Raw genomic sequence first — 112,091 nt, 5'->3', positions numbered from 1 at the left:
TTTGCAAATGGACTGATACAGAGGCTGGAATTGGAAGCCACTTTTATGGAACCATTTTATGGGTAAAGAGTGAGCCTGCCAGCCTCAAACTTTCTTTCCTAGCACCTGGCAAGACTCTTCCCTGGAGCCTTAAAATTGATTCTGCTTACATGAGGGCACACTGTAACTGGAATTATGACTAACAGCTGAACGCATGCCCCCTCCCAATCGCCCTCCACCCGCAAATCGGTAAGAATAGGCCCCTTAAAAAAAAACATTGGAAATTGGGGCGGGGAGTTTTTCCCAAGCCTGTCCTAGCTTGAAGGCATTTCAAAGAAGAAACCCTGGTGGACTGTGTCTCCCCAACTCTGGGGAAGAAACTGCAAACTGGCAGGCAACCAGCTTGCAGCAGCGGAGAGGAACTCCGGCCCATTCCCCCTTGTGGTTGTCGTGTTCAGGTCAGTACTAACTTTAGCCCTGCAGTCCTCAAATGGGGACAGTCCACTAGTGGATTAAATCCTCCTTAAATGACTTAGAAGCTTTTAGTCAGAGATCAGAGGAAAGCAAATTATTTCATTTATTTTCTGCTGATACACGATGACTTCCGGGGAAGCCATTCTCCAGTGTTTTGCAGAATAATAACACTTTCTATTCATATTTCATTGATCTCCCAGGAGCTCAAAGTTCTTCACAAGCATCTTATCAGCTAATTTCACCTGGGGTGCTTGGGAAGGAGGGAGGAGGCAAGGACAATGTTTGCTTTCTGTTTTTTGTTTTTTTTAACTTTGAAGTGCAGGGGTACTTGTGCAGGTTTGTTACATAGGTAAACTTGTGTCATGGGGGTGTGTTGTAGATTATTTCATCACCCAGGTATTAAGCCTAGTACCCATTAGTTATTTTTCCTGATCCTGTCCTTCCTCCCACCCTCCACCCTCTGGTAGGCCCCAGTGTATGTTGTTTCCCTCTATGTTTCCATGCGTTCTCATCATTTAGCTTCCACTTACAGGTGAGAACATGAACCCAAAGGAATATAAGTCATTCTATTATAAAGACACATGCACACAAATGTTCACTGTAGTGCCATTCACAATAGCAAAGACACAGAATCAACCTCAATGTTCATCAACAACAGACTAAATAAAGAAAATATGGTACATATATACTATGGAATATGTGCAGCCATAAAAAGAATGAGATCAGGTTCTTTGCAGGGACTTGGGTGGAGCTGGAGGCCATTATCTTTAGCAAAATAACACAGGAACAGAAAACCAAATACTGCATGTTCTCACTTCTAAGTGGTTGCTTTATTTTCTTCCTTGTGGTCATTCTTTTAGCTGAGACCTCTGTCCCTCAGAAAGAGAGGTGGCGGTAAGCAATGCTGAAGACTTTTTCATTATATAAATTGGCTTCCGGTGTTGTCCCTCTACCGGCTTCTGCTAGGTGTCCAACTACCCACCATTACCCTCTTTTTGTAATTTACTTGCTTCGTTTCAATGTGGGGTAAATACCCTCATGTTGGGTTGGAGAAACTGGGGGCTCAGAGAAGCTGTGCAGGATGATTGAGTTCTCATGCCAGGCTATGGGTGAGTCTGAAGCCACTGTTATCACATGTTCAGCTACTGACATGTCCCTCCAAATTCTTCCTGCCTGCAGTGCACAGGGAGTGGTTATAGAGCTGAGGGTGGCCATAACTCTCTGAATCTGAAAAGATGTGTCCAGAAGCACATTTGAGGATAAAAGAGGGACGCACACTTGAGCCTGAAGGCCTGACCCCAAATTGGCTGGCCAGCTCTCTGAAGCGGCTCTTTTCAGACCCACATCCTGTGCAGTGCTCTGCAGATCAGGCTGCCTCTCTGGGACTTGAATGTTTCAAAAAGGATCTAAAGGGCCTTTCAAATGGTGCCGGGACATAAATAGCTTTCACAGAGGAATGTTGCCTCAGTGATGCGATGACTGAATCAGCACCACATTGAATTTGCAGCAATCTGGTGCTCTGGGTAATGGAGTGATGGTAAATGAACATTATTACGTTTTTACCCCATGAATGAATCCTTAATAAAAAAGACAAATGGCTTCCAGGTGTCTTGCCACAAAATTTCAACAACTGAGTCACTCAAGCTGGAGGGAAGAACAAAAGGCAGTATAGAATCGCCTCGTGATTCAGTGGCCGCCAACTTGGATTGTCCCCAGTTCCAACTTTAGCATCTTTCTTTAGTCATCCTACTGCACAGTCAGTTCCCCTTGTGTAAATGCACAACAGGAGGAAATTCTAATGAAAGGACAAAGCTGCCACTGTCCCATCTGACCAAGCGTCCCCAGAGAGAACAGGCTCCCCATACAAGGAAATACTGTTCCTGAGAGGAACCACCTGTGGCTCGTCTGTGGCCGGGTCTTGAATTACTGGCCATTCCGGAGCAGGACCGATTGATGTGCCGACTCCTGTGGTTACTAGGATGTAAGGTAATCCCTCAGGAATGTTCTGTCAGCTGGCTCAGCCCAGCCTCTGCTGTCCTGTCAGGAGGTGGGATGGTTTGAAAGTCTTGTCTCTCTCATAAACTAACACTGTGACATGAGGAGGCTTGGGATCTCTCCGGCTCTTAGTTTTCTCAACTGTGGGATTCATGGCCAAGAAAGGAGTTGGGAAAGAATCTGGTGACAAACACAAATGCCTCTGGGGGTCAGATAGGTGATAGGAGTGAATGGATTGTCTGGTGTCAGACAATAGGAATGTTGGCGCCTATGAGGAACTGGAGAATAAATGCCTTGCCTGAAGATGTTCAAATTCAAATAAAACAAAAACAACCAGAACCCAATATTGTAGGCCAAATAAAATGCCAAGGGGCTAAGTTAATCTGATGACTAGAGTTTCCAATCTGTTCTGGAAGGTTGCTTCTAGTTTTAATGATCCAGCCTTTATCTGGAAGTATGTATTTTTACATATCAGAATTCCTAATTCAATATGTATACGGTATATCTTTTTGAATGTGAGAAAGTATATGTACCTAATTCTGGGAATAAAATTCAGAGGAAGTTCAGACCAATCTCGGCTTTTATAGGCTAAATCATAGCAAAAATCATTGATCTTAAGTTGTTGGTTAGAAAAAAATATTAAATGTATGTGATAGGATGCGACTCAGAGCTCATTTAAGCTCCTCTGAGCCACGGCTCTGGGAAGACAGGGAAAATGAACCCCTTTTTAATCACACACTCCTCCTGTTCAGAGCCTAATTATTTTTCATCTGATTTGTACGTAGGCACGTGTGCAGGGACTGTGTCTGCCTTATTAAACACTGTACGTGACCCTGCTACCTGACACCTAATAGGGCCTCAATACATGTATGATAAATAAATGAATGAGTTAATGAAAATAGTAGTATGCCTAGGTTTTAGTCTTTTCTCTTTTAAACTATCAAATAAGCTATTGATTGCATAATTTATTTTAAAAGCGTAGATGCAATCTTGCCAATTCTTGGCTCAAAGCCTTCTAAACATGCCACATTGCCTACACAACAAATCTCAAACTTCTTGGCATGATCTTTATTTCCATGCTCTGATTTCTTCTTTCTGTTTCATTCTATCTTCAAATGATGTTGCTTCCCCCGCCCCCATATCATACCCCAGCTTAACTGCTTGTTCCCCAAACAAGTTCTTTTCATTTTCACGACATTCCCTGTGTAATGCCCAGCTCTCCTTTTTCTCCATCAAAATGTTATCCATCCTTCAAGATGCAAATGTCCTCTCTCCAGGAAACTTTGCTTTATTTAAAAGCCAAATCAGAAATAATTTCTTTATTCTCTGCTGTTTCTGCGTATCTCATATAAAGTGAGTAATACATTCTGCCTTAAGTTGTAGCTATTTATATACCCACATCCTCTAGAATCTAGAGTCTAGATAGTATCTACTCTAGTATCTAGAGTCTAGATAGTAAACTTCTTAAAAGCATAGACTATAAATTGTTCTTCTGTGCCTACTTCATAAACATGAAGGTATTCAATGCATTTATGTTGAATGATAAAACTGAAAAGTCTACATTTGTTGGTTGTTTTTAATTGATGGAGAAATTTTGGTGGCTATCAGTTTGCAGTTAGAGGAACCCTCAACAAACAAGTTTACTGAGAGAACAAGATAATCCAAGAATCCAAGGAAAAAGTGTCACCTTTTGTGACAGAACTGTATAAAAATATATAGAAAAATGTCAGAAGCAATTCAACCTAAGACATAGGGTATGGTTTGCCAATGGGTTTAAGCATCTTCCTGTTGATTATAAGAAAGAAAAATCATCTGTAAAGTCAAGGATCTGAACTATTGTTGATGTAAAGATGGGTAGTACTACAAAGATAAGTTCCAAAAAAGGATATTGGTCTGCACAGAACCTGGAAATAAAAAATTCGGACATGGGAACTATCACCATATCTTTATTGTTGTTCAGAAAAGAGGGTAGGCCATTTTCACTGTCCAGTTCCAGTTTTGTAGAGTAAAAAGAAGAAATTTATTAGGCTTCCATAGCCCAAAAGAAAGAGCCGTTAAACATATCTCATACTATGTGTTCTAATTCTGCATTCACTAAGTAATGTGCTTGGTCCTGTTGAGAAGTTTTATGTATAGTATCTTACTTAACTTTCATAACAACCTTCTGAGGTAGGTATTAAAAGCCCCATTTTTAGATGAAGAAACAGACTAAGAGAGGTTAAGAACAATGAGAACACATGGACACAGGGAGGGGAACAACACACACTAGGGCCTCTTGGGGGATCAGGGGAGGGAGAGAGTCAGGACAAATAACTAATGCATATATAGGGCTTAATACCTAGGTGATGGGGTAATAGGTGCAGCAAACCACCATGGCACACATTTATCTGTGTAAAGAACCTGCATGTTCTGCACATGTATCCTGGAACTTAAAGTAAAATAAAATTTAGAAAAAGAGAGAAGTTAAGTAATTTCCTCAGTCACCCATCAGAATATGGTAGAGCTGAAGATTTAATGCAATCTCTTTGAAAATAGTGATGAAATGCTTAACAGAAATAGAAAAAAAATTCTAAAATTCATATGGAATCACAAAAGACCCCAAATAGCGAAAATAATCTTGAGTAAAAAGAGCAAAGCTGGAGGTGTCACACTACCTGATTTCAAAGTATACTGCAAAACCATAGTAACCAAAACAGCATGGTAGTGGTATAAAAACAGACACATAGACCAAAGGAACAGAAAAGAGAGCCCAGAACTAAATCCATGCATTTAAAGCCAACTCATTATTGAAATGCCAAGTACATAATTGGGAAAGGAAACCTCTTCAGTAAATGGTATTGGGAAGACTGGATATCCACATGGAGAATAAAAAAAAAATTAGACCTTCCTCTCTTACCATATACAAAATTAACTCAAAATATATGAAAGACTTAAACATAAGACCTGAAGCTATGAAACAACTAGAAGACAACATAGGAGAAACATTTCATGACATTGGTCTGGGAAAGGAGTTTTTGGATAAGACCTCAAAAGTACAGATAACAAATGTGAAAGTAGACAAATGGGATTACATCAAACTAAAAAGCTTCTGCATAGCAAAAGAAACAATAGATAAAAGAGACAACCTACAGAGTGGGATAAAATATTTGCAAACTATACATTTCATAAAGAGTTAGCATTCAAAATATATAAGGAGTGCAAACAACAGCAAAAGACCAAATAACCTGATTAAAAAATAGGCAAAAGACCTGAATAAACATTTCCCAAAAGAAGACATACAATGGCCAGCAGGTATATGAAAATATGTTCAACATCACTAATTGTCAAGGAAATGCAAAATAAAATCCCAATGAGATACCATTTCACCCAGTTAGAATGAACAGTATAGAAAAGACAAAACAGAACAAGTGCTGGGGAGAACATGGAGAAAAGGGAACTCTTATATACTATTGGCGGGAATGTAAATTAGTGCAGCCCTTATGAAAAACAGTATGGAGGTTCCTCAAAAAATTTTAAATAGAACTACCATATGATCCAGTAACTCCACTACTGGATATATATCCAAAGGAATTGAAATCAATATGTCAGAGATATCTGCACTCTTGTGTTAATTGCAGCACTGTTCACAATAGCCAAGATGTGGAATCAACCTAAGTGTCCATCAACGGATGAATGGATAAGAAAACGTGGTGTATATACACAATGGGATACTATTCAGTCATAAAAAGAATGAAATCCTGCCATTTGCAACAATGAACCAGAAGGATATTATCTTAAGTGAAATAAGCTGGGCACAGAAAGACAAATACTGCATGTTCTCACTTACATGTGAAATATTTACAGAGTTGATCACACAGAAGTAGGGAATAGAATGGTGGTTGCCATAGACAGGGATGATTAGGAGTGGGGGAAATGGGAAGATGTTGGTCAAAGGATGCATAATTATGGTTAGATAAGAGGAATACATTTCAAGAGATCTATTGTACAGCAATACAACTACAGTTGGTGAAATATTGTATTCTTGGTAAATGTAAAGAGAGTGGATGCTATTTGCTGTCATCACAAAAATGATGACTAGGTGAGGTGATGTATTTGTTAATTACCTAAATTTAACCATTCTATAATGTGTATGTACTTCAAAACAGCATGTTGGACACAATGCTACCTGCCAATTTTAAAAAAGTAAACTTTTAAAAATAAAAAAAGCATAAACCATACTAAAAAATCAAGAGCCAGGAAAAGATGCAAGACACAAACAGACAAAACAAAAAAGAAAATGATGGAGCTGTGATTTAAACACTGCCTGGACCTTTTTTTTTTTTTTTTTTTTAATTGTTTTTAGTAGAGACAGGGTTCCGCTATATTAGTCAGGCAGGTCTTAAACTTAGGTCATCCTCCCACCTCAGCCTCCCAAAGTTCTGGGATTACAAGCATGAGCCAATGCGCCTGGCCAAGCCTGGACTAACTTTCAATGTTGCTTTCTGTTCTGCATGGTGTTGCCTATTCTAAGAGAACTGCGTGATGCCTCTTGCTTGTTCCACTCTTGGGTCAGAGATATCTCCCTGGCTGGAAATGAAGTAGTGGCCACAGTTGGTAGGGTCCAATCCCCCACAGCTGGCTCATTTCTCAGTGAAGTGGTTATTGTGTTTGCAAGCACAGATCAGACCTTGAATAGCAATATACCCATTAACATAGTGTCTCTGACAGAAATAGGCTGTCAGTTCTACCCCTTATATTACAGCACTCCTTAACCACTGGAAAGACTTGTGAAAACACAAAACATTCTCTGCATGGTGTCTTTAAATGGGAAGCACACAGAAATTTACTTTTTCTCCTTGAAAAAGCTCCAAATTAAATGGGTAAAAGAAGCTTAGTATTACTGCTTTTGTTTTCACAGCTGCCAAAATAACTCTGGATCTCCTGGTTCAACTGATAATAACCTTAGCTGAAATTACATGTGTCTAAAGATAGAAGATGCAGGGCCAGGCATGGTGGCTCAGGCCTGTAATCCCAGTGCTTTGTGAAGGAGGAAGATTGCTTGAGCCCAGGAGTTTGAACTAGCCTGGGCAATATAACGAGATCTCCATCTCTACAAAAAAAAAAAAAAAAAAAAAAAAAAAAAAAAGACCAGTAGTGTTGATATGTGCCTGTAGTCCCAGCTACTTGGGAGGTTGAAACAGGAGGATCCAGTGAACTGTGATCATGCCGTTGTACTCCAGCCTGGGTAACACAGCAAGAATCTGTCTCAAAAACAATAACAAAAGCAAAAGATAGGAGATGCGGGTCAGAGCATCTGATGCATTTCCTATCTTTAATGAACACATTGTCTTTTGTTTAAATGGGATCTGTTCATTTTAACTCGAAGCAGTCCTTGATGATAAATGAATGTGAAAAGCCTATAGATGTCCTAAGTTGGGAAATTTCCTTCCTTCCTTCCTCTATCTCCCTCCCTCCCTCCCATTTTCTCTCTCTCTCTCCCCTCCCTTCCTTCCTTCCTTCCTTCCTTCCTTCCTTCCTTCCTTCCTTCCTTCCTTCCTTCCTTCCTTCCTTCCTTCCTTCCTTCTTCCCTCCCTCCCTCCCTCCCTCCCTCCCTCCCTCCCTCTCTCTCTCTCTCTCTCTCTCTCTCTCTCTCTCTCTCTTTCTTTCTTTCTTTCTTTCTTTCTTTCTTTCTTTCTTTCTTTCTTTCTTTCTTTCTTTCTTTCTTTCTTTCTTTCTTTCTTTCTTTCTTTCTTTCTTTCTTCAGAGTCTCACTCTGTTGCCCAGGCTGGGGTGCAGTGGTGCGATCTTGACTCACTGCAACCTCTGCCTCCCGAGTTCAAGTGGTTCTTATGTAGTTGGGATTACAGGCATGTAATTTTTGTATTTTTAGTAGAGACAGCGTTTCATCATGTTGGCCAGGGTGGTCTTGAACTCCTGGACTTAAGTGATCTGTCCGCTTTGGCCTCCCAAAGTGTTGGGATTACAGGTGTGAGCCACTGCACCCACCTGGAAGTTTTCATTTATATACTCTCAACATCATTATATATATTGTGTTTGCATCTAAGAAGTTATTTTAACAATTAATTTTAGCCATATATGGTCTCTTTTTTATTGGAAACACATTAGAAAAGTTCTTAGTTAAATGCCCATTTTGCAGATTTGTACTAAAGGGTAGCAGCGGATTGGTGGATGATCAGAAAGGTGGTACCTGGGGTGGCAGTATTTTGGAGATGGAGTCTGAAAACCAAGTTGTAAGATGGCCTGGGGCTGTTTAGCCCAGGGAAGAATTTCTAGGCAAGCAAGGGGTCTTCAGATATTTGAGGGACTCACTTGCCCTGAACAGGAATAAACAGGTATCCTGTATCCTCTTCTTTACCCAAGAGGGCAGAAGTTGGACTAAAAGAAGGTCAGGATAGGGAGAAAGTGATGTATATGTGGAAAAAATCTTTAGGATACTTGAGGAGTTTATTAGAAGGATGAATATTTGAACATTAAAGTTGAGAATGATGGTGGAGGCTGTCTCAAGTAATGATGTTCTTCCTGTTACTGGGATATTTCAAGCTAGGGAAGCTGTGGCAGGGATTTCAGCTTTGGGTAAAAGATCATGCTCAATGCCCTAAAGTTCCATTCCAATTCTAAGAACTTAGTTCGTGGTTTAACTTATACACTTAATATCATTTGCCTTTATGTGAATCAAATATGACAAATGGTTTAACAATGATTGTTGGAGAAGAGGGTATTTATGTGGTAGAATCTCACTGATTTAAAATAATTGAAAGGGAGAGTCAGTCTCGTTGGTGGAGTCAATTATGAAATTATTGTAAATAATAAAAGGCCATTTTATTACTTTCAAGTCCTTGGATGCGTGGAATTACATCTACCAAAGTTGCCCAATCAAGGTTCTGCTTTAAAGAATAGAGAATGATTTGTAATCAACATATTAGAGTACCAGGCTTGCTGGTCTTTGCTTAGATTAGAATTAAATCATTTCCAATGCAGAATGTTTGAAAACAGTTGGTTCTCATAAGTAAATAAATAGCCCCTTCAGAATTTCATTTTATGTGTTTATTCTGTCAATTCTTTCTTTTTTTTCCTGTTTCTAGGGCAAAGGAAAGCTGATGTTCAACGTCTGTCAAAATGTCACAATTAAAAAATAAAAGCACACCATAAATAAGTGAGATTTTTGTTGTAATTTGGTCAGACCAATTCTCTGTCTTGCAGACTGAATGTTAGATTGCTCAAAACTCATGAAAGGAAACTTTCTGAAGAACTATTTATATCTAGAGGGTGTGGCAAAGAACTGGATTTAGTAATTTGTTCATTCATCAAAATTTAATTTCAAAAAGACCATATATTGTGTAATTTCATGTATATGAAGTGTCCAGAATAGACAAATCTATAGAGACAGAAAGTGGACTCATAATTGCCTAAGCCAAGGGTCGGGGGTGGTAGGGTGGCTTAAGGGGAAATAGAGAGTGGCACTGACAGGTATGGGCTTCTTTCTGGGGTGATGAAAATGTTCTAAAATTGTGATGATGTTTGGACAACTCTGTAAATACAGACATGCATAGTTTAATGACAGCAGTATATTCTGAGAAATGCATCAGTAGGTGATTTTGTTCTTGTGTGAAACAACAAAAAGTTGTGTACTTATCCAAATTTAGTGTAGCCAACTACATACCTAGGCAACAAACCTGCATAGCACGTTACTATACTGAATAATGAAGGCAATTATAACACAGTGGTATTTTTGTCTCTACACACATCTGAACATAGAAAAGGTAATACGTTACTACAACGTTACAATGGCTATGTCCCTAGGCAATAGGGATTTTTCCGCTCCATTATAAACTTACGGGACCACCGTCTTATATGCAGTCTAATGTTGGCTGAAACTTTATTATGTGGCACATGACTGTGTGTCAAAAAACAATGAATTGGGCTGGGTATGGTGGCTTGCACCTGTAATCCCAACACTTTGGGAGGTGGAGGCACTGGGAGGATTGCTTGAGCCCAGGAGTTCAAGACCAGCCTGGGCAACATAGTGGGACCCCATCTCCACAATTTTTTTTTTTAACTAGCCAGGTGTGGTGACGTGCACCTGCTGTCCCAGCTACTCTCTAGCCCAGTAAGTTAAAGCTGCAGTGACTGCAGTGATGTCAGCCTGGGTGAGAGAGGAAGACCCTGTCTCAAAAAACAAACAACCAACATTGGATTTTACACTTTAAATAGGTGAATTGTGTGGTATATGAATTATATCTCAATAATTATTGAGTATACATTATGAGTCAGGAGCTGTTCTGGGACTGGAAATATAATGTTGAACAAGCCAAAGCCTCTGCCCTCACAGAGCTTACAGTGGGGAGTCAGATAACATACATGTGAACAAGCATATAAAAACATAGTTTCAGGAAGAGGTAGTACTCTGCAGAAATATAAAGCAGGATGAGGAACTAGAGAGTGTGTGCATACATACGTGCACATGTGTCTTGTGTGTATATGTATGTATACATATGTGGGTATATGTATGTAGCATGTCTATATGCATGTATGTTGTGTGCATGTATGTATGCATATGTATGTGTGTGCATTGTGTGTGTATACACATGTTTCTATTTTAGATATGCTGAGCAGAGAGGCTCTCCATGGGGAATATAACTTTTGAGTAAAAGTGTGAATAAAATGAAAGAATTAACTGTGCAGATAACTGGGGTAAATACATTTCAGGCAATGCAAAGACCCTGAGACAGGAATATTTTGGTCTGTTCAACCAAGAAGGACAGAGAGCTAGTGGGAAATGACACTGGAGAGGTTGGTAGGGATCATATCATGTAGGTGATGACCATGATAATATCTATGAGTTATTATGAGTTCAGTCTTAGCATTAATAATTACCACTAACTTTGTGTGACATATTATACAGTCTCTGAGTCCTTTTCACAACCTCTATCTTGTTTGATGCTCACAACCCTAAGAAGTTGCTGTTAGTTTGCTCAGTCTATATATAAGGAAAAAGTGAGGAAATTGTTTATAATTCTCTGTGCTCCATGAGTCAATGACCCACTTCAGGACATGTCCCAAGTCTGGTCATCTTATTTCCTTAAATCCTAAGTCAGTACTTGCTGCAAGACATAGGCTCAATACATGTTCATTCGACTTCTTTGAGGTCACAAAGTGAGTGGACAGTCAAGTCAAGACTGAAGTTCAGGTCTTCTCATTCCAAATCCCATGCTGTTTGTACTGACTCACATGGCCATATTGCTTTTCCCTTTGAATCACAGAATGATGGGGATTACACGGTCTTCAGGGGTCATCTTCCCAGTAAATTGACACTAACATCCTCCAAGGCCTGTGGGTGTTTACGCAGTTTTCCAGGATTCTGCTGAAAGAGGTTGATCAGTCTCTCTTATTGCACAATGCCACTTTAATTGAGGAATAAGTTTTCCTTAGCATATTCCATTAAGTGACTTTATGTAATTAATTTGTATCCCCTGATTCTTACAGTTTGATAATTTTCATCTCTGCCTTACCATCCAGGTTTCTTCTTAGCCAATCCTACCATATTTCACCTTTCAACTACATAAAAAACGTAGTTAAGAACATGAGTTCAAATCCTGAAATGAGTTCAAAGTCTGGCCCTGCTCTTAATAGACGTACAACCTTTGATGCCTCAGTTTTGCTCATCGGTAAAATGGAGATAGTAACGTTATTTATCTTATATGGCTGTTTTGAAAGTTAGATATGTCTGATAGTGCTCAGCACAGAGCCTAGAACAGAGTAAGTATCAGTAAATATTAGCTATTACTAACGGTATGCTTATGCCCCACTCTCTGGTAGCACTTACTGTAGAATTGTGATCAGGGAAGCAAGAAGTAAGATAATAGCTTGTCCATGTTTCTGAGTACACAGCACTTGGTACTCTACTACAGCAGGCCAGTTGGGTGGTCAAGTACATCCTTGGACTGCAACACAACATGTGCACAGATGGAAACCAGGATTGATTAACTCCTGAGCATTCTACATTGGAATTAAGGGGGATGATTGTTGGGTCTCCCCAAGTACACAATTCCACATGAATCTCTGTGGCTGTCATTAAACTCTCGATTAGAGGCTAGTTTCACCCAGGTGATGATAGAAATTGGCAGTTGGGCGCTGGAACATGGAATGTGTGATACAGGAAAACAGTGTGGGTGGGGACGAAAAGCCGTTGATAAAAAGAGCCATTTCTCCCCCTTCCTTTTCCTGCTTAGATTCTGGTAGAGTCAGAGCTCTCTGGTCTCTGCTGCTGCATTGTTGCCTGTTAGCGTGATTGTCGCTGTTGCCAGGTAACTGCTGGCGCAAGAGCTTCTGGGTGGGCTGTGTGCTCGCTGGGTGAGTGGGAGGAGGTGTGAAGAGGCAGAGGTCAAGGGCAAGAGGAATGGAAACAGCAGTGTCTACACACACAAATCAGGGCCATGGAGATTCCCCCTAGGTTATGGGATGGGGGAGGCCTGAAAACATGAAGATAACAAGGCAATCCTTTATTGTATATTATAAATATACAGTATTTATAATATTGTATATACTCAATATTATTGAATATACTTTTCTAAAGTATATTCAATACTTTAGAAAAGGAATGAACAGTTTGGTTTATTCTTTATTTCCTCTTAGAAAAAACACCCCAATTCTTCATAAATGCCAGATGTATGTCTGTGTGTATGTCTGTGACTGCTGGTGTGCCTTTAAAAACCCCATTGAAAGAACGGGGCCCCAGTGACACTGTCAGCGTTGTGGAGAAAATACATTGTCTTATAAGGCTGTGAGAAGCCCCTTAGAAAGCCATCCTTTGGGTTCTTTTTCTCTCACACATTAAGCACCAATTCTCTTCCTAAATGAGGAGTAAGTACGGACACTAGAGAAAGAGCAGGAGGTGAAGCCGAGTAGCAGCTGACTGTACCCAGCATATTTCATTGTTCATCTGAAAGCTGAGACTCTCCCAGCACACTTGTGGAGGAATATTCCACTTTTAAATGGAAAGAAGCCATAAATGACAGCTAGAAGATACCTGGGAGAGGATACAATAAGATTCTTTATTTCAGGGGTGAGGAAAGACCAGAAGTTAAGTGCTTATCAAGTTCAGAGATACAACTACAGATCTAACCTTCTATGAAAGAGAGATTGTCTCCTTAGTTCTCTAGCTTCCACATCTTTCAATGTCCTTACCATCAACCTTCATCCTCTTGCCCTGCAAGATGTTTCTCAAACTGCCTGCCCAGCTCTCCACATGATTCAGCCACTTCACCCTGCCCTAAACCCTAAATGAACCTGCAGTCAATCTCTGGACTGCTTCCCAGACGCATACTTGGTTTCAAGTTCCTCTATTGGTTTTCTCGTGTTCAGTGATTGTATCCCCTCTCTCTGTCAATAGATGTTTCCCTGACTATAGACAAAATAATTTTGTTTTGCCTTTTTTATTCCCTCATGTTCTGACTCCATACTTCATATTAATTACAGGATTGGCCATAAAGGGTACCCAGAGTATACCTGGCATGGCCCATAAAGATGAGAGAGTCCATTGTTAGATCATTTTCATTTGTTTAAAATAACACCAAATAATTGACCTCTCTAAGGTCAACTATAATTTCATTTAAAAATCTAAAATGATAAGCCTAAAATATATTTAATGCTATTTTAAAATATATATTTTCTTGAGGTACACGAAAATTATATAGGCTACTATTTATTGGTCATTTGATGCCAGATATTGAACTAGATGCTTCACATATGTCATAAAGTATTATCAGTAATACACCTGGAAAGGTATCATTATCTTTGTCTAACACAAATGGAAACAAAGGCTCAGAGAAGTTAAACAACTGTTCAAGGTTGCTTTTTCTAAATCAATAGCTTGTGCTCTTGTTATAATATCAAGTGGCCTCCATCCATTAATGCAATAGTTTTGGCTCTAATTGTTATCTTAGATATGAATACAACATAATGAATATATAATGAATTAGCATTTTATGAGTCTTGAGTAAAGCAACTGTTAGTTATCTAAATTATCACAACATTTAGTTGCTTTAAAAAGCGTTTTTAAAAATAGTTTCTGTGAACCAATAATCTGGGCATGGCTTAACTGGATTCTCTGGCTCAAGGTTTCTCACAAGGCTGCAATCAGGGCTTCAGTTGGGCTGCAGTCATCTCAACCCTGCTTCCAAGTTCAGCTGCTTCCAAGTTCATGCACGTGGTTGTTTGTAGGCCTCAGTTTCTCACATGCTGGTGAACTGAGGTCCTCAGATCCTCCCTAGTTGTTGGCTAGGAGCTGCCTGCAGGGAGTTGGATGGTCGCCCCCAAAGATAAGAGGGCATATTCTCTGGATCTGTGAATGTTATATGATTTATTACTCTGTTCTCATGCTGCTAATAAAGACATACCCGAGACCACGTAATTTATAAAGAAAAGAGAGGTTTGATGGACTCACAGTTCTGCATGTCCGGGGAGGACTCACAATCATGGTGGAAGGTAAAGGAGGAGCAAAAGCATGTCTTACATGGCAGCAGACAAGAGAGTGTGTGGAGGGGAACTGCCCTTTATAAAACCATCAGATCTCGTGAGACTTATTTGCTGTCATGAGAACAGCATGGGAAAAATCTGCCCCTACGATTCAACTACCTCCCATTTGGTCCCTCCCATGACATGTGGGGTTGTGGGAGCTACAATTCAAGATGAGATTTGGGTTGGGACACAGCCAAATCACATCATATGGCAAAGTTAAAAAGATTTATTTCATTATGGTCAAATACATGTAAAATTTACCATATAGTATTTTTTTTTCGTATGAGATTAAATTAAGACTTTGGAGATGAGATTATTGTGGATTATCTGGGTGGTCCCTTTAATGCCATCAGAAGTCTTCTTTTAAGAGAGAGGCAAAGGGAGATTAGACACCAAAGAGAAATGCAATGCCACCACAGAGGCAGAGCCTGGAGTGATGCAGCCACAAGCCAAAGGATGCTGGTAGCCACCTGAAGCTGGAAGAGGCAAGAATAGATTCTTGCTAGAGCTCCCAAGGGAAGCAAGGCCCTGCCAATGCCTTGATTTTGGGCCCAGTGAAATTGATTTCTGACTTGTGGCCTCCAGGACTGAGGAAACAAATTTCTCTTGTTTTAAGCCACCAACTTTGTGGTAATTTGTGATAGCAGCTGCAAGAAATAATATACTGCCCTTAGTCCCTTGCCACATGGGCTTCTCTATGTGGGCATGTCACAGCATGGCAGCTGGCTCATCCAAGTGAGCAAGCAAGAAGAGCAGAGTGGGAGAGAGTGAGCAAGGTGGAGGTCAGTTTTAGAGCCTATTCTCTGATGCAACATCCCTTCTGAATTCTGTACGTTTGAAGCAAGTTGGTAGGTCCAGCACACACTGCAGGGGAGGGGATTACTCAAGGGCATGGCCTTCCCTCTCCTGTATGTTGGACTCCTACTGCCATCCCAGGGCTAATATCCATGACATAGGTTTCCATATCTCATACTGGCTTGTGGTGTTGTGTCCCAGGGTTTCTTGAAGTGGGCTTTGCTAACCCAATAAATCCTAATCACCCAAAAAGCTTGATAAAAATGCAGATATCCAGGCCTATCCTAATTCTACTAAATCTAGTGTGGGACCCAGAAACCTATATTTTAAATAAGCTTCCCACATGATTCCTATGCACAATAAAGATTAAAAAAAAAAAAAACTGACCTAAACACTATTGCCTACTCAAGAAAAGTTCATAGCTAACTAGTATTTGTGAATGCTACACATCTGCTCTCTGACAGTCATGTTTTAGCAGTTGCTTTTTGGGGACAGTTCCTTAATCCAGTGTATCCTAATTAGTGGTAATTGTACCACTGGTGGGAGGCAAAATGGTTTAAGGTGAGCATGACCATTTAATATTTTAATAGTGGTGTTATCTTCAGGGTAACTTTCTATTTATGGCAAGTCACATTGGTTTTACTGCCTGGTGATAATATAGAGTTTCTTTAATAAATATGTTGTTGTAAAAAAGAAAAAGGAGTTGATTTGAAAAAATATATTAAGTAAGCAATGGTATAGGTGGTACACAGACATGGCAAAAACAATGACAGACATAATCAAACAGTTGAAGTTTGAGAAGCACTGTCCTAACCCAAAGGAAGGCACTCCGTGGCCTTAAGGTGTCATGGTAGAAAGTGGAGGAGATATTTGGGGGCAGAAAGGCCCTGCCCAGGTTAGTGAGATTATTGCCTGTGTCTCTGTGAGGGGAAGACCCTGCTGATCAGGATCAATCATGAAGCTGGTCAGACTGAGCAAATGAGGCATGCCTTCAGATACATCTCTTGTGAATACAGAAAAGAAAGGGCCAGAGCAAAATATAATCACAAACTGGTGCAATCAGGTTGTGTAGAGGCACAGACTTATTCAATAACAGGACTGGTTCTCGGCAAAAATGAAATAAAGGTGAAGCCTTGTGTTGCCCCTGCTTCCACTGGGGCCCTCTCTTTGTTACTGTCATAGCGCTCTGCTCTTCTCCCTCCAACTCTTTCCTGCTTCCTTCTGTCCCACCCTGACCCCATCAGATGTAGCTCTCAGGGCTTTCATTTTTTTCGGAGCTGTAAATGACCTATGTTGTTCAAAGCATTGGTCTTCAAATTCTGTTGGACAGAGCATTCTACCACAAAAGTTACCTAATGGATATCTTTAATCCCTTTTTTCTTTATTTTTAGTTTTCAGTTTTCCTAATGTTAAATTTTCTTTAAAAAAAATATGGCAGTGACTTTTTAGTTATAGTTGATTATAATATCCTATAACCACTTTAATAAGATATATTAAAATGTTTTGATGTTCTTGAAAATTTGATTCAACATACAATACATTAAATAAGTGCTTTTAAAAAAAAATTCACTATTCATTTGAGCTCTTAGGACTGCACTGCCCCGTATAGTAGCCATTCGCCTCAAGGCACTACTGAGCACTTAAAATGGGGTTAGCCTGAAGAGAGACGTGTTGTCGGTATAAAATACACACTGAATTCAAAAATGTACTATTAAAAAGAGAGAACGTAAAATATATTATTAATACTTTCAAGTACTGGTTGTATGTTGGAATAATAGTATCTTGGTCATATTGTGTTAAAATATACAATAAAAATTAATTTCACTGTTTCTTTTTACCCATTTTAATGTGGATACTAGAAAATTAAAATTAGGTATGTGGTCCACACTATATTTCTATGATCAGCATTGCCTTAGAAAATACTGAGTTCAACTTGCAGTAATTGCTGACACTAAGTGATTACAGGCTCTGAACCTCCCGACATCCTCCCAGTGCTAAAACACAAAATTATAACTCCTTGGTTCCTAACTTGGGTATTTAGGTCAATTCCCTCACCTCCTTTGTTAATATTAGTAGATTCTATTACAGGAAGATTGTCTTGGTCAAGCCTTATTTTTACAAAACCATACCTTATAATGAGACAACATAAAAAATGCATGAAAAAGTATTGGGATCAACTACAAAGTCAAAGAAGGACATAGAAGTATCAAGATATTGAAAAAATGTTTACAACAGTCTTGATTCTTTCAGTTATTTTTTCTGTAGCTTATTGATGCGAATCTTCTAATCTTTTTAACTTGGCAAGTATGACCATCTTTTCTGGTGATATGTTTTCTTGTGAAGCTACTTTCTGCTGCTACTATGCACTATGCATTCAAAATCATAACTATCATCATTATGATTCAGTTCTTTAGTTTCCAGTCAATTAAAACCCACATGAACATAGAGAATCAGATCACATTGTGACTGGCCTGCTTTTTGTTTATCCAAATCTGAAATCAAAATAAATAACTTGGGGCCAGGCACAGTGGCTCATACCTGTAATCCCAGCACTTTGGGAGGCTGAGGCGGGTGGATTGCCTGAGGTCAGGAGTTTGAGACTAGCCTGGTCGACATGGTGAAACCCTGTCTCTACTAAAAATACAAAAATTAGCCGGGCATGGTGGCAGGTGCCTGTAATCCCAGCTACTGGGGAGGCTGAGGCAAGAGAATTGTTTGACTCTGGGAGGCGGAGGTTGCAGTGAGCCGAGATCGTGCCACTGCACTCCAGCCTGAGCGACTAAGCGAGACTCCGTCTCAAAAAATTATAATCATAATAAAAATAAATAAATAAATGAATAAATAACTTGGCATCTAGGGCTGTGTGTTTTCTTTTGACTATGCCATTAAACAGAATAGTATTAGCTTCAGGAACCTCTGTTGTCTCTCAGTGTTGTGCCTGCTTCTATTCCTAATTTTATTGGACAGTGTAGATGAACACTGGATGGAGGCGGATCTGCCTGTGTCTCCTTTCATTACTCTCCTCCTTTCCTTGGACCTTGGCTGGTCCTTGACACCATTTTCAGCTCTACCTGCTTTGCTTCCTTAATCCTCAGCCTGTCCCCAACCCCTGGTTGAGATATGAGTGAGAGTCACTCCAAGGCATTGTTCCAGCCCTATCCTGGCCCAAGCTTGTGACTGGTCCCAAACTCCAGCCCTAGCTTAGCTCCTACCTGCAGGCTTTATTCTTCCTACACTGTCAAAATTTCTTAAGTCACTTGATACCTGATGCTCCTTGTCAGCTGTGTTCTAGCAGTCAACAAAACCAGTAAACATATAGCAAATGGACACTTAAAATGTAGCATCATAATCTCTACAATCCTTCAAGAATTCTCCCAGATAATTAACTTCCTGGGACATTGAGCATGGCATATCATTTCTTATTTAACACACTTGAATATTAAAAACACAGGACAAATAATCTTGCTGCAAAATTGGGTTAAGATTTAATTAACAGAAAAAACTATAACACATGTACCAGACACTATGAGTTTCTGCCTGTGAACACAGCATTTGAATATCTGAGTTTCCTCTGCTGTGAAATCCATTCGCTTCACTCACAGCCTTTGCCATTTAAATGGTCTTTCAGAGCAGACTGCGAAACCATGAGGTGCACTTGCTTCTGTATTCAGGTTTCCTATATGTTCCTTACATTAGGAACAATATACGGTCTTTTAAGTTCCTACAGTGACCATTTAACTTGGTTGCATTAAGCTGTAATGGCTTTGCTTTGTGATTTCTGTAAAGCCATAATACCATTTGGCTGTTTAGCCTGGACTCTACCTGAGGCATGTGCCACAATAAATCATCTTCAAAGTTGCCAGGGTGAAGGACTCTTGATTCTTTTTCACTGTGGCTGTCATCTTGCTTTTATCTTCAAAGAATCCTCCAGGAGCTTCTACTCAATTAGCTTTTCTTTGTCCTTCTATAGCATGCCCTTATTTGTCAATCAGTACCAACATAATATATAACATTCAGTTTCTGATAATAAAATTATTTCTAGCTCAGATGCTTCATAATGATCACTATTACTCTTAAGTTTTCTGCCCCTCAAATTAGTCTGAGAACCCCTTTGTTGAAGCCATATCCTCTCCTGAGACATTGTGGCCAAAGGATTTAAATTCTATTGATGAAATGTTAACATTGGCCAGCAGGAGAAAGAATTTGGAATGAATGGTATGAGTCTTTTTCAAGCTCTTAAAATTCTACCATCTACTTGTTTCCTTATTTGCTCCTTGCTCATTTATTCATTCAACAAATATTTATTTAGTACTTACTGTTGGACAAGCTCTGTTTCAGGAACTGGAAGTGTAGCAGCCTGGAAAAGGATTCAGAGCATTAAGGGCAACCTAGTACTGCTACCGTGGGGTGTGTGTTTGTGTGAGAGAGAGAGAATGAGAGAGAGAGAGAAAGAGAGAGCGAGCTTACTCTGCTGACATTATAGCAAAATTCCCCAAATTTTTTTGAAGACGAAATTAATAGTTTTCACAGAACGCCAGTTAACATCCTGGAAGAGTAGTCTGGGAAAGCACCCAGTCAGTCACTAATGCTGGTTCTTTCTAAAGTCGTCATTATCTATCCCTTTTTACTCCCACTGCTAATAACCTAGTCCTAGTCCCAATACTTCCTGGCTCATACCCAGGTCATTGCAGTAATTTTCCCACTGGTCTTCCAGTCTCAGTCTCTCTCACTGTGATCTATCCTTCATACTGTACAAATACTGGCAGTCTTTTGTTGAGCAATCTGCTTTAGTTGGAACCAAGGCTTGGAGAGATTAGCTGCCACTAACAAGGTCACCTAAGTAATAAGTGGCAGTGATGAGAATTCTATTATACTGGTGTTTTTCAAACCGTGATCTGTAGAACCCTGAAGTCCAAGCACATTCTCAAGTACTCTGAGGATTTCTAAATTTTGTGTTTTCATTTAAATCATAGTCCATTAACGGAGAGAATATTCTAAACCATCTAAATGACCTCTCATTGTTGAGAATTGGGATGCAATTTCTGTGTGTGTGTTTGTGCTTATTGTAATGTGGATGGGCTTCTGAGAATAAAAGTAGATTGAGGATTTTTTCAGCAGTGATTTCAAGAATCTTGATCTAGGAGAAGACTTTTTCATCTCTTCTAGTTCAAAGGAAATTTTTCATTATAATTGGTGGTTTTAGTCTATTTCTTTGGGGTAGGATGAGCATAGATGGGTGATAAAAGTCTTGGGAACAGGTAAAGGAGAATCATTTTACTGTATCAGGTAAGCAAGAAATAGGACATAATCCATCTGCCAATTGCAGTCAACCAACAAGCAGCGCACTGGAAAAATCAGAAGTAAGAGTGTGAAGCCAAGTCACTTTTCATAGCTAAGTTTGTGAGGGCTAAAAGTGCAGGATTATTGGGCTAAATTTCTATCTAGATTCTCCAGTGACTGCAGACGCTTTTCTGAGCATTGGAAAGAGTTGCCAGGTGGGGATCCAATTAGTGCCTATGCTTGGGAATAAAACGGCTATTAAAGATCCTGAGAGTTTTTAGGGACAGGTTACGGATGAGAACAGGAGGATAGAATGCAGGTCAGATAAACTCTTTTCTTTAGAAATCTGCCATTGGTGGATCTCTCTGCAGCAGGGAGAAGTGAAGAGTTCTCTAACCCTTTAGTCTTTCAGTGCCAAGCAGTGATTTTCAAATGTGGGCCAGGAGATGGGTTATATCAGAATTGTTAACAGTGCTGGTTAAAAATACAGTTTTCTGGAGCTGGATCAGATTCTCAGAATTTCTGGGAATGAGACTGGTCAGCTGTAATGTTCCATAAAATTCTTAAGCATGTAAAAAATTGAGATCTACTGGTCTAGGGACTTTTTCTGCAAGGTAGGGTGCAAATTGCTGGAAGGACTCTAAATTTTTTTTTTTTTTTTTTGAGATGCAGTCTTGCGCTTGTCATGCAGGTCGGAGTGCAGTGGCGGGATCTTGGCTCACTGCAACCTCCACCTCCCGGGTTCAAGCAATTCTCCCGCCTCGGCTTCCCAAGTAGTTGGGATTACAGGCACCTGCCACCATGCCCGGCTATTTTTTGTATTTTTAGTAGAGATGTGGTTTTGCCATGTTAGCCAGGCTGATCTTGAACTCCTGACCTCAGGTGATCTGCCTGCCTCGGCCTCCCAAAGTGCTGGGATTATAGGCGTGAGTCACTGCCCCCAGCCAATTTTTTTTTTCTTACACCCAGCCAAACTCTGCCAGAAAAGGTGATTGCCTATTAGTGTGATAGGGTGTGCATGTTTTAAAATTTACTGCTGCATTGCATGGGCTAAAGTGTGGTTTTACTCAACTGATACTTCTTGGAAGTATAAATCTCCCTAGGAGAGATAATGGACTAAGTCCCTGCAAGTTAGAGTGAATGAGTTTCTTATGGAGAGCAGAAGGGAGTCAGGGCTCCTTGGTAGAGTCAGGGTTGAAGATATTGGAAGAATGCTCAAATTAAGAAAAAGATATTAAAAGGAAGGTTAGGGAAGTGAATTTCAAACTTCTTGGACTTGCCATTTGCTCCTACCTCTAAGGCCCTTTGCTTATTATCCCCATCATCTTTTCTAAACCTGACCCTTACATGCCTGAAGTTAGGGAAACTTTTTTCTTCACCAGCCCTTTTTAGATGTGTTTGGAATTTTGCCTAAACATGGTCTGCCAAGCGTGGCCTATGTTATTTTTAGTATCTCCTTTGCATATGTGCCCTGAGGAAGTGGGATCCTCCGTTCGTTCTTTCTTCTGATGAATATTTGATTGGCAACCTTAAAATTTTTCTTTGTGTTTAAATTATAAACTCACTGCAAGCACAAGGCACCTTTCAGAGTCTTTTAAACTACATGTCAATATGTGTTCTTGTAGAGCTATAATTACCTATTATTTCGTAGCTTTCTGAATTAAATATTCATTAAACAAAAGCTGAAAATGGTATTAAATCTATACAAGATTTTTAATGTGCAAAAATTACTAATCAGTATATTAATATGCCTTCATCAGGGTTCACTTAGGTAGCAAGGAAGGACCCTATATTTTTTAATAATGCTTTGTTTTTTAAAAGTCATTCACATTTACAGAACAATGCACATTTTCACAGAATTCTGACTTATTATGTGACTAAGGGAGTTACTAAATGTAAATGAGAAATAATTTCACTGTACTGTCTTTGAAGAAAGGATGATTTTTAAATAAAAATGGAAGTTTCCCACTTTTGCCAATAATCAGAGTTGACATCACTAGTGAAAGGGATATCTACATTGCATAGATATGGGCAGAAGAGCTGCCCTCTGATTCTAGGAGCATGGAAGATGCCCGTCAGAATTCACCAGTGCAGACCATTCCCATTCATCCTGAGGTATTCTGGGGTGAAGAGAGTTGAAGTTACTCACAAGCCAGCACTTTTACCATCCATTCAGACCTACATATCCTAAGAAAAGAATATCTCTAATACAATCAACCATTTCATTAAAATCTTTTTATCCAGCTAATACATGAAACTTGAATTTTAAAAAGGATTATGGAGAAAGCCTTGTAAAAGAAGCAGGTTGTCTTATCTTACTCCATTTCCACTTGGCAGAGGCAACTACCTTTTTATTTTATTGTACTGTTTAAGTTCTGGGGTACATGTACAGGACGTGCAGGTTTGTGACACAGGTAAATGTGTGTCATGGTGGTTTGCTGCACCTGTCAACCCATTACCTAGGTATTAAGCCCAGCATGCATTAGCAGAGACAACCATCTTTAAGTGACAATGTTTTTAGGGTTTTGATAGTTACCTTTCTATTTCTAAATAGTACACTTGTCCTGCTAATTTTTGACTGATAACTTTAGGATATTATCTGTTGATTCTCTCCTGTCAAATATGAGTATTGCACTATTCTTGCCCACTTCTCCTTCTAAGTTTTAATGCAATTATTGTTAGTTCTGTTGATTTCCTTTGTTGAACCTTTAAAGAATATTATTAAATTTTCTTTTTTTTTTTTGGTTCCATCAAATTTGGACCTTGCCTCTTAATACCCATCATTTAGGTGAGGATTTTAGCACACTTACTCTTCCTCTATTTCTTCCTCCTTTTCACTCTATGAAGTTTCTGCTCTTGGATTCCATTAACATTATCCATGTTGCCCAATGTTTGTCATTATGCTAAACTTCTGTTTACTTGTACTAGCTAGAGTGGGTCTCTGTTCTTTAGAACCTAAAGGTTCATATTGAAATGATTTGAATCGTATTTATATAATTAAATATCTTTGTCTTCTTAGGTACCCTGATGCTATCATGAGCATTTTTCAGTATCTTTATTTTTAGACCACATCCTTCATGGTTGCATATTGTTCTACTTTCTTAGGAATGCACTGAAGCTTAGCTTTGCTTTTATGTTTAGCCAGAATATGCTATTCAGCTTTGGTTCGGGTTTAGTCTTTGGAAGCTCAGATAGATTAATGACTGCTTCAGTGTCATTTCTGACATTTTGAATGTTGGTGTGAGCAGCGATTTTAAAATTATTTAGTTTACCACCACCAAATATCAGTGTAAAAATTTCTGTTAAATGAATGTATTGTGCTATTTGGATTTGTTGTAGATATTGGCGTATCAGAATATTAGGCTATTCAAATATAGGTAAGTTTTATTCTAGATGTAACTTGGAATTTAAAAATCCTTTTGTGTGTTTTATTCAGTTAAATGTCTTAGTCAAATGAAGTGTAAATGTGCATTTGTTATTGTAAGAGTAAAATCCTGCAATAATTAACATGATTGTGAAACTATTCATTTTATATATAAAATTACTATGAACTTTTGAATAATAAATAGGAAAAGAATGCAGATTAATAAGCATAATGAGAGAATACATTGAGTAGATTACTTTAGAAAAAACCCTATACTTTAGAGCCTAAAATATTTATAACATTAAATTAATTATAACAAAAAGAAAAAAACAGAATAGATGACATAATTATAATCTTTATAGAATTATTTGGTGTTCTAAAATGCACAACATTAAGCAAAGTAACCTTTAGGAACTGCTTTTAGTTATCTAATTCCATTTAGGTTATGAGTTGTTCAAGAAAAGGTTCTATTTTTCCAAATTCTTCACATTTTATGCAAATGATTAAAGAGCAGAATGTCAATTTTACTCCCTTGAAATGTCACGAAGAGAAAAACTCCAAATCATAAAAAACAAAAGTCATCATAAATTGTCTTCATTCCAGACATATTATTAGCCAATACTTAAATTACACTTATTATGAGCCAGGCACTGTTCTACGTGTTCTTTCAGTGTTAACCCATTTACTTCTCCCAACAGTCCCATGAGGTCTGGCCACTATCCGCTCATTCTACAGATGAAGAGCTAAGGTACAGAAAGGTTAAGTTATTTGTCCAAGGTCACATGGCTAGTAAGTGGTAGTGCAGGATTTGAAGCCAGGTGGTCTGACTTGAGTCCATGATCTTAACCATGGTATGATTTCTTATATGAGATATGTCTAGAAAATGCTTAGGTGGAGTTCCTGACTTGTGGGAAGGAACCATTAAAAGTTCTTATCATCGGTTGCTGGAATGGGATGGGGAATGTTGGAATGAGAGAGGGAGGAGCCGGTAAGTTATTCATCTCTCACTGTCCCAACCTCTGGAGGGTGTACATGACCCCAGGAGGTGAAGAAGCCTGCTGCAGCCAGGAGGGTCCATGATAAAAAAAAAGTCTATATCAAACACCTCATGCCTGTAATGGCTACAGGGCCCTTTGAGGCAAGGGACCTGCTGCAATGCACAGGCTGCTATGGCTGGCTTCCATCATGGGTTTTCCTTCTCACTTCGTAAGACTATCCATGAAGATGGCTGCAACATTTTAGTTTTATTAAGTAGTACATTACTTTCTAGCTTTGCTTGGGAGAACTGTGGTGGCACAGAAATGACAGTGGAGTGGCATCTTTTTTTTTTTTTTTTTTTTTTTTTCAGACAGAGTCTCACTTTTGTTACCTAGGCTGGAGTGCAGTGGCGTGATCTCAGCTCACCACAACCTCCGCCTCTCGGGTTCAAGCGATTCTCCTGCCTCAGACTTCTGAGTAGCTGGGATTATAAACATTCATCACTACACCTGGCTAATTTTAGTAAAAATAGAGTTTTCTTTCAGTAAAGATAGAGTTTCTCCATGTTGGTCAGGCTGGTCTCGAGGCCTCCCAAAGTACTGGGATTACAGGCGTGAGCCACCGCCGCTGGCCGTGGCATGGCATCTTATCAGAGCATGGAGATTGAGACTAGGGAGTCACTGCATGGACCTATCTTTACTCCTACAGGAAAGAGGGTTAACCAGGGCCACTTAGAGGATACTTGAAAACATTCTACAGAGAAAAGCTTAGTAAATATCAAAGGAGTTTTCTTTTAAACATGGAAGTTTTGGAAACCTGAGGTTTTTTTTTTTGGTTTTTTTTTTTTTTTTGAGATTAGCATCACATAGGCACAAATGAAATTCTTTCCCAAAAGCAATCAGTGCTAGTTTACTGCAATTAACTAAGAACTGCAAACTTGCTGCTGAGAAGCCACTGAGTAGGAGTCCTGGGCCCAGATGTTAAAGATCCAGAGGAAATTTAAGCAGTGCTAATAGTAGTTGTGGAAGCTGAGACAGCTGCTTTACTTGTGCCTAAGTGTTCATCATTTATTAACTATCTTCTCTATACTGCACCCTTTAAAATGTGTGCAAATGTTATTCATGAATTGTTTAACATTAACATTTTGTGATTTTAATGGGGTGATGCTTGGTTTATTTAGGCCCAATTAATATATCTTTCTTTTGCCTGTAACTAGGGGAAGCCTGGCTGGTTCAATCACACGCCGTGACTTCAGACACTGCTGTGTGGCTGAGCCCACCAGAATTCCAGACAGAATCTAGTAGGAAACACACCACTTCTTGAATACCAAAAATACCAGCCTTACAAATGCAGACTTATGAAATGGTGGCAGGTAGCACCAAGTTTCATTTTTAAGTCCTTCTCCCCACTCCTACAGCTCAGGGAATACCCAGCACCTCTTACAGCTCCTCATAGGAAGTGACTCTTGGATTTCTGGCCCATCACTCATCCTCATTCCTGTCTCCATGTCCCCCTCTCGTGTATTCTTTCTCAGGATCCTGCTGGATGGCCAGCTGGCTTTGCTAATTTTGAAAGTGTGGGAAAGGTTCAGATGCTCTTGATGGTCTAAGAAGTGTACGCAGAAACACGAAGACACGCCCAGTCTGAGTCCACAGGAAATGGGCAGCAGTCCCGCAGGGAGCATTGTGAGCATCTGCTGTATTTAGGGGTCTGTTTTAACAAGTAACTTCATGGCACACTTCTATAATGTTAAACAAAATTATTGGGGTTGGGGGGCATTGTTTTGTACTAAACTTGTGTACTAGGCTCTAACAGATCAGAAAAACCAAAACAGAGTCCCTCATGCTACATGGCATGTGGTAATCAAACTGAAACTTTAAGGAAGCCAATAGATCCCAAAACAGACCATTTTTTTTCTCCTCAAAACAGGAGATTCCAGCATAGTAAGGAAGTCCCCTCGGCTCTAACCTTTACAAAAAGGTAACCTGAAGTAACCTGCTGTTAACCCGTCAGACTTTTCTCTATTGTTCATTTTCCTTATTCCCACCTTATAAAACTCACTGTTAGGCTATTTCCCAGTGGGATTTGAGACCAGATACGTCCACTTACAACAGTGACAGAATGATATCAATGCCTAAAGCTTTGGTCAACCTCTCCAAATCGTTAAATTAAGTTTAGCCTAGGACAGGCGCGGTGGCTCATGCCTGTAATCCCAGCACTTTGGGAGGCCGAGGCTGGTTGATCACCTGAGGTCAGGAGTTCAAGACCAGCCTGACCAACATGGTAAAACCCTGTCTCTTCTAAAAATACAAAAATTAGCTGGGCGTGGTGGCAGGTGCCTGTAATTCCAGCTACTCAGGAGGCTGAGGCAGGAGAATCTCTTGAACCCAGGAGGCAGAAGTTGCAGTGAGCCGAGATGGCACTACTGCACTCCAGCCTGGGTGACAGAGCAACACTCCGTCTCAAAAAATATAAATAAAATAAATAAAAAGTAAAAATTTAGCCTAAAGCCTCCTCCTTACATATTTTTAAGTTTGGCCTAAAGGCTCTTCTGTGCATAGTGAACTGTAACCTAACTGGCTGTAACCTACTCTTATAACAAGTAGCTGAGTCAGCCAATCACAGCAGCCAAGTTTTGGCCAATCACAGATGGCCAACTATCCAACCCACGTTCAAATAAGGCAAAGGCCTAGTTGTTTCTATACCTTACTGTGTCTTCTGTATGTTGTTTTCCTTTTTCTGTCCATGAATTTTATCTGTATTAGTCAGGGTTCTCTAGAGGGACAGAACTAATAGGAGATATATGTGTGTGTGTGTGTGTGTATATATATATGGATATAGATATAGATATCTATATATATAGGATATATATAGGATATAGATATAGATATATATCCTTATATATATATATATATATATATATATCTCCAGTCTAGCCTCTTCATGTTTTTCTGCTTGCTTTATATTTATATTCTGGCCCTGATGGCAGCTGATTCTGTGGTGCCCACCCAGATTGAGGGTGGGTCTGCTTTTCCCAGCCCACTGACTCAAATGTTAATCTCCTTTGCCAACACCCTCACAGACACACTCAGGATCAGTACTTTGCATCCTTCAATCCAATCAAGTTGACACTCAGTGTTAACCATCACATTATCCAACCACGTGGCAGTCCTGGAGCTGCTCTGAACCTATTCCGGTTTTGGGGGCTGCCCAATTTTTGAATTGTTCCTTGCTCAATTAAACTCTGTTAACTTATTTAAAGTGTTTCTTTTAACAATACTTTTAAAATTAGAGTCATCACTGATTCTAAGTAAAATACAGTTTAATCTGGAATTAAGGCATACAAAGGAACAATTTAGATGCACTTAAAAAATTGCTGCCATGATGTATTGAGCTGCATTATTTTTGTGTAGGCAGCCTCCAAGATGACCCCGAAGGACGTGGGCTTCCTGGTTTTAGACCCTTGCATAGTCTCCTCCTATGTTGTTCTTGAGTTGGTCTGTGGGACCAACAGCAGCATACAGCACAAGTAACACATCATTTTTCAGATTAGATTTAATACGATGGCAGTTTCTGTCTTGAGCACACTCTTCCATTTTTGCTAGTTTGTTCTCTCTTTCTTTTTGTGTCTCTCTCTTAAATCACGGCTGTGGGAGAAGCCAGCTTCTGTGTCATAGAGAAACTCAGCAGCCTGTGGAGCCAGGCCCATGTAGTGAGGAGCTGAGGCCTCGCGCCAACAGCCAGAGAGGATCCCAGGCAGCCAGCAACTTCATGAGTGAGTTTGAAAGCCGATTCTCCAACCCTAGTTGAGCCTTGACGTGACTGCAGTCCTTACTGACAGCTGGACTGTGATTTGGGGAGACTCTGAGCCAGAACCATCCTGCTAAGCCATTCCTGGACTCCTCAGAAATTGTGATGTGAAATAACACTTTTTAATTTTAAGATGCCAAGTTTGAGATATATAATTGGTTGATTAGTGTCCCCCCAAGCCCAGACCATCAAAATGTGACCTTATTTGGAAATAGTGTCTTTGAAGATGTAATTAGTTAAGATGAGGCCATACTGGAGTAGGCTGAGCTCTTAATCCATCTTTATAAACAGAGAGGACACATAGAGATGCAGGCAAGAAGGCCACATGATGACAGAGGCAGAGATGGGAGGGATATGCAGCTGCAAGCCAAGTAACCCCAAGGACTGCTGGGAGCCACCATATGCATAGAAAGAGCCAAGAGGTACATAGAAAGAGCCACCAGGCACAGGGAAAGAGCCAAGGAGAGATTTTTCTCCAGAGTCCTCAGGAGGGAGCTTGGCGGGCTGACACCTTGGTTGCAGGCTTCTGGTCTCCAGAATTGAGGGATAATACATTTCTGTTGTTCTGAGTCGCCCCTTTTTTTTTTTTTTTTTTTTGGTAATTTGCTATGGCAGCCCCGAGAAACTCATACAGAGCAATCTGTGAGGCAGCAATGGATAACAAATACAATTAGGTGACCAAATTACTCTTTTACAATATTCATTGACTTCTCAATGACTACACATGTGGAAAAAAAAAAAAAAAAACTTGTTTCTTCAGAACACTTTTTCTTTTTCCTCTTTTTTTTTTGGCAATTTTGCAAAATTTCCTCTGGAACTACCTTCTTCATCAGGACAAGAGGAATCAGATATGCTAAGATATAGTATGTCCCAAGTTGTGTAAAGCACACAGCTTCATACACAGAACCTGCGGTGCTACAGCTCTATGTCCTGAAACACAGTAATTCTGATATGTTTGATTTTGCTGATCTCCATCATAGAAGGGGAAAGAAGTACTGTGGTACTTTTATAATTGTGTGCACTGTGATAGGGAGTGTACATTTTGACTAGACAACAACGATAACAAATTATCTGCTAGGAATTGTACATATATGTGATTGGAAGAATTTTCCAAAGACTAGCTTCTGACTCTGTAGGCTTCAAACCTCATTTCTCCTCTGCTACACACACGCTTCCAGTGCTGCTCATTTTCATGTCATGATATGAACTCTGACCTTTCATCTTTGTGTTGTAAAGCTGAATGAGTCAGCACAGTGGGCGACAGTAGTGTTCCTGGAAGCCATCCCTACACCAGGATGGCTAAAAATGACTTAATATACGTAAAAGTGACCAATAGATACATAGAAAAGCTCAAAGTCAATATCCCTGGCTCCACGTACCCTTAGCAGATCCCTGAGATGCCCTTTCCCTGGGAAAGCAGCACTCTCTTTTCTTTGGCATTATTGGCTCTAAGATGATGGAAGCACACTGCTGCCAGTGGCCATTTCTGTCACACTGTGAAGAAATTTTGCCGAGAACAAAGCATACCCAAGAAAAGCAGAATTAAGATAAATATTTTGAGAGAGTGAGATTAATTTCTAATGACATCCTTAGATTGTTGTGACTGGCCAAATTTAGTTTTCCAGTGACATGAGCCAATACATTTCCCCTCTCCTGTTTTTGCTTAATTCACCTTGAATGGTCTGTCTGTTCTGCGTTTTTCACTGTGGCATCCCAATTCCTAGAACCTGGGACATGATAGGCACTAAATAAATATTTATCGAGTGAATGAATATATTGAGGGTCCTGTCATGTTAAAGCAAAGAAGACCTTTATCAGACTAAAAAAGACTAAATCAGGGAGATTAAAATCATATATATATATAAAATATACACACACATATGTATAATTATACACACACACACACGCACACATACACACACACATATATGTATAATTATAATCAAGAATTGAAGTGCTGCAGACCAAGTGCTGGAGGAAGGATATTGATGAGCACACATGGGTAAACAGAAAGGCGGGCATGCTGCGCACATTATAAGCAAAGCCCTAGAGGAAGGAATGCACTGGGCGTGCTCAGAACATGCACCTGCAGTGAATGGTGGGAGTGCATTTCTGAAGGAGGTTAATGGGATGATGCTGAGAAGGCAGAGTTGGCACATCTCTGAGAGCTTTGAATGACAAATTGAAGAACTTGGAATTTATTTGGTAGCCAGTGGGGAATGAATGGATTATTTTGAGCAGAGAAGTGAGATATTATCCCTTCCATAGATGGTTTCATTTTAACAGAAAATCCAAAGCTTCTACTTAAAAGGTTATACTCGTGCATAGTAGGCATCTGGGGTCATAAAACAGGGTTGGTGAAGATTTTTATGAGAGAACTTTTAAATGACACCATGTAGTCCACTGCTATCTTATGACTAGTCATTTTCTTATGAAAATCTGCAGTTAAATTCAATCATTTCTCAAAAACCTATTTGCAACTTTTGCTACTCAAAAATAGAACTGTAAGCTCTGAGGGAGGTAGAAGAAAGAAAAACAAAACAAAACAAACAAACAAACAAACAAGAAAAGACTTTAAAATCTTCAGGCCAATTTTATCTTTTGGAAAAATTCAAAATAATGAATAAAATACTTAAGTTTTCAGCAATTACGAAGTGATTGGATGATTTAGAAGAGAATCATCTAAACATATTTCTGAAGAAGCAGAAATTATGTGAATAACTCAGAAACGAAGGCCAATTAGGTAAACTGGTTGGAGGTTAGTGTAAGTAAAACTGATTAGATTAGAAGAAATAGGGTATGGACAAATCAGAGAGATTGGAGGAAAAAAATGATAATTTCGTAAGGAATCTGAGTTACAGTGTGTAACATATTTCGCCTTTAACTAACAAAAGTGACTATAAATGGTATAAACATACCACGTTTATTTTGGTTGCTCTGCAACAGTGTTTTTCTTTTCCTTTCTCCTCAGTCTATGTAAATGAAAAATAGTCAGGTGTGGTGGCTCATGCCTATAATCATAGCACTTTGGGAGGCCAAGGCAGGAGGTCATTGAGTCCAGGAGTTGGAGAACAGCCTGGGCAATATAGTGAGACCTCATCTCTATAGGAAGATAGGGGGAAGTGGGGTGCAGTGGTATGTGCCTGTAGTCTCAGCTACTCAGGAGGCTGAGGTATGAGGATCGCATGAACCTGGTAAGTCAAGATTGCACCACTGGGTGACAGAGAGAGACTCCGTCTTGAAAAAAAAAAAAAAGAAAGAAAGAAAAAGAAAAAGAAAAATAGAGTTTTCCTTTTGATTCTGAAAATTTTCAAACAAAATTCATGTTTCTACTCTTTACGCATCCTATTTTTCCTACATTTATATGAATTTTCTTCTTTTCTTTTGGTATCATTTGTAAAGGATACTTATACATTTTTGGAAAGAGTCTAATGTTTTTTCTCCTCTCACTTAAGACTGCTTTTCTGATTTTGTTTTCTGTGATAGAGGAAGAATGAGTGTGAGCATTAACACTCCCTTCCCAGAAGGAAGGCTGCTCTGTGCTGCGCAGCTCCTGGCCTTTGTGCATAGAGAAGACATGAGACTAGGCCTAATAGTGGGATACCTGGGACAGAACGGGAATGAGCTGTTGGGACAAGAAAGAAACCGGGGAAATATGGGAAGATTTCAGTCACTTGTGGGGGTAGTTGGGGGGTAAGCATGCCCTTCAAAAGCATTTTTTATAAACTGTTTATTTGGGAAAAAGGTGTCACATCAACCTCTGAATCCCTTCGACATTTCCATTAAAATGTCCCATTTCCATCTGATGCTATTACAGTGAGATTTGTGAATGTACATATGTTTGCCTAACTTGTCAATGTGTTGAGATTGGATTCAAGGTGAGAGGAGAAGCTCTTAAGATGACCCAGTTTTTTGGTTTTTTTTTTTTTCTGTAAAGCATGCCATATCGCAGCAATTAAAACTGTAAAAAGAAGAGGGTTAAGACAACAGTCAGAAAACAGTGTTCTGTTCTCTGGTCCCTCTTCCATTTTTCTCATACTGTTCTAGGGCTCTAGATTCCATGTTGCTTAACGTGTGCTTATTAACCTGTCCTCTCAGCTGTCATGTGGAGTCTGCCGATTTTCTGTTTTCGAGTCAGCTTAGATGATGTCACTGAGGTCACTGCAGTATCATGGCCCCCATCATGCCGGAGATGTCCACTCGAGGCTCCACTGCTGGCATCTGCCTGGCTGCTTCAGGAAGTGTGATGCCAGGTGTGGGTCTTGCTGCCACTGCCTTGTGTTTCTAATGCCTCTGAAAATACCATGGTGCCGTCCACATTTGACATCTTGGGGATTTCCCCTTCCAGATGTAGATGTAGGTTGTCTACTGCTCCAACTACTGAATCAATTCTGTTTCTTTTTGGGTTCTGCTTTAGTTCTGTCTCTCCAGGACTCAGATGTAAGTCTGTGGTTGCAGGATCTGCTGGAAGGCAGAGCCTGGCTTGCCTCAAAATATTCCTTCACACTGGCTTGTCTGGGACCCTTCCTAGATATTCCAGCTCTCTCTTACCTTTGGATATGCTCTGTCCCAGGACAGAGGTGCTTTGGCCCCACCATGTGAGGTCATCACACCCTTGGTCATGCTTCAACTTGTCTACATCTCAGCACAGACTTAGGTCCTCAAGGTAAGAGTCCGGCTACATGGACAACAGTTTTCATAGTCCTTTCATTTGGATTCTCTCCTTTGATGCAATATTAATGAGTATACCATTAAGATAATTGGGTCACTGTCTTATACTCCGTAAAAATTTCAGCTTGGAAAAAGAGATGAGCTTGTCTCTGTTATTTAAATATCCATTTATTTATTTCTTCATTCATTCAACATATTTAATTAGTAACTACTGTATGCCAAAGATGGTTCTAGGGATTGAGGACATACCAGTGACCAAGACAGACAAACTTCCTCTCTTCTTGGAGTTTACTTCTTATGGGAGAGGCAGACCATTAGCAAGTAAACTGACATTGTAATTTTAGAAGGTGTTAGGTTCCCTGAAGAAAACACAACAGGGGAGGGAACCAAGGTTGACAGTGGGCACAGGATGGGGGCACTCTTTCAGATAGGGACAACCACTAGGGCAGACCTTGCTGAGACTCTGAAACACCAGAATTTTAGTTATTTTAATTGCAGGTAAGTCCTTTCCAGAGTTTCATTGACGAAATGAGCTGAAATGATGACATAATGAAATCATCTGTGTGCTGCGGTTAGCTGTGTCATCGTATCTCAACAATTTCAGGTGAAAATCATTGGCATGTAAAAGGAAGGAGATACTCTGTTAGTTTCAGGAAGAAAAATGAGTCTGACTCTTTTCTGTTGGAAAGTGATTGATGGTTGCAGGAGCCTCTTTTTTCCCTCTTGTTCCTCCAGCCTCAGCCTCAGTTTTCTCCTTCTGTTGAGGTTGCAGATGAGGATGGTTTTCACTTTCTTATAACAGGAGGTAGTGTGGTTTTCATTTAACTGCATACACTTACAATGCAGCAGGTTATTTGCATAAAAATGTACCAGGCATTTCTCAGAGCTTGTTTAGACTTCCTAAGTATTCTGTAAAGCTCTAGTTTTACAGATGAGTGTCCAAGATCACAGAGCTGGTAATAGTAATGAGAGCCACTCATATTGACTGGCTACCATGTGCCAGGGATAGGGTAAAGTATTTTACCACATACTTCCCCCAAATTTCCTGTGATACAAGAATTAGTATGTTCATTATACCTTGGGGGAAGTTAAGATTGGACAGATGAAAAGACTTAGCCAAGTCATACAGCAGGAAGCCTGATTTTCTGCCTGATTCCAAAGTGCACTCACTTGCCATTAAATTGTGATCATTGTCAAGGTGAATCTAGGTGGTGGCATTTGTATTTGACCTTGGATGATGATCCGAGGCACAGAAAAGCGGCAGGGCCAGAATTCAACTCAGGTCCCCAAATTGCATCAGAGCTAAGAGTTTGGACTGTGAGAGTTACACAGATCGTGGTTTCAACCCAGGCTACAGAACTTACCAGCAGTATGACTATGGGCAATTTCTGTAGCTTTCTGATTCTCGATTTTCTGATCTGTAAATGGGCATAATAGATACCTACCTCAAAGAATCTAATTATCCATTAAATAAATGGATATTTAAATAACAGAGACAAGCTCATCTCTTTTTCCAAGCTGAAATTTTTACTGAGTATAAGACAGTGACCCAACTATCCTAATGGTATACTCATTAATATTTCATCGAAGGAGAGAATCCAAATGAAAGGACTATGAAAACTGTTGTCCATGTGGCTAGAATCTTACATTGAGGACATAAGTCCTCAAAGAATCATTTGAGTGATTTAAAAATGTATACACTTGGCCTTCCATGTCTGGGGGTTCCCATATTTGCAGATTCAACCAAGTGTGGATGAAAAATATTCAGAAACAAACAATAAAAAATAGCAATACAACAACAAAAATAATATAAATAAAAATACAGGCCAGGTGTGGTGGCTCACACCTGTAATTCTAGCACTTTGGGAGGCTGAGGTGGGCAGACTGGCTGAGCTTAGAAGTTTAAGACCAGCCTGGGCAACACAGTGAAACACTGTCTCTACTAAAATACAAAATATTAGCCGGGCGTGACAGCATGCACCTGTAGTCCCAGCTAATTGGGAGGCTGAGGCAGGAGAATCACTTAAACCCGGGAAGTGGAAGTTGCAGTGGAGCTGCGATCGAGCCACTGCACTCCAGCCTGGGCAACAAAGCGAGACTCTGTCTCTGAAAACGAAACAAAACAAAACAAAACAGTATAACTACTATTTTCATTCCATTTACATTATATTAGGTATTATAAGCAATCTAGAGATGATTTAAAGTACAGGGGAGGATGTGTGTAGGTTATATGCAAATACAATGCCATTTTATACAAGGGACTTGAGTATCCATGGATTTTGGTACGGTGGGAACCTATCCCCCTTGGATATGAAAGAACCTATCCTCCTTGGATATCAAGGATGACTATATTGTGTTTTTAGAGCAATTTTTGGTGCATACAAAGCTCTCAATACATTCCAGGTATTATTATTCTGTTTCACTGTGACAGACCCTAATATACTAGCCACACTGCTGTTCTTTGCTGAGTAAAACCACAATTCTGTATAGCTCTCGGGCATCCAAGACACCTGGCAGGCTTGGCTCCCTCCCCATTGCTGGCAGGTGGGTCATGATTGGTCTAAGTCAGATGTTCCAAAAATGTGTTCTCAAGACGAGCAGCATCAATATTATCTGGGAACTTATTCTAAATGCAAAATTTCAGGCCCCACTTGATTAAAGACTCTGGGGATAGAGCCCCACAATGTGGGTGATGCTGGGTCACTTCTAGGTGACTCTGACAAGGGCTAAAGTTAGGAAACTGCTGATCTAAACCAGTACTGATCATCTCATTCCCCTTTCCAATAACTGGGTGAAGCTTAGACACAGGGCCCAATCATGGCCTAGAGGACCTAAGAAGAAGCCAGATGGGGAGTATGGAGCATGCTCAGGTTTTTTGTGCCAATTTAAAGGGGTATGTGAGAGTAACTGCCTTCTTTGCAGGATGCTATTTGTTGTGTATGTGACACCTGGACTACTTCCGTCACTTTGAAACTGAGAGAAAGATGTTTTCTAAGAAAGACAGGGTCTAAAGTTAGAAAATACCCAGGTCTTTGTTGATGCTGCTGAGCTGCTGAATAAGCCAACCTCCAGACTTCCTCTTACATGTTATAATAAATATTATTGATGGGTAAGCCACTTTCAGTGGGTTTTCTTCTTTGTAGCTGAAAGCAAACTCACTGATGTTCCCATACAACAGTTGTCTCTTATGTAAATCAGTGCTCTTTGGAATGTATTATAGAAAGATTATGGCGCATTGAAAATGTGGACTTTAATCACACTAATTATTTATTTTCATTTTCTCTCTGTATTGATGGTGGAGGGGTAACGCATCCATTTCTTTCTTCCTTTGGACTGTGAATGAGCCAAGAAAATGCCAAACATTTGGATGAAGAGAGGCTCAGTTTTTCATATGGGTCCAAATGATCTGGATGTTTGGCTTCTGAAAATGAAACATCTGGAGCACAAAGCAATGTTTTTACTTTTCAGTTATATTTTGGTGTTATATAGAAACTGTTATTAAAACCAGGAAGAAAAGATTTATGTAAGAAATGGGATCACTTGAGCGCATCACTGGCAAGCTGCCCCGCCCATATAGCAATTCATTCATTCAATTTTTCTCATTCCAAAGAATTGAATATCTACCATGTGCAGGACATTGTGTGATGGGGATGTAATTATGAGTTCACATATAAATATGACTTTATAGACTTAAAGACAGTCTTTGTCTTCCAGGACCATATGGTTTAATGGTGAGCAATTGTTATAATAAAATAAGTTGACATGGTAGAGAGTGGTAAGGTGTTCGTGGAAGCTTGAAGAACAGTGTTTTCATTCATTTAGTTATTCAATGTATATTCATCATGTGTTTAAAGAACCAGATTCTATTTCAGGCTTTGGGTCTACAGTGATAAGCACGGCCAGCAATCATCTCTACTCTCATGGATCTTACAGCCTAATGGGAAAGAAAGACATTAATGCATAAATACACAAATAAATATATTTATAATGATAAATTCAGATAGTTTTATGAAAGAAAGAACGGTGTGCTATCCAAGAGAGTAACTGGGGTGATGTCATTTACTATGGGGGTCAGGAAAAAACTGTCTGAGGATATGACATTTAAGCTGAAACCTGTAGGGTGAGTGGGAGTGAGTGAGATTAAGTTTGGGGGCATGAGTAGGAGGAAAGGTTAGAAAAGTCTTCTTATAGGAAGTGGCATTTGAGATGAGTCTCAAAAGTCAAATTGGCATGGTAGAAAATGTCTATATATGTGCACATGAAGAGGATTGTGAGGAATATATCAAAATGCAAACAATTTTATCTTTGGTATCATGAAAATGTGTACTTCTACTTTTCTTGTTTCTGTTTGATGTGCTGTATTTTCTGTGTACTTCTTTTGCAATAAAAAATTACTTTAAAAAGTAACCATAAAAGAAAAGAGAGATAAATTGGTGTTTTTCAAACAAGAAACGATGGGGTCAGGAACGGGGTGTTTGTGTATCTGTGGGAGACATAGTATTTCCAGGCAAAGTAAATGGTTTTGGCAACAGCTTGAGCATTTAAATAACTACTAGTTACTAATAGCATCTCACAACTACAGCATGGCAGTGGAGACAGGGGAGAGAGGTGAAACAGGAAAGTGGTCCAGAGGTCAATTAAGGCCCTTGTGTCATCAGGAAGGACCTCAGGTTCATCCTGTGGTCAGTGGGGGTAAGGTGATTGAATTTGTATTTTAGAGGCATCCCCCGGTGCCAGTGCAGTCTATGGGACAACTGCAGTCATTTAAGAGAGGCCGGGCGCAGTGGCTCACGCCTGTAATCCCGGCACTTTGGGAGGCTGAGGCAGGCAGATCACTCGAGGTCAGGAGATCTAGAACAGCCTGGCTAACATGGCGAAAACCCGTCTACACTAAAAATACAAAAATTAGCTAGGTGTGGTGGCACGTGCCTGTAACCCAGCTACTTGGGAGGCTGAGGCAGGAGAATCGCTTGAACCTGGGGGAGCCAGAGGTTGCAGTAAGCCCAGATTGCGCCACTGCGCTCCAGCCTGGGTGACAGAGTGAGACTCTGTCTCAAAGAAAAAGAAAAAATAAAATAAAATAAACAGAGCATGTTGTTAACAGCAGGGAAATATTTCTTTTTTAAAACTGTAAGTATCTTCAAGTGAGCGACCCAAGACTTTTTCTTATTTGGTCGCCGTGGCTCAATTTGGGACAATGGCAACTTGGCCAGTTCTTATCTGTGTAGACCACTTTGGCTGACTTGATCGATTTAATTTTTTTTTTTTTTTTGAGACGGAGTCTCACGCTGTTGCCCAGGCTGGAGTGCAGTGGCGCGATCTCGGCTCACTGCAAGCTCCGCCTCCTGGGTTCACGCCATTCTCCTGCCTCAGCCTCCTGAGTAGCTGGGACTACAGGCGCCCGCCACCGCGCCCGGCTAATATTTTGTATTTTTAGTAGAGACGGGGTTTCACTGTGGTCTCGATCTCCTGACCTTGTGATCCGCCCACCTCGGCCTCCCAAAGTGCTGGGATTACAGGCTTGAGCCACCGCGCCCGGCCGATCGATTTAATTATTAAATTCAAATGATTAATTTGACCAGTCTGATGCCAAACAACTGAGTGGGTGAAATTCTTTTGTTTCAGCCATGTGTTTCAGTGTGCTGCAGCCCCAGTCTCCCCTTTACCTGGTCGTCACCATGAGTCCTTTATGGATCTTAAGAGGAAGGCAGCACTATCCTTTTCCCACCTGAGAGATCAGAATGAGGTCATGTCTGCAGAATGATTGATTTCCTCAGACAAAAATACCACTGAAATATAAACTGTCAATATTGTTTGCTCTGATACCAACTTTTTGTGCAGGTTTTAATTTTGTCTGTTTATTTCAACCAAATCTGAGGTCTCCATGACTACAATAGAAGAACAGAAGGAATAGAAGACTTCTGTGTTAGAACATCCTAAATGGTATTGTTTATAATAAAACGTGGGTATTTTGAAGGATGCCCATATTTTTAAAAGGTGTAAATACTGTTCATATGGTGTTCCAAGCCAGAGACATTTTTATGTTCTGGCCGTGGGTGACATGTGAGCACATTGGAAGGATATATCAATAAGGACTCTAGAAACAGACTAAAAAGATATCTGGATTTTATGGTCAAATTCAGATGGAACGAGATGTGTTTATTAGCCTCTAGGGCAGGGTCTGGGCTCCGTATGACCTGAGTCATCAGGTCAAATGTGGCCATGGATGACATCCAAGTAGTTGTATGAGTTTACATTCTGAATGCCTGAGAAGCTTTACTTCAGGAAACACTCACATTTTCATGGGTTCTTCATGGATGTGTGGCTAACCTGTTTGGCAGGATTGACACATGATGGTAAGTCCAGCATCCTTTCCCAAGAGGAAGTGAGTGTGTTTGAGGCTTTAGAGTTAGAGCTGAAGTCCAGCTCTTCTCCCTACTATCTGTGTGACTTAGAGTTCTTCATTTGTTAAATGGGGGTAACAAAGTTCACTTTGCAGGGTTATTGTAGGGGAATAAATAAGATATTTATAAGGTTCCTGGCATTTAATAAGCTCTGAAAAATTGTTGCCCCTACTGTTGTTATCATTCATACTCTGAAACACAACAGAGCTATGCAAGCAACTGCTCAAGAATTTTGATTTCTAAATTCTGCAAATTAGAAGCTCTAGGATGGTGGAAAGCAAAGGAGGAAAACAGAGATTAAAATGGTGGGAAGATCAGGTTAGGGTTTCCTGGTGTTCAAAGTGGTGACATCTCAGGCCCTGTGTAGCATCTGGAGATTTTTTGAACTTAGCCTGTATGTGGGGCCAACATATTCCTGGCTGTCAATGCAGATGCCAAGGCCTTGAGTTCCCGGTAGAAAAAGGTTAGGGTGATGCCAGGGTGCAGCCATATCACTTAGCTGAATGGTTCCACGGTTCAAATCAGGGGTAATGCTGGCTGACCCCAGCCCGCTGAGTATCTGTCTCAATATTTGTTGCTGGTATGTGTTCCCAGCCACTTATCAGTCCTCCTTTCCTTCCTCCTGGGTCTTGTCCTAGTCAGGTGCTCTGCTTCCAGTCAGGTACCCAGCTTGTGTCCTATTTTGCTTCCCAGCTTAAGGAGAGCAAATGTTGCAGGTAAAGTATTTGCTGACAAGGTGAAACCTGTGTCAATTTGAAAAGGACTCTTGGAAATCATAAGAATGACATTTTCATGGCAGAATGATAGACAATGGATCAGTATTTGGAGTCAGGAGGCTCTGTCTGGCACTTGTGATTGGGATACATCATGGTGCAGTGGCCACACTGTCTACTCTGAAGGCCACCCTTGCAAGAAATAGTGTTTTCAAGTGTTCCCTGAAAAAGGCAAATGATTAGGGGGGTGGTTCAATACAGAGTTACTGGCTCATCACCTGTTCACTTCCGGCCTGATGCATTTTTGGCTGACAGTGACTTCATTTGCAAAGCAAGGTCCTTGTGTGATCCACTCCTTGGGCCTCATTCACCTGCCCATCTCAGGAATCCCATGCAAACGGGTGTCCTCTGCCGGCATCTTTGTGCTTCTTGCATTGGGACTTACACCGGTGGTTGCCTTAAAAATGCCTTGGGTTTCTTAATGCTTGTTGCCCTGCACTGTTGTGTAGGTGCTGAGGAAAGGTTGCAGGGGGCAGGGACAAAAAGTACTCCATGAACATGAAAAATGCTGCAGTGACAGGTTTCTTTTTGGAGAGTCTTTTGAATTCCATAATAATATGAAACTAATATGACTACTACCTACATTTTCAGGTCCTTTTCTGTTTCTCAGGTACTGTGTTAAGCACTTTTCATGGTGTTTGAATGCCTGTTGTTTTGCTTGTCCTGCATCCCTCCTCCTCTTGTGGTAACAGCAGATTTAAACCAGAAAATCAACTCTTGATTTTCCTTTTGGAGCCCACCTATTCCGCATTACATGTAATCTTTGGGGGCCTCTTGTTTTGTTTGCCTTCTTTTCTCCCCATTTGTTAGGGAGGGATCTTTGCTGTAGGTTTATGCAGATGGCTGAATACACAGGACACCTGACCCTGGACAGATGAGGTTGCCAGCATTTTATTAGTTGCTTATACTCACAGTCTTGGGGAGGAGGACACCATAGGCCACACAGAGCCACAGGGGGTTGTGCTCAGTAATAGAGTGAACAAGCAGAGGCTGTGGGAGACAGACTTTGTAGTATCAAGAGGGTAGGGGTGTCCCCTGCTACCTTATAAAGATGTGATTGGGTCATTTAAATAATTCCACAGGCCAACAGGGAACTGAAACCCACTACTCAGGGATAGGCAGGAATTGCACTTTGTTCATTTGATAAGGAGAGATGTTTGGCTAGGGGACCTTATTTGTAGGAGCAGAAGAAGAGGGAAGTTGGCAGTTAGGTCATTTGAGGCCTCCCTTATTTTCCCCAGATGTCAAGGCCCACATAGTATTGGGCCATAACTTTAGGTCTCATACCATACCTGTGAGTCAAAGTCCTGTGTCCTTCACTGATAAAGAGGATGGGCATGTGGCCTGTGCTAGACCAATCAGGCTCTGTCTCTTGGAAATATGAAACCTTAGTGAAACAAGGATGGAAAAATGATTGGAGTTGACTAATTCTGACAGGGCTGTCCCAAATAAATTATTCACTCCTATAACCCAGAATCTAGAGTTGAATTCTGTTGCTTGCAGCCAAGAACAATAACTGTTTCACATTTATTTGATATAATGACCCTAAGGGATAGGTAATTTTTATTATCCCCATTTTACAGATGAAGAAACTGATGCAAAGAGATGCTAAGATTGTTCACATTCATAAAACAAGTAAGTGACAGCAGGGGGGGTTGAAAAAAGAAGATTAGATTGGCAGTAGTTTGCAACTCTGCACCTTTTCCTTAAAGACAGGGAATAGAAATAGTGTGTCAGAACATCAAATGCCACCCAGGCAAGGGAGTGCTGATGAGATATGGTATCACCCAGTGGCAATACCTGGTACACTCCTTGGTATGTGCAGTCTTTGGCCTTATGGGGTCACTTACATTTCACAAGAGCTAAGTAAACTCAGTCCCTGAGTTCTAAAGATGGCTGGATATGAGGTGTCACATTGATGTGCAGACCATAACCAGAGAAAGATCATTATCTTCAACTGGCTCTGATGAGGTTGAGCCAAGAGTATTCTGGTTTGAGTGGGTATGGAAAGGATGTGTGTGTGTGTGTTAGAGAGAGAGAGAGAATACGTGTGTGCATGCACTTCATAGTTCAGATTCTTGAATCTTTTCTGTCAGTAAGCACGTATGCCTGGACTTTGGTGAGCAAAGACAGGAGGGCTGAAAAGTGTAAAACTTTTCACTAAGAGTAGAAACTATGAGACCCAGTGTTTTCCCACTAAGAACCCACAACATTGGGAAAGTGAGAAAAAGGTGGACAATGCTCTAATGGGGATAAAACAAAAACAAAAACCCACACTTACTTAAAAGCACATCTACAGAAGTAGAAAGAAAGTCAGGAAAAGGAAGGAAGAACCACTAAAACCAAAGAGAGAAACGGAGAGAAGAAGGTGTGCAGGAAATGGGAAAAGGCGCTTTGGTAAGGCTGCTGTTCCTAGATGGAAGGACGTTCACCATCTCTGCAGGCCGCACAGGCCATCCTCTCCCTGCCCCTAGCTTCCGCCTGTCCAGAGCTGCTCGGGGAGCCATGCATCAGCGACCAGATGTTAGGAGCACCAGTGCCTCCTTGGACGTTCAGAGGTCTCGCCACCTCACAGCCATATTCAAAGAGAAAGTGGCTTCCTGCTGACACAACATTTCCCGAGCATGGGGCATGAGCCTTGAGCTCTGATCCCCCCATGAGGCCCAAACTTACTCTACAAACTTTGAAGTCTGTGGTTCTTGGCTGGGTCTGAGGGCCTCAGTGCAGAAAGACACAAGTGGTCTCTCTCTGGGAGCCAGCCTGGTGGCAGGAGAGATGGAGCCGTGCTAAGGTACACAGAGCTAAAATTATCCTGCCCTTATTTTTTCTGCTTAAAGACACATTCTGTGAAAGTGATGGGTATTATGCTGTCAGTCCATTGATGGCTTCAAACCCCTCATCTGAGCCATGATATCATCTCCGGGGTGTGGGCTGCCCAGGTGCGCCTCTGTAGAGACGCTGCTTCCCAGCGCAGGGACCTGCAGCGGCTGTGAGCCAGGTCTGCCTCACCTTCATCCATCTCCTTCAAGGACACTGCAGGCGCCAGGCCAGGGCTTCCTTTCCACCGCTTCCTGGGAGGCAGTGTGGGGGGAAGTTCTTTCCAGGTCACACTGTGAAGGAATGAGGCTTGAGTGGAAGACACACAGAGGGAAGCAGACCTTTTCTGGTGGACTCCTTGAGTGACTAGTACTTCTTCCCAAGGGGTGCTGCTGCTTAGCCTATTGATTAAGAGTTTGGGGTCAGACTGCCTTGGCTGAATTCCATCTGCACTACTGACAAGCCCTGTGACTGTGGCCTATTACTTAACCTTTCTAAGCTTTAGTTATATCATCTATACAATGACAGACTTATCTCATGGAGTTTTGTGATGATTGAAAGAAATAATCCCCATAAAAAGCTTAGCACCTCACGCCTGTAATCCCAGCACTTTGGGAGGCTGAGGCGGGCAGATCACAGGGTCAGGAGATTGAGACCATCCTGGCTAACATGGTGAAACCCCGTCTCTACTAAAAGTACAAAAAATTAGCCAGGCGTGGTGGTGGGCGCCTGTAGTCCCAGCTACTCGGGAGGCTGAGGCAGAAGAATGGTGTGAACCTGGGAGGCTGAGCTTCCCGTGAGCCGAGATCGCGCCACTACACTCCAGACTGGGCGACAGAGTGAGACTCTGTCTCAAAACAAACAAACACTTAGCACCTTGCTGGCATGCAGAAAATACCTAATGTTATTTATTGGTTATGATGATGACTACATAGTTGTCTTAGGTGCCTCTGCCCTTGGACTTTTCTTGGCCAAACCATAGAGATCATCTGGCCCCAAGTTAGGGGGTTGTTGGAATGATTCTTCTAGTGGTGGTGATAGTAGAGGCGGGGGCAGGAAAAGGAGCAGAACGGTTTGACAAATATTAAAATAAAATCTTGATACCTTTGCCACACCTTCCCCTGCATCACACTTGAATTTGGACTTCTAGGTTCAAAGTCAAACTCAAATGGCCGATGTTCTTAGAAAGCTGGCTCAAACCACTGTTGGCTGCAGTGTTCTCAGTGGGCAGAAGGCCATGTTCCTCAGCTGGACCAGCTCTGAGCACAGCAACATGCAAAAGGTTGTCTTTGCCTCTCCAGCCTCCTTCCTTCAGGCTACTATTACAGTAGTAGTGTCTTCTCAGGCACAATCTTGTTTTTGTTCCTGTCGAAACCTAGTTTTTTGTTGTTGGTTTTTTTGTTGTTGTTGTTGTGAGACGGAATCCCACTCTTGTTGCCCGGGCTGGAGTGCAGTGGTGGTGATCTCGGCTCACTGCAACCTCCACCTCCCAGTTCAAGTTATTCTCCTGCCTCAGCCTCCCGAGTAGCTGGGATTATAGGGACCTGCCACCACGCCCAGCTAATTTTTTGTATTTTTAGTAGAGACAGGATTTCACCATGTTGGGCAGGCTGGTCTTGAACTCCTGACTTCAGGTGATCTGCCTGCCTCGGCCTCCCAAGATACTTAGTTTTAGAAAAAATCTGAAATGAATTCATGCTGAGATATAAATGACTGACAGCCTGAAGTGTTACCACGCCAGGGGAATTTAGAGTTTGATATGAAATAATGTGCTCCCACGTTGATTTTAAGAGTCAGCCCATGGATGGCTGGACACAGTGGCTCACACCTGTAATCTCAGCACCTTGAGGGGCTGAGGCGGGTGGATATCTGAGGTCAGGAGTTTGAGACCAGCCTTGCCAAAATGGTGAAACCCTGTCTCTAATAAAAATACAAAAATTAGCCAGGCGTGGGGGCACGTGCCTGTAGTTCCAGCTACTTGGGAGGCTAAGGCACGAGAATCACTTGAACCCAGGAGGTGGAGGTTGCAGTGAGCCGAGACTGCACCACTGCACTCCAGCCTGGACAGCAAGAGTGAGACTCTGTCTCAAAAAAGAAAAAAACAAAACGAGTTAGCCCATGGATGCGGAAGGCATTCTGGGAGCATCAGGTCTTCCTACTTAGGTGGTTAATTACCTGCTCTGTCCTGGTATTCAAATCTCTTTTTAGCTCAGTTCTAGCAGGTGGCATGATCAGCAGCACCAGTTGAACAGGGGAGCCAAATTGTTGTCCTGACATATAAGACGTATCTCCAGGCCAGGTGTGGTGGTGCACAAGCACTGTGGGAGGCTGAAGTGAGCAGACAGATCACTTGAGCCCAGGAGTTTGAGACCAGCCTGGACAACATGGTAAAAACCCATCTCTACAAAAAATTACAAAAGTTAGCTGGGCGCAGTAGTGCATACCTGTAGTCCCAGCCACTTGGGAGGCTGAGGTGGGAGAGGTGGGAGGATTACTTGAGCCCAGGAGGCAGAGGTTGCAGGGTGCCGAGATGGTGACAGTGCACTTCAGCCTGAGTGACAGAGTGAGACCCTGTCTCAAAAAAAAAAAAAAAAAACAGTTGCATCTCCAAAACATTTCTCAGGGATACTGGGGGACAGAATCTGGCACTGAGGAGAGGGCCTGTTGCTCCAATGTCCTCCGCCCCACACCCACTTGCTCCTAAAATTCTTCATTTATAGAAGACGCTGTTGAACAGAGCTGCTGCTGATTCCCTTGCTGAGTCTGGGGCATGAATGCCATTTCTGGAAATATAAAATCCATGATAAGAATTGGAAGGAACTGGCAACTCTCTATACATAGTCTTGTTTAAAATGGAACTTCACCCTACACATTCCTTGTCTTTTTATTTATGTTGTCACTTGCTTGTAGATGATGCAGATATTTACTATTATCTTAGTGAGTATTACTTAGTAATACTTAGTGAGTATTATTACTATTATCTTAGTGAGTATTATTCAGTGAGTATTATGGAATCATTCCTAAGGCCTTCTTCATGCTCACCCACATCAATGCTGCATGTTCTAGATAAAGTAGCTATAAAAAAAATCTTGGAATTATTTTTATGCTTCAACTTGACTGGACTAAGGGATGCCCAGATAGCTGGTAAAGCATTACTTCTAGGTGTGACTGTGAGGGGTGTTCTGGACGAGATTAGCATGAATCTGTAGATGGAATAAAGAGTTCTCTCACCCATGTTGGTGGACAGCATCCGCTGCATTGAGGGCCTGAAGAGAGTAAAAAGGCAGAGGAAGGGTAAATTTGCTTTCTCTGCTTGAGCTGAGGCGTCCGTCTTCTCCTGCTGTCAGGCATGGATGCTCTTGGTTCTCAGGCCTTCATACTTGAACTGGGGTTTATACCACTGGTCGTGGGCCTGTTCCCACCTCCTGCTTCCAGACAGCAGACTGTGGGACATCTCAGCCTTCATAATCACATGAGCCAATCTCTCATAATACATTTATTTGTATGTATCTGTATGTATGGTGTTGCTTCGGTTTCTCTGGAGAATCCTAATAAAACTGTGATACAGAGTAAGAATAGACATAATGATATGTTGTTTTGCATAACAATACTTACCCTTACTATATATCAAATACATTGTTTGACCTCTGAAAATGATTTCATAGGTCACAACCTGCAGTAGGAGGCCAGGACCCATGTTCACACCTGACTTGCCTGTGCATAGATGGGCATGTGCAGTGTGAGTGCCTCTGATGATGGTGCTGATAGTGACAATGTTGGCCCTGAGTAACCCTGGCTGGAGGTGTCTTGTGTGAATTCTTCACTCATCCCTAGCATAAGGCCACCTCCCTGCAATATATCAAGGACAACTTGGGTCCAACGTGGTCTTGCCAGGAGTGGGGGCAGTGAGGGTGAGTCTGCGGTTCACACCCAGCAAGTGACACACACATAATCTGCATCACCGATTCCTCTTTCCACAGTGGAAATGGCCTCAGGGGAGTGGAAAGGAACCAGTTTTAGAGGGAGAGGCTGGGGGGAGGGTTAGTACTGTGGAGTCACACCTTTGTCCCATTCTGCATATGGGTCCAAGATGGCCCCACTTACCTGCTTTTTTCCAACCTGGCACACTCTTCTTCTGTGGAGGACTGAATTTGGGAGGGCTCCTGGCCTGTTGGGGGTAGCATAATGCAGATTCCAGGAATAGAGATAAACCAAAAGAAGGGCTCATGACAGGGCTTGCCAGAGAATGGTTTAACTGAGGACAGTGAGAGACACTGAGTATTTGCTTCTTCAGTGATGAACTCCTCAACACCTGCAGATGTGCAGTTTCAAGGAGAAACCTCTCCACCCCATTGTCCCGAGAGCTCTAGTACCCAGGGAGGTGATTCTGTGGCTATTTCATGCAAGCTGAGGGACTTGTATTTTGTACAAGTGGAGAAACACAGAAAATTTCAGTTGTGGTTATTGGAGGAATCACTATTTGTCTGAATTCCATTCAATCAAAAGCCACCTGGGCCCTGCAGATATCTGGAGTAAAAACAGTCCTATTTAGGCTTATAGTTAGAGCTATAGTGAAATCTCTATTGCATAAATGTAAAGTCTTTATATATTGCCTCTCTAAGAAGTCAGATTTCTTCAGGTCAGAAACTATTTCATTTCAACTTTATATTTCCTGCAAAACCAAGTGCCGTGCCATACCATTTGTTAATGTTCAATAAATATTTGTTAAATGAATAATAAAATGTGTGGTTTAACTCCTACAAATTTTTATCTTTAATCAGTTTTTCTCAACACTCAGCCTACTCTGCATCACCCCTCCCTGACTTCCCAGTCAATGTGTGCTGAGGAAATGCAAACAAAATGTAATTAGGAAGGCGAATCTACTTTGAAATGCACTTGTGTAAACAAATGTAGGCCAAAGGCAAATTTAAATGATTTTCAAAATTGTCTGTGGTTATTATCCATGACCCTGTGCTGGCCCAATTTTTACAGATAATCAGGTTATAGCTGATATTGGTTCTGTATTTTCACTTTAGAATAGAGGTAGAAGGTGGAAGGATGCTGTGAGCACGGATTAGGACAAAATAAAGTCACAAAACCCCTGAAGTTGTGGTGAATTGAAGACACAAAAACAAAAGGATTTTTCTTAGCCGAGGTCTATGAAAATATACCTTTCGGCCACCCCTCCACAAGCTCCAATTCTATTTGCTATCTCATCAGGTTAGTTCAGGGTTTGGGGTTGGTAGGTAGGATTTGTGAGTCAGAGCAGTTTGTTATTCAGATTAGTGTAATCTCCTCTTGAGATAACACAATTTTCCTAGCCTCCAGGGAAGGCTCTGGTTTGCAGCTTTTGCTGCCACATAATCATCTCTCTGAGAAATTTGGGTTGCAGGAGAAAATGCCCCTTTCCATTCAGAAGGCAGGGAATTTGTAGAGGGTAAGGAATCTTTGCAAAACTTAGGTCGAAGCACTGGTTTGGGATTATTTACTCAGATAGGACTGTCTAGGCCTCTATCTTGTCCAGCATTGCAAAGTGCATGGTACGTAATAGGTACTCAAAAAGGATAACTTCCTGGGTAAATAAATGAGAGGGCGAATGTTCGAATGAACTTACTGGAAACAATCCAAGTGTTCCTTTTCTGCCGCTTTATCATTGCTTATACATTGTAATGACCCACTGCACTCTCCTTTAGAGAGGTGACTTACTGTCCATATATTTGCAGTTAGATGGGCTGTGAATGTACATATGGTAGGTGAACACCTATTTGGTCTAAATAAAGAATAAAACTTTTTATCTCTTTCAAAATATTGAGTCATCTCTCAGTGATCTGTGCATGTGACCTGGCCTGAAATTCCCATTATTATTATCACTTAGGGCTTAGATAATAATATTGAAGAATTGAATTTCTTTAGGAAGTCATGGATACATGTAATATCTAATTAGGAAATCACTGATGATATAAATATTTTATTTAGGATTGGATCTTTAGCCTTATTAGTTTATTGTTTAACCAACTGATCCCTTTGTCAACAAGTGTACGACACAACAAGTTTTTTTTTTAAAGTTATAATTTCAAGTTTTATTTTAGATTCAGGGGTACATGTGCAGATTTGTTACCTGGGTATATTGCATGATGCTGGGTTTTGGGGTATGACTGATCCCATCACCCAGGTACTGAGCATAGTATCCAATAGTTTTTCAACCGTTGCCCCCCGTACTTCCTCCCTACTCTAGTCATCTTTCTGATTCTTGCCATCTTTATTTCCGTGAGTACCCAATGTTTATGTGATATTTGGTTTCCTGTTCCTGGGTTAATTCGCTTAGGATTATGGCCTCCAGCTGCATCCATGTTGCTGCAAAGGACATGATTTTGTTCTTTTTATGGCTATGTAGTATTCCACGGTGTATATGTACCACATTTTCTTTATCCAACCCAACATTGATGGGCACCTGGGTTGATTCCATGTCTTTGCTACTGTGAATAGCACAACGTCTTTTTAGTAGAATGATTTATTTTCCTTTAGGTATATACCCAGTAATGGGATTGCTGGGTCAGATAGCAGCTCTGTTTTAAGTTCTTTGAGAAATCTCCAAACTACTTTCCACAGTGGCTGAACTAATTTACATTCCCACTAATAGTGTGTAAGTGTTACTTTTTCCTCTGCAGCCTCACCAGCATCTGTTGTTTTTTAACTTTTTAATAGTAGCCATTCTGACTGGTGTGAGCTGATATTTCATTTGGTTTTTATTTACATTTATCTGACGGTTAGTGATAAGGAGCATTTTTTTCATATAAAACGAATAGTTTAAAAGTAGAGAACCCCAGCAGTGAAGAAGGGAAGATCCGAGGGTAGATGGCAGCTCAATAATTTCAGCTCTCCCTGTGCTGTGGCTCCCCAAAGCCTGCTTCATTGCTGCAGGGACCTTAAGAATCCGAGGGGATTCACAGAGCTCTGGGGATTGCAACGGGATTACCGGGGAGGGATGCAGGGAAAATCCCCGGAGAGGCCTGCAATGTGCTGCAGGCCTGGGGCCTTCCTGGCAGGACGGATATCTCTATTCCTGGAGCCAAAAGTTCTGGGATCTGCAGAAAGGGATCCCTCGGGGACTATAATGAATGCGGTGCTCCAGCAGTGCCAGCTCGGTTCAGCTGCTTGATTAACTGGGCCACTAAGGAGGATTCCTTTGCCTCTGCCTACTTAGCTGGGGGTCCTGCTTCCTGAATAGCATTCAGTTTTCCAGGCTGCTAGATACAGGGCTGCATCTAAAGAGTAACGTGGAGACCAATCCTATAATCTTAACTTCTCCCAGTAGTGCCTACCTCTGATGTAAGTGCTGTAAGAACCTCCTCTATGGTACTCCTTAAGAGACAAAAAGTTGCATTTAAGGGACAAAAAGTTACATTTGTCTCAAAGGAAAGCTAGACATGGATATGATTTAAGGGACCTGATAACTCTGCCCTGCCTTTTCCTCGGAGTCATCTCTCAGTGACCTGTGCCTTTGACCTGGCCTGAAATTCCTATTGTTATTATCACTTAGGGATCAGATAACAATATGGAAGAATAGAATTTCTTTAGGAAGTCATGGATAAATGTAATATCTACTTAGGAAGTCACAGAAGTAATCTGACACTTGCTGCTCAATGAGGTTTCCTAAAATGCTGATTTATGATGTCACAATTCTGCTCAAAGAAATGCAATGGTTGCCTATTGTCCATCAACTCAAAACCCCACTATTCCGCCCCATGCCATTAATTTCACTTATTTGCCTCATTTGGGATGGAGCTACAAGTAGGTGAAGAAGAAGGCCTAAATGTCACATTTGACACATTTAACACCTTCTCAAGAAACCATGACAACATGTTGGGTAAATTTATATGATGAATTTGTTACAATGATTCATAATATATGTATTCATTACAATGGGGAAGCTTAGAATATTGGACTGGGATTTGGAAAACTTGCCCTTGATTCCCAGTTCTGCTATGTTACACATGATAAATCCTTAAATAACTATGTTTTGCTGGTGTCTCAATTTCCTCCAATGTAAGTAATCCACTGGACTATCATGATGATCAAATTAGATGATTGTGAGAGTCCTTTTGAATACAAAGCTTCCAATTCAAAGCACTTTGAAATATAAAATTTCATCATTTAACAAAAATTAGACATTACATTAATTTTTAAATGCTGTTCGGTTTTGTGTACTTAGTAGAATGAGAACTCTAACAAAAAGCATTTGGTCTTTCTAAGACCCACATGACTTCCAGCAATTCTGCTATCTCCTGAAAGCTATGGGAATTTGAAGACGGAAGATGCACCCTGTGTCTTCTGCCGCCAGAGGCAGCCCGAGGCTGAACCTGGGGTGTCTCTTGGAATACCACCCTGGATTGGCACCTCCTTTCTCTTGAAAGAGAAACCAGGCAGAATAATCCTCATGGTTACATTTTCGGGGAGGAATGCTGAGGTGTCAGATTGGTGCGCTTATTGAAATATACAGGGACAAAGTAACACACTGTAGACTAGCGTGTGTGTCGGGGGGAATGTTTGGGGGTCATGTTGGGGTGAATAGTTACACCTGCTTCCTTCCATTTTCTAGGGCAAATGGCTTTAGCTGCTGCCCGGCAACAGCATTTTCATAAAAGCCTTTGAGAGTAGCTTTGAAAATGTGTCAGCCAATAACCGAGCAGGACCCGGCCTAACCGCTGAGGGATCCCCCTCCCCCTCCCCGCAGCCGAGAATTGGGAAGGAGCAGATGGAGCCAGTCCTCCCCTCGGCGGGCTCTGGGGCGCATTGTTATGCACTCCGGACTCAGAACCTGAGACGCAGGCGGGCTCTTCACGGGCTTCGCTCTGGATACAGAGCTGGGGAAGGAGTCATGTGAGCCCCTCTGCAGTCTCCTGTAGGGTGTGAGGTGCCGGATCTTATCCAGGGCAGGCACTGTGTGAGGGTGCGCCCTCCTGTTAAATTTGCCGTGAGCCCTCATATGTCATTAATCAAGCAGCTGAACCGAGCTGGCACTGCTGGAGCACCGCATTCATTATAGTCCCCGAGGGATCCCTTTCTGCAGATCCCAGAACTTTTGGCTCCAGGAATAGAGATATCCGTCCTGCCAGGAAGGCCCCAGGCCTGCAGCACATTGCAGGCCTCTCCGGGGATTTTCCCTGCATCCCTCCCCGGTAATCCCGTTGCAATCCCCAGAGCTCTGTGAATCCCCTCGGATTCTTAAGGTCCCTGCAGCAATGAAGCAGGCTTTGGGGAGCCACAGCACAGGGAGAAGAGCCTCCAAAAGGGATCTGTGTGGAAGTTTCTAAGGACACAGTCATGTGGCACGTGTCTAGTCTGTTTTGTAAAATGTTTTTCACTTTCCCTGTGGCATGTGCCCATCCCTGGGGGCTAAGAGTTAGGAAAGGCCTTGGGCCTGCTTTCCTTGACCCCCTGCCACTGAGACCTGGGCCCTGGGAACTAATCTTTGCTCCTGGGAAGATGGGAAGACCTGCCTGTCTGCTGAAACCACCTCCTCCTCTCTACACTCCATCCCCTTCCACATACACCATGAAGCTACTTCTCTGATTTCTAAATACCGAGCAAGCCAGGCGAGAAACACCCATTCAGCCATGGCCCCCTTTCAATGTATTTAATCCCAAATGGAATAAATCAAATGAAGGAAGGCCTGCCTCTGTGGTGATGTGAAAACCCCTCTGGCCCGGGGATGGAGGCATGCAGGGTGATGAAAGTGCAGCAGCCGGAGAGGCGGCTTTTAATAAGAAAAGATGAATCAAAATGCGCAAGTCATAACTCCCTCTACGCAGTCACCTATCTTCTGCCTTAACCTTTTCAGAATCATAAAAACAGTCTAATTTCTTCCAAATAAATAGCTTTGTGCTTCTCTGGGCTCTATTTTTCAGACATACAATAAGTCTCTGGGCGCTTACACAGACGTGCTGAATATATGTAACTCCACATTCATTACAGAGACATGTGTGCACAGGGTTACACACACATTGTTCTAATTCCCCTTGGTCTAATTTATGCAGTGAATTCTGTGCTTACGAAGTAAGAATTATTTCAAGGTTAAACAAAATGATGATAAGCACCTGACTCTAGCTGAGGCGACTCTGCCCTTTTCTTAGCACTGGTGGAGTTTTGAACACCAAAAAGGGAATATGTTCAATAGCAAATTCACTCTCATCATAATAATATTGCTGATTTTTTTCACCCACAAAAAAGCAAGCATCTTGGGGAAAGGACTATGTGGCTTTAATCTTAGGGGGAAAATAAGCATCAGGGAGGGACTAAAGGTTGCCTCTAGGACTTTAAGGAATTATATTTGGCTTTCCAGAGAAAGGAGATTCTTCTTCTCCAAGGGAATTTCAAGTAGAAGGCAATAATAACAAATTATTTCATGTTTCTATGTGGCAGATATTATTGTAAGTGTACAAATATCAAGTAATTTTTGACCCCTGTTTTATAGATGCAGAAACTGAGGCATAGCAGGGTTATTAGTTGCCTAAAGTCACACCACTTTAAAATAGCTGGGATTTAAACCAATGCAGTCTGACTCTAGAGCCTGCCTGCTTAACTGCTATGAGGGACACAATAAAAGAAACCAACCCAATGAAACAAATCAAGCAATGACCAGATTATACCAGCTCCTTACAGAAAGACCACCAACCGGTTTGTGAATTTTACGTGGCTTTGGCTTCTTTCTTCTCCTTGATTTTACCTTTCTCTCCATTCTAGTGGCCAGCAGCCACTGTGCCAGAGGGTAGCAGGGGAAGAGAGAAACAGGGGAACTCACATCTGTTCTCTTTCAATAATCATCATTCTAGAAAAAGTCAAGGGAGGACGACAATCACCTGTTTGTGTTGTCCTGCCTGGTATTGCTAGTATTCCCTCTAAGTCCCTGAATTGGAGACATGAACACACAGAAGCTTTTGGAAGCCCTACCAGTTCTCATGGCCTTACTTTTCTCCTGCTTTCGTTTAAATCATTCTAGTAAGCACTCAATTGGCATTTGCAATGAAGAGTGCTGGCCCACCACAGTTACAAGATTCTATCAATTGAAAGATGAATTATGTTTTTAATTCAGCTGTGTATTTTTTCAGGAGGATTGGTTGGGGTGAGGGATAATCACCAACTTTATCACATTATAGATACACACTGATTATAAGACATCTCAGCTTTAGAAATGTGAAAATGTGAAAAAAAAAAGTGTTTTAGAATTGAGAAAATACAGTATTTTATTTCTGTCTTTCAATAAGGATTCAGCCTTGTTAAGGTAGCATCTTGTAAGGGTTCTTCTTCTGTGGTCTGCCCTCTCTGGGTATCAGAATTTTGATTACAGTTGTCAGCCGGAGTTCAGCCTGGTTCAGATATCTATTTTTAACAATAGCTAAAGGGGTTCTTTTTTTCAAGACAAGATTACTTAAGAATAACGGAACTGATTCATGGATGGGGTCTGAGTTTCCTTCTTGTTAGCAGGGGGCTGGCTTCAGAGGGTGCCCCCTAAGGGGTGAAAAGTGAGTGGAAATTCTTACCTGAGGTAGCAGGGTTGGAAAAGTCAGAGACACGAGCCAGGTCTGATATCAACAGGAAGAGTCAAGAGTTTAAACTCCAGAAATAAATTCAACTACCAAGATTGTGTTAGATTCGGCATTGAAATGGCCCCAATTCTCTACCTCTCCCCATATCCATGCCTTTATAACATGACTGCAGCTTTTCTCATCAAGATGTGGAGTTTCTTTGCCTCTTGAGTCTGCGCTGGCTTTATGGCTTGGGTTGGCCAGTAAAATGTGGCAGAATGAGGTTGCAGTAGATCCAAACCTGGGCTTGAAAATGTCTTTGCACTTTTGCTGTTTCTCTTGGGACTCCTACTTCTGCCATACAAATGGAAAAGCTTGCTTAGCCAGACAGATGATGAGAAACATGTGGCCCAGCCACCCCTAGCACCCTAGCCAGCAGACAGCCAAATGTCAGGCATATGAGTGAGAGCATTCTAGGGCAACTAGTCTCAGCTGATCCACCAACTCCCTTCAGGTTCATAAACCAGCCCAGCGAAGATCAACCAAGCCTGCCCCAGATAAGCTGAATCAGCGAAATGACTCAGAGATTCATGATCAATAACAAATAGTGATTATTTGAAGCCAAACAGCTTTTGAGTAGTTACACAGCAATAGCTACAAGGCACAAAGACAGAATTGAAATCAGGGCACCAGATCCAAGTTTTAAAGTTAGACAGAGGCTGGACATGGTGGCTCATGCCTGTAATCTCAGCACTTTGAGAGGCTAGGGCAGGATAGGTCACTTGAGGTCAGGAGTTCGAGACCAGCCTGGCCAACATGGTGAAATCCCATCTCTACTAAAAATACGAAAATTAGCCAGGTGTGGTGGTGCACGTCTGTAATTCCAGCTACTCAGGAGGCTGGGACATGAGAATCACTTGAACCCAGGAGGCAGAGGTTGCAGTGAGCCAAGATCACGACACTACATTCCAGCCTGAGTGACAGAGTCAGACATACAATAAGTCTCCCAGCACTTATTGAGCCAGACTCCATCTCAAAAATAAAATAAAATAAAATAAAAAATAAAAAATAAAGCTAGACACAGACTAGGTTTGGAGCAATAGCAGTTCAGAAACAAAAGACAGGCTTGGAGGGCTATTGTTGAGAATGGCTTTGGGATGTCTAAAAGTTGAGTAGTTGGTGAATTCCCAAATTGGATAGGTTCTTACGGAGGAACAGAGGCAGGGTAGGGAGAATGAGAACTAGAGAAGAAACCAAGATTGTTTCTTTTATGGGAGTAGCCCTAGTAAATGTATCCTTAGCACAATGTCTGGCCTATAAAAGGTACAAAATAAATATGTTAATTAAATTAATAAATCCTCTTCCCAGCAGAAGATTTAGTTATTCATTCATCCTTTAAACAAAATTTATATTGAGCACTATATATGGGTGCAGGAGCTTGTAAATGGGCAGGTGTAGGTGCACGATTCTGTGGAAGTTTTGAAATTCCACATCTACCAGATACAGAATGTATATAACCCAATATTTATCTTAAGCGTATGCACATGTACATTAAGCTGTAGTGTATTGACCTCCAATCTCTCCTCTTTAAAGACTGAGTAAATGATGCAGTTGGTATGCCCTAGGAAATGGCTGTTCTGTTTTATCTTGCTTCTGCATTGTCTATCGACCACTTCTGTATCCCTTGCTGTTCATATCGGGTATTAGCCTGGGTTAGAGAAAATGCTTTCTTAAATGGCTAAGAGCAATTGTAGAGCCGGGTGCATCAGCATGTGCCTGCAGTCCCAGCTAGTCAGAAGGCTCAGGTGAGAGATTTGCTTGAGCCTGGGGATTTGAATCCAGCCTAGGCAACATAGTAAGGCCCTATCTCTTAATTTTTTTTTTAAGTGATTGCGGTAGTTTTACAGTGGCTCAAAATTCAGATTTGGCCTGCAGAGTCCCCTTCAATAGGATTCCTGAGCTCCAGTAGCTCTGAGTGTGCTAAAATGGAGGAAGGTTTGTTTTTCTTCAAAGTGTTCTGGAAAATGTTAGCTGTGGCTATTTATTACATGTCCATTTCTTGTGGTGCTGAAAACTTGTCTTACTCGGATCTGCTACAGTGGTAGGAGGGGCCAAAGCCTGTTCCAGTGTAGGTTTCCAGAGTCAATATGAAAAAAGACTAACCGCTTTAGCAGCAGTTATGAATGCTAAGATATTTCTTAGCTGTTCCTGCCAAATGCCTTTTCTGATTGTGGTGTTTTGGTATTCTCAGTTATTGTTTCATGTATGCAATGAGGTAGGCCAGTGATTCCCAAATACAGTCTATCTATAGGTAGTAGTCAAAGAAAAAGTCATCACTGAACACAGAAAAATGAGACAAAAAAAAACCCCAATGTAGTGTAGTGTGTATGTTTCTTCATATCAATTTCTGTGTACCTATATGTGGGTGCAAGTTCACCAGTTGTGCTTTTGTGGGAAGTCTTATCCATCATTCTGCAATTATGTGTTTCATACTTTTCTGACATTAAGATTTTCTTGATTTTATAAAGTGATGGCAATAGTAGATAACTTTTTTTTTTTTTTTTTTTTTTTTTGAGTAGGAGTCTTTCTCCAAAACCCAGGCTGGAGTGCAGTGGCTTAATCTTGGTTCAGTGCAACCTCTGTCTCATAGGTTCAAGTGATTCTGATGCCTCCTCCCAAGTAGATGGGATAACAAGTGTGTGCCACCACACCCGGCTAATTTTTTTCATTTTTAGTAGAGATGGGGTTTCACCTGTTGGCCAGGCTGGTCCCGAACTCCTGACCTCAAGTGATCCGCCCACCTTGGCCTCCCAAAGTGCTGGGATTACAGACGTGAGCCACCATGCCCAGCCGCAGATAACCACTTTTTAATGTTCTTACTTTGAAAAATAAACAGTTGATGATCCTGTGGATGCTGCATGGGAATTTTTAAAAAATTGACTAGGCTAAGCTTTACAAGTCTGGAAATCACAGAAAGGCCACAGTGGGCACCGTGAAGGACAAAGAGCACAGCTCCTTCTCTCCAAGACTACTGTCTTCCTTTGGGAAGATTAGACATTTGGGCAAAATAGCTGGCATGGAGTTAGCTCGCAAAGCTGTATTAGGTAAGTGGGAGATGTCATGATAGGTGTAATTTAATAAACATATTCAAAAAAATTAACCATCCTGAGGTAAAGAAAGGTTGACCAAGATTTCAGAAGAAACAAATACAAGTAAACTTTCTTTTTTTTTTTTTTGTTTCCACCTTTTATTTTAGGTTCAGAGGTACATGTGAAGGTTTATTATATAGGTAAACTGTGTGTCATGGGGGTTTGGTGTACAGATAATTTTGTCACCCATGTAATAAGCACAGTACCCAGTAGGGTACTGGATACTATCCTCACTCTCCTCCTACCCTCCACTCTCAAATACGGCCCTGTGTCTTTGTTATTCTCTTTATGTCCATGTGTACTCAATATTTAGCACCTACTTATAATTGAGAACATGTGGCACTTGCTTTTTTTGTTCCTGCATTAATTTGCTTAGGATAATGACCTCCAGCACCACCCATGTTGCTGCAGAGGCCATGATCTCATTTTTTAATAGCTGTGTGATATTCCATGGTGTATATGTACCACATTTTCTTTATCCAGTCCACCAATTGATGGATGCCTAGGTTAATTCCATGTCTTTGCTATTGTGAATAGTGCTGCAATAAACACACATGTGCATGTATCTTTATGGTAGAATGATTTATATTCATTTGAGTATATACCAAACAATGAAAATGCCGGGTCAAATGGTAATTCTGTCTTAAGTTCTTTGAGAAATCTCCAGATGGCTTTCCACAGTGGCTGAACTAATTTACATTCCCACCAATTGTGTGTAAGTGTTCCCTTTTCTCCACAATGTTGCTAACATCTATTTTTTTTTTTTTTTTTTTGATTTCTTAGTAATAGCCGACTGGAGATGGTATCTCATTGTGGTTTTGGCTTGTATTTCTCTAATGATTAGTGATGTTGAGCATTTTCTCGTATGCTTGTCAGCCATGTATATGTCTTCTTTTGAAAAGTGTCTGTTTATGTCCTTTGCCCATTTTTTAATAGGATTGTTTTTTCTTGTAAATTTGTTTATGTTCCTTATAGGTTCTGGATATTAAACCTTTGTTGGATGCATAGTTTGCAAATATTTTCTCCCCTTCTTTAGGTTGTCTGTTTATCCTGTTGATAGTTGCTTTTGCTGTGTAGAAGCTCTTTAATTAGGCCCCACTTATCTATTTTTGTTTTTGTTGTAATTGCTTTTGGAGTCTTCCCCATAAAGTATTTGCCTTGGCCAATGCCAAGAATGATATTTCCTAGATTTTCTTCAAGGGTGTTTATAGTTTTAGGTTTTATATGTAAGTCTTTAATCCATGTTGGTTGATTTGTGTATACGGTGTAAGGAAGGGGTCTGGTTTCAATCTTCTGTATATAGCTAGTCAATTATTCCAGCAGAATTTACTGAATAGGGAATCCTTTTCCCATTGCTTGTTTTTGTGGGCTTTGTCAAAGATCAGAAGGTTGTGGGTGTGCAGCTTTATTTCTGGGTTCTCTAATCTGTTCTGTTGGTCTATGTGCCTATTTTTGTACCAGGACCATGCTGTTTTATTTACTGTGGCCTTGTATAGTTTGAAGTTGGGTAGTGTGATACCTCCAGCTTTTTTTTTTTTTCCAGTCAAATTGCTTTGACTATTTGGTTTTCTTTTGGTTCCAAATAAATTTTAGAATGTTTTTTAGTTCTGTGAAAAATATAATTGGTAGTTTGACAGGTATAGCGCTGAATCTGTAAATAGCTTTCAGCAGTATGGCTATTTGAACAATATTGATTCTTCCTATCCGTGAGCATGGAATGTTTTTCCATTTGTTTGTGTCATCTATGATTTCTTTCAGCAGTGTTTTGTAATTCCTATTGTAGAAATCTTTCACCTCCCTGGTTAGTTATATTCCTAGATATTTTATTCTTTTTGGGGCTATTGTAAATGGGATTGCATTGTTGATTTGGTTCTCAGCTTGGACATTATTGGTGTATGGAAATGCTACTAATTGCTGGGTGTGATGACTCATGCCTGTAATCCCAGCACTTTGGGAGGCTGAGGTGGGCATGAGGTCAGGGATTCTAGACCAGCCTGACCAACATGATGAAAGCCCATCTCTTCTAAAAATACAAAAATTAGCTGGCATGGTGGCATGTGCCTGTAATCCCAGCTACTCAGGAGGCTGAGGCAGGAGAATCGCTTGAACCCAGGAGACGGAGGTTGCAGTGAGTTGAGATTGTGCCACTGCACTCCAGCCTGGGCGACAGAGTAAGATTCCATCTCAAAAAAACAAACCAACAAACAAACAAAAAAGTAAAAGAAAAAAAAAAGAAATGCTAACTACTAATTTTCATATATTGGTTTTGTATCCTGAAACTTTGCTGAAGTTGTTTATTGATTTAGGAGCCTTTGGGCAGAGACTGGAATTTTCTAGCTATAGTATTCTATTGTCTGTGAAGAGAGATATCCTCTATTCCTATTTGGATGCCTTTTATTTCTTTCTCTTGCCCTGATTGCTCTGGCTAGGACTTCCAGTACTGTGTTGGATAGGAGTGGTGAGAGTGGGCATCATTGTCTTGTTCCAGCTTTCAAGGGGAATGCTTCCAACTTTTGCCCATCCAGTATGATGTTGGCTGTGGGTTTGATATAGATAGCTCTTATTATTTTGAGGTATGTGCTTATGATGCCTGGTTTGTTGAGGTTTTTTTTTTTTTTTTTTTTTTTAATATGAAGGGATGTTGAATTTTATTGAAAGCCTTTTCTGCATCTGTTGAGATGATCATGTGGTTTTTGTTTTTAGTCCTCGTTATGTGATGGATCATATTTATTGACTCGCATATGTTACACCAAACTTGCATCCCAAGAATAAAGCCTATTTAATCATGGTGGATTAGCTTTTTTGACATGCTGCTGGATTCAGATTCTCAGAAGTAAACTTTCTAATAGAGTCCAGATTTCATTTAGTTGCCTTTGCCGGTTTTGCTTTTTGATGCTAGAAATGAAGTTGGGAGGGGTAAATTAAAAATAGTTGGTGTTCAAGGAAGAGAGCTAAAATTTGGGCTACTCCATGATGTATCAGTGAGCTTTTGCAGTGTAACAAAACATCCTAAAACTTAGTGGTTTAAAACAACAACCATTTATTAGGTCATAATTCTGTGAGTCAGTTGGGCAATTCTTCTAGTTTGGAGCTGGTTTAGCTAATCTTGGCTGGGCTCACTCTTATATCAACAGTCAGCTGGTGGATTGGCTGGTGGCTAGATTAATCTAATATGACCTCATTCATATGTCTGGCAGCAGACTGGCTGTGGGTTGGTACAAAAGAGGGGACTGGATCAAATGTTTTCATTCATGCAGTAAGTTAGTGCAGGGTTCCTCATGAGGAAACTATAGTATTCCACGAGTGGCAAGAGAAAGCAAGTCCCCATTCGTAAGTGCTTTTCAAGTCTCCTTGCATCCTGTTTGCTATTGTCCTGTAGGCCAAAGCAAGTTACGTAGATAAACCTAGAATCAGGGTGGGAGAGAGTACCATGGAATGGATAGAGAGGTCATGGATAGAGAGAGCTGTGAACAAATGAAGGGCCATCACTTCAACAATCTGCCACAACTGTTGATAATACCCTAGTAATGGTTTTATCAAATCATGAGGTGTTTTTTTGTTCAAACTGCTTAACAATTTATTTCAGATGAGACAAGAAGTATAAATGAAGTACAGAATTATAGAATTGTAGAGTTGGAAATTAATTTACAGATGACCTAGTGTAGCCCTGTCATTTAAAAGAAAAGAAAATGGGGACCTAAAGAATTTAAATGACTCGCCCAAAGGGACAGAGCTGAGTACTGATAAATATTTTAAACATCCATGTCTATGTGCTAATAATTTAATAACCTAGGGTGAGAGGTACAACTCCATCATTGATATTTGAGTACCTGGGATAAGGTGAGTATAGCAGAGTGAAACAAGACGGATTCTGTCCCTGCCTTCATAGAGCTTATGGTTTAGCCAGGTGACACAGACAAGAAAACGAGTAATTAAAAAGTAGTGTGCTATTGTTGTACCAGAGAAGTACAGGATATTATGAGATGTCAGGGGGGCATGAATTATGAAGGAGCAGAGGGGCTATCCATTAGTTGTTAAGGCTTTTCACACATAAACTTACTAATTCTCTTTACAACCCTATGAGACAGGTACGATGAGTATCCCTCTTTTCTAGGAAAAGACCCTGTGGCATAGAGAGGTTAAGTGACTTACTCAAGGTCACAGAACTGGTAAGTGGCTGAGCTGGGATTTGTCCTCAGAGTACCTCTCTGACCCTAGAGCCCACTTTCTGCCTATGGAAATGGAATAAGAAAAATGAACGGAGTTCAAGGATTATTCAGACAGGATGATCAGGCCAAGCACAGGATCTCCAGATAGATATTTTAAATTCTATTCCCTAGAAGTGACCTTGAGATATCACAAGGTTTAAACTCTGTGAGTGATGAGTGTCAGTGTGTATGTGCATGTGCTCACAGGCTGGCCTGTGCCCATCTGCGCCCAAGTCTAGGGAGAGTTGAACTTTCATGGCTCTCTATATAAATTGTTCCATATGGTGGAGTCCAGCAGCTTTCTTTGTTCCTTTGACTATTAACTGTATCTATATCCATATCCATATCCATATCCATCCATCCATCCATCCATCCATCCATCCATCCATCCATCCTATTTTCTGTCTACCTGGAATCTTCTGACTCCTTCTTATCCAAGGACTGGGTGATTTTGATTGTATTTCTGCTGTCTGTTTACTTTCTTTCCTTCTGTTAGTGGGCTCTGCATTCTCATCTCCAGAGGCTCTCTTCTCTTGCCAGGGGAGGTGGCCCGTCTCTACTTTTCTCCTCCTATACCTTAGGCATTTGTTGTGTTCCCTGTGACAGATCATACTCTATGGAAGAGCAAAGAAAGACTTCCTCAACAGTAGCTAATCAATCAGAGGGATAAAGCTATTTTTGCTGGAAGTAAGATATGCCAGGGAAGGAAAGGGATCCTGATGAATTATTTAAGATTGAGCTCAGATATTCACTTGTAGGGGGTGTGTGTGTGTGTGTGTGTGTCTGTGTGTGTGTGTGTGTGCATGCTCGCGCACGCACGCACAGGAGAGAGAGTGACGGAGGGGGAGAGAGAGAGAGAGAGATGCTGTTAGGGAGAGATTTAGATCTCACATTTCACTAAAAGGCAAAGGCCATCTAATTTCTGATTTTGGTTTTTCAACAGTCTTCTATATCTCTATATTGTTTTTTGCTTTTGGCTTCTGTTGAAATGCAAGACATGTCTTTACTACAACCAAGAACAGCCCCTCTGTGTTAATTTTCGGTTACTACACAACAAATTACCACGGACACAGTGACTTAAACAGCACAGATTTATTATCTTACAGTTCTGTAGGTTGAAATTCACAGAGGGGGCTCATTGCGCTAAAATCAGTGTTACTGGGTCTGCATTCCCTTCTGGAGGCTAGAGGGGAGGTTCTGTTTCCCTGCATTCAATCCTTTGTGATTACAGAACTGCTATCCTGTGTCCTTGATGAACTCCAGCTGGGGTGGTCTCTAGCTTCTAGTGGCAACTGTATTCCTGGGCTGCTGGCCTTCTTCCTCCATTTCAAAGCTAGCAAACATGGGTTGAATCCCTCTCCTACTTTGAATCTCTCCTTCTTTGGCTTTATCTCTGACTCACTCTTCTGTCTTCCTCTTCCATGTTTAAGGACTCATATGATTTGATTGAGTCTGCCTAGATAACCCAGGATAATATTTTCATCTCAAAGTCTTTAACCTTAACCATATCTGCAAAGTCCCTTTGCCAAGTAAGACAACATAGTCACAGGTTCCAAGGATTAGGGTCTGGACATTTTCTGGGACCATTACATGTAACACTTTGCCTCTTTTTCTTCTTTTCTCTCTCTTTCTTCCTCCTCATCTTTCTTCTCCCTTTCATTTGTTCCTTCTTTCTTAAAAACGAAGATGAGAGAGAGAAAGAGAGAAAGTGTGTGTGTGTACTATCTACTAAGTAATAGGTACTGCACAGGCACTGGCTAAAAAAGATGAATTAGTTATAGCCTCTGCTCTCAGAGAGCTTACAATTTATTGGGAGAATTCATTTCAATAAAAGATAAAAATCAAGACAAGGTGTTAGGTGGTATAAATTTCTTATACATTTAATCTCTTTAATCTCTTCCTCTGAATATTCAGATCTTCTTATCCTAAGAATAAACACTCTAACTAAATACTGGCAAGTGAATGAATAAAGAGATTTGCACAGTAGCAGAAGGTTTCTAAAGCCTTACCTCTACCAGACAATGGGACATATGCAGTTTAAAGGCTATGCAGTTTATCACAAGTCAGTGTAAATGTACCATAAATCCGTGTAGTCTGAGATGCCTTCCAATCCCTCTTCACTAAGGAAATGGTGGAGTTCCTTGGCCAGGGATGGGTAAAGAAATGTTTCTGCCTTCTTAAACCTGGGTTTCTTTCTTCTTTATTTCTGTATTTTCTGTATTGGTTCAGTTGGTTCTGTATTTTCTGCAGGCAACAACTTCTCCTTTTTTCCTTCTCAGCCAAACTTCTTAATTCAATTTATTCTAACAAATATAGAGTCCTCATATGTGCTCGATAGTTACTTGGTGCTGGAGGTACAAAGATGAAAGAGAGTCCCTGTTCTTGAAAGCAAAATCCATTTCTGTTGCTTTGACAGCCTAGTGATCCACTCATATTTTGGTATTTGACCTTTTCCCCTTTTATCCTTCTCAGCCAAACCTCCCCAACCTGTCTGCTTAGTGTACACTGCCATGTGCTGAGATATTTCTTCCCTCAGCCCTTGGGCAGTCTGGCAGAGCCCTGTGTTCCATTTACTCTGGTGTTCCATACAAAAATTATTTTCTGTGTGTGCCATAATTTGAAAATCTGAGAAGCAATACTCTAAGCCAATAGTTGTCAAGTGTAGTACCCAGACCAGCAACATTAGCATCTTTGGAAAGTTGTTAGAAATCCAAATTGCTGGAGCCCTCATGCCTGTAGTCCCACCTTCTTCAGAGGTTGAGGCCCAAGGATCCCTTGAGGGGCTAGGAGTTTAAGTCCAGCCTGGGCAACATAGTGAGACCCCATCTTTTTGGGGAAAAAATAGGAAAAAAATAAATGCAAATTCCTAGACCCCACCCTAGACCTGTTGTACTGGAAACTCTGGGAGTGGGAGCTAGAAATCTGTATTTTAATAAGTGTGCTAGAGGATTCTCATGCTCCTTAAAGTCTGAGGCCCACTGCACTAAGCCACATTCCCAGTGGTCACCTATGACTAAAATTCATTTTGCCATTTTCATCTCAGTTCTCACCCACATTAACTTCTCTGCAGTATTTGACTCTTCTCAAAAGCTCATCTTTCCCGGCTCCTGTGACACTTCATTCCTCTGGTCCTCCTACTCTCTTTCTCTCCGATGATTTTTCTCAGTATCTTTGGTCGGCTCCCCTTTCTCTGCTCCTCATGTAAATGTAGTCACTTCTCAAAGTCCTGCCCTCGGCCCCTCTTCTCTTGCTGTCCTTGGGTGATTCCATTTACTCCCCTCATCTGTTTTCTTCAGGTGGAGAGCTCCCAACTCCTACCTCTCTGCTAAGATCCAATGCTGTATTTCCATCTCCTCTTCATCTTCTGCCCTGGCCTATCTGCAGAGCTCAGCCAAACACACAGTAAGTTTTCATTTACAGGTCAAAGTCTGCTCTTCCTCTTAGGTCTCTCAGCCTTAAAAACTAGTTCTCAAATGGGATTGTAGAATCATTCTCAACTCCTTCCCATCCGCAAGCCCTCCATTCTGAGCTCACCCTATCCTTCAGAGAGGATCACGTCATGCTAATTCAGTCTCCCCAAATCTCTGTATCTTGTCCTTTCCTCTCAAGCCCATTGTCTTTTTTTTGGCTCTCATCTTCTTTCACCTAGGAATTTATAATAAGTTTTGATGGGCTTCACTTGCCTACAATCCTTCTCCACTTAGAATCTTCTCAAAACACAGATCTGATTATACAAAAAAATACATTTGATCAACACTTGTTTGTTTAAAGTTTTTACCCTCTGGTCCCAATGGACCCTTTACATTGCATTCACCACTATGGCATCCTATCACACTCTACTTTTTTCTCCTGCCTCCCTAGAAAGAACACTCACTGTTTCCCAAACATACCAGGTACCTCTAGACTCCATGCCATTGCCCAGGCTGTTCCTTAGCCTTGCATTCTCTAGCTCAGTCAACCCTGCTTGTCGAAATCCACATGTAACTGTCAGGGTGCAGGTTGTGTCCAGAGGATGCCTCCTCTGAGGGGATTTCCCCGACTTCCCAGTTGGACTTAATCCCTCTTCCTTTGTGCTCCCCCAGCATTTCCGCAGAGCTCTGTGAGTACTTAACTCACTTCTCCATGCATTGGAGTCAGCTATTTAAATCTCTCTGTCCTCCACTAGGTCACCTAAGACATGACAAGGAGGTCTTAGTCGTCACGGCATCCCCCACAGCACATACTAGGTTCCCAAGAGTTGTCTGCTGAATCGGTCTGATTTTGTTGAAATGGTGCAACAGTGAAACGATGACCTGTCCCCTGAGGGGTCATCTCGTGGGTCAGCACTTGTTAGGACCTCTGGAGTTAGGCTTGACTGAGAACACCCAGAGTGCAGCAGGGAAGGATGGTTCCCTGGAGACCTGTGGCAGTCTTGTTCTGTGCTCCCTCTGCCTCCTGTTCCCTCCCTCCAGAGAAGACCCTTGCTCGAGATCACTCTTCCCCTCATTAGCTGTGCTTGTGGAGAGTTCCCCAGCTGCAGCTTCCTTTGGTCTTCTCTGTCTTCCATGGTTTGTTGATTTACTTCCCTGTCATCCTCTTTCTCTGGCTGTGGTTGTAAATAGAGTTGGTGACTGTAAGCCCCGGGCCTGTGCAGTGAACCTGTCTCATATGCATGGCAGGTCCAGGAGACCGTGGGATCCATGGGAAGGGTCACCTCTCCATTCCAAAGCTGCTCTGGGCTCTGGCCCAAGCTGTCCTGGAGGTTTTGTCCTGACTCTCCAAATGGACCTTTACAGATAGAAGCATCACATTCTCTCCATTTCTCCACGATGCTCCCTCTTGCTCCTGTTCTTGACACCATGACCCCCTGGCCACAGGATGAGCAGGTGGTCGAGGGGACAGTCAGGCTTGTTTGCAGCAGAAGGTGACAAATGACACAGAACATTTCATGCATTACACTTTTTCATGTCTCTTTTTTTTTTTTTTTTTGCCTCTTTGAGAAAGTTGGAGCTGTGCGTGATATAAATTGCCTTAGCCATTGATGAAATCCTAATCAAAAGTGGCCTTGTTGGTTATGAAAGGAGAGCAACAACCTTGAAGCCAGACCAGGAATATGGGGCTTTATCTTTCCGCCTTCACCATCTCTCATAAAGCAACCACTTTCACCCTGGAATGTTTTTGAGCAAAAGCAGGTTATCTTTTCTCCCACAAGCCAGTTACCCTGCTTCACTTCCTTGTGTCCCAGGTGATCTTCTCCCTCCTTCACCTCCCCCTCTGCCATCCCCTCTGAGCTCTGCCTCTCCCTGAATTCTGGAGAGCCACCAGCCCCTCGGAGGCAGCTGCCCGTGAGTGAGCTGGGAGCGGGAGAGCCACACAGGCAGTGCCATCCTGCTGGAGTCTGTGGTCCTCCCCCGACTCTGCGTGGCAGTGCGCATCATCTGTCAGAGTGCCCCTCTCCCCTCCCTCTACTTCCCCACCCCCTCCCCTGCCGCTCACTCGCTCTTTCCCTTTTCATGAGATGCAGAGCCTGGAGAGGAGCGGAGCCGGCGGGAGCAGCATGTTGCAGCCGCTATTCTAGGGGTGCTGGGTGAAGTGGGCCGCCCTCTGCCACCCTCTCCCAGGTGCCAGGAGGAGGTGGCTGACTGTCACTCAGGGCCTCACCGAACCATGCCCAGCTGGGGACCGCACCAGCCACACCTTCCCAGCTGCGCTGCCCACCGCCAGGCAGGTAAGAGAGAGCAGCTGCTTCCAGCAGGGCCTGAGTGGGTCCCTGGGCAGGTCAGCCCGGGCTATAAGTCTTGCTGAGAGGTGCAGGACATTGCAGGGCAGAAAAGGTTCTGGCCTCCTGTCGTTGTCCCCATTTACTCTCTGACTCCTCAGAGCTATTAAGCCCGCCACCCCTGCCAGGAGCAAGGGTGTAGAAATATGTGTTCTTCCCAGTTAGCAGGTGCTAAGCCTCAAATGTCCTTTTTGTTCTCCATCCTCCTTCCTCAACCCCAACTCCTCAGGTCCCCTAAAACCTACTTTCTGTTCAAAGGTGATCCTGTTTCTTCTCTCAGCTCCCTTAGGGGGCTCTGAAAATATTGTAGGTTGATATCTGGACGATAACACTGTCTCTTTATTTTTAGTTTCATTCATGTCTTTTTCTGCTGTTGTCTTAAATGGGTTGCTTGCACAGCAGTCTGGCTGCACGCAGAATCTGTTTTGTTTCCAGTACATGTGCAGGTCTTTCGTGTTGCTGGTGACTAGTGTTGGTGACACATTCCGATGCAGAAGAACTCACAATCACAGTGAGTTGGAGGGAGATTAAAATTGGAGGTCACCAATTTCTAAGCAGTGAGTTGAGGGCACAGTTACCTGCTACAGGGACTGAAGGGTCCATGGCATCAGATAAATGGGTCCTTCTCAGCACTGTCTAGTTAGTGATTTTTTTTGTTTGTTTGATCACTGGGAGGAGGGTTCCTCTTCTCTTTCTGTGATAGAGTGGTGACTCAATATCAACCTATTGTTGAACTACATACTGAGAACCTGGCTTGCAAGTGTTTGTAGGTCCTGACCTTGGGGTGCTTACAATCTAATGAAATAATGAAGGCAAGCTTACCCCATCCTGAAGTCTGGGTTAATTCTGGATTATATGTTCCTATAGAGTTGAAGAACTTTAGAGTTTTCCTGGAAAATGGAGGAGGTGCTGGCAAGTGGGAGTGAGATAACTGTATTCATGAGATCATAGTAGTGCTTGTTTACAGTTAAAAGCTCTGAACATGCAACATGGTATTATGCTGATGATGGCTATTATTATTTTGAGAATGAGAGTCCGGTGAGCATTCACTCCTGTAAACTAGTCTTTATTAACTGTTTGCTCTCCCCCCATTCTTAGAGCAGGTTTCCTGAAAGAAGTGTGTGTTAGATTGGAAAGTTGATGAGTGAGTGGGGAGTAGAGCGTGTAGTGTGGCTCACATCTCACCATGGCCAGGCTAAGGTAAGCCTCCCTTGGGTATCACCTCCTTTTAGCTTCTTCTTTGTTTAAAAATTTTTTCCACATAGTTTCTAACACACAAGGGGATCTGAAAACTTGCTTTTATTCTTTGTCCAGGTGAATGAAACATGCCAGTTAGGTGAAGGTCTTTCTCCCATGGATCAGTGAACTCTGACCTGGAGAACACGGTTCCTTAGTCACAACAGCCATGCCACTACTGCTAGGGGCTCTTAGAGGACAGGGCAAGAGTGTGGATAGACAGCTGAGCCAAACCCTCATCTTTCTGTTAAGAAAACCCCTCCAAGTGTGGATCTCAGCCATGGGTCAGCAGCAGCATGAGCTGAATAGGCAGAGTTGGGGTGGAAAAAATACTGGAGGTCCTGGGTTTAAGTCTTCCTAGGACCATTAAGTGAATTACCCTAGGCCCTCCACTCAGGGCCACTGAGCAGCTTCATCTGTAAAATGAGAGCGATAACAAGTGCCTGGCTCACTTTCAAAGGAGCTTGTGAGGATCGGCTGAAAGGAATGATAGCTCGCAGTGGTCAAGATGTGCTGAACAACTTTACTAGGTGCTTGCCCTACATGATGCTGTTTAATTCTCCCAACTTCCTAGAACAAATTGAGGCTCAAGGGGGGTAAAAAAAAAACTCGATGAAGTTTAGCCAAAGAAGTGAAAGCACCTGTCCTTGTATCATCATCCCCATTTACTCTCTAACAGATTCTTCAGAACCTTTAAACCCGCCACTCTTGCCAGGAGCAAGGGTGCAGAAATTTGCCTGTTCTTCCTAGTTAGCAGGTGCTAAGCCTCAAATGTCCTTTTTGTTCTCCATCTTCCTTTCTCAATCCCAACTCCAACTTGTGACTTGTGATTATAAGTAACAAAACTCACATTTGTATAGCACAACACCAACTTGTGACTGTGCTATACAAATGTAAGTTTTGTTACATATAATGACTTTATGGCTTAGAAAAATTTTCCTGTCCATTCTATTCCAGGCTGTCTGTGCTTTCTGGTTTCTTCTTTGTCCAAACACTACATTTCTAGAGATGTCAGAAATGCTTCCTTGCTTCCCCTCTGTGCCTGGAGGTATTTTTTACTGTCCAAGAAACATCAGCATCATCATCAGAACCTTTGCCAGTGTTCTCTGCATGGAATTTGTCAATGTTCTCTGTATGGAATTTCCCAAAGGCTTTTGAATTCATCTGTAAAAGGTTCTAGAAGGAAGAGGGTCTTGGAAAAGCTAAGTGACTTAAGGTAGATTCCTCCCAGGGCCTTGTCTCTCAAGGAAAAGTGTCAGGGGGAATTTGCTCAGCATCTCTGTGCATCACAGTGCACCCACCCACACAGCCCTCGTCCCTCCTCCCGCCCCCAGCACAGACATTAACGTGCACCAGCACATGCCCGCAAGCAAGGCATCTCACTGAGTGCTCTCAGTTCTCAGTTCTCTGAATTTCGGAGCAGATACCAGTGGGAGAACTGTTCCCAGAGTCCCAGGCTCCACTCCACTATTCCCTGCTGCTGTTGCTGTGGCTGAACCCCACTCCTGGGTCTGATGGCTGTGGATTCTCCTTGCTGTGTGATTCTAGGTGTCTGGCTAGAATGGAGCTGGGAGGGAGGACATGAAAGCCATTGCCTGAAGTCATTAAAAATGGAGGATTAGAAAGAGCTTATTTTATATTCAGAGGAGGGGGAGAGTGCTGAAGCTGCTCTCTGCCCACAGCTGTAGACTCTGATGGCAAACGGTAAAGCTTTTGTTACTATCGGAGAAGGGGAAGAGATTGATAACCAGCACCCTGGCACTGAGAGATAGGAGGGAAAGCCACATTTCAGCTGTGGCAGGGCTTCATGCTTGCCTCTCAGCTCCATGGCTTTGAAAACTACATCCCTCTGCTTCTCCACCTTTGGCCCTGCTGTCCCGTCCATGCAGCTTCCACACCTCTCCCCACTGGGTGTGGGGCTTCTGCCTTCTCTAACTCTGATGTTCTCCCTGTGACTTAATGTTTTTGTAAGCCTAAGTGATTTACATCCAATGTTTACTTATATATTTCACTGAATTCTTGCAGTAACACAGGAAGTGGGCATTGCCTTAGTAATTCTGATTTCAGAGATGAGAAGGCAAGGTCCTAAGCCAAAGAGAACCTGCCATACAGGGCAGAGTTGGAGCTTGAACCCTTGTTGCTGACCCTGGAGCCTGTGCCACACTGTGACTCCACACTGTCTCTGTTGGCCAGCATCCTACACCAAACATAGTTTCATCACCTACCTGCTGGGGGGCTTATGTCAGCTCAACATACATTAACTGAGCCTTTTCCTGTTGCCAGGGACTGTGCTACATTTTGGAGGTGTAGAGATGAAAAATACATTTTTTACCTAGGCAATGTACATAGGGAATATAATGTACCCATGCCTGGGACCTTGCTTGGCACATAGGAGACACTTAAATGTTAGTCAGATGACTAAATGAGTGAATGAATGAATGAACCCATGCTCCCTGCCCTTGATGAACTTAGGGTCTGGTTAGGGGAAGACAGTTGCAGGTACCTAGCTATGCCAGGTGCTGACATAGAGAAGTGTGCCTGGAAGCCATAGGAGCACAGAGGGCACTTCCTGAACTTAGGTGTTCAGGTGAGGCTTTTGGAGGAGTCATCCTGAAGTGCAGCTTAAGGATGAGCAGGACTCACTCAGATCAAGGACATTCTGGGCAGAGGAAATGAAACAAAGGAGGACCAAAGCCATGGAACCCTGTGATGTGTGCTCATGATTGCGGAAAGTGTAGAGTTGTTGGGGCCTGAAGGACAAGCCAGGCGAGTGGTAGGTGACTCTCAAGGTAGCCAGACCTTGGGGAGTTTGTTTGTCAGGATCCTTCTTAAGCTGGAACTTTACCCCTAGAGTAGAAGGGCTTAAAGATTTTGAGGAGAAGGAAATGCAGTCATGTTTGTGACTAACCAGGTGATTATGGCTGCAGATTGGAGCTGAATTTAAGAAAATAGGCTGTCTCATGGAGACCAGAGACTGTGAGGACACGAACCAGGACCATGAGGACATGAGCCAGAGCAGTGGTAGCGGGGATGGAGGGAAGGAGACAGATTTGAAAACTATGAAAGATTTAATCAGTATGATTTGGTAATTGGTTGTCGACAGGAGATGAGAGAAAGGGAGTTGCCTGTAATTACTTTCCTATTTCTGGCTTGAGTTACTCAGTAGATGGTGGTGCCAGAAACTGAGATCAGCAATTCCAGAGGAAGCCAAGGTTTGTATGTGTGTGTAGGGGGTGCGGGTGGGGTGGGAGGTGGGTGTGGTGAGGGTGGCAGATAAAATGGGCCAAGAAAAGATGGAAATATGATGTGTCCATTATTTAGATATACTTGCAGTTGTTGGGCCTGTAGAATATCTGAGGGGTACGTTCAGCAACCCAAGGGCTATCTGAGTCTACATGACTGGGAGCTATTGGTGTCTACATGTTGGGAGAGGGGCTAGAGTTGGAGAAAAATATTTAGAAATGGTCAATATACCCAATGTAGTTAGGACTATGGGCAAGGATGAGATTGCCCAAGTAGCAGGCAAAGTGAGAGGAGCAGGAAGCTAAGATTAGAGAGGAAGGAAAATAACGGTGTTTATGGAGTGGACAGAGGAGGAGTAGGAGAAGCCAGCAAAGGAGACCAAGGGGACGGGCAGCCAGGGGAGTGTAATGTTGGGAAGTCAAAGGAGAGGGTACAAAAAATGAATGGCCACCATGGCAAAGGCAGCAAAGAGGTTCATAAAGACAAGTACTGGAACATTTCCACTGGACCTCACAGTATGGAAGCTGTGTTTTAGGGCAATGGTGGGAATGGAAGCCAAATGGCAAAAGGAGCTAGGAGGGATAGGAAGTGAGGAAGCAGAGGAGACTCTTTCAAGCAGTTTTGCTGATAAAAGGAGAAACGTCCAACGTGTTTCCCAAAGGGAATTTTTTTTTAATAGAAGAGATGAACATTGTTATTGTTAAGTGCAGAATAACATGTGAGAAAGAGAAAAATAAAGATAGAGAGTTCATAAAGCAGGGTCCATGGGAAAGGATAAGCAGAAGGCCACAGGAGGAAGGATTCTCCTTAAATAGACATATTTGAGAGCAGCTGGAAGTGGGTCAGAGTGTGTGTAACATGGATAGATTAGTAAGGGTTAGGAAGCAAAACGAGGTCCAGGTATTTCATACCCGAGGCCTTGATTATCTTGATGGGACAAGGAGATCAGGTCGTGAGGGTGTGAAGAGTTGTGTGTGTTGCATGAGCTCTCTCTCTCCACTCTACCTTCTTGCCCTTCAGCTGCCCTCACAGAAACTAGTTGTTCACTATAAAGGTCATTTGTAAAACCTGAGTTCAGTGTTTAAGGTTGCTATCATAGTAGGAACAGAGAAAGGCTGGGGAGGTGAGCAAAGAGGCCATCATTTGTCTCCTTGTCCAGTGTTAACATATGGCCCTGGATTCTGCATGTGTAGATAGGCAGCTCAGCAGTGGGAATAAAGGATGTGGCTGGATTCCACCCAGGAACTCTGAGTCGGAGTCCTGGCCATGCCTCTAAGAAATGAGACATTGGACAAAGTCTTCAAAGTTTAGTTTCTGTAGGTGATGTCTAGGAGCTATACCCACTCTAAACCTCTGTGAATTTTAGTGCCTGCTCCTTAGGCATAAAATAATAGATTTTGCTTAAAATGGATTTATTCAAGGTGAGAAAAACTTACAGTGGAAAATGTACAGAAAATCAAGTTCCATTCAAATAGTCTCCTCCTTCTGTATTTCAGTATTGTTGCACTTTACTGGCTTATTTTACCGAAGCTACACATTCTAGGCACAATTTCAAATATACACAAGTCAGGAGAACAGAACAGTGAGTGTCTGGGTGGTAGTACCTACCACCCAGCCTCCCACCCAAGATGATGTTGAAGTAGTTCACTGATAGCATATCATTTCAGCTATAATATTTCAGAGTATACCTCTAAAAGATAAGGTCTCTTAAAAAAACCTCAATATCAAAATTGCACTAAAAATTAACAATAATATCTTAATACCATTAAATATCCAATCAGTGTTTAGATTTTCTCAACTGCACTGAATTATTTTTAAAATTTTACATTTGAATCAGGGTTCAACACAAAGTCCATGTATTATATTTCGCTGAGGTGTTTCTTAAGCTTTATTTTTAACCCTGATGGCCATTGTCTGCGAGGGAGCACTGTGTAATCCTCTAACGTCTCCTGATTTTGTTTCATTTTCCTTGCTGTTGCTATACCATTTCATTTTAGGAGATATAAGGAAGAATTGCAGGGTTAAATACCAAAGCCTCCAAAATTTAACTTTGAAATTTCTTTCTAGACACACTTAGAAGGGGGAGTATAAAGATAGTGAATAAAGAAAAGAGGCTGGCAAGAGGAAAACCCTGCAGTGAGCAGTGAGGAGACAATGAATGCTCAAGAGGAACAAAAGGAAATGAGAAAGGTAACAGAGACTTACGTAACCCCCAGCCACTGAGCAGCTCGAGAACCATTACAGATGTGCTATCTTATACATTTTTGTCTCACCTTGGTGAGCAGGTGGCAAAAAATGAATCTTTAAATAATGACATTCTATTTATATAGCACCTTTCCCCAAACAGCTTATTAAATAGCTGAACAGACATCTAAGTAATCCTCTACGTAAAATGAAGAAGTACCAGGAAATTTAATTCCCATTTTACAGATGATAAAATATAGCTGAAAAGACTACGAATAATGATAAAAGTGGCTCACACAGAACAGCTATTTGACATTTGTCAAGAACTGTGGTGAAGACTCCATTACATTATTTAATTCAATCCTTATAACAAGACTATGACATTGCTATTGTTGTTATCTTCATTTTACCCACGATAAAAATGATACTCAGAGAGGGCGAGTAGTTTGCCCACAATTCTGGATCTAAGTAGTTTGCCCCTTAATCTGGAAAATTATGGAGTTGAGATTGAAGCTCAGGGCTGTCAAATCCACCACACTTTCTTTTCCAGTCAGTCTACTCTGCAGTAAATCAGGAATCTTTTTTTTTTTTTTTTTTTTTTCATCTCCTTGCTCACTGGCAAAATCCCATTTAAAGGGAAACCAAAATCATCTTCAAATATAATAATAGGGTGTGATGTACTGGAATTTACGGAGCATTTCCCCCACACACTTTCTCATTTCTTTGCATATAATCACCCTGAAAAATAGACTGGGCAGGTGTGTTAATTTGTGTTTTACAGATGAGGAAATTGAAGTTGAAATGTCTTGGTGATGTTAGTTGGTGATCACAGAGCTAGTAGAAGTAGTTAGTGTCATGGAGCTAGTTAATAGCAGAGTTAGTACCAAAGGCCCTTTCTTCTGATTCCAAATCCTGTACTTCTTGGTTTTCTTTGCAAACCTCATGGGCACACAGCTTTAACTGCTGACTTTTCTCCATGTCCCCTCTGATGTTCCTTATGAGGAGCTGAGCAGCATTATTACAAATTAAATATGTGGATGCTTGAACTGATGAACAGGAAATGAGGCTGCTAATGCTCAGAGGAATGAGATCGAGATGCATTTTTTAAAGTAGAATTTTGGGCCAAGTGGCCTCCTTCTGTCCTGCCCTTCCCTGTGTCCTTCCGGTATCCATGGAAACCCTAAATCAATGCAGCATATGTTGATTCATGTTTCTACTGTTACTAGGAAGCTACGAGGTGGAAATTGCTTTTAAAAGATTTACGGAAGAGCTTTAGCATGCTGACCAGAATTCAAATCTAATATCCAAATGACTGTTTTATTAAAAGCTTTAAATGTGGTATTATCCTAGGTGGTATGTTGGTTAGATAAACACACAGGGGCATTTGGCAATAAACCTCCTCTTCCACTCTCGTGGCTTTTTAAAATATTATATTGCAGATTTAAGCTCCCTTTATCTTCAATTTAATTACATTCTCATGGCCTGTGTGACAATGCCAGGTGCTCCTTCTGCTCTTGATGAATTCCACCCTGCTCTGACCCGGCTATTGTGTTAGTTTGCAAATGCCTTACGTACCTGTGCAGCTGACCCTGAGTGTTATTAGCATTCTGTTGACTTCAGTCTTGACCAGAAGGCTGCAGAAGTCTAACGTGTTTCTGCCATAAAGAATCCTTGTGATTTTTCAGATTTTTTTCATGAACTCGAAATCAAATTTAGCCGACATTTACTCAACACCTGCTCTCTGCAAGGCAATGAGAATTAATAGTAAGGGCAGTAAGTAAAAGAGTCTTTTTGGAGCACACAGTCAATTGAGAAGATCATAAAACATAAATCTCAAGAATAAACTATGCCTGTGATGTGGGCTGTCAGAGAGCCTTACAGCAAGGTGGTGCTATTGGGATGGAGGGAGTTCCTTCTGATTGGGAGAATTCTGAAAAAGGTTTGGAAAGGAGAATTTTTGCTTGAGGTAATAGGTTTAGGGAAGAAGCTGAGAGTTAACAGGCAGATCAAGGGTGGGGACATTCTGGGCAGAAGGGACAGCAGAGGAATCATGCGTATGTGTGGGATAGAAAACTGGGATAGGCAAATGGGACAAACTCATTGTCAGGCAGGACAAGGAGTCATTTGGATATTAGATTTGGGGCCCATCAAAGATGATTGCACAGATGATCCACTTTATGGTATCTGTTCAGTGGTACTCCAGCAGTAGTGTAGTGGGCAAGGTTTGTGGGCAGACAGAGAAAGAAACAACAGCAGGGAGATCAGTTATTTAAGAGAGGGCAGGGGTTGTGCAGGTGCTGGGGGTTGAATAACCTCTCATATGTCAACATCAATGGATGGGAGGGAATGAAGTTGAGAAATATTTCAAAAATATGACAAGATTTAAAAACCAATTTAGGAAGGGGAATGGAGAAAAAGAAGCCAGAAATGTCTGTACTTGTTGGGGTTAGGGTTACAGTTAGGGTCCCTTGTGGGACTTGGGCAGAGTAATGCCACAAGCAAACACAGGGAGCCCAGCAGGAAAGGAGGATGTGGGAAGGTAGTTGTTTAGAGACAGTACGGCATGCAGGGTCTATTTAGAGCCAGTATAGCGTGCAGGGTCTGAGATGTGAGGAGCTGTCCAGCAAACCTCTGGAAAAGCAGCCTAGATCTGAAGAGGCAAGATTGAAGCACTGATTCTGGAGAGGAGTGGTGGGTGCCTGGAGAGGGCAGGGCTTCCCAAGGCAAGTGAGTATAGACTGGGAAGTGCAGAGGGGGGCAGGACAGCCCAGAGGCAGGAGCGGGGCTTGCAATCACTGTGTTCCTGTAAGAGACGTGAGTTGTGGCCAGTTGAGATGTCCTGTGCCAACTCCACCTAGCAAGTCAGGAGCAGTAGCCAGAAAAGAACCCAGAGCTCTACATTCCTGGGGCAGAGCTCTAAGCCTGGGGACTACAGAGTCCAAGGTGATGAATTCCTTTCTCACGAGCACTTAACCCTGCTTGCCTTTTCTGTTTGTTTATTTCAGGAAAGAAGACAATGCTAGAATGCTTAACTTTAGGTTCAGCTTAATTCTCCTTGAAATTATGCACTGGCCTCTTTGGAAGATTATGCTGGTGTCCTCTTGGGAGAGGGGCCTGCCCTAGGTCTGTGCTTCTCAAACTGTGGTCCTCTGTGATTACTCCTTGGCATTTAGGAGTGTTTTGGTTAGAAAAAAAAAGAAAGTTTGGACTAGTTTTAATGTTCTGTTTCCTTGTATTATTCATGTCCACACACTTTTTTTCCTTCTGCTCTTTATATTCCTGTTACTTCTTTTACATTTTTCTTGTTTACTATAGCTCTTTTTAAACATTGGACTTATTGACTTCCTATGACTATATTATTTCTCCAAAGGCTAATTGAAGATTCTGATGCCTGGTTAATATTGATTAGCTTCCACTTGTGACTCAGGCCCATTTGCAGCCCTGCTCTCTTTCCTCGGGGCCTTTACCCCCTGGATAGTGGCCTGGGCAGTAAGAGATTTGGAGGAGACCTTTGTTCTACTGTTTTAGTGCTGGTAGGAAGTGTCCTATGATGGCACTACGTTTGTGTTAAAGTGAGGAGCAGAGCAGAGGCTGGAAGCATCAGGTTTGGTGCTAGATACTAGCTCTGCCACTTTTAAATGACATGTCTCTGTTTCTCCATCTGTAAAAGAGGGGTGATAAAAGTGTTGGCTTTGTAAATTTGTTCTGAAAATTAAATCGATAACTCAAAGCAATGTTTGGCATAGTGTCTGGCACATACTAACTGCTCATTAAACATTAGCTATGTGGATTCACATATCCACATAGATATGTTTTATTCTAGAAACATATCTTGAATTAGGGGAGTGCTTATCAATGGGCTTTTATTCATCAGTTTATCTGTGTACCAGTTTCTTATGGTGCAGTGTACCAAGAAAATGTCCAGAAATGAAGGGTTCTCTTTCTGCTGAAGTTCTAAACCCCAATTAGCAACAGGGTTCAAGAAAGGGGTAATAAGAAATGAGAAACTTTTCTTTTGCCTCTCATTTTATAACACAAAGTTCCCTTTCTTTAATAGAGGGGCACTGTGGACGATATCAGAAAGAGACAATGAGTCACTGTGGAGGCAGCATCAGAATTTTTATTTCATCTTATCATCAGGCAGTGAGTAGTTGCGGCAGAATCATTTCACTGAGAGAATTCAGGTTATGCACCAATAGATCTGCCCAGAAAGACTGGGTCCTGGTATGATATAGTAGAAAGAGCTCTGCTGTTAGAGTCATAAAGCTTAATTTCTGGTTCTTGTGCCTCCTCTGGCACGTTGCGTCACTTTGATAAAGGTACATCACCTTTTCTGGCCTCGGTTTTTTCATCTGTAACATGGGAATAATAATACTACCCTCTGTTACGATGGCATAGGATTGTTGAGTGACAATACATGAAAATGCTTTATACATTTAAAAAGGATGAAAAAATGGAATTCATTTCCATTATTATAAAGCCATCACTTTCTGTTGAGATTTCTGCTGCCTTCTGGGTTTCAGAAATGGTTTGCAGCTAAGGCTATGTGTCTTTAGAGCTAGTTCCTGAAAGGGAGTATAGACTCAGCCTTAGGGACCTAGAGCATAATGAGAAGACAAGCTTTCTCCCAGGGCAGCGGTTTGCAAACTTTAGCATGTATCAGAGTCACCTGGAAGGCTGATTACTGTCCCCAGAGTTTCTGATTCTCTAGGTCTAGGGGTGGGGCCTGAACATTTGCATTTCTGATACTTCTCAGGTGATGCTGACGCTGCTGGTCCAGGGACCATGCTTGGAGACCCACTACACTAGGGCAAGCAGGAAGAGAGTCCTCCTTCTGGAACTGAAGAAGGCAGTGTGAAGACCCATGTGGGTAAGGAGGTTTGGAAGAAAAAAAAAATGGAAAAGACAGAAAAATAGGGATCATGTGCAGATCGGGCAGAACAAAGGAAAAAGTCTCACTCCATAACAAATGCAAGTAGGGGGAAGTTGCTAGGTGATGGATGAGGGAGAGAGGTGAGTTTCTACTGTAGGAAAAACCAGGTGAGAGGCAGGAGCATAGAGTTGGAAATATGCATGTTTGGGAAGGCAGAGGAGGTGGAAATTTCTCATTAAGAAGTGGGGAGTGGTGTGGTTGGTGCTGGTTAGGGTGGGAGTGGAGATGAGCTGGGGGAGAAATGCCTCTGTAGAGTAAGGGGCACAGCTGAGATGTGGCAGAGAGGGCGATTTCAGGGCTGTGTGGTTTGGCTTGGTAGTGCAGCACAATAGAAATTTGGAGAAAGGGGGTGGAATTTAGATGTGTGACCTGCCCTGTAGCTTTCTTGCTCTCTGCATTTATCACATCACATCACACCCAGCAAGACAGCCCCCCTCCTCCTGACTCATTAGGAGATTTGATTTGGAGTGGCTCCTGCTGTCAGCAGCTGTCTGGGGCAAGATCTTTACGCTCTCCACTGCCAGTGCAGCAGCCAACCTTCAGCCAGCAGCAGGGCTCATTAGAAGAGGGCCCCCTGGACACTTGATTTTCAGCTCACTGGTGACTGGAAAGAGTTAATACCTATTCTTTGCTGCCCCCCGCACAGCCTCTGGGTGCAGAGGGAGGCAGCTGTGGGCTGTGGGGACTTCTCCCTGAGCTGCAACCAGAGGAGCTTCAGGTTAGTGAGGCTGAGCTCGGCTCAGGGGCACCTTCTGCATCCTGCCAATGAGGATGGGCGTGCAGACCGTGCCCGGGAGCTGAGCCACCGCCCGCTGGGTGTAGGCTGCTTCAGTATTTACTGGATGTGACAAGCAGAGAGAAGAGCTTTCAGCGGGGCCGCTTGCTGCCTGGCTCAAGTGGTGGGAGGTGTGTTGTGCATGCCTGTGTGTGTATATGTGTGTGTGCGCGCCTATGTGTTCATGCACACATGCCCTTCACTCGCCGAGGATTTGACTGCTAAAAGAAAGATCTACTTTTTCCCCAGAGCGCCTTAACCCGCAGCCTCTCTGACCACCCAGTTGGCAAAGACCCTCAGGCCATGAGGACTGGCCAAAGACAGTGAGTATTGCCTTTGCTTTTCTCTTTCTTCTCCGGGATGTCTGTGTGCACCGATTGCATTATCCATATTTAATTAACTTGCCTCTTCATGCATATTGATTGCTTTCTTCCCGCAGAGGCTCTAGTTTCTCTCCCCCTCTTTATAAATCTTTGCTCTTTGCTTTTAACCTTTGTTTTTTCTTGAGTATCCCCTCTTCCCATTATGTCTCGTCCTGTCTGCCCCAGACGCACCTGTGACTTGATGCCCATCTATGAGGGCACATGCACTGTGCGGGCAATCACACCATTGAACTTCCTGGGCTTTGGGTAACTTCTAACTCTCAGAAGTCCAGGGCCAAATGGGATAAAAGCCCTGAGGTGCTGGGATGGGCAAGGCAGCTGGGTCAGAGTGTCCTGCTGATTCTTATTTACTGGCATCTGTGGCTGAGCGCATCAAATGGGTAGTGGAGGGTCTGAGCAGCAATTCGGGCAGTGCTGGATTTGAAGGATTTGAAGGAGAGAGACAGGCATCTGAACAGCATGGGCAAGCTAGTGTGGGCTGGCAGTGGGATGGGAAGAGAGACAAGGTGGGGACAGAAGGCTGGGTGAACCCCTGCCCCAAATGACCTTGCCTGCAATGTAGGTGGGTAGTCGTCTCTGGTTCCACTTGGCTCTAGGATAATAAAGGTCCCTGCATGGATTTCCCCTTCCCCTGAGGCCATATCCCACAGCAAGAGGCCTAGGTGCCCCAAACATGACTTCTAGGGACCGTCACAGCTGCAAAAGCTTTGACTTCATGACTCCTGGGGTCTAGGTGTAAGCCTGGTTAGGAGAGAGATTAAGGAAATGTCCCTGCAGCCAGGTAACACAATCCATGACGATGGGCCCTCATACACAGTCTAACTAATTATTTTTTCTAGTTTTCACAAAGCAATCTTTTAATTTTATTAATTGTAGTATTATTAAAGAAGCTATTTTTTAAAAGTGCTTGTGAAATAGTCACGGTAATATAAAAATAATTTAAATGGTGTAGCTGACATAGGAGTCTTATCTATCTAAATTAGGTTTCTTTTAAAATGGGTTCTATGTTTGGTGTCAGAGTTCCCCAGGGGAGCCCTTTATGGATAGGCTGCTCTCCTCACGTGTTTCTTCCTATCAGAGGTCTTCTGCAGGAACAAAGGGTTTGAAGCACTGAGAATGGGACCCTCAGGAGAGGAAGACTGTGAGTCAATCAGCTTTCAACCTCAATGACCCCTGTCTCCCCACACTCATGTCCTTCCTGCTTTGTGTCAAGAATAGGCCAGTCCCCAGACTGAGGAAGGTCATGTAGGCTCCATATGGGCGAGAAAGGGTGACTTGCATATTCATTTCTTCAGCCTGCACCTGTGATCCCTGCAGAGGAGCAAGCCTGTGTGGCGACGGTGCCTGACAAGCCTCTTTTGGAGTTCCTCCAACCTCCCTCCCACTCCCACTTTCCCGAGTCTCCACGCACTCCCACCTGGGACAGGTGCCCTTGGAGGGAGGCGAGAATCAGAGCAGCATCCAATCAGATTATTTTGGAGCAAGTACTGACCCCCTCCTCCAACCCTGCTGGCTGGTCACTTGGGCCCCACTTTAGTAAGAGAAAGAGAACAGTAATTTTTGGTTTGCGAGGCCCACGCCTCCCCTGAGGCACACGTCCCACTTTATTTTTGATGGCCAGTGGTTGGGGAATCAGGAACTCCTAACCAATAATCAACAACATGAAGCCACCAACAATTTGTTCTTGTCCATCCTTGGTTTGTCGCCCCCGCTAAGGACAAGTGGACATTTGTGGGGCCTGGGGGGATGTGTGTGGGGAGGTGTTCCGCTGGCGGAAACCTGTCTGAGAGGAAATGTAGCGCAGTCAGATGAGAGAGGGTGGCCCCTCTTACAGCAGATTCTTTGATTTTAGGTGAGAGGACGTGCAAGGGTAAATTCCTGAGCCACGCAGTCTTATTTGCTGCCCTGACGTCCCTGCAAACCAGTCCAAAGGTTAACCGTAAGCGGATGCCTGTATGGCGGCCTTACTGATGCCACGCAGGTAATGAATCAATGGCCTGTTTTCTTGCCCCTGACCCTTTCCTCTTTTCTCCACCTTGTCACCCCCTCTGCTATTTGAGCCTGGCCCAAGCCTCCTTAGCCCATGCGTGGTCTAATTGCATCTGTCCCCATAGGCCTCCTGTGTGAATTGCACGGTTTTTGTCTGTATGCCTCTTGCAATGTTGTGGCCTTGCAAGCAGGAACTGCCTTAGCTGAAGCCCTCCCATTGACTGGTGAGACAGCTTGGCAGTGACTTATGGGGTGGGATGAGGGACTGTGCATGAGCTTGTATGGAACCATTTAGGGATCTCTGTGAGTTACTTGGATAGGGGCTGTAGAAAAGAGACAGACAAGGGAAAGCCTCGTTATTTTTTAAAAAGTATCCTTAACCTTTGACTTCTACTTCTAACCTTATTATTTCAGACCTAGCTAAGAAGATTATAATTGAGGTCTGAGCTGGAAAGATGAAAAATAAAACCATTTTGTCCCAAAGAATATTTTGTTGAAGATTTTTGCAAACTATTTGGGAGAATCACAGTTGTCTTGGTAACAAGTAGCATCCTTTACACTGGCCCCTGCTAAACCTTGTTAAATGGCTTGCGTGGATTTGCCATTTTTCAAAAGTCCTCTTGATTGCTCTTTGAGGGCAGTGACCTGAGTGTTTTATGACTGATGATCCTGAGGCACGAGGAATGAACCAACTCACTGAAAGTTGGGCTTTGGCCTATGGGGCAGCCTGAGCAGGACCTTTACTTGAATTCATGGAATGTGATGACTCGAGGGCCCTTAATCAGCTGCTCGCATGGCGTGCTGTCAGACACCCTGCAATTTGCAAGCAGGAGTGGACACATAAGATGCCCGCTGTTGCAGGAGAGAGAATAGCAGTAGCCAATGTTTGGAAATGCCATGAAATGGATGGCTTTACAACGCAGCCTGGCTGAGATTCAAGGTGGGAGCAGGGGACGTGCAGGCCCAATTTTTTGCAGGAGAGAGGATATTTCTGGGAACTTGGATGTTCCAGCCCTAGGAGGCTCTTCAGAGACGTGCTGTGGAATACAAATGCTGTCCATCCCTGCCAAATATAATACCATCCCAGCAGACATTTCTTGGATAAAATTTCTGTGAACGAAGACAATTACCAGGGATGAAAATCCATTTGAAGTACAAGAGATTGAATTGGATGACCTCTAAGGTCTCTTCCCACCCCTAGGAAAAAGAGGAAAGAAAGCTAGGCCAGAATGACTCCTTTTCAACATACAGAATGGCATCTTCTAGGACTATTTCTGTGGCAAATTGTTGCGAACGTGCAAGCGGCAGTTCCTTTTTCTAAGTCACTCTTAAGTCCTGATTTGATTATACTAAACCCATCCCACTTACCTTTGCCCTCAACACAAGGAGTTGTCATAGTGAAAGATCAGGGGTCAGCAAACTTATTCTGTCAAGGGCTAGAGAGTAAATATTTTCGGGTTTGTGGGCCGTATGGTCTGTGTTGCAATAACTCAGCTCTGCCCTTGTAGTTGAAAGCAGCTTTAGACAATTTGTAAACAAATGGCGTTGTCATGTTCCAATAAAGTTTTATTTACATAGACAGGCATCTTTTCAGGGCTACAGTTTGTCAACCTCTGATTAAAGGTTAACAGAGGCTAGTTGGGCATGGTGGCTTGGGCTACTCAGGAGGCTGAGGCAGGAAGATCACTTGAGGTCAGGAGCTTGAGACCAGCCTGGGTAATATAGCACGACCTTGTCTCTAAAAAAAAAATTAAACATATAAAAAAAGTAAACTGGTAAACGGAGGCTAATGTTGGGAGTCAGAAAGAGACATTAGAGTAACTTCTCACTGGATCTGTTATAAGAGATAACTATTTGAGTGCCCGATGTCATTATATGGGTCCTTTGGGAAATAAAACATATGAGAAATGTAAACATACATGTTAAAAATTTAATTATGCTTATTGAGATAAGCCTAAATGTAAATAGGAATACATGAGCTTAGTTAGGCAAGCATAAGAACTGACAAAGGGGACATTGGTTCTTAATTGCTGATTGTACCAATTACTCTTCTCCCCCTGCAAGCATCAATCCTATGGGTTGACTATAGCTAGATTTGTGGGATGAGTGGGGAGAACTTGAGTTGGAACTGACCTGCCTTGAGGCCCCCTACTTTGTGCTTAAGACTCTGATATGCACCCTGCACCTTGCAAACATTCCTCTGCTCCTGGTGTGGGTACTCCTTCTGGGTCTTTGCAATCAGGAGCTGCTGCTGCTGCTGCTGTTACTTTGCCCTCCTTGTGGAAAAGCAAAATGTGGATTGTTATTTTGTTATCACTGTATTTTCTTTCCCTACAGAGAATCCTAATTTAGAAATTCTTCCAAGCTAATGACCTTCATTGACTTACCATCAACTTGCCATGTCAGCTTTAAAAAGCATTAAGCCTCTAGGGGGCCACGTAGGGTACCTATGACTGTTCAGGTAGTTATTGATTCTCTAGGTGTTCTCTTCCTGTTCATGAAGTCTTCAGAGACCACCTGGGGAAGGGTGGGGGCAGTGCTAGCTCCCGTAGCAGCAGCTCCAGGGGCCCTGTATAGAGCTGACAGCTGTGATCATGAGAGTTTCCCCGTCCTTCTGCCCCTGTGCTTGTTGCAGGAACAAAGGGATGAGGACTCGACTGGGATGCCTGTCTCACAAGTCAGACTCGTGTAGTGATTTCACAGCTATTCTTCCAGACAAACCCAACCGCGCTCTCAAGTGAGTAGTACGGCCACGTGCCATTCCCTGGGTAATACAGCGAGTAATATAGCTCACTTCTTTAGTGAGTTGCTGACCAGAGGAGCCACAGGAAAAATCCTGTCTCTTGGCAGCTCCTTTTATATCACTGGATATGAGTGAAAGGATTGTTTATTTTCCTTTTCAAAATGTATAGCTTAGTGATCTCAGAATGGGAATCCTCTTTTTTTTTCCTAGGAAAGCCGTATCATCCATCACTCTTAAAATTGTGGGTGGCAAAGGATACTTCTGGGTTCTACTTAGTTGTCAATCTGAGTTCTCAATTTGGAAATAAATGTTCAAACTTACTCTAAAAATATGCTTAGATTCAAGTAACCTGAATTCAGCACCTCTTCTGTGCTGGTGCTGTATTAAATGTCATGGATGTTACCTTGTGTAACCCTCACACAACTAGGTAATGGGCATCATTATCCCCATTTCAGGAGTGCAGAAATTTAGGTGACAGTAAGAATGGAGTCGGGAGCTGAGTCTAACTTTTCTGACTCTAAGACCAGTTTCTTTCCATTGTTACCTCGACACCTTTAAATCATGGACTTACTTAGCTTTGTTCTTTAGACTAAAAGTCAACAGGCAAAATTCACTGGATTCCAGTCTTGAGGTTTTTTTTTTTCATCAGTTACTTAAGAATGTACAAATTTACAGCGACAGAATTGCAGGAATCCAGGTATAGTCTTCATTTCATTTGCTACCCGCCACCCCCCATCCACTCCCCACATTTTTCCAATTTGTTTTTTTGAGAAAATCTTAGTGGTTGTTGAGGGCAAGGAGGTTATTTCAGAAACATTCAAGACAGATGTTTCTTTTTTTCTAGGAGATTATCCACAGAAGAAGCTACGAGGTGGGCAGATTCGTTTGATGTGCTTCTCTCTCATAAGTGTAAGTAGAATTCAGGTCATATCATGACATGGCAAATCATCCATTTAGTGAGAGATGTACCAAAGGCCTGTGATGATCCAGGTATGTGCTAGGTGTTCCAGACCTCTGTGGGCCATGCTGTCTGTCACAGAGCCCCCTGCCTAGAGGAGCATATAGAAAAGAAAATGAATGATGTAAATGCAGTGAGATGAGGGCCTTCTTTTCTGTTTTCTGGGTTCAAAGTATGATCCCAAGAAGCCTTTGTATTCTCAGCAGTTTTAGCAAGAGAGAGTTTAGCTTAGAGGTTTGGAATGATGGGCTCATTTGGGAATGAGAGAAGCTAGGTTCCAGCCAGATCTCATTTGTAGAATTGAATGGCCTCCCCCCAAATTATGGGAGAGTCTTGGGCTATGCATCAGTCAAATGAATATTTTGTGCATTTTATTATTCACTTGAGTTGACAGTTTTTGAGTTTTATTGCTGCTTTTTGTTTTGAGGGTTTGCTATCCCAGCTGCATTTTACCCCTCAATTTCTTACTGAGTATACATTTTACTGGAATACAATTTCTGCTATACTTCCTCCTCCATTTTTCCCTTCCTCGTCTGTAATGCCTTTTGTTTCCCATGAAGGCAGAAATAGTTGTTCATATTGTAGTGTGGAGAGGGCAATTTGATGTCAGCCAAACTTTTCATCTCTTGCTTTTTCTCATTATGTGCAAGTTCACATTCAATGGCCTTTGAAACTAGTGGCATTTAATACCTGGAGATGGCAGAGGAGGGGTGAGGAAGAGGGAGGGGTTTTGCGAAGAGAAAGAAGGCTTCAAACAGACATTTCCTGTTCCTCTTAAATATGTCGCAGTGACACTAGAAGCCCTAAGTGATCTGGGAACAGAGGGCTGCTTTTAGTTTGGAGTAGTGTTTCCACTTACTTGGAGAAAATGGTTTGGTACAATTAAGTGAAAGGCACTGGGTGGGGGTCAGACCTGCATTCTTGATTTTGACTCAGCGTTGTTACTAAGTAGTTGGGTGGTCTTGACAGAAACTCTCAGTCTTCAGATGTCTTTAGAAGTGATTTTGCTTTCAATTTGATGAGCAGTTCCCTCCAACCATGCTGCTGATCTGGATACACTGATTAATAAATACGTTTGAATAGATTTTAAAATGAAATGCAAAATCTAAGAATAAGTACATATTGTAGCAAGCAGTTTTGTGAGACAAATAGTCACTTTAGTATTCTGTGGATTGCACTTAGGAAGGAAAATAAGACAGCATAGATATAGCATATGTAACATATGGCTACACCCCAAACAGCAAGCTTATGTGATGAATTTGCCAAGGTAATGGCAAATGTATAATAATATTTAGGATTTGCAGTAATGCTATTTTTTTTTATGAGGCTATTCTGACTTTTTTTCTGGAGTCACATTAGGCTAAACAAGTGTCACTACCAATTTTCGCCTTCTTTTCTGGCTGGATTTCATTCAAGGTCATCCTGAAGTTTGGTTTCTATTTTAGCCTCACAACTGACTCACTTAGTTCAAGTCCCTGAGGCTGTTTCCTCATTCTAAAATGGGGATGGAGATGCTTGCTACCTGTCACTGAATATGAGAAATTTAATAAGAGGACACCTTTAGTTGATTTTGGGTTCTCTACTTAAAGATTCTCTACTTAAGAATCTTTTGTAAGGATATGGTGGGGTTTTTTAAAATGATACTTTTATTTATCAAATGCAAAATAAATGTGCCTTGATAATAAGATTACAAATTTTGCTGCCAGTTATTAATATTAAGCCATTATGGTCAGAGTTTATGGTGTTGAAATTAGTGATAGGAAGCTTAGGGTATATTTAGATTGCTGCAGTAGCAAGACCTAGAAATGTAAGAAGTTTAATTTTATTTGTCTGATTTGATGACTTTTAAATCTGAAGATACTTGGTTCTGCTTCTGTCAGGGATGCTTTTGGTTTTCAGGAATGCAATGACACTTTTCTGAGATGGGGACTCTGATAAGGAGTTACAAGCTGACAGGTACAGTTGCTCAGACCTACAATTCCAACATTTTAGAGGCTGAAGTAGGAGGATCACTTGAAGCCAGGGGTTCAAGGCCAGCCTGGGCAACATGGCAACACCCCATCTCTAAAAAAGTAATAATCATAACAAATTATCTGGATGTGGTGGCAGGTGCCTATAGTCCCAGCTACCTAGGAGGCTGAGGTGGCAGGATCACTTGAGCTTAGGAGTTCAGGGCCAGCTTGGGAAACATAGTGACCCTATCTCTACTAAAATAAAAAATTAGTGGAGTGTGATGGTGAATGCCTGCAGTCCTAGCTACTCGGGAGGCTGAGGCAGGAGGATTGCTAAAGCCCAGGAGGTCGAGGCTGCAGTGATCTATGATCACACCACTGTACTCCAGCCTGGGTGACAGAGTGAGACCTTGTTTCTTAAAAAACAAAGCAACAAGCTGACACCAGATTGCTTCTTTGTAAAACTACTGCAGAAATATGCTTTTTGAGCTTTGAAGTTTTGTGATCCTTCTCAGAGTCTGATGTTCTGTTTATATTTCTGTTTAGTATAGAAGTAAAAAGCCAGGGGAGTGAATGTCTTTGAAAAGAAAGGGGTCTTTATTCAGGAGTCACTGGTAGAATTTCAAGCTTTTAGAATTTGAGCATGTACTCCCCTGTGAAGGCTATGGAGTAGTCAGCCCAGGTTATCTTGAAGGATGTTGACAACTTTCTGAAAGTCTAATTAATTTGGGTTGGTATTGTGACTCAATTAGGGCTGATTGAGCTTTTCCAAAGGGATTGCACGTGTGCAGGTCTCTTAGGAGAGACTGTTGATCAGAGGTTTGTGGAGCTTGCAATTAAGACAGTAACATGTCCTAAGAAGTGAAGAGTGAAGAATCCCTGAATGACTGGGCTCCAAAAAAAAAGTACATGAGTCTAGAACCCACTCCCTGGCAATTCTATACTTGTAGGCAGCTGTTCCCCTTAAGGTTTCTATTTCAGAAAATACAGATGATTATTTTACCCCCTCATTCTCAATCTATAGGACATCTTTGCCATCTCTGTTCTGTTGGGTGTTTTAGGCACTCATTTATGTTTAAAAAGATGTACCGAGTGCTCATTATGTGCAAAATCTATGGTAAGCAGCTGGAGGAGGGGAAGCACAATAATGAACAAGGCACGGTCCATCTCTGGTGAAGAACGCAGCCTCTGAGCGAACAGGCGTGCATACCAATAACATAGGAAACAATGCAGTGTGCTGACTGCACGCTGGGTGGCCTCAAGATGCCAAATAGAATCCTGACATCAGTGCTCCTCTTCAATTCCGTCTTGTCAATATTAGAAGACCTAACTGATCTGGGGGTAGAGGCTGCTTTTGGTTTACAGCATGGTTTCCGCTTAATTGGGGAACATGCTTTTGGACAATTAAGTGAAGAGCATTGTCTGGTAGTCAGATCTGTGTTCTCGATTTTGACCCAGCTGTTACTGGATATCTGGATGATCGGGATGGAGTCTCTCAGTCTCTTAGAAATTCTGTTTCCTCATCTACATAATGAAGGATCTGGAGTAGGAGGAGGTGTCAGAAGCTGGATCCAGGATGCTCTCTGTAGCAAACAGAGAGGCTGGGCAATAACCAATCACCTTTGGCAGGTAGTTTGACTCAGCGCTGCCTGCAGGGTTATGTAAAATACTGCTTCAGAGCTGAAATGGCTCCAGCACCAGAAGAGGGGCTATGGTGCCTGTGTTAAAACGCTGCTCCTCTCCTTGACTGAGCACCTCATAGGCTGAAATCTCAAGCAAAAGAAAGCAACTTTGCTATTTTTTAAACCTTAGAATTTAAAAAAATCTGGAGGGCAAATGTTTGGAGCCATTTTATTTCCAATTATATTTGCTTACAAACACCATACAAAGTGGAAGAAGTACCCATGGAGGTCCGGGAAGTAACCACTAGCTAAGTGCTCTTAAAAACAGACAAACACTAACAAACGAACAATGAAATTGAAATTGCTGATGGCTTCATTAAGTAGGGAAGGATTTCTAATGTGCATTAATTTGGCATCTTTTTCCTGTCCACCAGTAACAATTAGTCTCCATGTCTATGAGTTGTGCATGTAGTCTGGCCCCAAGAGTGTGTGTGTGTGTGTGTGTGTGTGTGAGAGAGAGAGAGAGAGAGAGAGAGAGACAGAGAGAGAGAGAGAGAATGTGTATACACTCAGGAGACTTTCTGCTCTGCAGCTCATACCCAAGAGAGAAAAGATTCCTCGTTTGTGGAAGATCTTTTCTGACAGATCGCTGGGAAACAGGCACAAAATGCTGTGTATTCTTCTTTATTCCTCATGAGGTTCATGCAAATGTTTTTTATTTGTTTAGCTTTTAGTGGGACATTAAGTCCTGAACTCTGAGTTGGTGCTCCCTTCCTTGCCTTCACTCTCTCTCTTTCTTTCCTTCCTCCCTTCCTCCCTGCCTTCCTTCCCTTCTTTCTCCCTTCCTTCTTGCATCTCTCTGTCCTTTGATACTTTTTGGACATAAAAAGTTAGGCTTATTCCAGTTTTAAGGTGAAGGTGAAGGCAGAGTTCCCTCCCCTTCCCTCTCACTTCTTATGTGTGACCACACACCTGAGTGAATGAGCACCTCACCCCAGTCATTTACTTGGTATTTAGCCTTTTTTCACTGTTTCAACAGAGCATAGAGGCTCTCCCTGACCCATCCCACCAGGCTCAGCGAATGCTGGGTTAATGGATAGTACAGTTAAAAGCTCTTCTGCATTTGCAGAGCTGTTATCCACCTCTGAGAACAGGAGACCCACAGAGAAAGTTTTAGTTTTTAAAAACTAGCCCCTTTTGAGATAATGGTTGAGATGTAAAAATATAATGACTGGAGCTGGTCACACAGCAACCAAGCAGAAGACCCCAAACAATCAAATAAACAAACATTAAAATGATCAATTCATGAAATTTCTTAAATTATTCGTCTAAATGGCCTGTAGCTCTAGAATGTACAGTTGAACAGTCAGGCTTCCGTTCACTGCACAGCCCTCCCCACATCCCTCTCCAAGCCAAAACGTTCTAGAACAGTGTTACTCCAAGTGGTATCCAAGGGAGGCGGCACCAACATCTGCTGGGAGCTTGTGAGAAATAAAAATTTGGGGATCCTCTCAGACCTACTGAATCGGGATCCCTGGGGCTGGGGCCTGGGGATCTTTTTCCCCTAAGCCCTCCAGGAAGGTTTATGCACATCTCAGCTTGAGAAGCCCTGTTCTCAAAGGCACATAAGTAAAACCAGGAATCTGGAGCATCCTGGCAGGGCAGGTGGCCTGTGCTTTCCAAGAAACACACTAAAGACTGTATCTCGTATGGAAGCTTTCCAAAGTGCTCAGGCAGCGCGTCCCTAGCGGTGCATTGTGTATCCCAGTTTCCACATATGTAGGGAGGAGGGTTCCACAGTAAACAAACAAATATGGCAGGTGTGCTTTCTGGATAGATTGAGGATAAGAGCTAGAAAAAGATGTGCGAAGTAGAGATGGGTGGAAAATAAACGTCTTTGCTTCCTTGCCATCATCTTCACATTGTTGTAGTTAGCACTTGGACCCAGAAATGTGGGTGCATTTGGTCTTTATTGAAGGAATGCCTGGAATATATTAGGCAACTATTAAAAGTCTGTTGAGAAAAGTCTGAATGAAAGCAACTGGACAGGCTTCTAACCCATTCTGTCACTTACCAGCGATGTGACCATATTCAGATTACTTAACCTCTGTGAACCTCACTTACCTCATCTGTAGAAGGGGAATGATGAGACTTTCCTTGTACAGTTGTGAGAGTTCAGTGTGATCATGGTTCTGAAATGTTAAGCATGATGACTTCTCCATAGAGGCAGTCAATAAAAAATAGCTATTCTAATTATTTTTGCTCTAACATAATATTAAATTCATTGAGAAAACATGCATTTCATGCCTGTTATGTGCCAGAGATGGTGTCAGCTTCTTGATCCCACGGGCAGCTTGAGTTTGTGGATTGGAGGTAGAATTAGAATTGCCAGTAGGGCTTCTTTGAATCCCATAATACTCGTCCCCTTTGCCTCATGAGCTTTTGGCAGCCCCCTTCAAACCTCCCCATGCATGTGCGGGAATTCCATTGAGGATGTAGTTTTTAAAAGCCCAGAAGGTAAATTTGATATATTCCCTTTTGTGTGTGTGTAAGTCCCTGCAATATTTCTTTTTTTTTTTTTTGGAGACGGAGTCTCGCTCTGCCGCCCAGGCTGGAGTGCAGTGGCCGGATCTCAGCTCACTGCAAGCTCCGCCTCCCGGGTTTACGCCATTCTCCTGCCTCAGCCTCCCCAGTAGCTGGGACTACAGGCGCCCACCACCTCGCCCGGCTAGGTTTTTTTTGTATTTTTTAGTAGAGACGGGGTTTCACCATGTTAGCCAGGATGGTCTCGATCTCCTGACCTCGTGATCCGCCCGTCTCGGCCTCCCAAAGTGCTGGGATTACAGGCTTGAGCCACCGCGCCCGGCCGTCCCTGCAATATTTCTATACCAAACTAACTAGACCAATATTTCTGGATACTTGATTTTCAAAATCTTTTAGACTATGGACTGGTGTTCATGGGGGTTTTTTGGGGGATGGGATACGGAGTCTCACTCTGTCGCCCAAGCTGGAGTGCAGTGGCATGATCTTGGCTCACTGCAACCTCCACCTCACAGGTTCAAGCGATTCTCCGGCTTCAGCCTCCTGAGTAGCTGGGATTACAGGCGCCCACCACCACACCTGGCTAATTTTTGCATTTTTAGTAGAGACGGGGTTTCACCATGTTGGTCAGGCTCAACTCCTGACCTCGCGATTTGCCCGCCTCTGCCTCCCAAAGTGCCAAGATTATAAGCATGAGCCACTGTGCCCGGCTACATGAGGTTTTATAATACTTCTCCTGTATTAAAGGATTCCTTTGTGAATGCTAAACCTTCATCCTGTTAGGGGCACACTTCTTTTGTCTACCCCTTAATGGAAATTTCTTGCTGATTTCTTATAATAGTTGCAGATACAGGCTCCACCTTGATTTTCTGTTTACTTAATTCAGCTTCTCCTTGATAAAATAGGAAAGAACGTTGGAATAGGAGTTGTAAACCCAGGCTCTCCTTACTCTTCTGCTATCACATCCTAGGAATAAGAAGTCATGCAATCTCAGAGCTCACCATTTTTATGTCTGGTGTAGGGTTTGATCATAGGCTCTCTCATGTCCTTTCTGGTGCAAAGACTTTAAGAATCTTCAAGTCCTAATACAACTATAATATATCACCTTGCTATGTATATACTAATGAAGTAGAGATCATTGAAGAATATTACGTTAATCACACTACTGAAGTATAATTAGCATATCAAATGGTTGCCAATAAAATGTCACAACTGGAAATAGTTTGTTCTCTACGTAATTTCTCTACATAAATCTTACTTAGCCTCAGTTATTTTTAGAATTTTTTAGAGACATGGTCTTGCTCTGTTGCCCAGGTTAGAGTGCAGTGCAGTAGCATGATCATAGCTCACTGCAGCCCTGAACTCCTGGGCTCAAGAGATCCTCCTGCCTTGGCCTCCTGAATATTTGGAATTACAGGTACAAACCACTGTGGCCACCTCCAGTTATTTGTTTAAAAGCATTTATTTCACAGATTTTGCAAAAGAAAAGCTCTGATCCTGATGCTATTCTCATCACGAATTTCAAAGCAGTGATTTGTTTCTGGATCAAAGAAGTTTTGGCATCACTATTAGTATATGTATCCTGGAGTTTAGGAATGTAATTTCCATTCTTCTCCTCTATCTGGTCTTGGAACACATTCACCAGCTTATTTTCTCCAGTTGTTCGGGGATACAAGAGGACTCTGGTTTTTGGGACAGCATTTTTCATAAATAGAGAACTTAAAATAAATTGTTGTTGTGCTCTTGTATTTTTCCAAGCCTGGGAACTGAGCTAGGTTCAAGCCCACCCTGATGCCAGCTACATCAGGGCTCCTGGGCCTTGAACTGTCACCTACGCTCCACTCCCTGCTGTACCAGCTGCACTGCTCATTCATAGTGACCCAGATTCCTTTCTTATGTAAGCATCCTCCATCAAATAACTAGAGGGAGAAAGTCAGCCGCAGGCAGCATGTACAGCTGCGGCGTGTTCTTGGAGGTTCTGTGGATGCTCAGGTGGATGCCAATATTCTGCTCACTCTTCCAAGAATTCTAGACACAGGTCTTTCCCTTTCTGTCATTAGATGTGTATCAATCTCAAAAAATTACAATTTTCTTAGCACCCTTGACTTCTTGAAGGGTCATACAAAGAAAACCAAAGTGAAATAAAAATGAAATGACAAAACAGCAGGTCCTTCTGTCATTTCTCTTCCCATTTTCCCAAACTGTTCGCCACCTCCTTGCCTTTCAGTTACTCAGGATTGTTTTGTATTGGATATATTATGTTCTGTATGATGACTCCTTAAGCCACTGAAGTACAGGAATAATAGTCACTAACCTGGATTGAGCAATCACTGTCTATGTGTCAGGCCTGCATGTTGTTTACACGTATGAACTTACCGCATCCCATAACCCTATGGAGCAGATGCTGTTAGGACCTGCATCTTACAAGTGAGAGAACTGAGGCACAGAGAGGTTAAGTCTCTTGCCCAAGCTCACACTTAGCTGGTATGGATTAGAGCCAGGACAGAATCCCAGAATTCAGGGGTCAAAGAGTAGTCACTCTTTCCAACTACCTGAGGTCTGTTGGGGGAAACTGGGGGGGCACTCCAGTTGCCTGGGCTTGGGGAGGGAGCAGGGTCTGGGGTACATGGGGCCCCGGCAGAGGAAACACAGCTAATGCAAAGCATGTCACCCTGAGAGATGCTGGGAGACACAAATGAGCCTTTCAGAAATAAACCAGCATCCTGTGTTTGGAACCAACTGCAGTTCATGGACAAGTAGGAGGGTCCTGGTGGAGGGAAAGGGGAAAGATGGAGGAAGAGGACAAAAAGGAAAGAGAACAGGAGAACAGGGAGAGGGGGCAGGGAAAGATGCTGAGGAGTCAGGGAAAGGAGCAGATGAAAAGCTTGCTGGGAGGAGGTGGGAGGTAGATGGAAGGGGAGAAACAGTGTGGAGCTGGCTCTATTCTATGCAATAGGCTAGGATTTTACAGTTGTGCTTGGATTTGTTTGCTTGGTCACATAAGCAGGAAAGGTGGGCCAGGTGGGTGGGTGGGGAAACAAGTGGTCTGTCTACAGAAGCCCGCTGCTACCATCTGCTCCAGGCAAGAGGAGGGGCTCCTGCAGCAGTGCCCTCTACCACCTTCTCCCTTCCATTGTTCAGACTAAAGTATCTCTTCGTTCAGTGCAGGCTCTGGGAATATAAAAAGGGTTGGGGGAGATTGGGGCTGAGAGGGGTGGGCATACAAAGTGGGTGAGCAGAGGAGGAGGGGTGAGGGCAGGTGCAGTCTGCACAAGCCTTTGTGATCTGTGTCTATTGGGGCGTCTTTCCACAATCTGTTCTCTGTTGCATCTCAGGTCCAGACCCTCCCAGGAAGGGCCCATGAGGGCAGGGCCATTCTCCCTTCCTTTCCCATCTCTCAAGCACTTCCCTTGAAATTCCAGGCAACTTTCAAGTTTCTTTCGGTTTTCCTCTCACTTTTTCTGAGCCTGCCCTGAAAATGCAGGCCACCACATTTTGGGCTGAGGCTGCCTGAGAGAACATAGCATCTTTGCAAGGCCACTCAGCTGTTCTTCATTACAGCATCCCCTGGACATGGTTGGAAAGGATGCCTTTCTGCTCACACTTCAGCTCTTTTTACATGAAAAAGCCACTCCACTGGGCCATCAGTGCTGTGGGAGAGGAGAGACTTTAGGCAGGTTCCAAGTTATTGGTGGCACATAATGGCCTCAGTTCTCGCCACAGAAAACGTGACAGCAGGTGTCCTTTTGCTGGAGAATCTCTAGGTCTGTGAGCCAAATGGTACACTTGCTGGGCCATGGTATGTGTGTGATGTGTTTGCCTGATTTGGGCTTACTGTCTATCTCTCCTTTGGAGGCCTGCCAGCCATCACCAGAGGAGAGAGGAGGGTGGCTATGAAGTCACGCACATGTGTGTGCAAATCCACTTCTCACCTTTTACTGGTCAAGTGACTACAGACTAACTCTCCATGTCTCACTTTCCTTATTTATAAAACACACTTTGCTAAGAGCTAACACTTATTGACTGCTTATAATGAACTACTAGGCACTTTTACATGGCTTGCCTCATTTAATCCTTATAACAGCCCAATTCAGTAGATTCTGACATTGTTCATTATTCCCAGTTTAGAGATGAGAACACAAGGGCTTGGAGATGTTAAGGCACTTTTCCAAGGTCATGCAGAATTCAAACCCAGGCTGTATGACTCCAGAGCCTCTGTCTGCTTAGGAGCCATGATGTAAGGATTGAGTTAATGTATATAAACTGGGCAGCACAGAACTCAGTGATGACATTGACATTGACATTGACGAGGAGAAGGATGGAATCGTGGAACTGTGAAAATCAATCCGCTAAGAGCTATGTCTGATACAGGCTAATCTAAGTTGCCATGAAGACATGGAACGGAGTGCTAACTCTACCTGGGAAAGCTCATCATATTCAACCCCTTCAGTTTACAGATGAGGATACTGGGGCCTAGTGAAGTTGAGTGTGTTGTCCAAAGTCACACAGTTAATGATGGGGTTGATTTTGGTCAGAACTGGTGCTGCCAGCTGAGACCCGTGGTGCTTCTGCCTCAGCAGGCTGCCAGGTAATGAGAGCTGGCTATGAGTTCACCACACATCTCCAACTCCAAATCTCCATCCCCCGCTGAGTCAGCCTTAACTGCTTACGGTGTAACTTGGTTGAACTCTCCTGCCCATGTACACCCTGTTTCTATGTTGACATATGCTCAGATACCCCTCCGCCTTCCACCGTGACTTTTCTCAGTTTCTCTCCACCCCACCTGGAAATGTCACCATCTATGGTGTCACTTGTGACCTCTTTGTCTTGCCCTACAGTGGGGATCCTCTCCCTCCACTTCAGTGGTCACTGGCACAGGCATCCCTCAGGCTACTGTCACACAGAGCTAGAGGCTAGACCTTCTACATGCATGAGAATGCTGGCTTTGCAGTTTAGCATCCTTGCCACTTACTGACTGTGTGACCTTGGGGAAGTTATTTAGCTTCTCTAAGCTTTGTTCTTTTCTCCTAAAAAGTGGTGAAAATGTCAGGACCTAAGCTATAGATGTGCTATGAGAAGCCAGTACTGTAAGATTCATAAACCACTAGGTGTGGTGCCGGGCCCAAAGTAAGTGTGCTATCAATGCTTGCTGATGTTACTTTAGAATTCTTTCTCTGGGTTCAACTTTTTTTTTTAACTTTCTTCTTATCATTCTCGCCTTCCTCTATGTCCCAATTGCTACTTGCTAAATCCTTGCTATTCTCCAGCTTCAAGGACCATCTGCCGGCCTGGAACTGATGGGTCCTCTCTTTGAATGATTGATGCACCATCAAATTAAAAGTTCTTGCTCCCTTTTTGATGCACTGTAACTCCTCCAGGAATCTAAGTCTAAGCCTTTACAATTGTTTGACTGTTTTTTTTTTTTTAATCACATTCTTATTTACTTTTCCAAGGTCGCTGTTCCAAACCCTTCCCACTCTCTTAGACTTCCCCACTATAGTCCACTCTGCATTTATAATTACTCAATTGATTATTTTAAATTATCACTTAATGTTGGTTACACTAGACTCGCCTCTAAATTCAATGAGGTGGTGACTTTATCTCATTTGTTTGTGCCATAGCCCCAAAACCTAGCACATGGGTGCAGCCCACATTCACAGTGACCTTATCCCAAATTAATAACAAAGATTAAGGCTATCCCACTTGACATATCTCATATATGTCCCTTTTCTGGCTGTTTTTCTCTATCTTCCTCTACCTCTCTCTTTTTTTCTTTGCCTTTGTCCTTAAGGAAAAGAAGTTCTTTCACTTTTTCTTGGTCCCTCTCCTCTAAAATTTCTCTTCAGCAAATACTATTCTTTTGCTTCTTTTAATCTCCCATTTTCAATGCCCTTTCCTTTCTGTCTGCACACACATCAGGAGAGATCTTGCTTTGGAGTCACACGGACCTGGCTGGGAATCTTGGCCTTGCTCTTGCTGGTTGTGTAATTGGGCCATGTATTCCACTTCTCTAAGCTTTAATTTCTTCCTGCGGAAAGTGGAGTGATATTATCTGTGGATCAGCGTTGTGAAAATAAATTGGGCTAATGTTTTGTAAAGTCCTGAGCAAAGAGCATGGTGTATAGTAAATAAGTAAAATTCCTTGCCCCAAATCCTAACTAAATAAGTAAAAACAACACCTACCTCTCCTAGGCCCTACCATCTTCTCCAGCTAACGTCAGACAGACTTTCAGGTTCCTGCCTGAAATGAGAAACTTCCCTGCTTTCACACATAGTCCTTCTTTTTGCTCCTCATCATATTTCTTCTACCTTCCTGGGTGCAACATTTTGTCAATTAGATTCTTTTCTCGAACTTCAATTCCTGCTGCTCAACTGGTCTTTTCTGATCAGATCAACATTTACACATACCCAAGTCTATCTTTTTTGTTTGTTTGCTTGAGACAGATTCTCACTCTGTTGCCCAGGCTGGAGTGCAGTGGTGCGATCTTGGCTCACTGCGACCTCCACCTCCCAGGTTCAAGTGGTTTTCCTGTCTCAGCCTCCTGAGTAGCTGGGATTATAGGCACATGCCACTGCACCCAGCTAATTTTTGTATTTTTAGTAGAGATGGGGTTTCACCATGTTGGTCAGGCTGGTCTCAAACTCCTGACCTCGTGATCCACTCTCCTCAGCCTCCCAAAGTGCTGGGATTACAGGTGTGAGCCACTGCGCCCGGCCCTACCCAAGTCTATCTTAAAAAAAAACAAAAATCTCTTTCCTGACCTCATGTTTCCTTCCAGCTATGCTGTCTTATTTCTCTACCTTTTTATCTACGAAATTTGTTGCAAGCGTCATCTGAATGACTGTTTCCACTTCCTTCAGTCTCATTCACCACCGTACATACCATGGGACAGCTAGTGCCCCATTACACCATGAAAACTCTTCCTGCCAACGCTTGCTGAATCTAGTGACTGTTTCTCAGACTGTACCTAGCTTGACCTCTGGGCAGCACTAGACACAGTGACCACTTCCTTCTTGAAATGTTCTCTTCCTGGCCTTTTGTAGTCCTGCAAAATTCTTCTGTTTCTCTGGCTCTTTCACAGGCCTCTTGGTATATGCTATCCTATAAGCAGGCCTGGTCATTTTCAGCTGTATTATTATTAAATGCTAGTCTTAGTGAACTACTTCCAGTTACCCAAGTAAACTTTCTTAATTCTAGGCCTTCATTCCTGTGGTTCCCTCTCGCTGAAATTCTCTTCTCCTTCCTCTCCTTCCTTCCCTTGCTTAGCTTCCCTCTCCTCTACTTCCCATGTCAGCTTAGAAGCCTCTTCCTCCCACAGGTCTTCCCTTTGCTCCTCAGGGCTGGCAAAGGCACCCCTTCTGGGTCCTTCATGACCCCTCTGCTTTCTCTATCCTGTAACTTATCACACTACAGCATAATCATCATAATTATGTTTTCTTGGCTCAAGCTTGCCCTTGATGGCAAATTCTGTGAAGCCACGATTATATCTGCTTTTAGCGCATAGCGTAGCCTGAGTCACATAACAAGTGAATGAATGAATGAAGATTCATTCATTATTGCTATGTTGGATTGAAAGTGAGTGTACCTTATATGAAGTTTTCAATGCTACATATTGTTACCTGTTAAAACTGGGCAAGTCCCTTTTCTTAGCATCGGTTTCCTCATCTGTAAGATGAGATGTAAAGCAAGCCTCCTGAGAGCACTTCGCAGAAGTTATCTCTACTCATCCACACAAAGACCCAACAGAGTTGAAACCTGGATTTAAGGAGGTGATGCCTGTACCTCATCTAGCACAGGGCCAGACAGTTTCCTTAGCAAGGCTATCTTTACCAGTACCATGAAAGAAGGCAGAAAGGTAATATTCTTTCCTTGTCTATAACTACATTCACCTTGCTCATAAGCACCTGTTTCTGTTCGGTTAGAAATTAAAATCTGACACAAACAACCTTAAACTCTCCCATTCGAAGAATGTAGTCTCTTCTGGTTTAAAACCAACCACAGGCTCTTCTGAGTTGCTTTTCCAAGTCACTTTCCAGTTACTCTTTTAGATAAACACACAGTCTTTTAGGGCTCCCTCATTCCCCTCCTCATTCACTGAATACAGTGGAAAGTGTGTTAAGATGGAGGCGGAGAGGGAACCTCTGGCCTACGGTCCCTCGGGTCCTCACTGTGTCCATTGATAGTGAAATCGTGGACTGGTCACTGCTCAGAGTCCCCCCTTGCTAAACCAGCCCTTCACTGAGTTCTCAAGGGCACTGGGTCTTCTGCAAGGAGAAAACCTCCTCCAAGAGCACTGAGGCTTCTACAGCTCCAGCTATTTTTCCCTTCGACCTCTGCCAATAGCCTCTGCCTCAGGGGACCCTCCTGCAAGCAGTGGGGATCTCCTGGCAGGGAGGCTGGTTCTCTAATCCAAGTTCCCTCTAGAGCCTGTGGAGACTTCTGGATCTTCTCCATGGAGGGGACAGAGTGAGGGAGGGGTGACAAAGAGAGTTTCCTTGAGAGATTTCATGGGCAAGGATTTTAAGATTTTGTTCTCTTACAGTACCAATGGTCCCCGACTTACTATGGTTCGACTTACGATTTTTCAGCTTTATGATGGTGTGAAAGTGATACATATTCAGTGGAAACCATACTTCAAATTTTGCATTTGGATCTTTTCCCAGGCTAGCAATATGTGATGTGATACTCTCTTGCAATGCTGGGCCAAATAATCTAACACAATGTCTGTTTTATAATAAAGTGCTGAATAGCTCATGTAATTTACTAAATACTGTACCAAAAGTGTTCTGAGCACATTTAGGGTAGGCTCAGCTGAACTGTGATGTTCAGTAGGTTAGGTTTATTAAGTGCATTTTTGACTCTTGGTATTTTCAATCTGTGATGGATTTTTCAGGACATACCCCCATCATAAGTTGAGAAGCATCTGTGCTTTGTTACATTAGTAGATGCTTTAAAAGACATTACTGAATTGAATGAATGATTCTCAGTCCATCTCTGCCTAAACATTGCTGTGTCATTGTTTCATTTTGATTTTCAGTTTATCTCAGGTTTCTAATCCCTTCTTCCAGAGTTTTGAATCCAGTGTAGTAATGGGAGCAGGAGGTGCCCTGAGCAGACCTCTCATATGAGTCTAAACTACGTTACTCTCCTCTTCTCTTTCAGTACGGAACAATTTTATTTTCCACCTGCCTGACAGGAAGTAACTTTACATTATATTCTACTTTCTCTATACTTTATGGTTTAGAGTTAAGGTGATCATGTGTTCGGGTTTTGCCTGTGGTGGTCATGGTTTATAACTATTGTCTGCATGTAATTAACAGTAATGCAGGCTTCACTCTCAAAATGACCTGGTTTGGATAGTAAATTACATGGTCATCTTTCTTTTCTTTTTCTTTTTTTAAAGATAGGGTATCACTCTGTCACCTGGGCTGGAGTGCAGTGGTGTGATCACAGCTCGCTAAAATCTCAACCTCTGGGGTTCAGGTGATCCTCCCACCTCAACTTCCCGAATAGCTGGGCACACGCCACCACACCTGGCTAATTTTTGTATTTTTGGAGAGATAGGGTTTTGCCATGTTGCCCAGGCTGGTCTCAAACTCCTGGGCTCAAGCAGGCTGTTCACCTCAGCCTCCCAAATGTTGAGACTACAGGTGTGAGCAACTGTGCCCGACCATTCCTACTTTTCAAAATGAGTTTAAGCTCAGGCTTCCAAACTTAAATCTCCTTGTGACTTAAAGCTCAGTGTTGGGAGCCACCCAAAAACCTTTCTCTTAAGTTCCTGGCTCTTGCAAGTAAAGGTCTTGGCTTTTATGATACTGTTCTAGTATAGACATTAAAATATCTATTTTGAAAGACAAAGATATACAATGACTTTTTTATTCAGAGAAATGAAAACATTTCAAGAAAGTAAAAGTAAGCATTTGAATGTATCAACAGCCTAGCACCAGCAATCCATCGAATGACCCTGGCCAGTGCACAGTCCTGGTGGATAGTGGTGGACGTCAGAGGCCCAGGTCATCCTGTCATCTAGGATTAAGAGTTGTTAACATTTTGTTCTTCTAGGAAATTTTAGAAAAGAAATAAAAGATTATTGCCAGCATCTTTTATAACCAGCAGAACACTTCTTTATTCTAGGTTGTATGTGCCCTTCGCCTGAGGACAGTTTATAGAAAACTATAGCTGTTATTTGATTAGAGGGGAGTGTGTTGAGGTTGAAATAACTTATAAAAAATATTTTTAAATAAAAACATTAACTGGATGCATAAGCTATCAATAAATGTGATTTCCCTTTCTAACTCGACATGGTAACCCTGCTCATCTTGTGTTGGTTGGAAGCACTGCTTGACAATATGTATGATATTGATTAACAAAAATGAAAAGGCATATTAATTTGTTAAATCACTTGGCAGAAAAATTATGATCAATCTTAACTAAAACATAATTTGATAGGCAATGTCTTTTAAAATAAAGTATATATGGAAGAAAAACGTCAAAATACAGCACCTCAAATGTTTTTTTAAAAAGAGGCTTGCAACCCCATCCAGGTAACAGAATGACACTGCTGACTACATTTCAGTAGGTAGTTTACTTTCAGATTTTTTTGGTAGTAGCAAAGAATGAGACATTCACATTCCCTCTAGCTCATCTTGTAACAAGTTTTGTGTTTCCTCAGGATGGTTGACTTGGATTAGGTTAGAGAACAAATAATTTGACCTAATTATTAAATAGCAACATAGCTCACCAATAGACCTAGGGAACAGACACCTGTGCCCCAAACATATTACTACACCTTCCTAAATGTGGCTTTGTAATATCATTATGACTCTTTATTTTATTTTATTTTATTTTTATTATTATTATTTTTAATGAGACATATTTTTGCTCTTGTCGCCCAGGCTGGAGTGTAATAGTGTGATCTCGGCTCACTGCAACCTCTGACTCCTGGGTTCAAGCGATTCTCCCACCTCAGCCTCCCAAGTAGCTGGAATTACAAGCATGCACCACCACACCCAACTAATATTTTGTATTTAGTAGAGATGAGGTTGTATCATGTTGGCCAGGCTGGTCTCGAACTCCTGACCTCAGATGGTCCACCTGCTTTTGCCTTCCCAGGTGCTGGGATTACAGGTGTGAGACACCGTGCCTGGCCCCATGACTTGAATAAGAAGCATGACTTGCCTCTGAGGACACTCGTGTGTCTAGGATAATGAAGTCTTTTTTTTTTTTTTGAGATGGAGTCTCACTCTGTCGCCCAGGCTGGAGTGCAGTGGCATGATCTCAGCTCACTGCAACCTCCGCCTCCCAAGTTTAAGTGATTCTCCTGCCTCTCTGCCAAGTAGCTGGAATTACAGAAATGTGCCACCACGCCCAGCTAATTTTTTTTGTATTTTTAGTAGAGATGGGGTTTCGCCATGTTGGCCAGGCTGGTCTCGAACTCCTGACCTCAGGTGATCCACCTGCCTCGGCCTCCCAAAGCGCTGGGATTACAGACGTGAACCACTGCACCCAGATGAGAATGGGGTCTTCAAGAGGGTGTGGAGGAGCAGTGAGCTTGGACAATTAGGGGCACCTTCACACTATTACTTCCTTTCTTTCTTCTACAGTTCTTAAACTTAAGCTGCTTCCTATCTCTCTTCTTTTCTTCCTCCCACATCCACAGATGGGGTGGCTGCATTCCGTGCCTTCTTGAAGACGGAGTTCAGTGAGGAGAACCTGGAGTTCTGGTTGGCCTGTGAGGAGTTCAAGAAGACCAGGTCAACAGCAAAACTGGTCTCTAAGGCCCATAGGATCTTTGAGGAGTTTGTGGATGTGCAGGCTCCACGAGAGGTGTGTTGGCAGCAGCGACCATCCTGTCTGTCCATGGCTTCTGGCCTGCATTTCTCTCTCAGAGAGGATCTGAGCCAGGCTTGATGAGGACTTTCTTATACAAAACTGAACCTCATCGCTCTGGTGGCCCTTGATGGAAAAAAAAAAAAAAAAAAGGATCATTTTTAAGAAACAGAAACCCAGGGCTTCCATCAGAGGAGCTCCATTAGGAGTGTTTTAGTTGTCTGTCAGTTAAGCATGCGCTAGCAGGAACTGTGCTGCTACAGAGATTCTGCAAGAATAAATGCTACCGAGTCTATGTTCGTTTTCCTGGTGGAAGGCAGCATAGCTTAATGAAATGTGGATCTGCTTTGAAATCTTGTTTCAATTTTAGCTCCACCACTTACTAGCTAGGAGCTCTTGGTCAAGTTACTAAACCTCTCTGGGTCTCAATTTCCCCAATGTAAAAGGGTACCTACCTTTCAGAGGATGAGAGATGAAGCACCTATTCAGTATTTGCCACTGCTCATTAATGAGTAATTATAATTATTTATATTATTTAATTATAATGATTTATAGTAATAGGATGAATTTCTATTTTATTGCTGTTCTGAGTTATAATACAGAATTTTACTTGGGAGGGGAGGGTTTACATGAAGAAAAATGTTTGCTACCAGTTTAGGTGCAGTGCATTTTTAGATTCCTTCAACTATGCTTTGACTTGGGATACAAGAAGTCTTTACCAGTTGTCTAGGATGCTACAGGCCCTTTATAATGCTGGTTGGAACAGAGATGTACATTCTAACCAGGGCCTCCCTCCACAAGGCATTTGTTTCCTTAGTAGACAAGAAAAGACAGGAGAAAAAGCTTACTTCAGGGGACTTGCATTAACAACTGGCTTGGATCTATCCCTTTGCCTGCCAGGGTGAAGGTCCCTGGATTAGGGATTCAAGTAATTTGGGATTTTGCCTTGGCTCTGTTGCTAACTTTCCATACTACTTTAAACAAGCTTTGTAGTCTCTTATTTTCAGTACTGTTGTCTATAAATTGGGACTGAGAATATCTGGTTTGCAGACCCCGCAGGATTCTTGCTGTGATCAAAAGGGATGACCTCCATGGAAGCAATTTGAAAAGCCAAAATCGCCTTAAACATGTAGATGCTGTCATTAATAATTATTGCATAGTTAGGGCCAGCTGCCAGAAACCTTGGCCGTTGAGGGCCTGTGACCTTGCTCTCTGTTTGTATCTCTAGGTAAACATTGACTTCCAGACCCGAGAAGCCACGAGGAAGAACATGCAGGAGCCGTCCCTGACTTGCTTTGACCAAGCCCAAGGAAAAGTACACAGCCTCATGGAGAAAGACTCTTACCCCAGGTTCCTGAGGTCCAAAATGTACTTAGATCTGCTGTCCCAAAGCCAGAGGAGGCTCAGTTAGACCTCAGAAGTGGACTCCCGGAAATCACCGGCTTTCCCCTCCTCTTGCTGCCAAGATCATATTCTAATGTGAAATGTCATAGGTGTTCAAAAGTGGTGGCATTGGGGGTGAGAGGCTGGGGGTGAGGAGGGAATGAAGGGCCATTCCAAAGTATGACCCAGCTGCTGGAGCTTGGACTCTATTCCATTTACCCATGTTTGTGTTTTGGTTAGTGGTAGCGCCTTGCCGCTGTCACCCTTTTCTGGGTCAGCAACTTGCCCTTCATAATGCCTTGGGTCACCTCTGCTGAGAGGGCAGATTTGCTGTGCTAGGCTAATCTGTAAATAATGCAAATGCAATTCCCACCACCTCCACACCCTCCTCAGTTAGGATTCCTGACTCCACTTGTTGTAAATCCCTGGGAGGAGTAGCTGAAAGACTTGGGCTCCACTCTGTGATTTGTAGTGGCCAGCTCTGCTCACTGGGACCTCACAGCTTAGGAGAGAGGTTTCTGTGGAATTCCAAGTTTCTAGTGCTGTCATTGACAGGTGACCTCTTGGAGAAGGAGTGAAATCCATGGAGTTGTTTGTTTCTTCCATTTCCATTGGACCAGTGTGAAAAACTGTGATTACTTTCCATCTTGGCCTAGGAAATTCACAAGACTACCCTACCCTTACATTTCCAGAAAGAGTCTTGGGACATGTCCTTCATGACTTCTGAAGTGGAATTGCCATGAAGAAAGATACAGCTTACAAATCTTCCTCAATTCTACGAAGAACTTTTCCAGAAGTCAGGAGACGAGGGAATGTAGCACCAGTAGACTTCTATTCAAAGGGGTACCATATAACCTGTCTGTTGCTCTGTGTCTTCTCTGCCCTCACCTCTCTGCAGCATCATACATCACTGATCTCTTAGGATGACAACTTGGCAAAGGGAGGTGAATTCCTGTAGCATGGAGTGCTCCCACGGTGCCTAGTACTTTCCCTGTATCTCCACCTCCCCCCTTCCATGCCGGTCATGTAATTATGATGGGGGAGAACGGGAATTTAGGCTGAAACTCTTTCCAGCATACTTCCTGGGAACATGCTTACTTAGAAAGATCTCTCTCTTGGATACCATGAAGCAGCTTCTTTCTTGATCTTTGACCTTTTGGAATTGAGCATGAAATAGGAGGTGTGGCTAAGAAGATCACTGTGAGCATCTGGATGTGGAGAACCTTCCTAAAATGCTTTCATGGTATCCTACAGCTGCTCTTGGAAGTGTGTCAGGCAACTCTTCCTTGGAGGATGAGTGAGCAGCCTGGAACCTACTCTAGCTACCCAGGAAAAAGCTGACTTTGGCACAAGAGTAGTGCCAAGGAGATGAACCTTTAGCAGAGAGACCAGAAAGTGAAAGTGGGGCATGCAAGAGGCTGGTTTCCAGGTGGAGAGGCTAACAGAGTGGAGTTACTGTTGGAATAATTCACAACCAATGGATTTGGATTCACTGCAGATCTACAAAACTTTCAGCTTGACTAAGTGGAACAGCACATGATTAAGCATAAGCTCTGTGCAGGCGATTGCAAACTGAGCTGAACCATTCTCGTTTTAAGGGGTGAGGGGCCTTTTAAGGTTATGCTGGTGGTGTTCCAGTGCTTGTGTTCCTCTCCGTTAACTTTGAGAATCTCTTCCTTTTTTAGCTATAGCTAGACCAGGCCAAGAAGGCCCTTGAGTCCCACTAGTGCTAGGGCCCACTGCACTGCCACGGCACATTGTTATCTGTGAGTGAGGGTGGGTGTGACTGTGTGAACCTCAAGGGGAGAGAAGAACACACGTCTCCTAGCCCTCTTCGGTCTCACACCGAAGAGACCTGTGGAATTTCGTGTTCGAGAACTCCAAAGCCTCAAATGGGTGATCCTAGTTAGATCAGGTAGTATCCTCCCAACCGTGGTTAAAAAAACAAATCATTCTTTTTTAGATAAAGCTGCCAGAATTAATTTAATGATTAAATTCTCTAACAGGGTATTTTAAACATTGTTTACATATGAAATGTGCATCTGCTGCCAACTCTACTGTCGAATATGAGGTGCATATAAATTGGAATTGCACAGAGTTATAGAAATGTGAAACATTCTAAAAGGGGCCTTTTTCACCACTTCCACTATCCCAAGGAGAAAAGCCTGAACGAGAGTGTCGTGCTATGGCCTCATAGAGGGACCTAGAGTTCTTGCCAACTATTGAGGAAACAAAGGCTGCAGGTGATGGTATCACGGTGCCCTGGTGACTTCCTCCCACAATGGGGAGGTGTGAAAGACCCCAGCTTGGGGATCCTGAATTTTGCAGCTAAGCAAGGGTATGTGGGCGTGTGTCCGTGTATAGAGGAACGTGATAGCTAAATTTATGGTACTCCTGTGGAGCGTCTCTGTGTGTTTGTGTGTGTGTGACAATTGTGAGCATTAGACTAGTACATGGCAGACATGATCTTCCCATGGGGTGGAGCTTTCCTCATACCCTGTATGCCCTGCTTCCCACAAGAGGCGCAGAGCTCTTGACTCTGATGCCTAGTTTTAGGCACTCTGGTTGTGCCAACCCAGATTTTGGTCTGTGATAAAACAAAGAGAAATGTTTACAACATCTAGAGCAATATCCAAGCATACCTCATCCCTGAGCTTCCATGTTTCCCAGTCCTGCCCTCCCTCCCATTGCCTCTTCCACAAGCTCATGTCCTTGGGTATCACTTCCATTTATTTCCTGTCTTCCTTTGCTCCTCAAGCCGGGCCTGTGCTGTGGACTTGCTCTCTGGACTCAAGGCTTGCTGGGTCCTGGGCCTGTGCAGGCTCCAGGCAAGCCAGGGCAGGAGTCCAGGCAGAGCTGTGACTTCCAGAATTGCTCTCCATCCCTGAGTGACCTTGCCCCACTGGAGGGCTAACTTGTTTGGGGGCTGGTGTGAGATTCATCATTGCCCTTGGCAAACTAAATAGAATACTGTCAGTATCAACCATTCATGGCCTTGGGCACCTCTGGGGTGAGGAAGAATCCTCTGAGGCAGTCCTTCTCATTAAACTTGAGCACGCACCGGAATCACCTGGAAAGCCTGTGACAAGTGCTAATTCCCAGGTGCACACCCAGAGATGCTGATCTGATAGACCTGAGATGGGGCCCAGAAATCAATATATTTAATAAGTTCCTAGGTGGCTAGTGGCCTGTGGATTTGGAAAAAGGATGGTCTTAGACAGTGGCTCATGACCTTGGCTGCTCCTTAGAATCACCTAGGGAGTTTTTAAAACCCAGATGTCCAGGTCCCACCCCAGAACAGCCAAATCAGAAGCTTTTGGTAGAGACCCAGGCATCAGTCACTTTAAAGCTCCACAGGTGACTCCAATGTGCAGCTGAACTTAGGAAGCATTGGTCTAAGGAGTGAGGAGGAACGCGGTGTGGGGGAGGGGAAAGGGGGGAACACAGCTGTGTGGACCAAGGGGGCTGGCGCATTTCCAGATGCAAGCACGTAGATACTGAGGAACCTGGCCGGTCCTGGAACCTGACTCGGGATGCTGCCTTGATGCCCTCAGGGTCTGACTTGCTCTTTTGAGATAAAGGTGATTTGGCCCAAGCTGTGTGCATTGCTGGGCAGCGGCCATGCCGAAGGTGGTAGCTGAAGGGATCCTTGATTGAAAGACGCTCTGCCGTGCTTTCCGAGTCCTGTCTCCTCCAAGCTTGTCTCCTAGGCTGTTTCCCCTGTCTGTTTTCCTGCGCCCTTGTGTTTGGCCATTTTTGCATTAGGGTGTGTCTCTGTACCCAAGGCCACACGACAAGGTAGTTGGAACCCCCACTCACGTGGTGAGTGAAGAGCGTCGTGGTAATAATAATAGTAGTAACACAACTTCCAAATTTATCAATGGAGAGTGTCACATCCTGGGGATATCAAGATCTGTGAGGTCTTTTCAAGCCCTCACCATTCCTCTTTGGTCCCAGGTTGGGTGGGCAGCTGGGAAGGTCCTAGTTGATTTTAATCTCCGGTGCTCTCCCCAGAACTGCTGCTCTGAATAAACCAAAGCTGTGAAAGAGCGTTCTGCGCAGGCTGTGGGCCCAGCCTCTGGGTGCAGGCCCTGGGCGCTTGAGCTGGGCAGCTCAGCTGGCTCTGCTGTGAGGGCAAGCTGTGAACTTAACTGTGCTGAAAGCTGGGGAGGGTAGAATGGGGAAGACTGAAGAGGAAGGAGCGGGTGGGAGAGACCAGCCGCTAACATGGTGTCTGCTTCTCCATGGACCAGAGGAGAAGGGATGAGTAGAAAATGCAGAGGCAGGATGGTCTCCCAGCAACAAGAGTGTCCAGAGTTCTCCTGACCCTGTCTGTGCCCAGTTCCACAGAAGGCAGAGGCATCACGGTTTTCCATCCCAGGCCACCCTGCCAAGTGTCAGGCCTCTTTAAATCTGCATCCCTCTGGGTTAGAAGCAAGAGAGGTGGCAAAGCCTCCCTGGCACTGAGAGCCTGTTCCAACGTGCCACTCGGCATGAGATGGTGGAGGAAGAAGCCAAGAGCAGAGATGCCTTCCTGTTCCCGCGGCCTCTCAGGACTCCACAAGATGCTGTGGACCAAGACGGGAGATCTCAGGATGGGGCCACTGGCCTTCCTAGGTTGGGCTCTGGGTCCTTTTAATAAACTGTTCCTTTCCTGGTTCTTACTCCCTTTTGGTCCTTCCGCTCCCTTCCCTCTGCCAGGTAAGGAAAAGGTGGCTGGGCTGGGTGTGCGCTCCAACCCCGGTAGCATTAGCTGAGTCACGCGGCGAGCACACAACAGATTTGTAGCAGCTCATCTGCCATATAAACCGCTTGGCTGATGGTGTCCTCATTGAGTTGTTTCATTACCATGTAAAGTGGAATCATGTCTTTCACCTTTACTATAAACAAGGCTGTGAGAACATAATAAACAGAACCTGAACAAGCTGCCCTCTGGTCTCTGCCCACATTTCTGCCCAGCTGACTCTTTATGAGGAAACTCTCCACATCACACATGGACTTGCTGGAGGGAGGGCACGTGGCCCCATCTGGCAGCAGCTGGCACGGGGCTGGCCATCAGGAGAAGCAGGGGTGTGGGTGGAAATGGATGGGCCTGGCTTGGGGATGAGCGTGGGGTGGAGAGTGACTTTGGGTTATGAAAGTTGCTTTGAAACTGTAAAGTGCTGTCCCAATTCAAGGTGGTGTTTTTATTACTACCACCTACTGCTTGAAAATGCAGAGAGCAAAAAAAGGGTGAGGATGGTTTGTGTATTTGTTCAGCTGGAGCAATCTGGAAATGCAGTGGGTTGATCTTGCTTAGGGCTGTACCTCACTTTATACAATCAACGTGTCCCCGAAAAGTGTGTATTAGTCATCAGATCTTTAAGTGCTTCTGGTGATCAGGTCCTGTGGAGGGGAGGAAGGAGAATAAGGCACTGTATCTGCTCACAAAAGCTCATTCTTCAAGTGGGGTGATAAGACAGAGATATGCAAAACCTTAACCATCCAAATAATTGAAAATGTTCTGGAAAAGGTCTGTCTTTAAAGGAAAGCTGATGCTTCTTCAAAGGTGAATCCTTTGGGTTAAAAGAAAAGTCCTTTTGTAAAGCAAATGATCACCCTCAATTCCAATTGGGCAAGGAGTAGTGGCAGGTTGGGCTGCTGCAGACAGGAGTCCACCACTGGGGACGGGGTGTGGCTGGTTTCTGTCTTTCTGGCTTTGCTCTTCTACTCCTTCTACCCCTCTTCCCACCTGGGGCTCCTGACCCCTGCAGGAGAGAGTGGAAGGGGAAAGATAAGAGGCCAGGGATGAGGGGTGTGGGCGGGGGGTCAGGCCTGATGTAG

General features: G+C 42.6%; 1 protein-coding gene and 1 long non-coding RNA gene across 12 annotated transcripts; one reads left to right on the top strand and one right to left on the bottom strand.

Moving 5' to 3' along the window:
* Positions 1–2,313: 2,313 nt before the first annotated feature.
* LOC105484555 (regulator of G protein signaling 8) lies at positions 2,314–111,197 on the top strand. Of its 11 annotated transcripts, none has more exons than XM_071076752.1 (8): positions 2,314–2,439; positions 79,916–80,029; positions 81,117–81,190; positions 83,103–83,231; positions 85,875–85,976; positions 86,827–86,891; positions 104,716–104,882; positions 106,114–111,197. In XM_071076752.1, the coding sequence occupies exons 4-8, from the start codon at positions 83,206–83,208 to the stop codon at positions 106,294–106,296; spliced, it is 543 nt and encodes a 180-aa protein (XP_070932853.1). In that variant the 5' UTR covers positions 2,314–2,439; positions 79,916–80,029; positions 81,117–81,190; positions 83,103–83,205; the 3' UTR covers positions 106,297–111,197. The 11 variants fall into 11 exon arrangements, with proteins under 11 accessions (XP_070932853.1, XP_070932849.1, XP_011744581.1 ...); XM_011746279.2 differs by lacking the exons at positions 2,314–2,439; positions 83,103–83,231 and adding exons at positions 51,598–51,723; positions 75,043–75,165; XM_011746278.3 differs by lacking the exons at positions 2,314–2,439; positions 83,103–83,231 and adding exons at positions 68,206–68,445; positions 75,043–75,165.
* On the bottom strand, positions 37,569–39,724 carry LOC105484556 (uncharacterized). The gene is made up of 2 exons (XR_989045.3): positions 39,529–39,724; positions 37,569–37,796 (listed from the first exon to the last, which is right to left on the bottom strand). It is a non-coding gene; the product is annotated as an uncharacterized lncRNA (long non-coding RNA).
* Positions 111,198–112,091: the final 894 nt, after the last annotated feature.

The sequence above is a fragment of the Macaca nemestrina genome, chromosome 1, assembly GCF_043159975.1.
Source record: "Macaca nemestrina isolate mMacNem1 chromosome 1, mMacNem.hap1, whole genome shotgun sequence".
Lineage (NCBI taxonomy): Eukaryota > Metazoa > Chordata > Mammalia > Primates > Cercopithecidae > Macaca > Macaca nemestrina.
Note: the sequence above shows the minus strand (reverse complement) of the source record. Positions and strands in the feature narration are given on the sequence as shown.

Bases quoted from the DNA above. Each gene is read 5' to 3' on its own strand.
- LOC105484555 (XM_071076748.1), top strand. The intron at 85,977-86,826 runs GTGAGTAGTACG...CTTTTTTTCTAG, and splicing joins AAACCCAACCGCGCTCTCAA to GAGATTATCCACAGAAGAAG. The intron at 86,892-104,715 runs GTAAGTAGAATT...CCACATCCACAG, and splicing joins TGTGCTTCTCTCTCATAAGT to ATGGGGTGGCTGCATTCCGT.